Below are 100,996 nucleotides of genomic sequence, written 5' to 3' on the forward strand. Positions count from 1 at the left end.
TAGAAGGAGGATAGCAATTTTCCCCACATAAAATAAAAGTTGTAATGTATACAGTGAGTAGGACACTTTTGGCGGCCATCTTGGACGCAATCTTGGATTTTGAAGCCCTCCAGCACTTTTCGAACAAATGAAATCTCATACCATAATATACAGACCCAGACGAACATTTCTGTATATACAACTCTTTGGTTATGATCAGTGGTCAGTTACTCCCCTAAATAAGCGACTTATGTGTGCCTGTTTGCAGCACTATAAAGAGTTTGAAATCAATGTTGAATTTCAGGACAACTTGGTGGTCTGCAAATCCCCGATGAAATGCTGATATCGGGTATCATAGTCATTCAATAAGTCTCAAAATGCTCGAATACAATTTATAAAGCACAATGTGACTTATATTGATAACTAAAAATACCAGTATGCCAGTTTTGCCGTGTCAAGCTGTTACGATCCAGAAAGTCCTTCATTCACATCGAGTATATATCCTTCGAATTCCAACTATTGTTGTCATTAGCGGAGATTAAGTGAATAAATAATTCATATATCCTAAATGGCAGCTTCTAAATAGCGAAACAAGCCAATTTATGCAGTAAGAAAGTTTTGAATCGAGACTCTCACGGGGCGGCCATTGTTGAATGTTGAAACACGAACGACAACTCTGCTAGGAGAATGTTATCAATGACGAGCAATCTCCTACGCAGTGGCGAATGCAAAAGGGAAGTAACCTAAAAAATCGAGTTATCTCAATCGGACTGGCTCGGTCTTTTACATAGGTCGCCATTGTGATTTTTTTTTAGATGGTTATCAAACCTTGGACGATGCTGTTCCATCATCGTCAAAAATGTTTCATAATCGCTAAACCCGAATATAACAAACAATTTATTAATAATACGAATGACCTGTTTCATAACCTCGTTCATGCTACTACAGCGGGTATTGTGGAAAACGTTCTTTGGTTCTCAACAGATAGCGGCGATCTTTTGTATTCACGGGTGCTAGCAACGCAATAGTAGAAGGTTAGTAGAAGGTTTAGCTTGTTTATATTCACAGTTCTCAATACGTAGACAGTTGGATATGAGTTCATCAATTACTACAGGCATACTATAGGCAACCTCGAAAATGCTTTATAATCGCTAAAACCAAAAACAACTAAATATATAATATTAAATATATTTATAACAATAAATGTCTTTTAAAAATGTAGTCGGCGTATACGCTGACTTTGAAATAAAGTTAGCAATTTACTTTTCTAAATAATTTAATACAATTAAACAAAAGTTAAACTATTGTGTTGTGTTTTTCACTTGTAAGCTGCATATTCACCGCATGAAATGTGTGTTAGCATTGTCAAACCACACATTAGTGTGAGTAAATAAAAAATATACTACGGGAGAGCACTTCATATGTGTCCTCATATGCCTTGTAATGAGTATCTTTCTTCACTATCGAAATATATCGTATGTTTATATTTGATTTAAACGCAGTTTTCTTTCGACACATTTAAATCACACGTCAATAGCGCCGTCATGCGAAAAAGGGTCTTATGCGTTTCGGCAACCGTTTGTTAAACCCAACATGTGCTCTTGCGCAGTCAGGCCATAGGCGATGCTGTTCGCTTTAAAATCACTCAATATGTTATGTTTCTCCTTACCAGAAGGAGGGATAGTTGAGTGGGCTATTTTGGAATAAGACCCATTTTCGCATGACGAGGGTCATAACTAATCTCATTGCGAATTGAAAATGCCACATTTAAGAACAATGCTTTTTGATACAAAATTGAATTCAAAATAGCAAACTTGTTAATAATGGCAGCCTATCCACACATTAAGGAATGATTTCCAGACGTGCTGACCAAGTACGGCAAACATTGTGGTATGATAATTAAACGATTTTCTCTTATCGTGACACTATACTATTTCGCTAATGGTTGTTTTCTCATCTTGGAGGCGAAAGTGAAATTCTGCGAGATGGATTGTAACGCGTAATTGTAACAGGACCACAATTTGTGTCGTTTGAGCATACAGAGAGTAGTCCGGAATTCCTTACACTGAACAGTGCTACATCCTTTGAATTGAGCACATACGCAGTGATGTAGCAAACATTCAGAGGTTGTATCTCGAATCAGCTTATTAAATATTCGAAAATATTCATGCGTGTCTGTTGGCGTTATGTAAAAGTCACTAAGATGAAAACTGAAACAGCTTCGCCTAAAAGCGCATCAGTGCTCTATACCTATGTTTATGTTAGCGTTGTTGACACCGTGTGAACTGCTCGGGTAACAAGTAAAGCATAAACAGCAATGTTTATATACTTTTATTCCTCCATATACAAGATACGAAGATTATTGTATATTTTGAATATGTATATGGTGTCAAAAATCAAAAGTTTTGTACACGGAACTTTCATTATGAATTTATATTCTTGGTGAGATAGTCATTTGATATTAGAAAAAATATTCCTTTAATATGATGGTGACTGATAATTTTCTTTATATTAAGTTCTCATTACCATTTTCATTATACTTTCTATGCTTTCAGAACTTCCAAAAAGCATGCTGTTTTTATTTTGTCTTAGTTATTTCTATCAAATAATAAGGATGATAAAAAGTGCACACATAACTCAACCTTGCGCTATGACACACACTTTATAAAGTTGAATGGCGTGTGTTCATTTCAAACTTGCGATTGATTTTGAAAAATGAATTGCGTGTTAAATTATGCAATAGCGAACATCTTCAGTGCCTTCAGCGCTTTGATTAGTTGTGAGCGTTAGCTAAAGACTAATGTTGTTACTGAAAATTGTATGTGTGTGTGTGTGTGTGTTTGTGTGCGTGTGTGTGTGCGTGCGTGCGTGCGTGCGCGCGCATGCGTGCGTGCGTGCGTGTGTGTATCAGAGTTTATTTACAGGTCCTACTGGCCTCTTCACGAGGTCTTTGTAGCTCGACCTGCCATGTGACCTTTCAGGTGAAAAAGATTAATTTTGAGCCAAAGTAGGTCAAATTTACCCCGGCTGCCCGGGTATTCGCCAAAGATATAATTTAGATCCAAATAGACCAGTGCACGGTGGCCAATGAAACCTTAATGTGCACTGGTAGACAATTTCAAGACAAATTCATGTCTGGACGCAGCTCCGCCAAGGGAGTGCAGCGCACAGCTCTGCCTTTATGGCCACTGTCGTCGTCACCGGCCGTCATGCGGCTGGCGATATACGGGAAAGTCCAATTGCACGGGTGATAACAACGCAATAGTATAAGGTTACGCTTGTTTATGTTCGCAGTTCTCAATTTATATAATGTTGAACATGAGTTCAACAATAACTACATGGATACGATAGACAACAACAAAAATGCTTCCTAATCGCCAAAACCGAATATAAAGAACAATTAAATAAAACAAGAATCTATTAATAGATGCGGGAAAAGTTAAGTGTAGTGGGGAAAGTGATAACAACGCAAGAGTTACTCTTGTTTATTGCGTAACTTTGCTGATAGCGCTTGACTGTTGACTGTTTTTTTCAAGTACTGCGGGGGGGGGGGGGGGGCAATCTGATCAGGCTGGGAAATTTGCAGCAGGACTTATAAATGAACTTTGTAATTCACACATTCACGTGTGCAGATGAGGTTATTAGTTACCAACCTTAATTAATATCGGCAGATTCTTTATCAGATAAACGGAAGAAAACGGAAAAGTAAAAAAAAATATTTAAAGAAAAACGCTTTATTTTAATATTCATATGAATTCCATTTCATTATTGTTTTATAATGATAAAACGCAGTTCATTGGATGGGGGGGGGGGATTCGTGACAATCGGAAACTATTTATCAACTTTCGCTAAAACTCAACACAAAACAACAAAACTGCTTGGGTTGACCATTTTCGATATTATTGTGTGTTTGATATATGTTTAATTATACTTTGCATTTTGACTCGGTACTAAATCGTCCGGGAAAGACACAATGGACTATCGATAAACGTTGATAACACATTATTGCTTTAAAGATGAGACACACAAACTACCAAAAGATATAGTTTCATGAAATCGTTTAATTATCTAACCACAAATTTTTGCCGTAATCTTCAGTCTGTATGGAAGTCGTTCTTGAAAGGCTGAAACGCAACCAAAATTTGCCAGTGCGCTATAAATAACAGTTTGACTTCAATTTCCTATCGAAAAGTATTGTGCAAAGATGTTCCATTTATATGAAACAAAGATATTTGTATAGATCCGCGTCATGCGAAAATGGGTCTTATGCCATATGCGACTAGCGTTGCTATGGTCCAGCCTGCGCATCCCGCAGAAGGTCAGGAAATACATATTGAGACCACGAAACCTTGCGCAACTGCGCAAACAGGGCTTGAGCTTCGCTAGTCAACGTGCCGTTAGACCTATTTTCGCATGACGCGGCGAGAAAAGTATAATGTGAATGTGTCAAGAAAAAAACTGCATGTCGTAAGAAAACTGCATGCTTATCAAATATTTCAATACCATATATATGTATTTCGATGGTGAAAAATTTAACTCATTATAAGCAAATTAAGAACACAAATGATGTGATCTCCCGTATTATAACTTTTATTTCCATACATTTACGTGTGGTTTGAAACACGTGCAATTAATAACACAAATTTCAGCGGTGAATATGCGACAAACAATTGACAAAAATCAATAACAATAATTTAAATATTTTTGTTTAATTAAGTTATTTAAAGCATATTTTTCTAACTCTATTTCAAGGTCACGATAATATATTTAAGCGTTCCCGATCGACAAAATCGCCAATGGCATTGATGATTGAATCTGTCAGCTCGCGATTAAAGTTGAACACATGTAAAAGAAAATGGTGTTTGTACAAAAAATCAAGGTTACTCTAAAAATGATATAGTATTCATTAGTTTAACAGAGCTCGGTCAGCAGCTGGAGAATGAACGTCGCGATCGGGGGAAGAGTCGCTCGCAGAAGATTTTATTGAAGACTCCGAAGGGCGACTCTGTAAATCAAGCGAGTACCGTCATCCCTCGACCAGGACGTCCTCTCCTGCTGACTTCGCTGAATCCCAGAATTTTGATTGATCGATTAGCGGAATGGTAATTGTCAGTAGGAAAAAACGGTTTCACTACATCGCAGGAAAAGGGACGGGTACAGAGGAACTGGCAGCGTAGAGGACGAGCGCGGCACAGATACAGGCCAGGATTTCGAGGTGACGGCCTATGAAGATAATGGAAGTGTCGAAGGTCGGCGGTACCCAGTTCGCTCAATGTGCTGAGGAAACCGTTCTGGGGGTTCGAATCGACAGCATGTAGCGTCTAGAGGCCATACAAGCAGCGGAGCGCGCGAGGAGCGGGAAGAAGATCTTCTTTAGTTTTCAGCACTCCCTTTGCAGAATAGCCTTGTCCTTTAAAGGGCAACTAGACATGATCTGTCGTTAAATTGTCTACCAGTGCACATAAAGGTGTCATTTGCCACCATGCTCCAGTCTATTTGGATCAAAATTATTGCGTTCGCGAATACCCGGGCAGCCGAGGTGAATTTGACAAGCCACACTACAGTCATGCATTCTGATAAAGATGCGTCATGAGAGTTACTTTCTAGTCGCCAAACAGTTGCCATTTACGTAATATAAAACGGTAATAAATACAGTACATTAAAGACAATGTCGGGCATCCTCCTCACACATTTTAATTGTAAACAATAGTTACAAATGAAAAGTTAAAAGGAAATGGTGAGCAATTGAATCCTTATGGCGAGTAAGTTGTCGAAACAACAACCTTTAAAGAATCTACGCGGTAGCAATTTAATTTCAGTACATATATGTATATTTCGCTTTTTTTTAGCCATTTTGTTAATATTGACTGATTAAAAACCCTTTGTACGCATCTAAAAACGTGTTTTAAAACGATTTCGAAATAGTTGATGTCGTCTGTCTAGTTCCATGCATGAAAAGCGTGCATGTTGCAACAGACCAGGTGTTGTAGGCGTGTAGCTCAATATAGACGTGGAATTCAGAACATTAAGTATTTAGGGTGAAAATTATAAATTGGAATAAATGCACACGATTAAAAAGTATTGATCCATTGAAACTATAGAAAAAAACATTAATTTACGAATTAACATTACAGTAGATGGTTCGTTCAAAAAAATATTGGTGACGGTGGAGTAGAGGAGTTACGCGTTAATGTCAGTACATGAAAATGAATAAAAATGAAATGTAAACACATTAAATGAAGGATTTAATTTCAGGCTAAACATATTTATTATTTTTTAATTTGGTTTGATCGAGAATTTAATACAAAGCTCGTTAATACCAATACATTTATTATTAAAATTTTGGTGTGGTTCATTATTTGTTAGACTTACAGACTTTTCCTTAGCGCCAACTTATGCCTCGGTCACACTGTCACGAATCAGAGCTACGAATGAGCTTCGATTCAATCGGCTACGAATGACTACGAAATTGTCAAAATTCGAAGGCCGCTACGATTTCAGTACTGAGCACAACGAATTAACCATCAAAATGTTGGAAAACGAACAAGGAAAGGTACGGACATTGTGTCACACCGGTCTTACTGACGATAACGTAGTGACGTCACCATCTATGTATAGAATGAAGGTACGGACTGCTACTGATCGACGCGATTTATTACGGAGCGCCACGAATCGGTACGATCAAACTACGAATCCGCTACGGTCTGGTACGATTAAGTACGATGCCATGCGAATCAGTACGATCTAACTACGGATCCTCTACGGTCTAGTACGGGTAAGAACGAACTAGAACGGTCCCCTACGAAGCAATGGGAATCGCGACGGACTAGTACGGACAGGTAGGAAACGATTGAACATTGCGCTCACAGCCTCTTGAGTTGTAATACACAGAATGCCTCCCAAAAAGAGAACATGCAAGCGGCAGCAACAGCGCGTAATAGAAATAATGGAATCAGCCGTGTCTGGGGAAGAGTCTACATCCTCCATCCAAAACCAAGAGCCGGGTTGTCTTAAAAGCCAGTCTCTTATCCACCACCTCCTTTTTCTTCTCTGACCTGATAATGTATGTAATCATCGATGTACACATATAGATTATGCTTAGGAAAGAATGATTAATTTTGTATTTTATTATGTCGGCTATTAATTTAACAATTATTAAATCACGTAAAAGAGCAAGATTTAAAAGGCATATGAGGCAGACACTTACCTGCAAATAAAAAAATGTATTACTAGTAAGTTCAGATTCTAATATTTTCAAAATACGTAACCTTAGCACAAAGCTATACTAGTTCTACGATAATGAATCATTATTACCTCTGTGCATATCGTCAAGCAGCTCGACTACGGCCTCTGCATTGTGTGCCATATCAATATCCAAGTGTAACAAATTTATCGCAAACGCAATTTGCTGGCAGTTCATGATTGTGAACTCAACAAATCACCCCAGGAAACCCGATACCTTGCGAGTCGTGTAATACCATAGGGGACTGTGGTGTGCATTTCGGCACGAACATAAATAGGGTAAGTAAATTGGAAAAATTAATTTTTTAAAAGTCCAATTTGAAACAACTGTGTATTTACATTGATAACAAAGGTATTGGCCGACATGTAGAAAAAATCCTGACAAATTTTCTTAAAAAATGAGCGAAATGTGGCTCCCTGAAGTAGAAGATCGGGCAAAACGGACCATGTTCAGGCATTTAGGGGAGAAAAAACTGCTTTAATTTGCAAGCCACTGCAATAATTAAAGGATTTATACAAACTTTCACATGTCTGCCATAACCTCTCAGCAGGGTTTCTCCAGAAAACTATTTATTGTGGAGAAATTTGCGTTTTTAATGACCATGTTGGGAAAACATGGATACCATCTGGTGAAGACCAGGAAACCTTATGTGCGCATTGACTTTATAATTCTTTTTCAGCCATTTTGTTACAATTTCTTTGCTTTGTAGAGGCATACAGTAAGTGTATGTGGGCACATATGCATTCAGATGTACTTGTAATGCCTTATATATTATCAATAGTGCCTTTTCAACAGTCTCGAGTTTTATTTCTTTTTACCAACACTATTTTGGAAAATATAAAGAAAGACTTGACTGCTTTGTCGCATTTATTAATTGGTTAGGTACATTAAAATGATGTGTTAATAAGTGTATATGGGGTTTATAATTGTATAATATTTATGTGGCGTGTTCTGAGACTTTTGGTGCTTATTCGACAAGTGTCATAATGAGAAAAACTCATTTGAAATGACGCCGCTAAACTTGCGCTTAATTTTGTTTAGATTGCCTTAAGTTTTCTGTGATTTTACTGTTAAGAGTATTTAAGTAACATAAAATTCGTCACAGACTGTCCTTGGAAAGAATTGTCTATCAAACAAATAGTTGATTTTGACCTTTTAATTTCAATGAGCTGATTTGTTACTCCCCTTTTAACGAATTTGGCCATTGCTATATATAGCCGCAAACAAGACTTCAACACATGGGGTTGATACCGATTTTATACATTTAACCACACAAAGTACAGTTGATTAAAAGAATAACACTAACCTTGTTCACAGACAAGTTTAATCATTGTTATGAATTCGAGAAGGATATTTGCTGAAAAACTTTACAGATAAGTTATTAAATTATTGAACTTTTAGTAATTTATTAAAACATAATGTTTTTGTTATTTTAAGTGTTTCAATTTTAACGTAATTCCCTATGTGTTCGATAACTGGATTGTCCACCATATAGACCGTTCCATAATCGATAAATTGACCGCCGCCATATTGTCAGTCACGTGACTGTCCGCCATTACACTGCTGCTAACTGGTGCGAGACTGCGATTCCAAAAGCCAAAAACGTAGAGAATACCCGCTTAACCGTTGTCGGATAAATAAATTACTTAATGAATTAATGTGAGGCGATTATCACATTTTTGTTGTTTAAATGATTGTTTGAAGTTGAGATTGATTGTTACAAATAAAATGTTTAAAATGCTTTCGTGTATTTGTTTTTTTTTATATCTGTAATCAAGTGGTAATCATCGGCGAAAATTTGCCGGTTCAGTCGCTCATACTATGTCTTTGATTAGACTTGTTACTTTTAACGTTTCACAAACAATTCACGCATGTATTGTTGTGTTGATTTTAATAGCCGCAACATCAAGCAATTTATATTTTAATTAATACTTATTAAAGATTCTCGCGCAATTAATTACCGCTAATTGTTTGTAATTGGTCTCATGTGGTAAAAATCTACACTCCAAAATCATAACATATTATATTAAGTATGATATTTTTGATACGCCTTCCTTTATTTTTCTTGTTCTAACTGATATCAAAGATAAAAAATTGTGGTTTTGATTTATATTTAATTATGGAATTTTGTCACGTTAAAAAACGAGATTTTTATTATGAGAGAGTGATATTGATCTTGACGATCTTTTATGTGATTATTCGGAAGATGAAGAGAATGTGATCTATGTGATATATCTATATTTTCATCTGTGAATCATTTAACAGCTATAAAGCTAAAAAATACTAAAAAATGTATTTTATAGGTCTTTGAAGTAACGCAAAACATATGGATAACGACACCAAATGTTTAGTCAATTAATCCACACAAAAAAAAACTCCGAAAAAAACACCTAAATAATATTTCAAAAATATATTATTAAGCGCCAAACGAATTTATTAATACATTTATTTGCAACTTTAAAAACGCGGCATAAGCATCAAATTAAAGATTATCTGAAGACTGAAAGGCCGACAATTTGACACAACAAAGAGCTCTATGCATAAGCCGTAATATTTTTTGCAGAAAAGCTTCAATAAATTACAATAGTAATACATCTAATTATAAAAATATAATTATGAATGGCATGAGTACGTTAGTGTGATAAACACGTGAGTAATAGAAAGTATAAGGGGTGCATTGAAAATAAACGTAAAATAAACGTACTACAATGCCCTATTAAAAGCGAAGTGCATGACAGTATTAACATGTAATTTTAATTTGATGGGTTTTGTACAGAGAATGACGCTATTGAGGAATATAAACATACAACTGAAAAACACAACTTTACATGATGCAATTTGAACTGTGTATTCATGTATATTGAACACTCGTTACTAGTGAGTACGAGTGGCAAATATCTAACATTTTAACACACATATATCTATATTAATATTTTTTTAAAACAATATTTACCCCCGTTCGTGTCAAATGTAATTTCTTGTTTTATGATGTCGTTCGTGCATTGCCGTAACATTAAATCTTCATACGAAATGACGTAGTTTTAATTAACCGATACCCGCTAAATACGTTAAATGTTATGTTTTTAGGTAAATTTTATAATTATCAAATACTTTTTTTCATAAATTAAACCAGGGATTAAACGGGCTAGTATCTTTACGGTGTACAATTTCTGATATTCTATATTGGACATAACTTTTAATTTGTACAATATGTAACATATCTAATGAACGCAACTGTTAAGTATGTCGGAGGTAAAATATTAAACCAAATGACTGCTTAATACTACCAGAAAGAGAAGACATGGTGGCATCATCAATTGTGTTTAATGACCAGACTGTCATCTGCCACCCAGTGTGGTTTATGACACCCCGGGATGACGCCATGTTGTTAGTTAAGTCTGGATAATATCTGATCAAAACGAGATAATCGGATTATGCAGAACAAACGGGCAATTCAACACTGGAATGCAAAGGATTACGCGATTTTAAGATTGATGCATATAATCAAATGATAAATATTGCATTTAGTTTAATTAAATGGTTTTTTTTTAATGTGTTAACGTGTTTATTTTCCTAGACAAATACCTAAAAAATGCACGTTTTTCAAACATTTTTCTGTTATATCACTAACTTAACATCTCCTCTAGCAGAAAAACTTTATTTCATACAATTTGCATGACAAACAAACAAGTTTAACAAAAAGAAAGAAATTCACCCGTTGAATAATCGGTGCTCTCTTATATATGTTACCGGTTGTTTGGCAGTAGTGTAATGGCGGACGCGGAGAGTATTCAGGGGAGATAATTGGGTAATTACTAAATTATGTGACGGTCTATTGTCAATAATAACCGCAAGGGGAGTTAGACAGTATAGATAGATAGATATCTGACCTTCTTGAGAAGAAGTTTGATAAGTTATAAAAACCACACCACCAGAAAACACTAAGCATGTCTGCTAAATCCATGTGATATATTAAGAGGATGAAATGGAAAACTGTGCAAAAGCAACTATTCCTGTCTATCCCACTTGCAGATGTAATAATGCAAGTTGCCAACCAAAAATGGGACTAATAAAAGCTCATATTACAGCTAGTTGCTGTAACAAATTTACAATCACAAGCAGTCTTTGATTTTGTGCAATGACAATGATAGATTTTAGAGTAACAATAGCTCTCATGTTGATATAATATGTTTGAATGTTGAAGACATTTTACCTATACTCACTTTATTACAGTATGCATTTTTAATATTGGTTTCCATGGCTACAGTACAACTAAAACCTTGAGATATCTTGCAAGCAATCACTATATTTGGACAAAAGTAGATGCAGGCTTTGGAATATATTGGTAAATTTTAAGACATTTTTTGCAATGTAGTTTTTGTAACTGTTAGTTATGTATCTGAATAGACAGACAACTGTATCAAGCATTTTGTAAAAATTATGGCGCTTTTTTCACTTAGAATATGCATATTATTGATAAATCTATGTTAAAGTTTGCGTACCACCTCAAATATTTTCAATGTCCCTTGACATATTGCTTTCATAATTTGCATACTTCTTTACCAGCATGACCCCATTCTATTAACAAGAGCAGACAACTGTATCAATATAAAGAAGTGAAACTCCAGCTGCTGCAGCAGTATTGAATTTTCATTAAAAACAATTAGTTGGTCCTTTATTTAAGGCAAGTGACCGATTGCCAAAACAGTACAAAACAGCACAATACAAGCGTTTTATAAGGATTATGGTTCTTTTTTCACTTAGAAAGTTGAATTTGACCTTGACCTTTGAATGACCTTGACTCTCAAAGTCAAATTAATAAATTTTGCTTTAATTGCAATAACTTCTTTATTTCTGATCATATTTGATTCATACTTTAACAAAACAACCCTTACCTGAAATAGCACAATGGACTCCATCCATCACGTCCCACCACAGAATACCCCCCCCCCATCCACCCCCCCAAAAAAAAAAATAATCCTTTTTTTCTAATTTTATAATAATCATCTAATAACTGACCACACCCCATATTGTACCCCTCTCTCCACCCCCACCCCCAATTTTTTTTAAGCATGTTAAAAAAACAACACACATATTTATTTATTTTATTTTTGAAGGAACGTCCAACAATCCCACTCAAGCTATTGCTATCAAACTTGTTAATAAAATCTATTAGTTTGTTTTATGTCTTTACAAATGTTCAATGGATTGTGGAAAATATACCTTAACTCAGAATTGTCTATAGAGTACAACTTCTTACAATCATAAGGGATCAATATGTTTAAATTATGCTCCTCTTCCACATAGATTATGACTATATTACCTTTACCTTATTAAATATGAACTCTTTCCCCATGATGGGTTAGGTTAAACTGTCAAGCACTTGAATTGTCGAGCGCGCTGTCCTCTGACAGCTCTTGTTTTAAATGTTGAAATAGGAAGAGGTAGCAATCCTTGTATTACATTGACTCGTGCATAGCATATATTTGATAAGATAAGGGGAGGTAAACCAAACTAAGAGGTTGCCATTAGTGAAATTGTTTGGAGATGAATGTTTGTTGTTGACAGTTACTGTTAGTGGATGTTTCACTGTAAAACAACTTCCTTACAACCTGACTGTTAAGTTACTAATAAATGCTGATTTACATACATGTATATTTTAGATGGAGTCACCTACAGATATAGAGCCGCTGCTAGACCTTTTGCTGCTGATGCGGAGATGTTTGTAGAAGATGCTGCTGATGATCCTGAGGAGGCAAACAGTGATCCAGATATACTTGATGGCTCATTTCTAAATATATCCAGAGAGGTCGACGTGCATGAAAAAGCCTTTAATTGTGAAATTTGTGGCAAATCATATAAAGTGAAAAGATCACTGTCAAGGCATCTTAAGGTCCATTCAAATGTAGACTCATACAAGTGTTCTCTTTGCACACTTTTCTTTGAGGATTTAAGCAAACTACTGGAACATAAACAGGCAAAACATCCGCACCATTTATGCGTACATTGTGGCAAGTATTTCAGTAGGAAATTCAACTTAGAGCGCCACCCTGCTACACATGATATGGGAACTCCATCCAAGATGGTAAAGTGTCAACATCCAGGATGTGATAAAACGTATAGAGACAAAACAACACGAGATGATCATACCAATACACACGGCAATTTAAGGCCACATGAGTGTATTACTTGTTTTAGAAGCTTCAATAGCCATTCTGCAATGAAGATGCATGCCAAAATATGTTCAGGAAAGAAGGAGAACTGTTGTAGCATCTGTGGTGTTAAATATATGGAACCACGTTCGCTAAAAGAACACGTACGCGCGGTTCATCAAAAGCTGGAACTGAAATGCTCAAAATGTAGAAAGCCCATTAAGTATCGGCCAAATCTACACAGACATGAGAAGAAATGCAAGGGGGCTCCAATATGACTGTATTTATTATAATTGTATTGTTTTCCATTGCTGATATCATATGTTAAGTTGTAAGACTAAAATTAATAGTATCAGATTTGGAGGCAGTTATATTCCGTATACTGCTAGCTCATGAGTCAGAAGGATCTACGTTTGTTTTATCTTTGTTTTCTAGTCAAATAGGAACATGCTCAATGGTGTTTGATCCAGATAAACACAGTACATGTTTATCAGCACAGTCTGATCCGGAACCCTAGTTGTGTACACAACTGACTGGGCCTTACATAAAAATATTGTTTGTTTCCACTCTCGGGACCCATATGGTATTTAAGGTTTGGTAGGTAGGTAGGGAAAAAATCATATATTTTTTACAAGATGCATAAAGCAGCTTGATATATTATAACAATTATTTCTATTCCACTAAGTGCAACCTGGTTAATAAAATATACATACAATAGTTTATGATTTTAAGAAATAACACTGAAAATAATTTTGCAGTTTTTGATTTATTGGCATTGCAATTGCATCAGATATTGAACGTACGTCGCCATTTTTGTCCCAAATTCATTTTTTAGTTTGCAATTAAATTTTCAGGTAGGGTGAATTTTGGTGGGTAGGTTGTGGGAGGGGGAAACAAACAATATTTAAATTTAGGCCCAGTTTATTAAGATGTAATTAATATAGAATACTTTGTTTTAGAGTAACGTTTATTATGTGTATTTTTATGCCCCCCTTCGAAGAAGATGGGGTATATTGCTTTGCACATGTCGGTCTGTCGGTCGGTCCGTCCACCAGGTGGTTTCCTATTGATAACTCAAGAACGCTTGGGGCTAGGATCATGAAACTTCATAGGTACATTGATCATGACTCGCCAATGACCCCTGTCGATTTTGAGGTCACTAGGTCAAAGGTCAAGTTCATGTTGACCCGAAATAGTAAAATGGTTTCCAGATGATAACTGAAGAACGCTTATTCCTAGGATCATGAAACTTCATAGGTACATTGATCATGACTCGCAGATGACCCCTATAGATTTTCAGGTCACTAGGTCAAAGGTCAAGGTTACGGTGACCCGAAATAGTAAAATGGTTTCCGGATGATAACTAAAGAACGCTTATGCCTAGGATCATGAAACTTCATAGGTACATTGATCATGACTGGCAGATGACCCCTATTGATTTTCAGGTCACTAGGTCAAAGGTCAAGGTCACAGTGACAAAAACATATTCACACAATGGCTGTCACTACAACCGAGAGCCCAAATGGGGGGGGGCATGCATGTTTTACAAACAGCCCTTGTTAATTTTTTCTTACATGCTGGTGTGTAAGGAAACACACAATTCTTGTTTATACTATTATTATCATTTTTACATCAATGACAGTTATCATAATAATTACATGACACTACTCATTTCATTAATGAGTCAGAAGGATCTACGTTTGTTTTATCTTTGTTTTCTAGTCAAATAGGAACATGCTCAATGGTTTTTGATCCAGATAAACACAGTACATGTTTATCAGCACAGTCTGATCCGGGACCCTAGTTGTGTACACAACTGACTGTGCCTTAGATTAAAATAGTGTTTGTATTCTCTCTCGCGACCCATATGGTATTTAAGGTTGGGTGGATAGGTAGGGAAAAAATCTTATATCGTTTTCAAGATGCATAAAGCAGCTTGATAAAACAATTATTTCTGTTCCACTATATGCAACCTAGTTAATAATATATACATACGATAGTTTATAATTCTAAGAAATATACTGATAATAATTTTGCATTTTTTGATTGATTGGCAGTTCAATGGCACTATATCATGAACGTACGTCGTCATTTTTGTCCTGAGAAAAAAAATCATTTTTTAGTTTGCAATGAAGTTTTCAGGTAGGGTGAATTTTGGTTGGTAGGTAGTGGGAGGGGGAAACAAACAATATTTAAATTTAGTCCTTGGTTAGTAAGATGTATTTAATAAAGAACACTTTGTTTTACAGTAAGTTTTATTATCTTTATTTTTACATTTTTCTAACATGCTGGTGTGTAAGGAAACACAACACACAATTCTGGTTTATACTATTATAATCATTTTTACATAAATGCCAGTTTTATTGTTTATAAATAATGTTTTGGAAAGAAGAAAATACCTTTCTTGTTTATACTTATCATTTGTTACATTAATTACTGATTAATTCTTTATGATCAATGTTTTCCATGGTAATCATTGTCTCAATCATTTCAAATAAATCTATAAAAACTGTGTTCTTGCAATCTGTTATTCTTACTTTTTAAATCATAACATTACATGTACATGCTATATCCATGTTTTAGTATTCAATGTTGTGTTGTCTATGCCCTTAAAATGTCTGATAAGCCTTTACGAACATGCGCAAGAATCTTGGATTCGTCTGATGAATGATACTGTCTTACACCTTTCTGTCGCTTAGCTGGACACTCCGGGGCACTAATGAGACAGCTTTTCCGTTTCCCTTTGACACGAATTCTATCACTGGTATCAAAGAAATGGTTCCTGTAATTACAAATCAGAAATACATTATGTCAATAAAATTGTAAATCTAGAACATTAAGGTAATATAACATGTTTCAAATAGCACAATGGAGTATTAACCGTATTATGTAATATTTTGCAAACGAATACAGATTTTTCCTTGATTAGTTATGGAACATCATGGACAAGATGTTATCTTAACAAAAACAAAATATTTTGAAAATCAAGATAACATCTGAGCATGCAGAACTGTATTATGATGTCATTAACGCATTGGTCATTATATAAATATTACATGTCTGACAGGGTGACAGTAAATTTGTCAACTTTCGGAAAAAAATTATTTCCTCAAGTTGACAAATTTACTGTCACCCTGTCAGACATGTAATATTTATGTATTATGCAATACTTTCACTTTTTGTATATACAGAATAGAACTATCAGCATACCTTATTGTTATACAATGTTTATCTGTTCCTTTTTCTGTTGCACATGGAATATTTGGCATATCAGAATCGTACTCTGGTTCTGGATACACAGATGACAGCGCTGTTTGCATATGGAAGCCTCTGCAATATTTTTAAGTTCATGTTTGATACAATTCAGCAAGTATCGTGACAAACTGATTCCTATATAGCCCCCGAAACAGACTTTGTGGCGGTATAATAATGTGTGTGTGTGGGGGGGGCAACACTAGCATTGTGATACAATGTAATTTTAGCACAAACTGGCAAACGAGTTAGTTATTAAGATAAAACTATCATCTTTACATGTCTAAAGTGGACATTGAATAACCACATTATATATAAGACAAAGGATTCAAGTTTCTGAAATGATGTTGGATGACAGCCAAATAATATCATTGAATGTATTAAAAAGCATTAAAAGTACATTTGTATGCATTTGTGCCCACATACACTTACTATAGGCCACTACAAAGCAAAGAAATTACATTAAAATGGCTGAAAATTAGGTTTTTTGTCACAAAAAGAATTATGAAGTCACTGCACACATATGGTTTCCTGGTCTTCACCAGATGGTATCCATGTTTTCCCAACATGGTCATTAAAAACGCAAATGTCTCCACAATAACTAGTTTTCTGGAGAAACCCTGCTTAGAGGTTATGGCAGACATGTGAAAGTTTGTATAAATCCTTTAATTATTGCAGTGGCTTGCAAATTAAAGCAGTTTTTTCTCCCCTAAATGCCTGAACATGGTCCGTTTTGCCCGATCTTCTACTTCAGGGAGCCACATTTCGCTCATTTTTTTAAGAAAATTTGTCAGGATTTTTTCTACATGTCGGCCAATACCTTTGTTATCAATGTTAATACACAGTTGTTTCAAATAGGACTTTTAAAAATTTAATTTTTCCAATTTACTTACCCTATTTATGTTCGTGCCGAAATGCACACCACAGTCCCCTATGGTATTACACGACTCGCAAGGTATCGGGTTTCCTGGGGTGAAATGCAAGTACGATTGCTTTATCATTTCATTAATGTATTTAGTAGCAATTTATTGTAGTGGACCGTAGATGTCCGTACTGTTTCGTGCTGAAATGTAGTACATCGTACAAGATCGAGCAAATTCCTGCCTATCCGTAGTACAACGTACTAGAACCGTGGCTTTCCGCAGTATATCCTTTGAATAATCGCAGCTAATACGTAGCGAAACCGTACCGCTCCGAAGTTCTTCGTATCAATAGTAATATAAAAACAAGTAAACCGCGGCCATTTTCTTAGGAGCCTTAGGAGCAGTGAGGTGCTGAGGTGCTCTGAGGTGCGGGTCAAGTCGATAGTGTTGCGGCCATTTTGTTAGGAGCGGGTCAAGTCAATAGTCCAGGTGTAAGGTGGTTTTTCACCTGGTGCCTGTTATGCATGTATTCGCTAAGGGGTATGTTAATAAATGAGCGTGAATTCACCTACGAGTTATGCGTGACTTTTGGTATTAGAAGCGATTCCTTATGATCGAAGCGCTATCGATTTGGCGCTTTTTTTACGAACCCGATATAATTTTGAATGTATTTGAAAAGCGAGCGGTATTGAACCACAGGCGCGCAGAACGTTTTACATGATTTAGCGCTTTTTTTTACGAACTCGCTACATGTTTGAATGTATTTGAAAAGCGCGAGAACTTATTTGGTATAGTTTTCTACAATGATTGTCAATAGTGGATGGTTATAGAAAAAAACAAGATAAATTCAGATTATGTTCTATTTGTTGAGCCTTAGATAAATAGGCATATGGTACGTGTTAAGAATGCATGAGCATTCAAGCAATATGAAACTAGCTGCAATCACATAGTATTAAACTAATCACATAAAGGTAGTATTGAGGTAAAGACAATACACACAAATAATCAGCACTTTAAATACACCAAAAGAACTGTAAGCACAATACGTATTTGTGCTTTTTTTGTGTGCAAACCCGATATATTTCTGTATGTATTTGAACAGCGATCATTCCCAGTGCAATTTACACTCAATTGTAATATTAAGTAGCCGAGTTACGATACTCTCTTTTATGTTAAATGACAATTGGAAATGTTCGAGTAAACTGTACCGAAACTTTGCTGTAGAAGTTAAATACAACCCAAAACTTTAGGGACCCGTTGTTTTCAAAAGTTTGCTTAGCATGCAAAATCTGGTATACACATTAAATTATCGTAATAGAAACAGAACTCAGGAAAGCCAGCCTGAGCAGATGTTTTCGGTTTAAAGTGAAAGTAACATGTTCATAAATGGAAGTGTAAATATAATTTAACTTATGGACCATTTTGATGTTGTGACCATACTATTGATCAGATTTTACCGTATTTACGTAAAACATCATCTTTGTGTTCAAAGTCACATATAGCCTCCAAAAATTATACTACAGGTAATGTTTATCTAAATGGTTCTGTATCTGCGATGGTGATTTACCACCATGACCTTCTCATTCGAAAATAACAATAAAATTAGTATTGTGGAATCTCTATTTATTCCAGAAAGGGTACTTTCTTGTTCACAAAATTTAAAATTGTCTACAGACTGTGAGAAATGTAATCAAGGACATTACCATCCTCTTTTGAGATTAATATCATAAATTTTCTATTCAGAGGTACATGACTTAACACATGAGTAACACTTATTATGCATATTTCTAATTATTCTAAATAATTTAATGTGTATACCAGATTGTTCATGCTCAGCAAACTTTTGAAAACAAAGGGTCCCTAAAGTTTTGGATTGTATTTAACTTCTACAGCAAAGTTTCGGTACAGTTTACTCGAACATTTCCAATTGTCATTTAACATAAGAGAGAGTATCGTAACTCGGCTACTTAATATTACAATTGAGTGTAAATTGCACTGGGAATGATCGCTGTTCAAATACATACAGAAATATATCGGGTTTGCACACAAAAAGCACAAATACGTAATGTGCTTACAGTTCTTTTGGTATATTTAAAGTGCTGAATATTTGCGTGTATTGTCTTTTTCCTAAATACTACCTTTATGTGATTAGTTTAATACTATGTGATTGCAGCTAGTTTCATATTGCTTGAATGCTCATGCATTCTTAACACGTACCATATGCCTATTTATCTAAGGCTCAACAAATAAAACATAATCTGAATTTATCTTGTTTTTTCTATAACCGTCCACTATTGACAATCATTGTAGAAAACTATTACAAATAAGTTCTCGCTTTTCAAATGCATTCAAACATATATCGAGTTCGTAAAATAAAAGCGCTAAATCATGTAAAACGTTCTGCGCGCCTGTGGTTCAATACCGCTCGCTTTTCAAATACATTCAAAATTATATCGGGTTCGTAAAAAAAGCGCCAAATCGATAGCGCTTCGATCATAAGGAATCGCTTCTAATACCAAAAGTCACGCATAACTCGCAGGTGAATTCACCCTCATTTATTATCATACCCCTAAGCGAATACATGCATAACAGGCACAAGGTGAAAACCACCTTACACCTGGACTATTGACTTGACCTCAACTTGACCCGCTCCTAACAAAATGGCCGCAACACTATCGACTTGACCCGCACCTCAGAGCACCTCACTGTTCCTAAGAAAATGGCCGCGGTTTACTTGTTTTTATACTACTATCAATCCGTGGAAGTCCTTGAAAATCTTTGGGCCTACGCAAAAGTACGGACGATTACGGTGTCGTTACGAACTAGCACGGATCAGTACGGACTGCTACGGATACGCTACGGTCGATAAATTCGTTGCAATTTTTTGAACATGTTCACAATTTGCCAAGAGTCGCTACGGATATCCAAAAACTACTACGACTGATCACGGATCAAGTACGAAGAGCCACGATCCAGTAAGGATAGCTACGAACTGTGCCGAAAAGTGTTCGTAGCTCGTTTGTAGCTCTGATTCGTGACAGTGTGACCGAGGCATTAGATATACGTTGAATTTATTTTTTCATCTTTGTAATCATAAGTGGACTTTGTGGGAATCCTGCATGAAATTATGAGAGATTGTTTATCGATAGCATTTTCCTCATTTTTCAAAAATCTCACCACTTTTGACAATTAAAAGTATATTTCATTGGTGTTCAAAAGTCGAACTTCATGTCCGTTGACTATAAGGAATATTAAATACCGTACGTTCAAAGAGCGAACAACTGCAGTGCCTTTGATTATGATTACCTACGTTCTGTTCAGTAGCTTGGAGTTGGGCTATGGTTTGTTGCAATAATACAACTCCCAGCTATTGACCCTCAGGGTCGCTCATAAAAGCTCAGAGCATTCAAGAAGAACTAGGACTATGGCAACTAAAATGTGTCAATAACGGTTTCACAGACTGATACAAACACAGTGAAATCAAAATTAGTTTAAAACGAGATATCGCCCAAGATGAGTCATAACTATGGTGTTCCGTTATTTCCACTCGTTTTTCGAACTTACGACGTGCCAGAACACTTATAGTAATGCGAATGAGCAAATGCACGATGCGAGGTTGCGGGATTGCGGGAGTAAGACTAGAGAACCCATACAAAATATCGTAATCATCGAATCGTGTTGTCCTACTTCGACCGTAAGATTTCACATGCTACAAGACAAAACACGATGCGATCGGAAAACTTGACGCTCCGATATTGTAGGACCCTTTTCGGTTGTAAATTTATTGCGGCGATTGGCTTTCACTGACTTGCATTATACAAGTTCACAGAAGTAGTGTGATACGCCTTAAGAACGTTGAGTCATCATCTTTCTGTGGTCCAGAGTTTGTTCTCGATATCCTCACTGTTAAAGGGCTACAGGAACGGCAGTCTGTGCTGCTGGTGCGTAGATTTAGCATTTGTGTATATCTTCGGTACAGTTCGACTCTCATTGATGGCCAATATATCTTGGTTTGGGCAACATTGGGACACCATCCTTCAGTACAGCGATAAATTCCCTGTCGAATGTACTGGTCAATGTTACCGTTCGGCGCGTGACCTTGTAAAATGCACCAACGGTGCCGTACAAGTTGTTTGCCATGAAGTTATATCTATCGCCATCAGGTATGCAGCTTCGTTAATAATGCCATAGAAAGTGTTCATATATATATAATATTGTAATAGTGACAATACGTCAATTACCGGTACCTACAATGTGTCTGTACCACGTGACTTTTTCGGCTATGTGTGGGACAATCGGTAGTCAACAAAACATCGCTTCAGGTAACGTTTTTGATAATTTCTTCATTAATTTAAAACCATTTACAAAAAATAGAAGTATGAATGACAAAGTTAAAGTTGAGACTAAATAAAATTTAAATTCAGGGGTGTCAATTGGCCCAAATTTGAAATCCGGAAAATTAAGCCGTAGGATAAAGGGAAGAGAGGGCCCAACCCCCCGAGCCCTAGCTTATTGTTCTTTTTTAATAGTCTTTTTAGGTGCAATTTCTGGTGAGTACAATGCAAAATATTATAAACCAAACCATCCGTTACACCGCAGGTGTATTTGTCATTCTAAACAAATGCTATTAAGAACTTCGAAATGTAATTAACAAACCAGCGTATCCGAAAACGACTGTCCGAAAACATGTCGCGATACATCATTTGCAAATGAAATTAAATATGCATATCGTTTGACTGCAGAAAATGAAAACCAGTAACCAGTAACCTAGCAAATACGCAGTCAATATATAATTTGATTAACATATTGTTTTAAAATATGATATTGCAGTGCTTTACTTTGCCAGTGCCTGCTCATGTCAGTGCCAGCCGCTTACCAATCAGAAATCAATAAATAAAATCGGTACCAAGCGCAAATGTCCGGAATGCCGACGATGCTATAACAATATTCGTTCTGAAATGATCCCGCACTAAAAGAATTTTGTCCCTACCCCCAACCGCCTTTAACAAACTCATCGGATTTACATTCACCTCAAATTCAACCCTGGACGGCTCAAATCCGGATTTCCGGAATAATCCGGAAAATTGACACCCCTAAGTTCAGACAAGCTCTTATATTACCAAATTTGACTTCTAAACTATAATACAAGGGCTGTTTGTAAAACATGAATGCCCCCATATGGGCTGTCAGTTGTAGATCAGCCATTATGAATACGTTTTGAGTCGCTGTGACCTTGACCTTTGACCTAATGACCTGAAAATCAATAGGGGTCATCTGCCAGTAATGATCAATGTTCCTATGAAGTTTCATGATCCTAGGCGTAAGCATTCTTGAGTTATCATCCGGAAACCATTTTACTGTCTCGAGTCACTGTGACCTTGACCTTTGACCTAGTGACCTGAAAATCAAAAGGGGTCATCTGCCAGTCATGATCAATGAACCTATGAAGTTTCATGATCCTAGGCATAAGCATTCTTGAGTTATCTTCCGGAAACCATTTTACAATTTCATGTCACTGTGACCTTGACCTTTGACCTAGTGACCTGAAAATCAATAGGGGTCATCTGCCAGTCATGATCAATTTACCTATGAAGTTTCATGATCCTAGGCCTAACTATTTTTGAGTTATCATCCGGAAACCATTTTACTATTTCAAGTCACTGTGACCTTGACCTTTGACCTAGTGACCTGAAAATCTATAGGGGTCATCTGCCAGTCATGATCAATGTACCTATGAAGTTTCATGCTCCTAGGCCTAAGCGTTCTTGAGTTATCATCCGGAAACCATCTGGTGGACGAACCAACCGACCGACGGACCGACATGTGCAAAATAATATACCCCCTCTTCTTCGAAGGGGGCCATAAAAACAAAGACAAGTGCCTGGTCATTGTCAAAATACACAACTTTGTTAAGTTTGCGCAAAATTAATTAAGTTTTTTTTTCCCAAATAGTGCAACCGCGTGTTTGAAAACACACAAAGTAAAATGCTATGTGTGGTATATTTTTTATTCAATCAACAAAAACGTTCAATATAATATTGTCGAAGGTTTAAAAAAAATAGGGCGTACATTGTTATTCTTCATAGAGAAGCTACATTCATTGTATGTTTGCGCGAATACATCTGATTTTGAGTGTGTGCATAAAAATGTAATAATGCTATGTGTGGCACATTTTTTAAATGAACGAGGCAAAGGAGGATTGGAATGAGGAGCAATGTATCAATATTGATAGAGATAACCTTAGACAGCAGTAAGAAGGCCTACTGCAACATCAATACATTCATGAAGACAAGTCACTCCAAAGCCAGTAATACAACAGACACAGAGGCGAACTTCTTGACCAAGAGTTTCACATTCCTGTGAAAATGTGGACTGAATACTTAAGTGACCTCCATAATTACATGCTTCAACCAGACCCCAGTCTCTTTTATAACGATCCCTAAAAAGAAGCTGATGACGAAGGTGCATCTATACTTAAGGCAGAGGTGGAGCAGGCAGTGTGCAGTCTGAAGGCAGGAACATCTTGAAGAGTGGACAAAGGCATTTCAAAACTAACTGGGCAACTGTTTAAGCAGGCGAGGCAACAACTGCAGCAATGACAGCACTATGCCGGATCTAGGGGGAGACCAAGTATCTGGTCATCCCTTTACGAAAAAGAGCACCGCCTTGCCGGTGCAGAACGCTCATCTATTTTTCTTTTTAAAGGTGTAGGGACCCATCTCAATTTCAAACACAAAGAAGGGAGGGGTGGAGTGGAGAGGGGTGTATAGTGTGGGGGTGGTAATTTATTACATTATCTTCCAAAAATGCCAAATTTGTTGTGTTTTTTTTGGGGGGGGGATTCTTGGGTGGGATGGTTGGACGGTATTTCAAAAATAAAATAATAAAAATAAATATGGGATGGGGGGGTTTGGGTGGAGTCTATTGTGGTATGTCAGGTAAGAGTTGTTTTGTCAAAGTATCGATCAAATCTAATCATAAATAAAGAAGTTATGGCAATTTTAGCAAAATTTAATAATTTGATTTGAAAGTCAATGTCATTCAAAGGTCAAGGTAAAATTCAACTTGCCATGTACAGTACCCTCATGATAGCATGAAAGTATTTGAAGTTTGAAAGCAATAGCCTTGATACTTTAGAAGTAAAGTGGATCTAAACACTAAATGTAACCATATATTCAAAGTTACTTAGTAAAAAAAGGGCCATAATTCCGTAAAAATGACAACCAGAGTTATGCAACTTGTCCTTTACTGTCCCCTTATGATAGTTTGTGAGTGTTCCAAGTATGAAAGCAATATCTATGATACTTTAGGGGTAAAGTGGACCAAAACACAAAACTTAACCAAATTTTCAAGTATAAAGGGCCCATAATTCCGTCAAAATGCCAGTCGAGTTACATAACTTTGCATGCACAGTCCCCTTATGATAGTTAGTAAGTGTTGCAAGTATGAAAGCAATAGCTTTGATACTTTAGGAATAAAGTGTACCTAAACACAAAACTTAACCAAATTTTCAATTTTCTAAGTATAAAAAGGGCACATAATTCTGTCAAAATGCCTGTCAGAGTTACATAACTTTGCCTGCACAGTCCCCTTATGATAGTTAGTAAGTGTTGCAAGTATGAAAGCAATAGCTTTGATACTTAAGGAATAAAATGGACCTAAACACAAAACTTAACCAAAATTTTCAAATTTTTAAGTATAAAAAGGCCACATAATTCTGTCAAAATGCAAGCCAGAGTTATCTAACTTTGCCTGCCCAGTCCCCTCATGATAGTAAGTAAGTGTACCAAGTTTGAATGCAATAGCATTGATACTTTATGAGAAAAGTGGACCTAAACGCAAAACTTAACTGGACGCCGACGCCAACGTGATGACAATAGCTCATATTTAAAAAAAATAAAAATAGATGAGCTAAAAAGGGCAACTCCAAGCTATGCAAGAATTGCCACACCATTAACCTCATCAGCCATCCCAGCAATGTTATTTTGTACGCATCATCCTCAACTAGCAAAGAGCAGGCCGAATTAAGTATTGACCTGGTAATACATATAAGGCCTACATATTGTTAAGATTAGCATTCTGACCAAGTTTCATTATGATTGAGAAATATATAAATATGACATCTAAAGTGAACAAAAAGATTGGGCGTGATGACCAGGTTTTAGGTCACACATTTCCCAGAATCCAACTCAGACTAGATATTGTAAAGATCAACTTTCTGACAAAGTTTTACCAAAATTGAAATATGAAAATGGCCTAAAGAGTGATTACAATGCTTTTTTAAAATCAATCTGGTGTCCTAGATTATGAAAACAAGTGATCCAGATTCAAACTTGTCTTAGACATTGAAGATAAACATTCTAACAAAGTTTCATCACGATTGATTCATATATGTGGTATTTAGAGGACTATGCTTTTTTCTCCAGATAAAGATTACCACAAAGCCTCATTAATGCTGGATCAAAAGGAAGGCCAAAGACAGAATGTTGCTAACCTGAGATAAAAAGATTGAATTATTTTGATCAGCTTTCAATAACCATTTGAAAATGCAGCCAAGATATAAATATATCAAATATTCTGATTATTTTCATGATGGACAGCCAATAACAAGGACTTTAAGTCACAGGTGGTTAGCGTGTGGCTATGATATTAATTAGTGAAAACATCATTTGGAATGATAAATTATCATATCATAACGAAAAATCTACTTTTCTTAAAACAAAAATGTTACTATCAAATGTATATATATAACAAGGTATCCAACTCGAAATCACCCCAAAACCGGCTGCATCGTTTTGAACAGCCATTACTTCATCAATTTTGCAGCGATTTTCACGATCTTGGTCTTATTCAACGCAGAAATGAATTTCCTTTCTGGATATGTCTTGCAATATTTTTACAAATACTGGGTCAACTTTTAAGAAATAACACAACTCGCATGACCCAGTTTACATCGATCAGACCGTAGTCATGATTGAAATCTTTACGGAGTAAAGGGCATTTTCCCTGCAAAGTTCACTGACCTCGATACAATAATTCAATGAAACGTGTGAAAAAAACATTCTTACCGTGCTTGCCGTTGCATTATGCATCAAAACTAACTGTCCAGCGCCGTTTGAAACCTTTGTTTACATACATGTCAACTAACTGACATTTTAAACACACGAGTGATTTCATTGGTCCAATGCGAAGGTGTGTCTTTACCACTGGAGATTTCATTCATAAATACGGTCTGATCATTGTCAAGTAGGTCAAGCGAATTGTGTATCGTGCTATTTTTTTAAATTTGACCCAGCATGTGTAGAAATATAACATGATATATACATTTCCAGAAAGGAAATTCATTTCTGCGTTGAATAAGACCGGGTTCATGAAAATCGCTGCAAAATTGATGAAGTAATGGCTGTTCAAAACGATGCACCCCGTTTTCGGGTGATTTCGAGTTGGATACCTTGTTATTATATATATTTGATAAAAAAAAATTTAAAGGGGCCTTTTCACAGATTTTGGCATTTTTTTAACTTATTCATTAAATGCTTTATATTGATAAATGTAAACATTGGATCGTAAAAGCTCCAGTAAAAAATCAAGAAAAAAAATAAAAAAAGGAAAAGAACATTGCCCGGAGCAGGTTTCGAACCAGTGACCCCTAAAGTCCTGCCAGAGTCCTGAAGTAAAAACGCTTTAGCATACTGAGCTATTCCGCCGCGTACACATTGTTGACGTATTTTATACCTTATATAAGCAATCTTCGTAGTTTCACAAAATTTAACGACAAAAACAGAACTCTCCAAATTATTCAATCGTTTCGCGTTGCAACGCTTTATAATTTTTAGGTTTTAAAATCGTCAAAAGATGCATATACTGGCTATATTAGAGCATGGTTAATGTTCAGTATTACTGTTTCCTCACAAATATCATAACTAAAACGAAAACTTACGAATCTGAAACAACTTTTTTCAATTTTGTCAATTTACCAAAGCGTGAAAAGATCCCTTTAAGAAAAGTTGATTTTTCGTTATAATATAATTTATCATTCAAAATGATGTTTTCACTAATTAATATCATAGCCACACGCTAACCACCTGTGCTTTAAGTTAATTAAAACATTTTTAGATAAAAATTCTTAATAAACATGTTATTTATTGCTCTAAACTGTGAATTAAGGAATAAGAATACATTTAATCTTGACTTTAATATGCATTTTGAATATCAAATTTGAGTAAAATTTCATTTTCTGAGTATATATGCATTGTTGAACATTTTTTTCAGCTTATACACAAACTATGTTATTGAAATGAAACAAATGCTTTAATGGTTCATAATTTATATTATCATGATTGGGTCATTGAAGCTCCATTACTACTCAAAATCAACAAAACTTTCGTACAATATTTCGTAAAATAAAGTAAAAAATTAAAAATCAGTGTTCCTTATGGCAATTGCCGAAATTTCAACGCCAGATGTGGTCTGGTATAATAGATTTTTGAAGATACAAAATACTTGTTTTTATTAGTGTTTTGCATATTTAATTCCATTTTAATTTCCCGCAACGCTATCCATTTATACGACACATGAACACTAACATGGTACCGTTTTAGTGTTCGTGTGTCGTATGAATAGATATATTTGCGGGAAATTAAAATGGAATTGTGTCACAAATAAATAAAAACGAGCATTTTGTATCTACAAAAATCTATGTAATCATACCACATCTAGCGTTGAAATTGTGGCTATTGCTTTAAGGAACACTGATTGTTTAGGTATTAACTTTATTTGACGAAATTCTTTACATTTTTGTTGATTTTGAGCATTATAGCTCTTGAGGTTTTAATGTTTTGAACATATAGCCTATGCTGTATCTTTATCTTATAATAAACACTCCAGTCTGCAGGTAGCTCTTTTCTTCTATTTAATATAGCTGAGGGGCGTTTCTATTTGCCTATGATGCCATTTGTATTGATTTTGAATATCTAATGGTGCTTACTGGTTATGCAAGATTTAACCATGTTTGTTTTGGTGAAATCTTTGAATCATCAATGGAAATCACTTGACAGAGAGCCTTGGTAAAAAACAGGATGTTATCATTTCCTGAAATAATCTCAAATAATATTTTTGTATTTGCATATAATACATGATTCAAATGAGGTAAGTTGCATTTTGAAATAAAACATTGATCAAATTATAATTATGAATTACGTTCATTTTTACACTATGACATCAACACTGTTAGTACTTTGTACAACCATATATTTCACACATCGAAGGAAAGGATATTCAAATTAGCATGACAATATGGAATATGCTAACTTTGTATGACTGCATGCATGTTTACTGGTTAATAGATATAATGTGCAAGCACAACTCTGAAGCTTTGATGCGATGCTGTAGGTTATCTTATATTTTAAACCAAGTATATTTGAAAAATATCCAGACATTGATGACAAACATTATTTTTGAAACTACTATGTACCTCTTATAAAACTTTCAAGAACACAATGACAAAAACCAAAACAGTTTATCACTTTATTTTACACATTTGACTCATTTTATGATAATAAATGTGTTACATGGTTCATTTTCGGAAAATAAAGTATTATTATCTGTTTAGTTATTAATATAACTATAATATGCATATCAAACCTGCCCTAATCTATATATCAATATTTTTGACAAACAGAATCAATTAATATGAAAACAATGTACGGCCCATGAAAACAAGACTGTCTATAAACTCATGTCACATCTTTTATTGCATTACTTGCAAAACAAGCCCAGCTCAAGGACTTATTACAGTTTCTAATTGTTTGAAGATGATAAATATGCGTTCTTTTTGGTGAAATATATTTAAACATGAAAGCAATTTCCGCACAAACTCCTTTCAAAAACTTATTTTGATTTCTTATTCAAACACTTTGTCAACCTGGTTTCTATATTCTACATGCACATATGCTTACACATTACTGAGACAGTTCTGATTGCCGTTCTTAAACCTTTACCACTCAGATACTCAATTTGAGTGGTTTGTAGTCCTTTAAACAAAACAATTCAATTAAAGACCTTTCTTACTAGATTAAAGTTTTGAAGGCTTCATATCCAAACTTAAGATACTGATGAGCAGCAAACAGAATAAAACCTGAAAAAAACTGCGAGTTACTCGCAGGCTGTTCTTGTTTTATGTTGTTTGCAAATAGCCATTGTCATTTTGCTTCTGAAAGGGCATCCTGTCCTATTCAAAGTGAGACTTGTCTTTCTTCCACAACTCCTCAAGGATGGGGTCCACTTCAGTGGTTGGGAACCTGTCTACCAATGACTGGATCAGGCCGGCTGGTGTTTGCTCATATGACTTCAACGCTATGCTGCCATCTGCAGACAAAAAATTACTATGTTGAAGTTTATAATTGGTTTTAGAGATTCATTAAAAAATGTGTACAGCTCTGGCTATAAGAAACCGACTAAAATGATTTGAAAGCTTTGAAAGAGGGTCACCCGAAGATCATTCCTGTAAAGAATCACTGGAATCTGTCCAGAGATTAAAGAAGTGAAATCATAAGATCAAGTAAATGCACACATGAGCTCATGCAGGACACATGACAGACATCATGGAATCCTTAAAGCTCCCAATCAGCACTATATGCTCAGGTTGGCTAAAAACAGAACTGTATTAAAGGTTGGCTAAAAACAGAACTGTATTAAAGCTCCCAATCAGCACTATAAGCTCAGGTTAGCTAAAAACAGAACTGTATTAAAGGTTGGCTAAAAACAGAACAGTATTAAAGCTCCCAATCAGCACTATAAGCTCAGGTTAGCTAAAAACAGAACTGTATTAAAGGTTGGCTAAAAACAGAACTGTATTAAAGCTCCCAATCAGCACTTAATGCTTAGGTTGGCTAAAAACAGAACTGTATTAAAGCTCCCAATCAGCACTATGTGCTCAGGTTGGCTAAAAACAGAACTGTATTAAAGCTCCCAGTCAGCACTATATGCTCAGGTTGGCTAAAACAGAACTGTATTAAAGCTCTCAATCAGCACTATGTGCTCAGGTTGGCTAAAACAGAACTGTATTAAAGCTCACAATCAGCACTATAAGCTCAGGTTGGCTAAAACAGAACTGTATTCAAGCTCCCAATCAGCACTATATGCTCAGGTTGGCTAAAAACAGAACTGTATTTGACCCCCAACAAAGTATTACCTTCCTGAAGCACAGTGTTGTGCTGAACAAACATTTTCCTCTGCTGCTTTCGGGCCAGTACGATTTCCCTCAGCGAGAGGAAGTGTGGTTCCCCAGCGTCGTGAACGTCGGAATAGTACTCAAACATCTTCCTGCCTCCAGCAACGTCTGCTGTGGTCTTGTAAACCTGCATCATGATCAATACTATAACTAGCATTAAAGTTACATGTTCATATTTGTTGGGTTTCCATAGTTAGCTGCTAGTTTAAATACTGTCCAGAATGGTTGCAGAGAAATATTTTATATAATCCTTTCCCAATTAGATTGTTGCTTTAAGAAATAAAACATACATTGAATGATGTATCAGAAACTGAAAAGTCAAACAAATTAGCCCATACATGTATTGAAATCATCAGAATTGATTGTAAACCTTAGGAACCATCCAGCAATTTTACTGAATTTAACATCAATAATATAGGGTCCAAATAAATTCTTTGAATAAGCATCTGCGTTAATTGATTGATTCAAAATGACAGCCATATCATCACTGATGATATACACAAAAGAAAAACTAGAACAATAGAAAACCAGAAAAAAAAAACAGACGAGGGCCATAATTGCCCTAAAGCACTCATCTGACATTAAGGTACACAAATTGCCTAAGGTTTGAACATGTGATGTATGTTTTAGAATAAATAAGAGCACCACATAACGGGTGCCACACTCGGCTGTGGGTGCATTTTAGAAGAAATGAAAGCTGGTCAGAATTTTTTGTTTGTTTGTTTTATTTAGAGGTAACATTGACATTGACCTTTGACCTAGTGACCCAAATATGGGTGTGGCGTGTAGAACTCATCAAGGTGAAGCTACATATGAAGTTTCAAAGTTGTAGGTGGAAGCACTTTGATTTTAGAGCCAATGTTCAAAACCTTGACAAAATGTTATGGTTTTAGCACCACGCGGACGGAGGACACGACACGACGAGCTGGCTATGACAATACCTCTGGTTTTCACCGAAAACAGCCGAGCTAAACATTATCTTAATATTGTCAAAACAATTTCTCAGACAAAGTGTCATTAAGGTTAATTTATAAATGTGGCCTCTACAGTGGTAACATATTTTTTTGTATAGATTTTACCTGGTGACAGTTTTTGAGACACATGACCTATATTGAAACTTGGCCAAGATATTTTGACAAAGCTTCATTGAATCATAAATGTGGCCTTTATAAAAGTAAGTGAGTTGACATTAAATTAATCTGGCGACCTAAAACTCCGCCTAGATATAGTCAAGATAATCCTCAAGGTGACCTTAAACTCGGCCTACATATACCGTAGTAAAGATAACCCTTCTGACCAAGCTTCATAAAGATTGCATTATAAATTTGACCTCCAGAGTTGTAACAATGTTATACTCTGATTTGACCTAGTTACCTAGTTTTAAGACACATTTGACCTAGATTTTAACGTTGCTATGCCATGGTCAAGACAAAAATCTGATCAAATTTCATAAATATTAAGTAATAAATGTGGCTTCTTGAGTGAAAACAAGGTTTTATAAGAATTACCTAGTGACAAAGTTGTTGAAAACAAGCCGCACTGATTCAAACTCAGGCATTGTCAAGACAATCTTACACATTTTTATTATCAAGATGGAGTCATAGATGAGGCATTTAGAGTTTTTTTTTTTAAGATTTTGATTGAGATGAAACAGATTCAAACTAAACCTAAATATTGTGACCATAAACATTCCACAAAGTTTTATCATGATTGAATCATAAATATGACCTTGACCAGGTGACCTACATTTCATGCTACATGACCCAGATTCAAACTAGGATTACATATTGTCAAGATAGACATTCTGACCAAGTGTCATCACGATTGAGTAATAAATGTGACATCTAAAATGGTTACTTTTTTTTAAGATTGGAACAGGTAACTCAGTTTAAGACACACCTGACCCAGATTCAAACTCTGACTAGATATTGTCAAGATAAATATTCTAACAAAGGTTTATTAATGTTGAATTATAAATCTGGCTTCTAGATAGGTTACAAATTGTTTCTAATATTTGACTGCATGAAGTTGAGTTTGAAAACAAGTGATTGAAAATTAAACTTGTCATTAACATTATTTAATGTTAGAGTTATAAAGATTTTTGATGCATCTGACTCTAATTCAAACTTGATCTAGGTATTGTCAAGATAAACATAACCACCACGTTTTATAAACACTTGATCTACAAGAGGTTAATAGGCCATACGTTGTTAACAGGAGATCTAAAAACCTGAACTGTTTTGATCAGCTTTTTTGATGTTTCAAGAAACATTTTAGAATTTTTGGCTAGTTTCATGACATTTGTCGCTCCAGAGTTTTCTTTCATCTTATTAAGTCACCTAGTTTTTTACCAAACATGACCCAGTTTCAAACTTGACAATGCACTGCTGACAAAAAAGGTGATCACAAAAGCTCATAACACTTCTAGCATACATGAAAATGTTGTAGTGAGGGAACAAGCTTAACTTTGATGACAGACCACCCACCACACTAAACTGACCACAATAGCTCATCAGATCTCAGACTGACATTATCTAAAAAGTGCATCTTAAAAGAAATACCAGTACCTGTAGTTTTCTAAGGAAGTTTCCAATGGCTGGTTTGCCAACTGGGATGATTTTAGAGCGTTCAAGAGTGATAACAATGTCTGGATTTCCGTCTTCTCCCATAATTTTATCAATCTTCACAAGACCATCGCCTGCCTCCAGCAACACACGGAGAATCACAAACCTGGGGAAGCATGTGAATATATACATGATCTCAAGTGACAATGCATCAAGGGGAAATCGTTTTTATATAATATCAAGTAGAAACGTTTGTTGATCTCTTAATAATTTCACTTGAAATGTAGGAAATGATTATATTTAATATAATATCAAGTAGAAACGTTTATTGTTCTCTTATTAATTTCACTTGAAATGTAGGAAATGATTATATTTTATATGATATCAAGTAGAAACGTTTGTTGTTCTCTTATTAATTTCACTTGAAATGTAGGAAATGATTTTATCAAATGCCATACCCTGTTTCCCATGTAATAAAACCATAACGAATATTTTTATCTTAAACATGTGCAATATACTTTTTAAGTGTTTTCATAAGCTTAGTTTTTATTTGATTGACCAATTGCATTTTTGTTACTTTGCTGAAATGACGTTGCAACGTCAAATGACGTCACGCAATGTAAACAACATTCCGGATTTATCATTATGTCTGCGTAAATATTTATTTAATATGCTCATTTAAAAGCATGTGATAAAAAGATCTGACACTCGTTGTTATTTCATACCATATTTTATTTAACTCGTCATTGACATTCGTTAGTAAGCTCACCAAAGGCTCACTTACTAACAAAATTCCGTAACTCGTTTAATAAAATATGGTAGGATATGACAACTTGTGCCAGATCCTATATATTGAAGATACTGTATTCCAATGTGTATTTGAAATTTTGAGTATACTATGGTGCAGCTGAACAAATAATTCACTTGACATGTGTGCTTTGCAGAAGTGTTTTGTATTCGTATTCTCCATCTGACTTTAAATTGTCTTTAATTAACAACGATTATTGTAACCGATTAAAATTACACTCTTTAGCTGCGGAAATAGGGCCTTATTTTCCACCCTAATAAAATAGCTTCAGATAACACACAAACCTTACCATGTGTGATTGCTGCCATTAATTAAGGAGTATGCATAAGATATCAAGAGGGAATTTATATGTATCTTAAGAGATGGGGAAATACACTCCAGAGCTAAAAATGGGGCCCTACTTTCTGACATGTATGCGTCTTGTCCACTGCATACTTAAACAAGAGCATGCCTCGAAACTTACTTTTAATCTATTTACCAATTAATTAAATCAAATCTTATTATGTTTCAAGAAAGGTCTGCATGGAAGCTGCATCAGCACACCACCTCCATTCAAGCTGAAACCATTTTTCTAATTTAAAAAAATGGCCTTGACCAACTTGTCCCTATTGCAATTCCACCCTAGATGTACATGTAAGCTACCAAAAAACAAAAACAAAACAGCATAATACTTCCATTCACAAATAAGTTATCAAGCAGAAACTCTTTTTCTATTTTTGTGTAACTGTGACCTTGACCCAACTGGCCACACAAGTAATCCATCACTAGATCAGACTGATCACTATTTCAGCCCAGTATCTCAATCAAAATTGAAGTTATTGAGTAGATTTTTTATATCTGAGCCATGCTCTGTAAAAGGGGGGTTTAATGCATATGCGTAAATTGTCATTCCAGATTACCCTATGCAGTCCACACAGGCTAATCAGGGACAACACTTTCCGCTTTTGTAGTATTTTATGTTTCAAGAAGTCTCTTCTTAGCAAAAATCAAGTTAAATGGAAAGTGTCAACCCTAATTAGCCTGTGTGGACTGCACAGGCTAATCTGGGACGACACTTAACGCACATGCATTTAACCCCCTTTTCACAGATCACAGCTCATCTATATTTAGCTTCAAAGACCTTGACTCTGACCATACTGGCCTTAAACCCAATTCTTGGTCAGCATGTCACCTAGAGAGGACTTGTAACATGAAAAGGCTTTTTTGCAGATCAACGCTTACATAAATTTCTTCAGAACAAAAAAAGAGTAAAATATCAGGCATACTTTATTGAACTTTGTCAGTGACTTCACAAAAAGATCATGGAAATATGAATGAAGCTTTAATTGAGTACCTGTAGTTGAAACAGTGAAATAGAGATGATGCTTCTTCACCTTAACCAGAGCATAAAGCCAACGCCAACTCAGACATTGGGGTCATAGGATAGCTGTGACTATTCAATGAATAGTCAAGCCATAAACTACCACCAACCATATGCACAGCAGCTGAGCAGAATGGGAACAGCTGGAGAGATTTGCCTAGTTCAGACATGTAGGCAGGAAGCTGGTTTATGGCCCATTACCCAGACCGACAACAGTCAAAGATGGGATGAAAAACTCCCACCATATACCTTGCATTCATGTGTGCCTGTCTCCACTTCTGTTTCTCTACCACCATTTACCTTGCATTCATGTGTGCCTGTCTCCACTGCTGTTTCTCTGGGGAGTAGAACTCCAGGGCCAGCAGGCCAGCCCGCACCATGTTCAGCCAGTTGACGTACACTATGTCATCTCCATCTTCATCATCGTGACCGAATATCCTGGAATACAGTTACATTATCCTTTTACCGCTCAGAGGTAGATTGGAAATGGCTTTTGCAACCAGCATAAAAGCCAGAACAGCCTGCTAGTAACTGTAAGCTGTTCAGGGTTTATGCTGTTTGCTGCTCATCAGTATTTTGGGTTGGAAATGAAGCCTTTAAAGCTTGAACCTAGTAATAAAGGTCTTTAATTTAAATAGATTTTCTAAAGAACTATAAAAGTTAAAAATGTGCATCTACGCGATAAAGGGTTAATCAGGCCTAGAAGGCTGGAGTTCCCTTTGTTCACAATGTATAATACCATAATATTACTAGGCCATTGAAATTTTATAACATAATTTGTAACTTAAACAATTTTTTTAAAATATACTAAAAAAGAAGAATTATTGGGTTTTATGACTTGGTGATGTTAAAAAAACACACACAAATTATTGGTCTTTTTTGTGACAACGTTGGACAATGGCATATTTTATTATAAATCACATAGACATACCCATAAATTTATGTTAAGGTACAAACAAACAACAATGAAACAGCAGTTTGTAAATGTGGGTACAAACAAACAAATTAAGAACCCTTTGTTAGCCTGCTCACCTCAAAGCATCAGTGGAGAGGCACAGATAGATGCCGACACACTCTGCCCTACACTCCTCATAGGGAGAGGCCAGGGACGTGAACTTGGAGTCCCAAGTCTCCCCGGGATTGTACCAGCTGCTGATCTATAAAGGGGGTTGTAACAGGAATGAGCTGTGCTATGCGTTATGGGAAAACAGGGTTTAATGCATGTGTGTAGTGTTTTACGAGATTATCCTGTGCAGTTCACAAAGGCTTATCATGGACAATACTTTCCGCTTTTATGGTATGAAAGCCAATTTAGGCCAATTTCAGCCTTTTGTGAAAATTTCAGTCAATATCTTAAATTATCAATTGACTTAGTTTGTGGCAAGTTCATTTCAAGTCATTGTGTGTTACATGGTTTTACTGTGATTGAGGATAAACAAATAGTTCTTATTTAAAGCACAAACTATTGATTACCATAAAACATGTGTATATTTTCCTTAAATAGAAGTTAAAAGTTTCCTCAGAAACTTTTGCATAAATAAACCCAGGCCTTACCTTTTCTCCAGTTTCTGCATGCTTTACTGTATCTATGTCGAAGTTGAACTTTCCATTTCCATCCTAAAAGAAAGCAAACACTGTCATATAAACACATGCATTACTAAACAAGATCACCGAATAACGGGTGCCATGCTCGGCTGCATGTGCAGTTTTGAATAGATGAAAGCTTTTCAGATTATTTTTTTTTTTTAGGTCAGTGACCTTGACCTTTGACATAGTGACCCAATAATGGGTGTGGCATGTACAACTCATCAAGATGCAGCTACATATGAAGTTTTAAAGTTGTATGTTGAAGTACTTTGATTTTAGAGCCAATGTTCAAAACCTTGACAAAATGTTAAGGTTTTAGCACGACACCGACGGCAGACATGACTACGGACATGACACGACGGACATGGCTTTGATAATACCTCGGGTTTTCTCCAAAAACAGCTGAGCTAAAAAATATTGTTGTCAGGAGTCTTTATCTTGAAAGAAAATTATAAGAAAGAAGTGGTATGCTTGAAGCAATGGTATGTTAATTAATTTTAACATGTGTCCTCACTTTGTAAGATTTGTGTCGTATCACATAATATAAACACAAACAATATTTTTCTTTGTCATAATACTGAAAATAAATAAATAAAGCAAAATTGTTCATATATGCTGCGATCATTTCTTAATTTTGTTAAAAACATAAATCAAGACAGCAAAGATGGCCCAAGATTGCTCATCTGTGTAATGGGGTGTGGCTGGTTTTGACTCTAGAGGTCTGACTTGAGCAATCTTAATACAAAGGACCACACTGTGTATACGCCAATATAGAATATTGCAACCCCACCCTAAAGGCAGGGCCAGTTGTGACCCCAAGGACATGATTTGAACACACTTAGCAGTGGACTGCTTTTTCATGTCACATATATGTTTTGCTCAGGTGAGCTAAAAACTGTGCTCATTAATCTCTTCTTGGTATTTATCAGAATTTGCATACCTAATTTTCAGGTATGGTTATGAACCCAATAGTGATCAGCAAAACAAAAGACCTTAGTGTACATACTATAGTTTTTAGTGCACTCGTCAACAGCTGACAAAACGACACATGATGTCAGGCAGGGAGTTACTCACCATTATGAAGAGTTTCCCACTGCCATGACCTAGCAGCTCATGCAGGCCAACCTGTACTTCAAAAGACGCCACCTTCAGTTTTGTGTACAACTCCTGAAATATGGGCCAGAATAGACAAGATCATTATACCCTTCGGTTATAAAATAATGAAAACTCCCCCTTTATATATTGTAATTTAGTGAATAAAATACACATTAGATATCGGGAATAAATATGGTATTCTTTTGAAATAAGTGAAAGATGAGGCTATATTTGTATAATGTGAAAGTGCAAGTTTTTTATCGTTAATTTTTAAAAGACATTTTCAATGGAGTGCTGTTTCAGATCTCAAGCTTAATACCAGCAATTGTTTTTGTGCGAAAACTAGAGCCTCTAAGTATATACCACTTTATTAAAGTTTCAATACTCATGAACATGTATTACACACTTAAATAAAATACTAAATATAAAATTTGAGAGGTTATTGTTACTTTTCAACAAAAAAGGTTTTGAACACATGATTGAATTGACAATCAGTACAAATCACACAAAAGAAGCAGATCATGCTCACAATTTTCTCACAAAATCATGTTAGTAAGAAGAAAGCATATAGTTACTGGCCAAGACTAAATGCCAGTGACTGGGTAATTTACCTACCTTGTCACTGTCAGCCAGAAAAGTGATCTTCGTGTCCTTGTAGCCAGCCGTGAGAACGTTACCAAGGGAGACATTCTTGAAGCCTTCATTTTGACGGATATCATCATCTGAAACGTTCAACATGTACCAGCTCAACATCAAGTATCTGACTTATTACACAACATTGACATCAATTGAAAATTCATGTTGTTTAGTTTTGTGTTGTTTTTTTAATGTAGTTTTGTTTTGTTCAGAAACAATACAATATACTGAACCCAATTCCATCTTGATCTTAAAAAACCCTATGATTTTGAACACAGGTATGACAAAAACAGACACTATGATATGGAACATTTACATGATAACAACTGAAAATATTATTTGGAACATGTGCATGGCAAAAACAGACAATGTGAGTTGGAACATGTCTATGGCAAAAACAGACAATATGATTTGGAACATGTGTTAGCAAATACTGAATATTCATACACTTGGAGTTGCTGATGTTTAAAGCTTCAAAGATTGCATGAGTTTTTCACACATGCACAAAATATAAAGATTATTTACTTAGATTTTCAAAAAAATGCTTGCCAAGAATCCAGAAGTTCGAAATGAAAATTAACTAAGCCATTGTTTTGGGAAAACTGGGCATAATGCATTTTGGTAAAGTGTTCTCCCATATTAGCCTGTGCAGTCCACAGAGGCTTATCATGGATGACACTTAATGCTTTTATGGAATTTTTGTTCAAACAGGCTCTTCTTAAAGAAATCCAGTCTAGGTGGAAAGTGTCATCCCAGATAAGCCTGTTCAGCCTGCCCAAGCTAATCCGGGACACCACTTTACTCACATGCAATAGCAGGGGTGTGATCTAAGAACCTCCTCAGGAGAGGAAAATGCCCTACATGCCAAACATGTATCAATAAAACTCTTCATTTGTACATAGATCCATCAAAGTTTATAACTATTTGTAAAATAAGTTTGTTATTGAAAGGGAGGAAATCAGCTGAAAGTCACACCCTCTCAAATAAGCCCTGTTTTCTCAGAGCAAAGCTCAGATTCTCTACAAATACCAACCAAAACTCCATGCTTACAATTTGGAATGTTGATCCCTGCAGGAATTCCCGACGACCCAAATGTGAGGACATCAAGGGAGGTGAAATCAGGTCGCAGGAACTTGTCTTTCTCATAAGCAGCGGGCCAGGGAAGTAACGCCAGCAGGTGCTCCGCGTTGTCTACCAGGTCTCCAAACTTGGCACTCATCTCCTTGTTAACCACGGCAACAAAGCCTGGAGGCATTAGACAAAATAGGCATTTAGTTTTAAACCTTTTCATTTAAGCTCGATTGCATCTTTTAATAAGCCTAAGACTTATTGAAAAGCTCTTGAATCCATTTTCTCACTAGAACTTTGTATCTTGAGGGTTATCTAAAGAACACAGTAAGGATCGAAGCTGTGTCCTCCCCGTTGCTAGGTGGACATCATACTCACTACCGCACAGCGATCTTCTAGGATAGGCATTGAACATATCCTTGATGTAAGCTATATCAATTTTGTTCTCTTACGTAAATATGGTCTTTAAAAATACTTCCATTCACAATCAGAGTTACGTGCAGAGTTACTCTCCATACAGTGTATCGTGAACCATGTTGTTACAAAAATAATGTGTTAACCCTTTGCATGCTGGGAAATTTGTCGTCTGCTAATATGTCGTCTGCTGAATTCCTAAAATTAGCATTTTCTTTGATTTTTTTCAAAGAATACTATCAGAATAGCAAATAGTTTGGATCCAAACTGTTTGCAAAGGCTTTCAAAATTCGGTTCCAGCACTGAAAGAGTTAAGCAGCTCTTAGCAAAGTTAAAAAGAACATATTTTCACTTTTCATTAGCCTTAAGCTTTAATTTCACTATTAAATGAATTTATGATTTTGATTCAAACCACATCACAAGGTTTCATTTTTAGATTTCAAATCCATACCCATCAAAACCTACTCTTCCTCAAGTTTATACCATGTCTTACCTTCGAATTCTCCCCTCACTCCAGATGGGTCCCTATAGGACTCGATGAATCCTATGTATCTGAAATCCATGGGAAAAAAACACTTAGATCATTGCAAATTTTGTTGAAAATGCAATCATAACTCAGAACTAAGTGGATCACTGAGCATGAACATTGCAATATATCATGGTGATTAGGTATATAAAGTTTCATGAGTACTTCAACATAACCAAGTCTCAAACTTTATTGGTTTCTCCAAACCAGAATTCCTTGTTGTGGGATGTGCTGTTGGGGTTGCATAGTTTGAGTATAATAGGGGCAAGTATGTCTATAATTAACAAGCTCTTCTTTCATGCAAACTAACACTTTCCTTAAAGTTTATAATTATTGCCTATACAATTCTCACCTTATTGTCTAAGAGAGACTGACACAAGCCCTCTTTTAGCATAGCCAGAATATTACAGTCAAAAACAGATGCCGCCTTGCTTAATTTCCACCCTACACACTGACTTTCAACACATTTAGCCATTTTCTTGCAATATGCTCACACAGTTTAACAAGTGACACAATTTATTACTACATTTCAACTTATACACTAAACAACGTGATGTTTTCGATAAACACTGACCCACCCCGGTGGAAGCCTTATCAGAATTGATACATTAGCCCATTTTAAAAAGCAGGAGTCCAAAATTAGGAATCATTATTGACGTTAGACAAAACACGTCATTTTGGTTTAATAAAAAATTTGGTCCTTCTGCATATCTCACTTCAAAAGTATGTTAATATTAAGGTCAAAATGAGGTCATGAGATGTGGATGAGTACATAGTGTTAAGGGAAATCATCTAGGCATTATTGATGTTAGAAAAATCACATGATTATGGGTTTACCAAGAGGTAAGACCTTCTGAATCTGTCCAAAAGAAGCTCAATGTCAAGGTCAAAATAATGTCAGGCATTGTGGGTGTGTTGATAGTGTTCATAGAAATCATCCATGCAAGCATCACAGCTTTGAAGGAAGCAGTAGTGATTTCAAACAAAACATGTCATTTAAGTTTATTTCAATGGGACATTCTGAAATAGTATAAGTAAACAAGAAGTGTGTTTGTCAGAAACACAATGCCTCCTACTGCACAGCTTTGAAGCCATATATTTGACCTTTGACCTTGAAGCATGACCTTGACCTTTCACTACTCAAAATGTGCAGCTCCATGAGATACACATGCATGCCAAATATCAAGTTGCTTTCTTTAACATTGCAAAAGTTATGGGCAATGTTAAAGTTTTCGGACGGACAGTTCAAAAACTATATGCAGTCTTTCGGGGGCATAAATAGTAGGTCAATGTCATACTTATAACGAAGTGATGTGGGAGTATTGATACTGAGAGTGTTCGTAGAAAACATCCATGCATGAAGATTAGACTCTCTGTAAACCGGACGGTCTGGGGACCGGCCTGATCGTCTGGTTTTCAGAGAGTTCCGGATTACCAAGAGTAGACATATTACCGAAATTTACATTGTGTACAAAATCATATAAGAATAAAACAAACCATATACATTAACATGTATCACGTGATAACTGTACTCATGTGATGTTTATGTTTAAAGTAATCTTCAAAAAATGTGTATTTTTTCGATTTACAGCAAAAAACATTCCATACCGACTTGTTTTGATTAATCCCAAAGTAAGCGTGGTGCTTTATACATGTACGTACATGTACATGCTTACGTGATATTTGTCATATAGGCGAGTGAGTCGTGTTTGAGTTCGCTATAAATAGCACTGAATTAATTGAGGTTTATTTGTTACAAATAGGAAGCGTCAAACGTCATAGACAATTTTGACGAATTACGACACAAAAACGATTGTTGTGGACACATGATTTATTATTCAAGGCATAACACATTTCACAAAACATACACACACACACAAATCTCAACAAGTCTTGTCAAAACCATTTAAGCGCTTAAAAATGGTTATAAAATCTTTTCAACTACCCGAGAAGATCACAAGAAAGTGATCGTCGCAAATGCATGCATTAATTTTGTAATTAAACTGTTTATCATAAACTTAATAAAGCGATCATGTCAATCACTTTTTGGTGTTAACGCACGTCTATAATAGACATTCACAGTTTTTTTTACATTCTTTAATCGGACAATAGTGCGGTAACGACTTGACACCTTTATAGTATGTTTAATCCGATAATCGATAAATGCGCGAGCTGAATGTGTGACACCGCACGCGCCGTGCTGAATAGGTATTGTAATTTACAGGCCTCGGGAATCTTGAGAATTTGGACCGTCCGATGTATTCAATGTATTTTACGTTAAAAATGACGAAATTCAAGGAGATATCCGTTCGGTTTCCGGTTTTGAGACAGTTCGGTTTATTCAAAAAAATTTAACAAAGAAATAGAAGACGAAAATATGGGACTGGCCCGACCGTTCGGAATCGGGAGATTTCTGGTATTAGAAGAATCCGGTATTGGCAGAGTCTACTGTATCATATCTATGTGGAAAGAGTTTATTGATTTTATACAAAACTTGCAATTTAAGGATTATCTCGTTCAGATGGACAGACAGAAGAATGAATGAACAGGCCTGTCGCTAAATGCCACTTAGCATCAGTAGATGCAGGGGAAATAAAAGGGTTGACAAAGAGCAGATAATGCATTGAAATATTATGGAATTATTTATACAAACATTAAGTCATGCAACATTTTAAATATTTTTAACAAAGATTGCTTTTTATACTGACTTGGATTATATGGCTATTATTGATGACAAATGTAGGGAAACAAACGTCATTATGTCATATTGCCCAGTGAGCATATGTCTGTGAAACTGTCCGCCAGACTACAATTTGACGGGCTGGCATATGTTAGTAAGGCAAAAAAATAAGATAAATTATGACAGAAATCACCCTGGCCTTTCAATTTTTACTTCAAAAATTCAAGAAAATTTCAAAGTGATTGCACAAACACTTCTCAAGTTGTAATATGTACATGTTGCCAACAGAAACAATATGTTGCTTCAACAATGCCTGACCATAAAGTTAATTAAATGTATTATGACTGAATATATCCCTTACGTCTCCACGACTGGTCCCTTGTTTCTGATCCAGAATCTCGAGCCATTCTTGTGCGCAGGGATGGAACCTGAGGTGAAGCTGACAATGTACTCATCCAGCATCTGCGCTTCAGTTTCATTGGCCACGCTTGCCTTCAAAGTCACAAGTTGGCACATGTTTTTTAATGGAAAATAATGAGCTTAACACATGCATTAAGTGATCTGCAAGATTAGCCTGCTTATAAGAGACACAATTTTACATTCTTGCATTTAGCATACTTTTTCCCTGTCACACCATATATATATATATATATATATATATATATATATATATATGTTCATCCAGGCACATCCAGAGAACAATCTTACTAAAGTGCTAAAAAACCAAGTTGAGCATAATCTTTAAACTCATCTAAAACTTTGAGTCAAAATACTAACTAACATATGTTCAAGTTACCATGCTCTTGTACTGACACTTATTTTACCAATTAATTTACTTGAATTTTATTCACATTGAAAGCAAGATCTGTTTATAAGCTACCCCCACACACAAACACAGCACGATAAAGAGCAGAAACCACTTTCCTGTTTTAAGTAACAATGACCTTAAACAAACTTTCCAATAATACAATACAATCCTAGGTCTGCATGTAAGCTACCAATAAACAGCAGAATACATCCATTCTTAATAAAGATAAAAAAGTGGAAAGAGTCTTTCAATTTTAAGTTACAATGACCATGAGCTCACTTGCCCCAAATGCAATTCCTAACCTATAACCTACATATAAATTTTCAGCACAATGCCTCCATCCTTACTGAAGTTATTGAAATGTTTATCTTTATTTTACCTACTATGACCTTGGCCCAACTGGTTTTAAATGCAGGCCCATGCTAGATCTGGAGATCACAAGAGTTGCACAGAAAATTGTACATGAATTTGAAGTAAAACAGAACAATAAGGGACAATTGAGCTAAATGGCAGGTCAGATTTATGTACCTTTGTCGGTGAACATGCATAATGATCTTGAAGTTATTTGTGAAGTTTCAAATTAATGCCTGCAGAAGAAACAGTGCTATGGAGATATTGCAGATTTACCTTTACCAGAGCATTATGCAAACGCCAATCGCCACACCATTTAGGTGTGTAGAATAGCTTAGACTATTTGTTTGAATTATGGTGATAAAAATGGCTTCAGTAAAGATTGTCATCCTGGCAGAAGCTTAAATCTTCTTAATATCTTTTCACAGCTAAACAGATTTAAGCCAAAATGATGACCTGCACAATTCAATATTACCTTAGCCTTCTCCAGGTTTTGACACATAAGAGCCATGAGTTTTGAGTAGTCCCCCCTGGTTACGTGGAATGTAACGGGGCCTGAACCATCTTTGGGTGTAAACTGATGAGTACCAAGCAATCCAGCCGCACAACCTGCAACCTCCCCATCTGGAAATTAAACAAGAGGGCCAGGATGGCCTTGATTGCTCACCTGTACCATGATGCCTAGACAGTTTTGTTCCCAAGGGTATGATATGAACAATCTTTGTAGACGACTACTATATGATGTTGAATGCCAAATATTGAATACCTTACCCTTGGGGTTTAAGCATACATGCCATAAATTTTCAGACCAATTCCGGGACATTGAGCTCAACTTTCCGGGACTTTTGCCGATTTTCCGGGACATGTATACATATAGCGATATCTATAGACATATATGCACTTTTGGTACGATTTTTTTTTCACATCGTAAATTGCTAAGTTCGAACGCTTATCCGAAATACACTAGATCTATTAACGTCAAATTAAACATTACTACTTCCGTCACTAGATACAAGCCACGTGTTTTTGTGTTACTAAAGAGCACCAAATTGCTATTGTGTACATGTCACGACATCTGCATTAAACGCGTGTGCGTATCCACGGCCGCATACAAACTTCGTAGCGCATTTGTTACTGTTAAAAGATGTGATGAAATAACTTCCAATCGGGGCGTTTTTTTCCCCCAGTGAACACGCGTAAATCGCCTGACATGATGTTCATGTTTTTATACAACACAAAATACACCCACACTTTCCATGCGATGTTCTACATGTCTGCATAATTTTCGCGCGCTTTTTATTGAGACAAAGGATAAAGCACTGTTTATTTGACGCTAGTATTTGTTAATGGTGCGTAAGCATTAAAATTTGGAAGCTTGTTTCGGGTTACAAATTGAAAAATGCTCATTTGAGAATCGAACGAAACATTTACAGTTGTGCGTAATTAATTCAACAAACTGCCATAAAATCACAAAAGTATGAAAATTACGTCACTCGTCGTCTGCATGATCTTACTGCAAGTTCTGCTTACGAGACTCTCATTCAAAGCGTGCGCCAACAAACTACCATAAAATCAGTATACATGTATTCAAGCCAATTAATAACCACATTAAACAATGCCGCCTTTTCAGTTTGAGTGTGAACTTGAGACAATCGATATGATAAGAGGACCCCGGTTAATTGATCGATTTTGACACTTGGTGTAGTCACCTATATGGGTAGGAGACGCTGTGGATTAGTGGGGACACAGATTCGAAGTGCAGTTAAGCCTAAGATAAGGTACATGTATATATGGATTTTGTAAAATCCAGGACATTTGACAGATTTCCGGGACTGCGGGACACGTTCTTCATTTCTGGGACAATCCGGGACATATGGCATGTATGGTTTCAGAGAATTTTCAATTTGTTTACCCATAAGTCTAAATAAATCATGTGACCCCTGCGTCTCAACTTTAAGCAATATTGAATGATGAAAATAGCACAGCCAATATGAATACATTTTAATCATAATAAACTTACCCCAAACTAAATAATTTATAAGTACAAGAGCAACGCATAACAGGTGCCATGCTCGGCAACAGGTGCAGTTTTTAATAAATGAAAGCTTGTCAGATTATTTTTTATATTTTTTTTAAGAGGTCACAGTGACCTTGACCTTTGACCTAGTGACCCCAAAATGGGTGTGGCATGTAGAACTCACCAAGATGCATCTACATATGAAGTTTCAAAGTTGTAGGTGGAAGCACTTTGATTTAAGAGCCAATGTTAAGGTTTTAGCATGATGCGGACGTCAGACTGCGGACGACACGACGAGCTGGCTATGACAATACCTCTCCAAAAACGCTGAGCTAAAAATTTATAGCATTTAAAATAGGTCTTTTGAGAAGCACCCAATAAATCCTCATAAAACTTTACAACCCAAATGCATCTTCAAATGTTCAACAGTTGCACAATGACAATAGCTTACTGGAGGTTTCTGAAGACGCAAGACGAACTTCATACTCCACGGGGCCTCCTGTTTTCTTGAACAGCCGAGTGTTGTATGGACTCAAGTCTTTTGCTGTCATAAACTCACTAGCAATCTCTGCATCATGGACATTGCAATTACTGGAGAAGTAGGTCGTAGTTCCCTACAGTATGAAAATTACCAGAAATAGAAATTATGTTCATGAGCCCGGGACAAGTAGATTTCCAGCTGGGCATATCAAAAGTTGAAAGTTCGGCCGTGCACCAAGCCTTAAAGGAAATGCATAAAACACTTTCCTGCAGTTTATCAGTGAATTTATTACCTCTACTCTTCTGATAGAAAATTGCCATAGCATTTAAAATAATAAGTAATACCGTAATTACTTGTAAGTTTTTGGACGCCCTCTTTTTTAGCAAAAATAATTATTTTTTGTGACCTATATTTTCGGACAAACGGGTTTTCGTCCATAATTAATGACTCTTAATTTTTTAACAGTATACTTTACCATGCTTTTCTACAGACTTCAGCCCTGTTTTCGCGTATCTTGTGACACTTTGATTATGGATTTTACAACGGGATTAAGGTCATAAAACCTTGCAGATTCATGCCTGGGGGCAATGGACCATTACATTCGCGTAATTGGGTAAACAACTGGTAAAAAGAAATGGATTCACCCAACAGCATTTGAAACAGTGTCGTCCTATTAAGGAAGCAGAATGTTTTCTGTTTTAACTTTTTTGTTCTATATCATTTCAGGCAAGAGTTAGCAAAGCTGTGAAGTTGTATTATTTTGTTAAGCAGAAAAAGAAGAGTTAATCACAAGATAATAACATGTATTGTACATTTATTGCATTTATTTCAATATATTTAAAATTTTCGGAAACGTTAATTTTGTCTCTAAATTTTTGAATATTTTTTGTATGTAAATTTTTAAACACAAAAAAATACATATTTTAAGTGTCCGAAAAAAGAGTAATTGCAGTACACAGATACATACTGGTATATTCTTTAAGTAGTAGGCCATTAGTACATCAACAAGAGGGCCATGATGGCCCTGTATCGCTCCACTGTTTTTTATGCGAAAAAAGCGTGCAAAGCCCATTGGTTGAAATGTACTCAAGCATGTGACTTTCTCTTTCTATCCCTCGTCCCACTGGGCACTTAAAATTGGAAGGGTGAGCATTTTTATATATGGAAATTTATAACAAATACAATAGTAGCATCTTTCTTTGTAAACAATCATCTCAGAATATAATTAACAACCAACACATCCCTAAGACCAACAGGCCTGAGAATATTATGATAATCTACAGATTATTTCTTTATATTTATAAATGTATTAAATTAAGTAATACATTTGACTTTTAAGATCAATTCATAACTTATATTAAGAAAAAGAAAATAAATAGTTGTGCATCTGCTTACATGTATTGATATATTTTTTATTGATAAACATTTTCCATGCTTTAAAAAGTAAAGATAATGTTTTCAAACGGACACAAAAAGACTTGATTTCCATGCGTGCATGTAGGTTTGTTGTTGTTGTTGTGACCTTGGAACTAATTATGTAAACAACGTCTTTAGACTGGTCCGCGCATATGCAGAAATGTTTTCGATTGTGCTTTTGAACTGATGGGTTATCATATTAACGGCAAAAAAAGCTTATCAATTTAATTTCTTTGTAGATATGGGATGATTATGTACCAAATGCCATTCTCGACCTTCCAATAGACCATAACTCCTTTTGAAGAGTTTGTTTTCGTTTTGAAAACAGAGCTTCCGGTTTCAAAAAGGAGATTGCTCTTGATGAGCATCTCCTTTTATCACAATGATTTCTTCCCCATCCAGCCAATTTATAAATAGTACTTTACAATATTATTACTCGTCTGCAATCTCTTTTCAATTTGGGGCAGTCCAAAATGTGTCGTTTGGTAAAGGGTTAACATTTATGGATAGTTAAATTGTTGGTCTACCTTTTACGCTCGTCATGTATGCATTTATCTCTTATAATTAACAAGAGGGCCAAGATGGCCCTAGTTCACTCACCTGAGAGGAGTCGGTTCATTCAATCTTTACCTAATGTCAAACATGACCTAGATATTGACCAGACATACATCCTGGTCAAGTTTCATCATTATTGAACCAAAACTCTAAGATTTGAAATGGTGACCTATATTTTGAGTTGACCCCCCAAACATCAAACTTGGCTTACAAGGATTTTGTATAATATAATGAAAATTTTGACAATCTAAGGGCAATAATTATGGCATTAATTATGTGATTTTGCTCATCATCAAACTTGACTGAGATCTTTCAACAACTTTGATAAAGAATGCTTGTGAAATCTGAGTATGTTTACAAACCAAATGCGGACGGACGGACAGCAGACAAAGACCAATCCAAAAACCTCACCTGAGCAATCAGGTGAGCTAAAGTGTGTTTCACTGATCTGAGCCATTTTCCAACTTGTCCAAGAAATCAATAAAACCAATGTATTGACTAAATTTCACCGTGATTAGGTAAAAAATGTGACTTCTATAGTGTTCGATCACAAGGTTTTGTCTCTATATAGTCACATAAGGAAAACTGCCCCACCCCCCTGGCAGCCATGTTTATTGACCCATCTGACTAATCTGAGATATATATAAAACAAATCTATTCACCAAGTTTCATGATGATTGGGCAAAAAATGTGACTTCTAGAGTGTTAACAAGCCTTTTTTTACTATATAAATATAAGAAAACTGCCTCTCCCCCCCCGGCAGCCATGTTATTCAACTGACCGGAACCAGTTTCCAACTCAACTCTCGTATCAAGGAAACAAATTTTCTCACCAAATTTCATGAAAATTGGGCAAAAAATGTGACTTCTAGAGTGTTCACGTGTTTTCACTATATACACATAGAGAAAAATGCCCCGCCCACTGGCGGCCATGTTTTTTCACCGATCTGGACCAATTTTTAACTCGTACGACATATCAATAAAACCAATGTTTTGATTAACTTTAATGATGATTGGGCAAAAATTGTGACTTCTAGAGTGTTTACAAGGTTTCTCTATGCCATATAAGGAAAACTGCCCCGCCCACTGGCGGCAATGTTTTTCAATGGACCGGAACCACTTTTGAACTCAACCAACATATCATGAACACAGACATATAGACAAAGTTACATGAAGATTGGGCATTAAATGTGACTTCTACACTGTTACAAGGCTTTTTTTTTACCTAGTGACCTAGTTTTTGACCAAACATGACCCAGTTTCAAACTCCATCGAGATTTAAATGGGACAAATCTTCTGACCAAGTTTCATGAAGATCAGACAATAAATGTGGCTCTAGAGTGTTTACGAACAAATGTGGACGGACAGACGACAGACAAAGACCAGTCACAAAAGCTCACCTGAGTAATCAGGTGAGCTAATAACAAGAGCTGTCACCATAGGATGACATATGCCATCTATAAACGCTTTGATAGAAGTTATAGCATTTTTCGAAACCTAAACGCAGATTTCGAAACCTAAACGCAGACCCTTAGTTCAAGATCAAGGTCACAGGGGTCAAAATTTGTGTGCTATGGAAAGGCCTTGTCCATATAAACATGCATACCAAATATGAAGGTTATATCTCAAGGGACATAGAAGTTATTAGCATTTTTCAAAACCTAAACGCAGATTTCGAAACCTAAACAGTTTACACAGACCCTAACTTCAAGGTAAAGGTCACAGGGGTAAACAAGAGCTGTCACCATAGGATGACTTATGCCCCTTATAAACGCTTGATAAAAGTTATGAGCTTTTTTCGAAACCTAAACACAGATTTCGAAACCTAAACGCAGACCGTAAGTTCAAGGTCAAGGTCACAGGGGTCAAAATTTGTGTGCGTATAGAAAGGCCTTGTCCGTATACACATGCATACCAAATATGAAGGTTATTTCTCAAGGGGCATAGAAGTTATGAACATTTTTCGAAACCTAAACACAGATTTCGAAACCTAAACGCGGACCCTAAGTTCAAGGTCAAGGTCACAGGGGTAAAAACTTTTGTGCGTATGGAAAGGCCTTGTCCATATACACATGCATACCAAATATGAAGGTTATATCTCAAGTGACATAGAAGCCATGAGCATTTTTCAAAACCTAAACGCAGATTTCGAAACCTAAACGCAGACCCTTAGTTCAAGGTAAAGGTCACAGGGGTAAAAATTTGTGTGAGTATGGAAAGGCCTTGTCCATATACACATGCATACCAAATATGAAGGTTATATCTCAAGGGACATAGAAGTAATGAGCATTTTTCAAACCTAAACGTAGATTTCGTAACCTAAACGCGGACCCTAAGTTCAAGGTCAAGGTCACAGGGGTAACATTTGTTGTGCGTATGGAAAGGCCTTGTCCATATACACATGCATACCAAATATGAAGGTTATATCTCAAGGGACAAAGAAGTTATGAGCATTTTTCAAAACCTAAACGCAGATTTCGAAACCTAAAAGCGGACCCTAAGTTCACGGTCAAGGTCACAGGGGTAAAAAAATGTGTGCGTATGGAAAGGCCTTGTCCATATACACATGCATACCAAATATGAAGGTTATATCTCAAGGGACATAGAAGTTATGAGCATTTTTCGAAACCTAAACGCAGATTTTGAAACCTTAACGCGGGCCCTAAGTTCAAGGTCAAGGTCACAGGGCTAAAAAAATGCCTGCGTAAGTAAAGGCCTTGTCCATATACACATGCATACCAAATATGAAGGTTATATCTCAAGGGACATAGAAGTTATGAGCATTTTTGGAAACCTAAATGCAAAGTGTGACGGAAAGATGGACAGACGGACAGACGGACGGACAGACAGACGGACCGACGGACAGTCTGATCACTATATGCCCCCTTTTCTTTGAAAGGGGGCATAAAAACATCCAACCTCGAATAACAATTAACACATAAATGAAACACAACTACACTGTATTATTATGAAAACATTAATAATCAAAGGGGAGTAGCTACTGTATTCTTAAATGCAATATTTAGAAGAGTTGTCTCACATGTTACATGACCTTTATTCATGATTGTTTGTAAGCCTTTTTACTATATAAATATCAGGAAAACTGCCACGTCCCCCTGGCAACCATGTTTTTCAACAGACCAGAACCATTTTCAAACTTAACTCACGTATCTAGGAAACAAAAGTTCTGACAAAATTTCATGAAAATTGGGCCAAAAATGTGACTTCTAGAGTGTTGACATGTTTTCACTATATACATATAGAGAAAAATGCCCCGCCCACTGGCGGCCATGTTTTTTCACTGATCTGGACCATTTTCGAACTCGTCCGAGAAATCATTAAAACCAATGTTTTGACCAACTTTCATGATGATTGGGCCGAAATTGTGACTTCCAGAGTGTTTACAGGGTTTCTCTATAGCCAAATAAGGAAAACTGCCCCGCCCACTGGCGGCCATGTTTTTCAACGTACCTGAACCACTTTTGTACTCAACCAACATATCATTAAGACAAACATTTTGACAAAGTTACATGAAGATTGGGCATGAAATGTGACTTCTACAGTGTTTTTTCTTTTTTTTGACCTAGTGACCTAGTTTTTGACCTGGCACGACCCAGTTTGGAACTCGACCGAGATTTTATTGGGACAAAGCTTCTGACCAAGTTTCATGAAGATCGGACAATAAATGTGGCCTCTAGAGTGTTTATGAACAGATGTTAACAGACAGACGGACGACGGACAAAAACCGGTCACAAAAGCTCACCTGAGCAATCAGGTGAGCTAAAAAGTTATTCCAAGTGTATTTTGATAAACTTTTAGTTTGAGAAGAAAATAGTTTATTCATCCCATAATGAATAAATAGCAAAAACGCATAAACATGCAAGGTTCAATGACTTCCTGTAGTCATGTTTTTTGACGAATCAAATTTTCTTGAACAACTTTTTAATGGTAGCCTTCAAGGGATAAATTTGGCCCCAGGGGTATAATTTGAACAAACTTGGTAGAGAACTATAAGATGTCGCTACATACTGAATTTGGTAGCCCTAGGCCCAATGGTTATGGACAGGAAGAATTTTAAAGTTTGCACAAAAGAGGCTTTATATAAGCATATGTTCAGTTTTGTGACCCCCGGGGCAGGGTCAAATTTGAGCCAAGTGGAATAATTTGAACAAATTTGGTAGAGGACTATTAGATGTCACTACATACAAATTTTAGTAGCCCTAGGCTCTATAATTATGAACAGAAGATTTTAAAGTTTGCACAAAATAGGCCTTATTTAAGCATATGTTCATTTTTGTGACCCCCGGGGCAGGGTCAAATTTGACCCCAGGGGCATAATTTGAAAAAACTTGGTAGAGAACTTTAAGATTTTAATACATACCAAATTTGGTAGAAATAGGCCGAATGGTTATGGACGAGAAAATTTTTAAAGTTTGCATAAAATAGGCCCAATATATGCATATGTTCAATTTTGTGACCCCTGGGGAACGGTCAAATTTGATCCCAGGGGCTTAATTTGAACAAACTTGGTAGAGGACTATTAGATGTCACTACATACCGAATTTGGTAGCCCTAGGCCCTAAGGTTATGGACAAGAGAATTTTAAAAGTTTGCACAAAATAGGCTTTATATAAGCATATGTTCATTTTTGTGACCCTCGGGGCAGGGTCAAATTTGACCCCAGGGGCATAATTAAACAAACAAAGTAGAGAATTATTAAATAACAATACATACCAAATGTTGTAGCACTAGGCCCAATGGTTATGGACAAGGAGTTTTTAAAGTTTGCGCAAAATAGGCTTTATATAAGCATATGTTCAATTTTTTGACCCCCGGGGCGGGGTCAAATTTGACCCCAGGGGCATAATTTGAACAAATTTGAAAGATGTTCAGATCAGGAACATTTGTGAGAAGTTTTATCAGAATTGGACTTGTAGTTTAGGAGAAGAAGATGTTTAAAGAACAAGTTAACGGACGCACACACGCACGACGGACACAGGACCATGACATAAGCCCCTCTGGCGTCAGTCCGTCACACTTTTCTGGATTCTGCGATAACTTTAAAAGTTCTTCATATTTTTTCATGAAACTTAAAAAATAATTAGATGGCAATATGGGGATTATGCATGCCATTTCATTTTTTTCCTATGTCAAGATTTCTGGTTGCTATGGCAAGAAGTAGACTAGAAATATTGCTGAAATGGTGGAGTTTCAGCGGTAAGGGACTTATATTGCTTGGCAATAGTATTGTTTTATTTTGGTTTGCTCCTTACTCTTCAGCTAGGCAACCAATGTAGGAAAGAAAGTTGACCATCTGTAGACAGTTACTTTCTATCCCAGGTTTTACAAATATTTTTCATTATATGATACATCATGTATTTATTAAAACATGATTATTATTATTGCTAAACTAAAAAACTACGCTAAAAACAAATTCTTGGATTAAAATAATTATTTCACTTTATCTCAATTTAATTAACGTCATAATGAAAAATTATATTTATGAATGACATCACTGGCAACAGGACAGATGCAAGTTGTTCTTGTGCACAAATGTGTTAACTTCCCATGCATCTGCCATGGGTCAAGATGTGTACCGAAGGGGACTATTAATTAATCTATCATACAAACACTGATGTCTATTCGACCAGTAGCGCCTGTCAATACCTTCTCTCCCAGTGCCAGCTCCCTCTGCCTGTCAGCCAGGGAGTACATTCTGTCTGACACGGCGTTCCACAGGACCCGCATACCTTCAGGATCAGACTTGCCTCCCACACAGTCAAGGACTAAACTCTCAAACTTCTCCTGCAAACAACATGCAATCCAATGAAGCAGACATGATTTAAAACATGTTTGCTCATGTATTTGACTTTACCCAGCTGTTTTCACCAGTATTACAGTCATATCACTGCTGTTGATTAATATACTCACATTTTTCCTTAGATTCTGGTTAACCAGCACAAGTGAACACACTTATACCCTTCATTGGCAACTGCTCTACATGTGCATTTATCAGAGGTAGGGGAGAACAGCAAACAAGGAATTGAGCCGTGCTCTGTGAAAAGGGGGTTTAATGCATGTGTGTAAAGGATAGTCCCAGATTAGCCTGTGTCTGCAGATGACACTTTCTGCTTAAACTATATTTTTTCTAAGAAGAGACTTTCTTTCAACACAAAATATCATAAAAGCGGAAAGTGTTGTCTCGGATGAGCCTGTACAGACTGCACAGGCTAATCTGGGATAACACTTGATGCACATGCATTAAACCACATTTTAACACAGTGAGGCTCAATTTAATGACCAATTCATAGTACATGTACAACTAGTGCTAGTCTAAAGGTTCATTCATAAATATCTTACATGTTTGCTTTGTGTGAAAGTTGAGTTGGCGAATACAAACTGTCAAAGGCACCAACATTTTATGAGGAAAAATAAAGAAATAAGTGTGACAATACTTGTTGAGACAGTAAACCTATTTAACCAGAATTAAATCTTATAACTTGAAAAATATTACATTTATTACATAAACACAATGAAGGAAGAAGGCATCTTTTTTCCTGGGACAAAGAACCAGTACTTGGTGCCTTTGGGGAAGATCATAAAAAGGCTCCCACAGTAGGGATTGAAAACATGACCTTCCGGTCACTAGGCAGACGCCATATCCACTACACCACGGTGACCATGAAATGGATATATTTTGCAAAATGGATGTGTTTGGTCAAATACTTAATATAAAAGAAGAACCCAGTGTGGTTAATCTATCGCATTTGGAAACTTTTTTTAAGCGTTACGAAGGCAGCATGTAGGATAACTGCCAATGTTAAACATGTACCAAACTGCCTCATAGCTTTACTTGCCTTCTCTGTTCAAAAGTTCAATATTCTTACCTTTGGTAAATTTGGGATGAACTTTGTGTCACCAAATGATTTGTAGTTGCCCATGTTTGAATAGAATCCAGCAGCATACACCTGAAATGCCTACAAAGTGACAACAAATTACAATTAAGTGTTTACACCTATTCTCAATTAATTTTTGCAAAGCAGTGCCTTTAATTATAAAACTGGATTTAAGTAATAAATCTTCAAACCTATCATTCCCAGTAACAAGCAAATTTTGAGCTAATATGTTTATTCATAAAATGTCATCTTATGTAAAAAAAATCAGACATATCGCAAAATTATGTTATAATGCCACACTTTCATGCAATGAGTTACTTTTCCATTAGATATATACATATGTTTAAATTTGTTTATGTATTGGGTGGTTGTGGTGCATAGTATGTAATCTTATGTATATAAGCCATTATGTTGATACAGTTATCAAAATTTACTTATGTGTCTTAGACAAAATGTTGAAAATCTTCTATATTGGGTGATGTTCAAATAAGCAATAGAACATCAGGTAATGCCTAAGAAATATAAAACATCTGCACTTAACCCTTTCCCACTCAGAGGCAAAGTGAAAATGGCTATGTGCAAACAGCATAAAACCAGAACAGCCTGCGAGTAACTCGCAGTCTGTTCAGGTTTTATGCTGTTTGCTTCTTATCAGTATCTAAGGGTTGGAAATGAAGCCTTTTACAATTGAATCTAGTGAGACAGGTCTTTAATTAAATTCAACTTTCTAAGGGGCTGCATTAGCGTAAAAATACGTATAAAAATAAGTGGTGAAGGGTTAAAATCTGAGAGTGAAGCATCTCACTGGAGGCAGAGTAACGACCCCCTGACATGTATGGCTTGGTCATTGTAAGGCCTGTACCTCAAACTCCTCATTGGTCAGGCCAAGTTCAGTGGCAAGCCTCTCAAGCTCACTGATTGGTTGAGATCGAAACACCTTCTGAAGCAGCAGGAAGATTCCAGGCGACTCCGGTGATGTCTGAAATAAGGATAATTTAATATACAACAGATGCTGAAACAAAATGCTGCTGCAAACAAGAAATAAAAAGCTTTTTAGGTTGAATCATCCAAAATAACTTCTCTGTCCCCAATAAGGCAGTTTTAAAAAGGTCTGCCAATATGCCAAGCCAGGGCATGTATTATTGTACAATCTTAGGGAGGTATAGAGAATACTATGTTAGTGTGATTGTGTACTTAAATTTATCCCACGAGTGAAGAAAGGTTTACATGGCGAGGCTTGCCGAGCCTTGTAAGCCTTTCTGAGACGAGTGGGATAAATTTAAGTACACAATCACTCTACATAGTATTCTATTTATCCTACAATATTTTTTTTTATTTAATTTATTTCTGATGCAATAAAAATAGTAGTCTTTAATTTATAAAATATAAGCAAAAACACATTTAAAAAGCGGAATCTAACATTGCGTAGTAATATTCATTGTGATCTTTCCCGTTTACGGAACTCGAAATAGTCCTTAAGAATTCCACGCAAAAGAAGAGTAACGAGACAAAATATCGCTATACGCCTCGATTCAAATTTAATCAGCGTTCCAAATGTTACACATTCAAGTAGAACACAGACGGTTTTTTTCAAACTACAATTCTTGTTTCATCACTGTAAAATACCGAAAACAAAAATGGCTGCCATTTTGAAATTTACAAAATGTGTAATAACCTACGTGAAGTTGTGTAGATCTTCTAACCATGTTTATTTTCGTAAAGTTTAATTTGCTTCCATGACGAATTAAAATTCTGGACACATTTCTTCATCGCCATCCATCTTTTCCATTATAACGCACTGGATGTAAGCAGGCAATTCTTTGTGAATAGACATTCTTTGATCAATTGACAAAGGAACGACTTATTCATCAAAGAAATTACCCTTTTAACTCAACATCGATTTCCTTCGAACAGTTAAAGACAATTCACTGATACTCTTCTTAAATTTAATCAATCAATTGTTCAACAAAACATCGCGTTATTCGAGTACATTCTACATTTTAACGAAATCGAAAATGCAGTCTCTTCAGTTTCATTCCAGTTTTATATCCTAACACTGTTATTCACATTCATAATCCATCGTAAACACACACACTAATCGTTCGATGCTTAAAAAATATTTAACTGTTAAATTAAAAACCATCCAAGTCCGAATTGTTGGTGTCCTTAAATCCAAAGCGTCTAGCTTGTTTCGTCATTTAAATTATGTCACATTAGATACGTCATAAATTGCGTAATCAATTCAATGCATATATAAGTACGGAAAGCTGGTTTTTCATAAATTTTAGTAAAGGACCAAAATAGTATAATTGTATGACTCAAAACCTATGCCCATCTATAATGTAGTATAAAAGTAAGATATATATTAAAGATGTTAAATACCCGGCTGAGCCGGGCAGGGCAGTGATAATCTGCCCCAGGTCGCTAAAGCCCTCCGGCCGTTATGCTTCCTGCGGGCCGATTATCACTGCTCGGCCCGGCTCAGCCGTGTTTTATCCTCTTAATAATCCATTGCAAACACACACACTCGTTAACTCGTCCAACGACTGCGTACCCAATGACCTGAATGACGCAATCAGGGGTGAAAGGCCAAAAAATTAGTCCCTATGTTCTAAAAATAACTGTGGAATAAACCTTATCTAAAAATAACCGTGGAGAAAAACTTATCTTTTCTTTATGAGTCGTATTTGTTCTATAAAATCATTAAGCTGTGGGATAAAAAAAAATTTGCAATTATATGCAAACATTTTTTAAACATTGACTTATAATAACCTGTGAGATTGCTTTAAACTAAGGTTTTTTTACTTAACATTTTGTTAAACAGAAAATTTACTTTGCAAAATTAAGCCAAATTAAAAAAAAAGTTCAACAAAAATTTAAACGTATTTTTAAGAACTTTATTAATACTGAGAAATGCTTACCTGGACAAGCACTATGAGGTTTCCGTACCAGGAAGCCTGAGAGATGTAATGTGCATACAGTTTCTCTCGATCTGTCAGGTTGTTGAATGCTGTTGTGCAGTCCAGCAGACATACCCCTGTTGAGTTGGGAAGAGTGTGCTCAGAAATATTCGCCATGTTCACAACTGAAAGAAATACACATTAGGTAAAATGTGATGTGGACATTTTATAAAGTGGCTAAGCAAAATGGCAGAATTTGACTTCATCCAATCAACAAAGATAAGGTGAATAGCCTACACATGGTATCTATGTGTCTATCTCATTGTTAGAATGTATAATCATTTCAGTTTATTTCACAACCAAACCTTCTCATTGTATGTGAGGTAAAAAAAGAAGACATTTTCTGTTAAATATGTTTTACAAATGAAATAACAAAACTGTTTTTGATAATATTTAAAATACATGTGTATGTTTGCAATTTAATTGAGCTTTCAAATATTGTTTGTACATGTATGTTTATGTTATAAATATGGTGTCTTACGACTATAAATGAGTCCCTTACTGCTGTTGTGGTATAATACTGCTTTAATTTCTGCATTTTTGTAGCTTCATGTAATGTTGTATTAAATATAAATGTGTGTTTTCTTGGCTTCAGTTTTTGTTACTTTGCATGTAAATATTCAAACTGATAAACATATTTGTACAGTATTAACTCAATATAACCAAGAGTAATAAGAGCTGTCCAAAGTCAGTGTGCTTCACTACATGTATTGTTCACTTTGATAAATTAATGTCAGTGATTTTTTTTTGCCAAAATTACATATTTTTTTGCAATTGCAAAAAAAAGAAAAGGGCTGTTTCCAAATGGCAAAAAAGAGCATTTTTACCCAAAAATCTGACCAAAATTTCCCTTAAAATATGCCAAACTTTTCCAATAAACTAAATAATTGGTTTATCGATTTATTATACAGCAATTTAATTCCCTAGCACTTTATAATAGAACTTTTTAGAAAGCACTGACACCAAATAAAATCCTTTAAAGGGGCCTTTTCACAGATTTTGGCATTTTTTTAACTTATTCATTAAATGCTTTATATCGATAAATGTAAACATTGGATCGTAAAAGCTCCAGTAAAAAATAAAGCATAAAATTAAAAAAAGGAAAAGAACATTGCCCGGACCAGGTTTCGAACCAGTGACCCCTGGAGTCCTGCCAGAGTCCTGAAGTAAAAACGCTTTAGCCTACTGAGCTATTCCGCCGAGTACACATATTGACGTATTTTATACCTTATATAAGCAATCTTCGTAGTTTCACAAAATTTAACGACAATAACAGAACTCTCCAAATTATTCAATCGTTTCGCGTTGCAACGCTTTATAATTTTTAGGTTTTAAAATCGTCAAAAGATGCATATAATGGCTATATTAGACCATGGTAAATGTTCAGTATTACTGTTTCCTCACAAATATCATAACTAAAACGAAAATTTGCAAATCTGAAACAACTTTTTTCAATTTTGTCAATTTACCAAAGCGTGAAAAGATCCCTTTAATACATGAGCCTGTAATTTCCACCAATCATTCTATGAAGACTTTTTGAAGCTAAAAACAGCTTTGGATATTTGGTCTGACAACCTTTCAAATATTGCTGGACCAAAATGAAATTTTCATAACCAACAAGACTATTGTCATGCATTAGGTCCCCTACCGGTGAAACACCACCACTGTCAGATTTTTTTAAATTGTAGTTGTTGCCATAGAAACCAGAATTTTTGACGTAGGAACAAAATGAAATGACGTGCATAATCTCCATATTGCCATCTATCCATGTTTTAAGTTTCATGAAAAAATATGAAGTATGAAATATGAGCGCAAACCATAAGTCCACTCTGGTTTCACCGGTAGGGGACAAAAATACATGTATGCATGTATACAAGTATAAACAAGCTTATGCCATTTTTAACATCTTTAACAGCAAATGCATCATGCATAACCCTTAACTGTTGTTAAAACCTGCAATTAACATATAACATACAAATATACATAAGCAGTGTCCGACAAATTTCTTATGTTTCAGGTAGCCCACTGGGCTACCAATAAAAATATTTGGTAGCCCATAAAATTTCCTACAAAATGATAAGAGGCAGGTTTTCATCTTAATTTTATTTCTTTATTTACATATACATAATAAAATTATGTATACATACATATACATAAAACAGCAAGTAGTCTGATGTACACAGTCAATATCGTAAATTAATGTTACAGTACAGGCACCGTGTACTTAAATGTAAATGTACCAAAGAAAATCATATACTACATATAGATATTACATGTATGTGCACATGTATGTGTACTTAAATTCGGACAGCACGTTAAGTCGTAAACGTAAATAAAGCGTTTAGATGATCAATACGATTGACTCGTATGGTGTTAATCAATGCAATTGCCCTTTTTAACAACAAATACCGAGTTTCAAGAAATCAAGAGTATTAAATCATTTATTTACTTGTGTCCGACTTTAAGTACTGTCCGAATTTACGTATTGCATCCGTATGTTACGACACTTGTGTGCAGTCAGTATACAATACAATAATTGTTTCAATAATGAAGGAACTGATACAGTGTAACGGTAACGATACAGCGTGTTTACATGATATTTTATTAAGAGAAAATGTCAATGCCAAATAATTCGCGAGATACCCCGGTGCTTTAGTTGAAATTCACAACGAAATTTTTATTTACAAATAAATACACCCACAATTTCTTAAATGTAGAATTTTGTAAACCTAAAATAGCTGTATACAACGCGTGCAAACCGTGGCAGGTTATTTACGCATGTTGCAATACAACGGTCCTGATTTGGAGCTTATTTAATCATATCTTTAAAGGGATCTTTTCACGCTTTGGTAAATTGACAAAATTGAAAACAGTTGTTTGAGATTCGTAAGTTTTCGTTTTAGTTATGATATTTGTGAGGAAACAGTAATACTGAACATTAACCATGCTCTAATATAGCCATTATATGCATCTTTTGACGATTTTAAAACCTAAAAATTATAAAGCGTTGCAACGCGAAACGATCAAATAATTTGGAGAGTTCTGTTTTTGTCGTTAAATTTTGTGAAACTACGAAGATTGCTTATATAAGGTATAAAATACGTGAAGAAAGTGTACTCGGCGGAATAGCTCAGTAGGCTGAAGCGTTTTTACTTCAGGACTCTGGCAGGACTCCAGGGGTCACTGGTTCGAAACCTGCTCTGGGCAATGTTCTTTTCCTTTTTTTTAAATTTTTTCTTGATTTTTTACTGGAGCTTTTACGATCCAATGTTTACATTTATCAATATAAAGCATTTAATTAATAAGTTAAAAAAAATGCCAAAATCTGTGAAAAGGCCCCTTTAAATAGAACCATATGCCGAAATTCATTTGACAATTTAGAAAATTTCAAACGTTTGTGTTTATGACTCTTATCGTCTATATTACCCACCCATAATTTGGTTTTAAAAATATAAATCGGGCATATATGGGATTATTGATTAACAGTCGATTAATCCAATTATTAATTGACAATGCAAACTAATAAGCAGGTGTTAACCGCGTTCACAAAGTTGTCATTAATATTCATTTTCGGTTTCGTTACCGTTTTGAAAAATCCGCTATTGTTTTGATTTATTTAATGTTTGGCGTCCTTGGATATTTAACGACATCAAAACCGTTGTCGCTATTACTCATTGTTGCGGTTAACAAAGAATTCCAAACTGCGAAATGATGTTGCATCATGTGCGCCAACTATCCAACCCGCTCTCATTATATTATTAGCAGACGACAAATGTTGATTCTGATTGGATGATTAAAATACACTGTTACTGTTTAAGACATTACCGCAAGTGATCGGTGACTGATTAGATAATTGATTGCACTTTGTTATCGGATTATAAGCAATACACAGTGTGCAAACACATGGTCAGCGTGTTTATTCTACGTATGTCTTTCAATAAACCGGGCTACCACTCTTATAGATTTATAGTAGCCCGGCGGGCGTCAGCTGGAAAATTTCAGTAGCCCGATGAAAAATTTCGGTAGCCCCCGGGCTCCGGGCAATGGATTTGTTGGACACTGCATAAGAAACCTGATCATGCTCATAAAAAATATAGAATCAGAAACAGCTTTCTTAAGTAAAAGGACCAGCATATGGAGACACACAGATTGTTCTATAAACAATCAGTAAGCAGCCTTGTTTTTCATTTAAAACCCATGGTTTGTTCAAACAAAAGTATGCTAACAATCATTTCATGCCTATCGCATGGATGACCACTTTTCCTCACCACTTTGGGACTCATACCGAAACCAGTCAAATTGGGAAACAAAATCCCCAAATGACTGCCTAAAATTCCAAATGGAAGGTCTCCACACACAAAAAATGTTGTAAAAAAACACCAACATTTAGTTAATTTCCCTGTGCAGCAGCATGGGTTGAACAGTAGTAAATATAATATTGAACACACTTATGCTTAATTTAAAAGTAATTATGAGCAAAAATAAAATATACAATTTTTTTTTATATTAAAAAAAAAAATTTTTTTCTCAATCCAAACGGCCCCAGCCTGATTCCCGAAATGGTGAAAAAACACTGATACTTGTTTTCAGTTAGGTTATGTATGTATAAATTAATAAATCGTGAAGTCTCTGCAAAGATACATACTACCAGTAAAAGCAGGTCATCCTTTACTTTAATATTTGTTCCTTTACTTTAATATTTGGATGACAGGTGTGTCAATTGCCATCCATAACTCGGTGCTTTCCACAGGAATTTGTTCAGAAGCACCCGGGCCGATGGTGTGGGTTAGGGAGGGCTGTACACTGTATACAATTTTTTACATTTTTAGAGTCAAATGACATCCTTTGGTGCCCTATGACTCTTAAAAAGAACAACTATAGAGTCATTGATAAAGATGTATTTCTTAACTGTTTTTTATAATTGTTCAAAACCTTTCCTTTATAGATAGTGTAATTCTGACTCAAACGATTCCCAGTACATGTACGTACTACTTTTTCCAGTTTCTAATCATTACCGGATAATGTTCTATATTCTATTTTTATAAGCAAATTCTGGTTAATATTGACCATAAAAGTACTCAAGAATTTCATAAAAACAAATGTTGCCATTTTTTTTTAAGTATCAAATGAAGTTCAGCATTTGCGGCTATATAAGGATTTAAATATTCCCACTGAACATATGTAAATCACCTGACGTGATGTTTGAGTGTTTACAATAATCAATACATCCACTTTTCCATGCAAATGACACGCTGAATAATTTAAATTGAGACTTTCAGTAAGTATCAACTGGAAATAAATGTGCACTTTTTTTTTAAAGCTAGAATTTGTAAACGTCATGTAATCATTAACATTCGAAAGTGTTTCGGATAACAAACGGGCTAACATTAACATTCTGGAGTCGGTTTTGGATTACAAATTTAAATATGCTCATTTGAGATTTCAACAAAACAATTAACAGCTGCGTAAAGGATTAAAGGATAATTTGTTAAAATGCTTTCATAGTCGAATTAATGTTTTGATAGTAAAATGCATGAAATAGACAATTATCACCAGGATTACAGCCCATTGCCGTCATCAGTCTTCTAATTAACTGCCCAAGATTTTTGTGGCAATTACATGTACGTCACGAGTCATCTGCATGATTGAACTGCAGGTATTGCATGCCTAAGAGTGCTGTCGCTCATAAAGCGTGCACACTTATTGGTCAATATTGATTGTCCAATACAATGACTCTCTGACTTAAGTTGGTTGAAGCGATACATGTAATTGACAGAGGATTGCAAATCGGCTTTTAAAATTTTCTGCAAAGTCAATGTCGCTTTGATTTTTAGAATGGCTAGTTGCCGAAATTGCAAATGATAGCAACAGTTTAGGTGCCCCGCAAACTCTGATTAAATCAAGGATAGTTAAATAGCCTGAGGAGGAAAGCACTGATAACTGTCTAAATTTAATGTAATCTAGTTAAAGGAATTGAAATCAAAGAATGTTGCTATAGTTTGCATGAGCAAATCAGCAAGTGATGTCAAATTGTTACACTTTGATTTTGATAGGGTTGGGTTAATAATTATTGTTCACCTAACGTTCAACCATTCCATGTGCATACAATTTTTTACCCCTGTGACCTTGACCTTGAACTTGAGGTCAGCATTCAGGTTTAGAAATCTGCGACCACGATTCGAAAAAGGCTCATAACTACTGTGTCCCTTCAGATATTGCTTTCATATTTGGTATGCATGTGTATCTGGACAACACCTTTCTATGCGCATAAAATTTTTGACCGCTGTGACCTTAACCTTGATTTTGAGGTCAGCGTTCAGGAATCTAAATCTGCAACCGCGATTCGAAAAAGGCTCATAACTACTGTGTCAATTCAGATATTGCTTTCATATTTGGTATGCATCTATATCTGGACAACACCTTTCCATGCACATGAAATTTTTGAACTTGGGGTCCGAGTTCAGGTTTCGAAATTTGCGACCCCGGTTAAAAAAAGCTTATAACTACTGTGTCCCGTCAGATATTGCTTTCATATTTAGCATGCATGATGTGTATCTGGAAAAGACCTTTCCATGTGCATACAATTTTTGCCCGTGACCTTGACCTTGAACTTAGTGTCCTCGTTTAGCTTTTGAAAATCTATTATGTGGTTATCTCAGCCGTCTGTCCGTCCTGGCCACTATCTCCTCCTACACTATAAGCACTAGAACCGTGAAACTTACACAAATGGTTTACTCAACATCACTTGTCTCACGGTTTCACTTGTCTCGCGGTATTTCGTTGTGCGCCACCTAGCGGATGTTTACATTGTCAACAAGCTTACTTACTTTGGTTTTTAATTGAAATTATATTTTCTGGGTAAAAATGAGTGGAATACTTGTAAGTTTACTCATTTTCTTAGTTATATATATGTTTTTAATTAAAATGCAGTAAAAAAAAATACGAAAAAATCGGTACTTGTTAACCTTTTCATCAATGTTTACAAGTTCGTCTGCCGTATAATTTGGTCAGACATGGCACTTTCATTTAAATAAAAATTAACCAGATCTGTTTGATTACTTTCACAAATTGAACCCTTGAGAGACAAGAAGCCATATGACAGAAATAATCTGCAAAGGGCATATGCTGCTACATTGTCCGGAATGTCCGTGTATCATGCAGCCAGGGTGTATCAGGTGCCTGAATCAACACTGAGGGACAGAACCAGACAAAATGTGTCGCTTGACTGTCCTCATGGGGCAAACACACTATTTACAGAAGATGAAGACAGTAAGTTGGTTAACCATATTGTATACATGGCAGACATTGGGCATGGCTACTCTCTAATGAACATCCAGTACATGGCATGGGACTATGCAATGTCTTTTCACAAGCCTGTAAAGGCAAAAGAACAGCGGATCACAGTGGTGCAGTGGATAAGGTGTCCGTCTAGCGATCGGGAGTTCGTAGGTTCGCTCCCCACTCGGGGAGCTCGCTCCCCACTCGGGGAGCGTTCTCGTTATCTCCTCCATAGACACCTAGTACTGGTTCTTCCCAGGAAACGGACTCGATAATGTCCCTCTGCCTATAATGCTCTAAAGGGCGCTTGGCAGTATATATAGATAGATTGATAGAACATCTTAGCCAGGGTTAGATGTATTCTTTTCTCTCTAGGTGGGAAGAGCTATGAGTTGTTAAGCCCCAATGTCTCTCTTTATCAAGGGCTAAGTCTGCATCCAAGGAAAACATTGACAAGTACTTCCAAAAGTTAAATTCTATTATCACTGAACATGATCTAAAGCAATCTCCACAAAGAAATTTTAACATTGATGAGTCTGGATTCTCAACTGAACATAAACCACCCAAAATAGTATGCGGCAACAAGACCAATCCTCAAGCAGTAACATCAGCCCGAACGAAAACAGTCACTGTCATTGGGGCTGCAAATGCTCTTGGCAACCACATACCACCCTTTTACATTTTTCTAGGGAAAAGGGGGTGTGATGAATTGCTGGAAGGTGCTGCCCCTGGATCACATGGAAGCATGACTGAAAGTGGGTTTGTGAATAGGGACCTGTTTGAAAGATACCTGAAAGGTCATTTCACTAACCATGCAAGACTGGTAAAGGGCACAGACAAGCCAACAACATTGATTCTGCATGACGGTCACAAATCGCATGTGTCACTGATCCTGACTGATTGGGCTAAGGAACATTGAGTGGTATTGTTTGTCTTACCACCCCATTCTAGCCATCTCACCCAGCCCCTTGATATTGGTGTGCTTGGACCAATGAAACACCATTACAAAAATGAGTGCAAAGCATACATGCATGCAAACCCAGGGGTGTCCATCACACAGTATGAAGTGGCTCGGTTGACAGCAAGACCATACGGTAGAGCTTTTTCCCCAGACAACATGACAAGTGCTTTTAGAAAGGCTGGTATTTACCCCTTCAATCCCGATGTGATCACCTTGCTCTTTATACACAATAAAAGCCACTAAACACTATGGGCACCAGATTTGATTTTTGACATGCTGTTTTTTTCTTCTGGAAATCACCATGGCAGACAAAATCAAGTTAAACAATTGGTAAGGATGATTCATGTGTATGCAATTTACATTATATTTTGTTGATTACCCCATTAAGTGAGTGAAACAATAGTTAAAGAGATTTATCGCATCGTCTGTGGAGGTTTCTGTTGACACTGAAAGTAGATAGAGAAAGAGCGAGATACCCGGCCTGCGCGCACATTTCAATAAGCAAGCGGGGTGACAGCGATTTTATTATGCATAATGACGCACTTCCGTTGCTTTAGAAAATGGCTAGTGATTTACCTTGTCAATATCTATGTTCATAGTCGAACTACCTTTATTTTAAGAAGACGTTTTGTCGGAAGATTTTTATTAATTTAGAATGTGCATGCATTATAATAAACAATGAGTAACTAATAAATAAATAAATAAAAAAAGATTGTCATTTACATCGAGTGCCTATGATTACCAACCCTGGGTCAAACTAGTTGCAATAAATCAACTCTAAGCTTTATAGCCCAATGGGCTGCTTAGAGTTGCAATGCGCTCTCTCTTGTCCATTGGTACAAAATGTTATCAGCAATGCAATGGTTAAGGAACACTGAAACTGCAAGAAGTAATTAAAGTTTACCTATCTAAACCACAAACTCATCCGAATGGTACCATTAAAGCAAGAAATAATTGATTTTATTGACTTAGGTGTTGTTTTGTACGCTGTATCCGCCATATTGGAAAATTGACCCAATATTGGTTAGGTTGCAGTATACCAATATTTTGCACGTCGGGTTATGTGCTCCAGCCTATAAAGTCGATAACGATGTGGTATTCGATACAGAATACACTGTTTCAAATTTAAACATAAACATGTCAGCAAAAAAAGTGTGTTGAAACATCGTCGTGTTTTTATAGGGTGCATGCAAAGGATAACATCCGATGGTTGCCATTCAGGTAAATTAAACATGTTTATGAAGTTTATTCAATATTTTCCTCAATTTGTCTCGAACAAAGTCTGTTTAGTGAAGCGCACGGATTTGCTGCGCTGAACTGCAACCATGTTTATGAAGGGGTGCATATGGACTGCCAGTGCGGCCATAGCAAAAATTATCAAAGGCTCTGGGAGTCCGTTTATATGGACTAGGCACAGGGAAAAGTCTCGATTTTTTACTATATACTGTATATACTAACAAGGGATACAACTAATTTTGTCAACTTTCCAATAAAAGCAATTAAAATAACAAAAACGTTTTTTTTCTTTGATAATGTTATTTCAATCACCGAAAATATACTTGCTGTAACGTAATAGTTGATGTTTTTTCATAAAAAGACTGACATTTTGCAAAAAAGGCAAAAGCTGTAAAAGTCGACACGGGTTTGCAACACAAGGTAAACAAGTAGTGCCCCTGTAAAACATTGATAGGCGGCTATTTTGTATCATTTATACCATATGCACTTACAAAGTAGCAGCCTTGTAAACAGATCGTGTGCGTGTTATTCATGACTAATTGATTTAGACTTTATATTTTTAATAATTTCCCATCAACTTCAATAAACTTTCAAAGTCGGCCATTGCTGTTATTGTCGTTTACAATGATCTCCTATACCAGGCTTGCGTGTAGTTGTCATACGTAAAGCCGGGAAGCAATATCGTTCGGTGGCGGTTTTTACAACAATGGCGATTGTAGCTGTGCAAAATAAACGAGAAAACAATATGTTTTAAAACAAGACGAAATTATTGTAAATTGGTAAGATAAAGTTATACGCCTGCGAAATAATTAAATGTTTTTTCAAATACCATCGGACATCGCACGTAATCTTAGGTCTTAATGTTTTTTCACGGGTGAAATTTAGAAAAATAATTGTTGCAAAGCCGTGTCGACTGAAATTGTGGCTAGTTGTATCCCTTGTTAGTATATATAGTATAGCCACTTTTCCTGTTGGTTCGGCCACCTACGCATTCAAACTCGCACATGGGTACAATGAACGTCTGCATTATTAATAAAAATGTGAATTTAAAAGGGAAAATATCGATGTTTTATAAAACAATAACAATATTCGTCAACAAACATGCGTAAAAGCAATAAACTTTCATTTTCAAGTTGACAGCTGGAAGTCAATATCTGCTAGACGTTTCCCTATAAGTTCGTGAATTCGATTGGTCGAACGCACGCGCTCTACTGTGAGGCTCTGTAAGGGGAAATTGCTGAGGCAAACGCAGAGTCTTTCGTTTCTCTATCTTGCGATTACCTTATCCTCGATACATAATGAACTTATTTAATAAATAACGTATAAAGTATGAACATTGAACGCATTCAAATAGTATATTCAAGCGAATGTAATGAATCATTAATGATCAGTGATTGAACGATTTAACAATTTATTAACGAATCGGAATGCATAACTTATAAACGGTGCAAAACAACTTTAAATTTTAACAACAGTGTGGGCAAGGGAAACTGTCTGCTCTTCTCAGCACCGATTTTGTATGGCAGAAGGAAAGGTGGACCCAATATCCACACTCGTCGAACTGCCCCCAATTAACGATTTTTATGTGCGGTCGTGTGTCCAGATTTGTTGGTCTAAATTGTCCACATACGCAACATTTTTCGGACTTGTCCGTGTCCGGTTCGGTATCAGAGTCTTCACTAACAATGTTGGCGTGCAATTTTTGTATGCCACTTGTTGACGGCCTCGGGCTTTTACATATCATCTGGCTTTGAGATGTGACGGCATTGGCATTTTTCTTGGCGTCGTACATATCCACCTCTTCGATGTATGCATCACTTGTTATCAATTTCCCGCCAGGTTTTGGTTTTGTATTCGCCAAAATCTTCTGTTGGCATCTGCACGTGATAGGGGTTGGAGCCTCTGTTTTTGCCCGGAGATACTCTTCAACTGTCTGCTTGCCAGCCCGTACTGCTTGTAACTTCTGACAAGCCCTAACTCTTTGTCATTTGTAAAAATGGTCTCCTTTGGGAACTTGTGAGGATCTACACGTCCACTAATCATATCTCTTAAGGTTTGATAGGGGATGGACTATTGTAGCGCCACTCGACGTACAGATAGTTTTTTCGTCTTTACATCCTCTACTGCTTTTAGCTAAATATCGGGGTCGTATGATCTAAACCTACCATGGTATCTCTCATATTGGCCTACAACGTTAAAAAATCCGCGTGGCGTTAATAAGAATTTAATTGATTTCCGTGTGTATACGATAAACCTCTTAACGGGCTTCTAAAACGCCGAACCGAGTCGATAATGTACAGTAAACTGACCTTGACAAATGTGAACTAGTGTTTAATCCAGGTCGTTTTAGCGTGGCGCAGCGCCACGCCGCTTTTTTGAAGCGCCTCGCTGCCCCTTTCAAAGCAAATCAGCGCCACGCTGCCCTTTTCGAAGGCCGCCGCCCTGTTTTCCGCCGTGCGCGACCTTATTGATAACATCTTAATTGCCTCTTAACCAAGCTTCTAAGCCGACTATTATCAGCGAAGATTCGCACGGCTGTGAATTCGTCATGCGTGAATAACCATGTGTCAATATCAATCGATAATTTCAGTGGCTTTGTAACACTAATAGGTCCAGATACAATCGTGCACAGTTACTTAGGAGACTTGATGAAAACCTCGATGTTATTCACGTGGAAATTGTGCATTTCATGCATAATTCAGTTATATCAAAACATTTATTTTTACGCGTAATTAAATTTAAAAAAAAACACCAGTTGTATCTGTAAAATATTGATTTGATTTCAATTTAATGCAAAACAGTTTTAAGTTAATAACAAGGGACAAAATTGTCACAAAACCAGGTTTTCATTGTGAAAAAAAAATGTGATAATGGGAGAAAACTCAAACTGAACTTTTGAAATGAACAAACAAAATTAACCCCCTTTGTAAGTTTGTTTTTTAAAAAAACTATTTTTAGTCGTGGCGACCTTGACATTGGAGATATTGACGTGATTCTTTCGTGCGACACACCGTCCCATGATGGTGAACAAATGTTCCAAATGATTTTAAAATCTCACAATGAATGACATAGTTATGGCCAGGACAAGCTCATTTATGGCCATTTTTGACCTTTGAACTCAAAGTGTGACCTTGACCTTGGAGATATCGACGTAATTATTTCGCGCGACACACCGTCCAATGATGGTGAACAAATGTGCCAAATGATTTTAAAATCTGACAATGAACGACATAGTTATGGCCCGGACAAGCTTGTTCCGCCCGCCCGCCCGCCCGCCAGCCCGCCCGCATTCGCCAATCTAATAACCAGTTATTTCCTTCGGAAAACCTGGTTAAAAATTAATTTACAGGGCTTGCACTAAGCGGTGTACGGCCGTATATTACGCCCGATAATTGTTTCCATACGCCGATTACAAAACCCCATGACGTCCACTGTACTTCCTGAAAATTGGCCATACGCCGAAAATAGCAACCCGTGACATATTAAAGCTGTCGATTAAAATAACGCTCCGCCTCCTATCCAATACAATTAGCGCAGGCTCACAGTAGATGTGTGTTGATGAATTGTAGCAGACGACAATCTTAACACGTTTGCTGTTCACGGTTAGGCACACCGCACTTAATTGGAGCACGTGCTTGTTTATTGTCACGATGTTTTGATTACAATAACGTGTGAATGTCGGCAAAGAAGTTGATACCCCGTCTTGGACCCTGTTTGGCAAAAAGTTGTTAATTGTTGTAACAGTAGTAGGCCTGCACCATTGGTTCAATTAAGAACATTATGACCCGTTTGTAACTTGTCAAAATATGTTAATTGGCAAACACAGATATGAATTTTACAAAAATATTGAACTTGAACCACTTATCATTCGTGTTTAGAATGTCGCAACGTACGCTTTCCGATTTTGGCATTCCACTTTCGACGAAACGTAAATTAGAAATTGATGCAAATTGCTTTGTAAGCAAAACAAGTTTATATCGGAGACCAAACAAACAAATGAAAACAATGTCATTACGCAGAACTTTCTGACTATTCAACAAAGTGTTAGTGTTTGTGAATCTCCATTTAAGATGCATATAAAGGACTTGTTTGTGCAATGTGTGTAACGTTTTATATATAAATAATTGTTTAAGAGGGTAACTCATTTAACAGTATTCTAAGACTTCTTTGAAAAGCTATAGTTTGTATAAGATATATATCCTATGGTGTTTAATCTTGTTTCTTGTTACTACATGAAAATATAAAACACATAATAAAATATACATTCTGGATTTTGTTGGTTTAATTATTCAACAAAAAATCTCAAAACTATACATACAATGTTTGTGTGTAACAAAGCTTGTTATTAAGTCACTATACAGATATATTTGTGCCCTTTTTATGGATGTCGCGCGCTAAAGACAAAAGTGCCCTTTTTTGAAATTTTGCAACACGCCTCTTTTCCTTCCTGTATAAAACACTAGTGAACACAGGAACCCGGATTATTCGAAAACGTACATATTGGAAATATTTTACTTAAAATGTACTTTTTTCAAAGGATTTTATTTTTTTGTTCATTGTGTGTTCAATTATTATGGTGACAGTACAAGTCCTTACATTCTTTGTCCTCATTTTTCGGATTTTATTGACAAAGAAATATATTCGGCTTGAAACTGTATCGAATTCGGACGCGTGCAGTGCACGGACGGCTTAAAAATAACGTCATAAAAAAATTCACGAACTAACAGGAATTCACGAACCTATAGGAATGAAGGATATAGTAAAAAAAAAATCGAGAATTTTCCCTGTGGGACTAGTCACTAGGTTCAAACATGCGACGTGGGGAGGGCCCCCACGTGGGGATACGCGTCGGCCACTGCCGCGCCATTTCTAGTTCATTTATTGACAATGTTTGATAATTATTTTACCAAGGATTACTGAAAAACTGTATACTTTTATACAAACCAAAAGTTCTGTTGCGTGGAAGCTTCTGTGATCAAACCGGTGTCAAACAGAAGATTGGATTCCAAACAAGCTCCTAGTTCGCACTGATTACGTTGGTACTCAACGAAAAGTTGAATCAGAATATTAGAAACGGAAACCAATCTCCATAAACATGACGCGGATGACTTTGGATCTATTGCATACGTAATGGTTGTGTCATGCCTGTTCTCTGGAAGTTCACCAATGTCAAGTTAACTAAAGATCCTGAATATACTGATTTAAGTTTATTGGAAATTCAGCACAATCAATGATTCAGCGAAAAAAGTGGAGGCTATATTTGAATAAACATTGCTAAATTAATTTAATGTTGTAAATTAGGACATCCTTAGAGCTCAGTGCATAGCCATAGCTGACAGTCATAGCATATGTTTACACTTCACATAATGGCATGATAATGATGAGGTTACAGTCAATTTGATGCTTGTGGATTTTCTAATTTCTCACAACTTTATTTGCAGCCATGTACCCATGCATCAGTCGCAAATGTGTACTCAGCTATTCAGCATTTTTAAGTCATCTTACAAGAACCTGTATGACAAAATGTAACAAAGCCAATCCAACACAATCTACATTTACTAAATACAGTAACACCAGAAAGTTCTCCATTACATCAGCTAGACTCCGCAGAAATAAAGACTTGACAGAGCAATCACCTAAACAGAATAAAAAAAAAGATGGATTTAAATTTTCTGAATTAAGAAGACTTCTTAACGTAGCATATGAAGATAAATGGAAAATTGGAGGTACATGCAATCATAATAATATGTTTAATTTATTCATTTATTTTTGTCACACTATTTAGGTATTGCATATTATTTTGCTATGTATGAAAATGAGGAATAAAATTATTTAAATTATATTCTACTTAGCAGACAAAAATTAATGTAGATTGTTTTATAAGTGCAGTAGTTCAGTTAAATCAGTGAGGTTTTCTTAAAGGGGGTTTTGATTAAGATTCTGATTGTGCATATCAATTGTGTAAATTACTGTTTATTGATTGTTATTTCACATTTCTTTTATCAATTATCTGCCATCTTGGGAAAATGACACATGCAACAGGTTTGCATAGCAACATTAAATCAGATATGTTCCATTTCATTAGCGAACCAATAGATATGTCCGATGTTTTTCAATGACAACTCAATATGCCATTTAAGCACTTGTGGAGAAATATGTTTCATATGCAATGCTTAAATAGCCGCTAATCTATGATGGGGGGCAATTAATAAAACATGGCTATAAATCAAGTACTGTAATGGATTAAATCTAATAAACTTATTACTAGATAATATATGCATGGAGTAAATAAAGGTTGAAGCCCAATCAGAGTGACTGAAATGCTGCCTTTGCACACATTTTGGCTAACAAGTTTGATCAAGAGGCAATATGTTATTGATTGGGAGCATTGCGGCTTTTGCCTTTGAATAGGGTAAAGTGTCGCTTCAGAACAGTGGTATGGCGCAGCGCCACACTATATGTCATATATTAAAAACGATAGAAAACTCGATGAAAATGTTTTTAGTTACCTAATTACAAGCACATATGAATGTAATTTTCAGGAGCTATCAGTCTGCTGTGTGTATCAAGTGCAGTGGCTTTGTCAGTTCCCTACTGGATGGGAAGGATTATTGATGTCATCAACCAGTCTGCACATGATGGTACTCTAATGGAGAAGCTGAAAACAATATGTTCTTTTCTGATGCTCGTCTTTGCTCTGGGAGCGCTTGCAAACTGTGGACGAGTCTACCTCATGGATATAGCTTGTAAGGTTGTTTAGAACTTAAATAGGTACAATTTAAGTAATTACTTAGTTCTTACTACTGCTTATTTCATTCTCTCTTGTTGCTTAACCAATTTTTTTCCATTTTTAAGCAATCATTTCCTTTGAGAATGTATTAAGTTCAAAATCTGAAAACATAACCCCTTAAACAAATATTAAATAACAAATATTTTTACCGCAAGTGTGTACATTGAATTCACTACTATTATTATAAATTTAGACGCCTGAAATGCATTTGAAATTTGAAAAGACACTATGAGAGACTTATAATGAAGGATAAAAAAGCTCTTATCTAACATAATAATAGTGTTTTAAGTAGAGGTCATACTAGTAAATTAGCACATTTCACAAAACTGGTGAATACTGTAATAGTATTTATTGATTAATTTCTTAATGTGCAAGAGTAAAATCCTATATTGTTTTATAATTTGAAATATTGAAAAAGTACTGACTTGATCATGTGATCACATATTGATGTACATTATTTACTTTACATTTTCCAGGTCAACGAGTTGGCTTTCGTATTCGAGAAAAGTTGTTTGCGTCAATCATGAAACAAGATGTAGCATTCTTTGACAAAACTAAGACTGGAGAATTGATTAGTCGCCTTTCATCTGACGCCGACAAGGTGGGGAATGCTGTGACGTTTAGCATCTCAGATGGACTTCGTGCTTTGGCCCAGGGTCTGGGGTCTTCTGGAATGATGGTAAGCTTGAAGCCAGGGCCTACATTTATGGATGTTGTCTAGCCTTTTTATACTATCAGTAAATTTTTGGGTCAATAATCAGGGCTCGACATTAAAGGTAGTCCGACTGTCCGGGACAACCAAATTGTTAGTCCGGACAAGTAAATAAAGAAATTTGCTAGTCCGACAGGACAAGTGGTCATTATAATTGTATAACTTAGAAAAAATGCCTTAAAAGCCATTATTTCTGTGAACTTTTCCGAGTATAGTTTGTATACGTTTAATCGTCCAAGCCAGAGATATTCCGATAGTTCCATGTGATACATGTACTACACTGAACTGTTCACAAGGGAAGCAACCATTAACATTTTTTTTCTTTGCCAAGATAACAAGAATATTCTCCCTTGTAAAGAATATGCATTTTACGACACCGTTACACACCTATCTTACAGACAATTAACGTAGTGACGTCCTCCCTATGTATAGAATGATTTTTTTTTAAATATCAGTTAAGTACTGTACATATACATCACTTTTAACATTTTCTGTTTGATGTTGGCAACACACAAGTTTTTGTTAGGTATTATGGCTTTGTATAATGTTTAAAAATCAATAATATTGAGTTTTCCTGTTATTCTAGTCAGTTCTTTTTGTATTGAAATTGCTTACAATTATGTTTACATGTAATTTGAACGATTCAAGTCTTTTTGATTTGAGCATTTTGTATTATTACATTATTTTGCAAAGTACTGAGCAGAATAAAGATATAATGGTCAGGACAAGTTGCTTTTTGGTCAGGACAAGTGAAATTATGGTCTACTTGTCCGACTGGACAAGTGGCTTCAAAAGTTAATGTCGAGCCCTGATAATATGTTTTGCTTTCCTGGGCACAAAGTGCCCAAAGGTAGCTACTGTGATCACTCTATGTCTGGCGCTGGGGTCATACGTTGTGCCTTTAAAGCTGTAAGCTTGTTATCTCTCTAGAGTCCACAATTTGTATGACCCTATTCAAAGAAGGGATATATTGTTTTGCTGGCTGTGATGTCGGTAGACCAGTCTGAATGTTGGCATACCAGTTTGTTTCTGATCAATAACTCTTCAATTAATTGACCGCTTGAAAATCATTTCTGATCAATAACTCTTCAACTAATTGACCGATTGGCTTGATACTTAAGATGTGCATTGGACTTGGGCTGAAGATAACCTCTATTGAAATTGGGGTCACTAGGTCAAAGGTCAAGGTCAATATTACACTAAGTGTGAACATCGTTTCCATTAAATAACTCTTCAACGAATTGACGGATTGGCTTGATACTTAAGATGTGCATTGGATTTGGACAGAAGATGACCCCTATTGAAATTGGGGTCACTAGGTCAAAGATCAAGGTCAATATTACACTAAGTGTGAAAATCGTTTCCATTAAATAACTCTTCAACGAATAGACCGATTGGCTTGATATTTCACATGTGTATTGGCCTTGGATAGAAAATGACCACTATTGAAATTGGGGTCACTAGCTCAAAGGTCAAGGTCACTATCACGCTTAGTGGTTTCCGATCAATAACTGGTCAACGAATTGACCGATTGGCTTGATACTTCTCATTCGCATTGGCCTTGGACAGAAGATGACCTCTTTTGAAATTGAGGTCACTTGGTCAAGGGTCAAGGTCAATATCACACTTAGTGTGAAAATTGTTTCAGATCAATAACTCGTCAACCAATTGACTGATTGGCTTGATACTTCACATGTGCATTGACCTTGGACTGTAGATAACCCCTATTGCAATTGGGGTCACTAGGTAAAATGTAAAGGTCACTTTCACACTTGGTGTGAAAATTGTTTCAGATCAATAACTCTTCAATGAATTGACCGATTGGCTTGATACTTCACATGTGTATTGGCCTTGGGGTCACTAGGTCAAAGGTCAAGGTCACTGTTACACATAAAGAGTACAATCAGTTCCGATCAATAACTTGGCTTGATACTTCTCATGTACATTGGCCCTGGACAGTAGATGACCCCTATTGAAATTGGGGTCACCAGTCAAAGGTCACTGCTTCACACTAAGTGTGAAATCGTTTCCTATAAATAACTCCTCCACTGATTCACCGATTGGCTTGATACTTAAAATGTGCATTGGCCTTTGACAGTAGATAACTTCTATTGAAAATGGGGTCACTAGGTCAAAGGTCATGGTCACTTTTATACATTAAGTGTGAAATCGATTCCGACCAATAACTCGTCAACTGATTCACAGATTGGCTTGATACTTCTCATGTGCATATGCAATGGACAGTAGATGACCCATATTGAAATTGGGGTCATTAGGTCAAAGGTCATGGTCACTGTCACAATAATTGGGAGAAGTGTTTCTTATCAATGACTCATCAACAAATAGACTGATTGGCTTGATACTTCCCATGCGCATTGGCCTTGGACAGTAGATGACCACTAGCTATACTGGGGTCACTAGGTCAAAGGTCAAGGTCACTGTCTAAATAAGTGTGAAAATGGTTCCGATCAATAACTGGTCATCGAATAGACCAATTGGCTTGATACTTCATATGCGCATTGACCTTGGACAGTAGATGACCCCTATTGAAATTGGGTTCACTAGTTTAAAGCCCTGTTTTGTGCGGGGGGGGGGGGGCATATGTCTCCGACCTTGGAACACTTTTTTTATCTAATCTTGATGAAGTTTCTTCAAAATGTTTATCTGGACAATCGCTTGGCTTAGTTTGAATTTGAGACTCCAATGATCAAAAACTAAATCACCAGGTAAAAATGTAGCAAAATGATGTTACCACTCTAAAGACCACATTTATGACTCAATTTTAGCGAAACTTGACCAGAATGTCCATGTTGACATTTTCTAGTCATCATTGAAATCCGAGTCTGGGTCAGGTGTGCCCAAAAACTAGGTCACCAGGTCAAATCTCAGAAAAATCTTGTTACCACTCTTGAGGCCTTATTTATGACACAAAGTCAGAATGTTTATCTTGACAATATGTGAGCATATAATTTTTGAATGCAGTATTAAAAACTAGAAGACAAGGTCAAATTTTACAGAAACCTTTAAACCTCTCTGAAGGCTACATTTATTACGAAATCTTAATGAAACTTAATCATAAAGTTTATCCTTTACAATGTGTAGTCTTAGTTTGAATCTGGGTCATGTGTTACCAAAACAGAAGGTCACCAGGTCAACAAAAAATGTTACCTCACTAGGGGCCACATTTTTGACTCTAGCTTGATGAAACCTGTTCAAAATATTTATCTTTACAGTATCAAAAACAAGTTCAAATCTGGGTCAGGTGCGTCAAAAAACTAGGCGACCAGTTCAAATTTAACAATGACTTGTTACCAATTTTGAGGCCACTTTTATGGCTCAGTTTTGAATAAACTTGGTCAGAACAGGGCTTTTTTATGCCACCAGAACATAGGTTCTGGGGGCATATTAAAATTGCACTGTCCGTTAGTATGTCAGTTAGTTAGTCTTTCCGTCCGGATTATAGTTCCGCTCAATAAGTCAAGCAATTGCCATCAGATCTTCACCAAATTTCATGAAAATGTGTGATTCAATAACATCTAGGTCAAGTTCGATAATCTGCAAAATTGACCCAGACACTCTTGAGTTACGGCCCTTGAATCATCGTAAAAAAATTATTTTTTTCTTGTTTCCACTCAATAACTCGAGATTTTGTCATCAGATCCTCACCAAACTTCATGAAAATGTGTAAGGCAATAACATTGAGGTCAAGGTCGATAATGGGCCAAATTTACCCTGACACTGCTGAGTTACGGCCCTTGAATCATCGTCAAATTGTTGTTTTTTTCTCGTTTCCGCTCAATAACTCGAGCAAATTTCATAGGATCCTCACCAAACTAAATGAAAATGTGTAAGGCAATAACATCTAGGTCAAGTTTGATGATCGGCCAAATTGACCCAGACACATGTGAGTAATGGCCCTTGAATCAGTGAAAAAGTGCGTTTTTTCTCGTTGCCGCTCAATATCTCAAGCAAATATCATAGGATCTTCGCCACACTTCATGAACATGTGTAAGGTCATGAGATCTAGGTCAAGTTGGATAATCAGCCATATTGACCGAGACACTCCTGAGTTACGGCCCTTGAATCATCAAAAAAATTCTCATTTTTGCTCAATAACTCCAGCAATTGTCTTCGAATCTTCACCAAACTTCATTAAAATGTGTAAGGCAATTAAATATAGAATAAGTACGATAATCAGCAAAATTTACCCAGGCACTTCTGAGTTACGGCCCTTGAATCATAAAAAATTGCCTTTCCGCTCGAAAAATGCTCTTAACTTCTATGTGGCTTCCGAATTTACCTTCATCATTATTTGGTATGCATGTGTATATGGACAAAGCCTTTCCATACACTCACAAATTTTGACCCCTTTGACCTTGACCTTGAACCTTAGGGTCCGCGTTTAGGTTTTGAAATCTGTGTTAAGGTTTCGAAAAAGCGTTTTTCTGGGGCATATGTCTTCCGATGGAGACAGCTCTTGTTTCCTTTTTATAAATGGCCTGATATTGGTACCTTCCCCCAAAAGAATGACCCCTTCCCTTTAGAGAATTTATTGAAAATGATGCAATTTTCCCCAAATTTCAAGTTAACATTGGGACATTTCTTCCCGTTTTTCAGTTTTGTCAATACATGATTTTTTTCCCCAAAATGGACAGCCAGACCCTTTCACCAAATAAAAAAAGCCCTGCAGAATTTTTATCTTGACAAAATGAGGGACACATGTTAAAATCTGGAAGTTAAAAAACTAGAGCACCAGGTTAAGTCTTCGGCCATTGGTGTCCGTACACTCAGGTGAGCACTTACGGGCCATAATGGCTATCTTGTTCTCAAATGATTTGTCATGGCTATGAGATTTAAAAAATATGCTTGATAATGAATGCACATGCTGACCATTGTGTATTAAAAAAAAATAAGATTCAAACTGTGTGCTCCAAACAATAGTGAAATGTGATATAAGATTACAAATATTTAAATATTTTAATTTTAGTTAGTGAGCTTTCATCATTAAAAATGATCTGCACTATGAACAATCCATAACTCCAGAAAAAAATGCATGCACAATTTTTGCGCCTTACCACTTACGTTAGGGCTTAAATCTGTGTCCTAGCATGTGAATTAACTTTCAATATGTTATAATATGCATGCAGTCCAGATTTTTATTGCTCCATGCTTCAAATATAAAACAGGGGTGTGACTTTCCGCGAATCCGGGGATTTCCGCGGATTGGGTTGTCCCGGGGGTCACTTCTGAGATTCGCGTAAATTCGTTTTAAATAATGTGTGTGTGGGGGGGGGGGGAATGGTACCACCGAATCAGCGGAGGTTTTTCACAAGCCGCCGGAAATATCCGCTGGTATAAATCTCTCCGCATTTTACACTGGTAGATTCTGCCTACGCATTTTTAAAACGCGCGATATAATTTGCTGTCGTTTCCCAATCTTCCAATTTCTTAAAATGTGTTTGGTATTTCTAAGCTGATTCGCTTCCAAATGGCGCCGTTGCGAAGCGAAAATTAAGATTATTGAAATGACAAATAGCAATCGAATTAACAACTGACATCATATAGTTTGATATTAATAATGAAATGTGTTTGTCAACGAAAGAGACTACATTTTAGATACAAGCAACACATATTTTGTTTAGAAATGTGCACAGTGAATTTGTGTCACTGAAACCAGTGTTTGCAAATTGGAGTTAGTTTACTGGGGAAGTCAAACAATTTAGAAGAGTATCGTTTGAACATGGAAATAGACAAACATGATTTGAATTATATGTAAGTGAATCTGTGTATAATCAGATTCATATGCATATTCTGCTTCATTATGTTTGTCACGCTGTTCAATTAACTGAAATAGCATTGAACTGAAGATGTGAAATGCAAGATATTGAAAGGTAAACAAATTATATATATTAATTTAACTCAGTTTAATACATCATTAACACAAGAAGAACACACAAGTGTGTTTATTTATATTCGCCATTTTCATAGTAAAATCAGTCCAGGGCCCTCGTTTTGCACTTTTTACCGCCGAATATCTGCGGCTTCCCCCATGAAAAAAGTATTCTTTTTTCCCCTATTATACATGTAGCTAAAAATTCCCCCCTCCCCAAAATTTTTTTTTATATTTTTTTTTAGCTTTTATACCTATGTTGCCTGCTGGTTTCGTGCTACTAACCTTTGATTAAATGTATATCTATGTAAATCACATTAAAATATTATAGTGCAAACATGTACAAAAAAATGAAGTAATGAGAGACTAAGTAAAAAAAATTCCTCATAAAAGGTAATAAACGCGAAATTTCCCCCTCATGACGGCTGTGGGTGGCTTCCCCTGGCGGCAAGAGAGGGCCCTGCAGTCGACAAAATTTTCCTCCCCTCTGACTTTGCCTCAATCACACCCCTGTAAAAGCATTAGTGAGCTATTAATAATGCTGGATTCACACCTTCCATTGGATTTTCCCAATGAGGAGAAATGACAAAATTCCCAATTTTTCATTCCAAAAATTCCTAATTGCCATTCCAAAAAATGACCAAAACGAAGGAAAGATATGTCAATTTCGTTCCAAAAGCGCATGATCTTCTAGTGAAATAAGAAAATGAGCTCTCCAAATGAATATTTCTACAAATACTTAAGAGAAGTGTAGAAAAATAACTAGATGGGTGTGTGCTGTAAAGTACCAAGCAATTAAAAAGACCCATAATTCCCATTTGAAGATTGAGCATTTGAATTTTCCCAATTTCAGGGTTTCCTCGCACTTGTTTTTTGTGGTAGACCAATACTTTTCACATTTGGGCAAAAAATGCTGCCTTCATATACAAAAATGCACTGACAAAAACCCAATTTATATATGGTTTATGTTTACTTTTTGTTTCATATTTCAGATTTATACATCGCCCAAACTTGCCCTTGTATCCTTGTGTATAGTTCCACCTGTCATAATCCTGTCTAAGAAATTCGGTGCTTATTTAAAGAAGATCAACAGAAATATACAGGACTCATTGGCAGGAGCCAACTCTGTGAGTACATCAGCAGCAATTTGCCAGAAACATTTTTAAGGAGTCTGAGATGGAACTGCACATGTAAAATCCTTTTTCAAGTTCAAATGTCAAGGTCACACATTAAAGTTTTAGGTCAAATAGCCAAAATATGTAGACACTTTTTCCAATCCTTACCTTAAAAACACTTAATTGAAGGTTATTATACCCGATTACTGGTAATGGGAGCTATATAGGAGTCACTTTGTTGGTCTATCCCGAAAATTTCATCCGATCTTCACCAAACTTGGTCAGAAGTTGTATGTAGATGATGTCAAGGTCAAGTTCAAATATGGGTCGTGCCGAGTCAAAAACTAGGTCACAGGGTCACTTAGTGCGTTTTAAACCGTAAGTTTGTCAGCACCATAACTATGTCATTTATCGTTAAATTTTAAAATGACTTGGTACATTGATCACCATCATGGGACGGTTTGTCGCGCGATAGAAGTACGTCAACATCTCAAAGGCAAGGTCACGCTTGGAGTTCAAAGGTCAAATGCATGTCCGGGCCATAACTTTATCATTTATTGTGAGATTTTTAAAATCATTTGGCAAATTTGTTCACCATCATTGGACGGTGTGTCGTGCGAAACAATTTTGTCGATATCTCCAAGGTCAAGGTCACACTTTGAGTTCAAAGAAAGGTCAAATGCATGTCCGGGCCATAACTTTATCATTCATTGTGGAAAATGTGTTCACCATCACCAAGGTCAAGGTCACACTTTGAGTTCAAAGATAAAAAATTGCCATAAATAAGCTTGTCCGGGCCATAACTATGTCATTCATTGTGAGATTTTAAAATCATTTGGCATATTTGCTCACCATCATTGGACAGTGTGTCGCGCGAAAGAATTACGTTGATATATCCAAGGTCAAGGTCACACTTTAAGTTCAAATGTCAAAAATGGCCATAAATGAGCTTGTCCGGGCCATCACTATGTTGTTCATTGCAAGATTTAAAAATAATGGTACATTTCTTCAGCATCATTTGCCGGTGTGTCGTGCGAAAGAATTACGTTGATATCTCCAAGGTTAAGGTAAGACTTTGAGTTCAAAGGTCAAAAATGGCCATAAATGAGCTTGTCCGGGCAATAACTGTCATTCATTGTGAGATTTTAAAATCATATGGCACATTTGTTCACCATTATTGGATGGTGTGTTGTGCGAAAGAATTACGTCAATATCTCCAAGGTCACACTGTGAGTTCAAAGGTCAAAAATGGCCGTAAATGATCTTGTCTGGGCCATAACAATGTCATTCATTGTGAGATTTTAAAATTACTTGGTACATTTGTTCACAATCATTGGACAATGTGTAATGCGAAAGAATTACGTCGATATCTTGAAGGTCAAGGTCGCACTTGGAGTTCAAAAGTGAAAAATGGCCATAAATGAGCTTGTCCGGGCCATAACTATGTCATTCATTGTGAGATTTTAAAATAACTCTGTACATTAATTTTGTTCACAGTCATTGGACAGCCTGTCATGCGAAAGAATTCAAGAGTTCAAAGGTCAATATGGCCATAAATAATAATGGCATAATAATTCTTAAAAATCACCATTTAGATTCTCTTGTTTTGTGAAGACAGCTTGCAAAATAGTCTGTGTCAATGCGGCATGTGGGGGTATACGTCACGTCTGTGACAAAGCTCTATTATTTTTGTGACATTGTCACTCTTGTTTTGTTAGCTCACCTGAGCACAACATGCTCATGGTGAGTTTTGTGATCGCTTTTTGTCCTTCGTCCGTTGTGTGTTGTGCAGCGGCAACATTTGCCTTGTTAATTCTCTAGAGGCCACATTTATGGTCCAATCTTCATGAAATTTGGTCTGAAGATTGGTTTCAATGATATCTTGGATGAGTTCGAAAATGGTTACGTTTGCTTGAAAAACATGGCTGCCAAGGGGCGGGGCATTTTTCCTTATATGGCTATAGTAAAATCTTGTTAACACTTTTGAGGCCACATTTATTATCTGATCTTCATAAAACTTGGTCAGAAGATTCATCCCAATAATATTTTGGATGAGTTAAAAAATGATGCCTGTTGGTTGAAAAACATGGCCGCCAGGGGGCGGGGCATTTTACCTTATATGGCTTTAGTAAAACCTTATTAACACTCTAGATGCCACATTTATTGTCCAATTTTTATGAAATATGGTCAGAAGATTTGTCTTAATGATATCTTGGATGAGTTCCAAAATGGTTACGTTTGCTTGAAAAACATGGCCGCCAAGCGGCGGGGCATTTTTCCTTATATGGCTATATAAGGCTATAGTAAAATCTTGTTAACACTCTAGAGGCCACATTTATAGTCCAATCTTCATGAAACTCGGTCAGAAGATTCATCCCAATAATATCTTGGACGAGTTCAAAAATGATGCCGAATGCTTGAAAAACATGGCTGCCAGGGGCAGGGCATTTTTACTTATATGGCTATAGTAAAACCTTGTTAACACTAGAGGCCACATTTATTTTCCGATCTTCGTGAAACTTCGTCAGAAGATTTGTCCAAATAATATCTTGTTATCTCAGGTGAGCGACTTTGGGCCTTTCAGGCCCTCTTGTTTTTAGCTCACCTGATCACAATGTGCTCATGGTGAGCTTTTGTGATCGCCTTTTGTCCGGTGTGCGGCGTCAACATTTGCCTTGTTAACACGATAGAAGCCACATTTATTGTCCTTTCTTCATTAAATTTCATCAGAAGATTCATCTCAATGATAGCTTTGACGACAAGTTTGAAAATGGTTACGGTTGCTTGAAAAACATTGCCCCCAGGGAGCGGGGCATTTTTTCTCATATGGCTATATTTTGCTATAGAAAAACCTTGTTAACACCAAAGGCGAGATTAATTGTCCGATTTTCATGAAACTTACTGAGAAGATTTGTCCCAATGATATCTTGGACAAGTTTGACAATAATTTAGGTTGGTCAAAAAACATGGCCCCCAGGGGGTAGGGCATTTGTCCTTATATGGCTACAGTAAAACCTTGTTAACACTCTAGATGCCACATTTATTGCCAGAACTTCATGAAACTAGGTCAGAAGATTTGTTTCAATGATAGCTTGGGCAAGTTCAAAAATAGTTTTGGTCGGATAACAAATAGTTTTGGGGGAATTTTTCCTTGTAGGCTATCTATTACTATAGTAAAACCTTGTTAACACTCTATAGGCCACATTTATTGTCTGATCTTTATGAAACTTGGTCAGAAGATTTGTCCGAATGATATCTTGGACGGGTTTGAAAATGGTTCCGGTTGGTTGAAAAACATGGCCTTCAGGGGGCGTGCATTTTTCCGTATATGGTTATAGTAAAAACTTGTAAACACTCTAAAAGTCACATTATTGTCCAATCTTCCTAACACTTGGTCAGAACATTTGTTTTAATGATATCTTTGATCAGTTTTAAAAATAGTTCCGGTCTGTTGAGAAAACATGGCCACCAGGGGTCGTGGAAACTATCCTAATATGGTTATAGTAAAGCCTTGTTAGCACTCTAAAAGTTACATTTATAGTTCACTCTTCATAAAACTTGGTCAGAACATTTGTTCTAATATTTTGGTGCTGCACAGTCAGTTTATTTGTATCTCAGGTGAGCGACTTTAGGCCTTTCGGGCCCTCTTGTTATGTGCAAATGTTCACAATTTTTAAAATACAGAAATCATACCATTAGTTATTCTATCACAACAAACAGTGCTGCCAATAATGATTAATCTGAATCATAGTATAGAGATATGTTGCCCAATTTTGCTATTGGATGGGAGGTTGAAACATTCAAAGTGTCCACAATATCTCAGCAGCTTCCTTATGTTATTTCCCTTTATGTGTTTTGAACTGCTGCCGTTGTGCATCCAATAGGATCAATGCGCTTTGAATTGTTCTCACAAAAGGTCTCGGAGCCAAATACTCATATTTTACCAGAAATAACACTGTTCAAATACAGAATAAGGATTGTTAAATGTATATTGTGTATGTTTAAAGTAATAAACTATACAAAACTGAATTTATTTTGATAGTGAATATATTCGATGATTTCATACTTCTGTCTAACAGCTAAAACAACAAAAAAAGCATTTACACAGTTTGAGTGTTTAGCAATTATTGATTACATGAACAAACTTTGGGCTCTTAATTAACCAGGTTTTCCAAAGGAAAAAACTGGTTATTTGATTGGCGAATGCGGGCGGGCTGACTGGCTGGCTGGCGGGCGGGCGGAACAAGCTTGTCTGGGCCATAACTTTGTCGTTCAGTGTGAGATTTTAAAATCATTTGGCACATTTGTTAACCATCATTAGACGGTGTGTCGCGCGAAAAAATTACGTCAATATCTCCAAGGTCAAGGTCACACTTTGAGTTCAAAGGTAAAAAATAGCCATAAATGAGCTTGTCTGGGCTATAACTATGTCATTCATTATGAGATTTTAAAATCATTTGGCACATTTGTTCACCATCATGGGACGGTGTGTCGCACGAAAGAATCACGTCAATATCTCCAATGTCAAGATCGCCACGACTAAAAATAGATTTATTTTAAAACACTTACAAAGGGGGTTAATTTTGTTTGTTCATTTCAAAAGTTCACTTTGAGTTGTCTCCCTTTATCAGATTTTTTTCACAATGAAAACCTGGTTTTGTGACAATTTTGTCCCTTGTTTTGTTATGTACCCTTGTTATGTACTGACTTTGATCTTGATATTGCTCCTGCAGGTAGCGGAAGAGAAGATCAGCAACATTCGCACTGTGCGTGTGTTCACCAAGGAGAAATTGGAAGTGGACACATACAAGTCTGCTCTCTTCAAGGTTTTGGCCCTTGGGTACCAGCAGTCATTTACCTCAGGACTATTTTGGGGCATGGTATGTTTGTTAATGTAATACTACACGACCATTATTATTAGCTTGACACCATTTTTCAGGGATTTCTTGGGCAGAAAAATTATCAGATTTTTGTTTTTTTGTGCAATAATTTTTCTAAATCATAACTTCAGTTAAGACATAATGATAAATAAGAGGGAAAAGCTTGTTATTTGATCGTAGCAGCTCGTTTTGTACAGCTAAAAACATTCAGAATATAATCCTTCAAAACCTTTGTATTACCATTTAAATACAATTCAGACTTGCATAGCCATTGTGTTGGTAATCCTGAAAGAAATCAACAATAACAATATATAAAGTAACCAAGTTTTTGCTGCACTGATATCAGTTGCTGAATAATATTTTTTTTATTATAGCAAACCACTTCCTCCTGTCTAATAAAAGAAGTGTATCCATATTCCTTCCTTTCTAGAATCAATTTGCTGGCAATATGATCATCCTGACTGTGTTTTACGGGGGCGGGTACCTGATGAATGAGTCCATGATCACCATTGGAGAGCTGTCAGCCTTCCTCATGTACGCAGCCTACATCGGTGTCTCAATAAACGGTAAATGTACTCTTCCAACATCTGGTTCTCATTGTCAGTTACATGTAGGTTGCCTACATTGATGTCTCACACTCAGTAACATGTATGATGCCTACATTGATGTCTAACACTCAGTTACATGTATGTTGCTTTCATTGATATCTCACTGTCAGTTACATGTAAGTTGCTTACATTGATGTCTCACTCTCAGGTTCATGTAAGTTGCCTGTATTGATGTCTCACACTCAGGTACATGTACTGGTATGTTGCCTAAATTAATGTCTCACTCTCAGGTACATGTAAGTTGCCTGTATTGATGTCTCACACTCAGTTTCATTTAAGTTGCCTACATTGATGTCTCACTCTCAGGTTCATGTAAGTTGCTTATATTGCTGTCTCACTGTCAGTTACATGTGTGTTGCATACATTGTTGTCTCACACTCAGTTACATGTAAGTTGCCTACATTTGTGTCTCACTGTCGGGTACATGTATGTTGCCTACATTGATGTCTTACTCTCAGGTACATGTATGTTGCCTACATTGATGTCTCACACTCAGTTACATGTATGTTGCCTACATTGATGTCTCACTCTCAGGTACATGTAGGTTGCCTACATTGATGTCTCACACTCAGTCACATGTAAATTGCCAGTGATTTTTTTTGCTCAAATTTACAGCCGAATTTCGCCTGCTTCCCAATCGCAAAAATACACGTTTTTCCCAAAATTCTGACCAAAATTTCCCAAAAAAAGCCCAACTTACAAAAAAAAAAAAAAAAAAAAAAAATTTTTTGTTTTTTTTTTTTTTAGAAAGAAGTCTCATATAACTTAATTATGATTTCTTAAATCTAGGTCTCAACTTTATTTTTTAAACATCTTACAAAATATATAACTTGAATTTAGTCATTTTTGTCCATAAATCATTCCCAAACTTGCCACTTTTATTGATTAAAAAAAACTAACAATTTGACCAGACTCCTTTTCTAGAAAACTCCCTGAACATGCACTTAAAAACAATATCACTTCTGTTTCTTATAATCCTATTTATAATGCTTCATTTTTCCCAATTTTATGGTTTAATGCGCTATTTTTCCCAATTTCACGGTTTATCGCGCTAATTTTCCCAATTCAAAAGGCACAGGCTGTAACAAATTAAAGAAAAAAAACCACTGATTGCCTACATTGATGTCTCACACTCATTTACATGTATGTTGCCTACATTGATGTCTCACAGTCAGTTACATGTATGTTACCTACATTGATGTCTATCTGTCAGGTATTTGTATGCCTGCATTGATGTCTCACACTCAGTTACATGTATGTCGCCTACATTGCAGGCTTGGGTTTGTTGCTAGAAAGTACAATACTTGATATAATCCTTAAAAATTGATCATCTTAATGTTGGTTTGATTGAAATATAAACCTGTTGGCTCATACTTATTTTATAATGTATTTGTGGTAATATTTAACACAAATTTTCTCTCACGACACTGTCTCTCGTTAAAATGTTTTATATGTCTAATGATGACATGATAATATAATTGAACCATGCTCTGTGAGAAGAGGTTTAATGGCATGTGCGTTTAGTGTCATCCTAGATAAGCATGTGCAGACCACGCTTTCCATTTGTTTTGTATTTACAAAGAAGACTGTTCTTGGAGAAAATCCAGTTTAGGCAGTAGATGTCCTCTTTGATTAGCCTTTGTGGACTTTCTGGGACAACATTTTACGCACATGCATTAAACCCCCTTTTCACAAAGCGAGGCTCAATTTTGCACTGAAATAAACAGACATCTGTCATTTCTTTAATGGTTGCATTTCAGGGTTGAGTGGCACATTGTCAGATATCAGTATCAGTCTAGGAGCCAGCACCAGGGTTTGGGAACTCATTGATAGGCAGCCAACCATTCCTGTCTCTGGTTAGAAATACTTCCCAGGGCTTTTTCCCATCTTTGTGAAAGGGCATTGGCCTCCTCATTTTTTGAAAAAAATGTGTCACACACTTTTTTAAATAATGAAATTTTGAATCACAAACTTTTTAAAATTGTGAACATTTAGTGGTTACTGTAAACATTTGATATGTGATTGACAATAAGTCAATCACATATCAAATGTTTACATTTACCACTACATATGCTCATTTACATATCAAATGTTTACAGTAACCACTAAATGTGATCCATCATGTTTATACATGTAGTAACCACTTAATATAATCAATAGCATATAAAATATTTACAGTAGTCACTTAATGTTGTGCGTATCAATTGTTTATGGTAACCATTAAATGATGGCAATCACATATCAAATGTTAACAGTAAGCACTTAATGTGGCCAATCACATATCAAATGTTAACAGTAAGCGCTTAATGTGGCCAATCACATATCAAATGTTTACAGTAAGCACTTAATTTGGCCAATCACATATCAAATGTTTAAAGTAAGCATTTTATTTGGCCAATCACTTATCAAATGTTAACTGTAAGCACTTAATTTGGCCAATCACATATCAAATGTTAACTGTAAGCACTTAATTTGGCCAATCACATATCAAATGTTTACAGTAAGCACTTAATGCCATCAATCACGATTATGAAAAACACTTTCCAAATTATCTATTGTGTTTCAGGAGGACTAATTCCAGCATATCCGTTTGTTGGCAGGATCGACTTTCAGGATGTGTTCTTCACATATCCCGCCAGACAGGATGCCACCATATTGTCCCGAATGAACCTGATCATGCCTGCGGGGAGTGTCACTGCAGTCGTCGGCGCTAGCGGCTCAGGAAAGACCACTATTGGGAACCTCCTCTTGAGGCTTTATGATCCAGATCAAGGTAAAACAAGTAGCAAATTAATTAAAACCTATTTATTTAAATGATACATTGAAAGCCTATGGTTTATGGAAACATTGAGTGAGTTCCCTGGGTAGAACCAGTACTTGGTATCTTTGGGAATTACCTAAAGAATGTTCCCACAGTGGGGATCCAACCAATAACCTCCGGTTTGCTAGTTGGACACCATATCAACTACGCTATGGTGACCTTAAAGAAACAAGTTAAATGTTATTCAGATGAAATGCCTTTTTTTTATTTCCATACAATTAGGAGTTTGTGTTTCCTTTCTGTCAATCCTTTTAGGTAGCATGGTTTCTTTTGCATAAAATATTTCTCGTTTGTGAAGTATCTGATGTAAACAAATTGTTGTGTTGTGGTTTATGCTCTTATTTATGCTATCATTTACTGTAAAACCATTAAATTTCGTGTGGTACGAATTTTCGTGGATTTCGTTGGTCCGCTGAACCATGAATTCAAGTACCAACGATTATTTATACATTTGTAATTTGAAATCAATCATTTTTGAATGCCATGTCGGGCAATCGTGCTATAGTAGTAGGACGTGTCTGAACTGTTCCCGTTTCCAACCATTCTGAAAGAGATTTGATTGAGCTATGCTAGTTAATACTGTATGTTGTTTTCTTGATACGTGTTTGGGTAATAATACTTTTTAAATCAGGCACGGTATTCAAACCGTACATCAACGATTGTTCTCTTTTACGTGATGTCGTCAAATTAACAGTTTGCAGATTTATCACATATGTCAATTGGTGCAAATTAAAGTTAAAAGAGACATAACGGTTTTCACACGTGTATTTTCGGGAACTTATTACTCAATTTTTACTACTAGGGGATCGATTGCGCTGAGAATTGCAAATATTGTCAAAACAACATTGATGGCAATTAGTGAGCGGGGACCCACAAGTGCGCCACTTTGTCTCTCTTATCGCTCTTATCGACAATTATCGGCACCACTTTCATGCCTCAGTGCACATTAACCTCAAGTCTTGCTGTCAACACAGATTAGCAGATTATGCTTCATTATTACTCTTGTTGTTTTAATAAAAGTTTAATTATTATGACGGTCAGTCTTTCCCAAAAATGTGAAATCCACGAAATTACGTGTCAACGAATAAGTTGTTTTTTATTAAACCACGAAATTTCATACAGACAAATTTCTATATGTTTACAGTAAATGCTATGCTATCCGAAACGTCGATAAATGGACATTGATAATTATCACATGTTGTTGTTAACTTATATTATGCAATTGTGTGGATTAATATATTCAACAGTATAACAGTTTAGAAGATTTGTTTACTTTATAAAATAATCATCTTTAATCACCCATCGGTTTCATTAATTTTATTAAGCTAATTTACATACTTGTATAGTAATATTACCTCAAATATGCTTAAATAAAAATTTTGCCTTCTAGGAAGCATATTACTGGATGGTGAAAATATCAAAAACTTGGACCCAGAATGGTTACGAAACCAAATTGGTGTCGTCAGTCAGGTAGTCCTGTTTATTTATCCCATTGGTTGACAAAATGAAATATATTGTAATCGCCAGAATATCTGTCTGTCAAGTGAAGGGCATTCAAGTAAGCTGAAAAAAATATGCCTCTTTTGCAAGTCTTTAAAACAATGTTAGTGTGGTAGTGATTGACTCATTCAGCTACTTGGCATTTTAGTTGTCAGGTTAGAGCTTGGGTTGCTACACCCTCTTTTCTCCTAGGCAACCTGAGTTCTATCCTGGCCCTCAAATCAAGTGAGTTTGGTTGGTGATCACCATACTGCACTGGTGGGGTTTCTCCGGGTACTCTAGTTTCCACCCAGAGCACAAGATCTAACCAAAATTGAATACCTTTCAGTGAAAAAAAGGATATTTGAGTTATGATCAAACATTTTGTGAGTCTAGTGAGTTGAGTAGAAACGAATGCTTGGACAATCTATTGATCCTCACATGTGTTTTATTTGCATTTGGAATGATTGCGGCATGGGTATAATTATTTGCGTTTACAAAAAAAAAAGATTCCATGATTTGAAAATCTTTAGGGAATGTTGGATTCACCCTGAAATAAACAGTAATGGGGTATATATAATAAATCTTGTAATGATATGACATGATGATAACATTTCCTGACTTTTCTATTAGAATACCTAGTGCAATGACGTTTCTTGAAAATAAAATTTAATACAAGCAAGCCATCTTTACAATTGTTATACATGAACCAGTTTGCATTTAAGGTAATATTTGTAAATTAATTTAAGCCTGGAAAACGGGGCTTGATGCCCGTGCATAATGTGTTACCCTAGATAAGTCTGTGCAGTCCTCTCAGGCTAATCAGGGACAGCGCTTTACCCTTTTATAAAGCAAGTTTCTTCTAAGCATAAATCCAGTCTTGGCGGAAATTGTTTTCCCTGACTAGCCTTTGTGGACTGAACAGGCTAATCTGAAACAAAACTTAATGCACATGCATTAAGCCCCATTTTCCCAGATCAAGGCTTATCTTATTGTTACAGTATATATCACACAATGTATCTTTTAGGAGCCAGCCCTGTTCAACTGTTCGATAGCTGACAATATAAAGTATGGGGCAAATGACCCTTCCAAGGTTACTATGGAGATGGTTGAAGAGGCAGCGCGGGAAGCATTTGCTGACATTTTTATAAAGAATTTCCCACAGAAATATGACACAATTGTGGGAGAAAAAGGTCTTATGTTATCAGGTAAGTGTTAAAAGTGACTTTGAAAAAATACTTAATTTGTTTTTGTCATATTTTTTTCTACACACATTCATGTAGAGATAACTTAAAGTCAAGTTGAATCATTAAAAACATGGATGCATTTCGATGATAAAGGCATTTATTGATGATGAGATATCCACCACTTTCATTGAAGTTTTTGGTAAATTACCCTTTTAATATGAACAAAATATAAATAAGATATACCGCATTTTATTGACATTTGAAGTAATGAAGCTCTGCCTTTGAGAGCTGTCTTGTGAATGGTTCATACAATATAGAAATGGGAGTGTTTTATAGCTCTGCCCTTGAGAGCTGTCTTGTGAATGGTTCATACAATATGGAAATGGGAGTGTTTTATTTTCAGCTGCAAGCTGCACATTAATGTGTATCATTTGAACATTGTTCATGTTATTGTTATTATTAATTATAAGGTTATTTTGATTTAACACTTTTAGGTGGCCAGAAGCAAAGAATTGCATTGGCTAGAGCCATTATTAAGGTAATTACTTCTCAGTATATTTTGAATTAAATATTGTTATTATTGCACAATATTGTAGCTTCAACAATATTGAAAGGTATACAAAGTTGAGTAGTGTTAAATACTTAAAATATCTTTTTAAAAGCCAAGAGTGTTAACCAATAATTTACTGGTATCTTGTGATTTATTAAAGATACATTATAATTAGTTAATAAGTAAACATAACATATAAAATTTAGTTTTTTTTTTTTTAATTGTAACAGGTAGTGTTTGTTAATGTTTAGATTGTATGATATTAACTTTTCAGTGCCTTAAAAAAGTACATGATTTTAGTAGCAGTAACTATAGTACAAACCCCATTTTATTGTGTATTGTCATTTTAATAAATACCAAGCAAATTCGTTGAATTGATATCCCCCGCCAAAAATAAATCTTGTGACAGACAGACGGACTGACTGACAGATGTTTTGACAGACAACGCCAATTCTATATCCCTTTGCCTTTGGTGGGGGATAAAAACCTATTGACCACTTAAACTGTTGTGTTTAAAACCTTTAATCACATGGTTTAGTATGGTCACTAACAAATTAATTTGTATACATTTCATTGAATTGCAATCTGTAAAGCTATAATTCTTGTTAAGACTACATAGATATGTGTAATTGGATTAATCCTTATTTCAAAGTATTTGTCTTGAGCCCGGCCACTTTAAATGACAAGGCTCAATATAATTTTGATTTAGATTTCACAAATACTGATCACATCATGTTAGAATTGAAATAATCATCTTTAACAAAATCATTGTTATTATAATCCATGTTTTTTAAAAACTCAAGCAGATACCCTCATGTATTAATTTCTACGTATCAGAACGCCGTTACATTGTTATCCCCCGCCATAGGCGGAGGGATATTGTTTTGGCATTGTCCGTCTTTCCGTCCCTTCGTCTTTCCTCCGTCCGGAGCCATGTCTTGGAAGTGCTTTGGCAGATTTCATTGAAACTTGGTATGGGTATACATGCATATATTGATAAGAGGATGATGCATGCTAAATTGCATTGTACACCATCTGTAAATAACGGTGTTTTGGCCCTTTGTATCTTGAAAAAAAGCCTTTTGAGTGTCAAATATAACACTTTTGTGTCCAGAAGCATATAGGCGGGGGATATCAATTAAACGAATTTGCTTGTTTATTGATCAACTGACAATGATAAATTCAAAATTCTTTCCTCTTTAAAACTTCAAATAAGCTTGGAGCTTCTAGTTCAAAGACAATGGTCATGGAATCAAGATGAATGTTGTATTGCGTTAAAATATAAATATATGTTTTCATGTAATGTCATACTATGTTACAGAATCCAAAGATATTGCTACTAGACGAGGCAACAAGTGCTTTAGATTCTGAGAGCGAGTTTTTTGTGAAGCAGGCATTGCAGCGCCTCATGGTTGGTCGAACTGTTGTAGTTATCGCTCACCGTCTCTCAACGATACGAAGCGCCGACCAGATAGCCGTGCTGAATAACGGTCTCGTGGAAGAGCTGGGAAAATACAGTGAACTCACCGCGATGGAGGGTGGAATATTTCGGAAACTGGTGGAAAAGCAGACGATAACGTTTTGATTTGAATATTGATAGTCTTCCAGGTCTCTAGGTGTAGAAAAGGAAAAAAATATAAGGATTATAGACAATTATGGTACAATGAATGAGTTTCACATTCCAAATTTTAGTGGTTATCACAACACAATAATTTATCTATGAAAAAAAATTGCTGTTCTTTATTTGGTTTCTTCTGTCTGGATTTATGAAGTGGGCTATTTATGTTAATTATGTATAAATATTCACTGAATTTACTTCTTAAACAACTTAACCAGTACATAAAACACTATGAAAAATGTCAGCCAACTTGGTGCCAAACCTTGCTTAATAATTATAAGTGTCCTCATAATCTAGTTTTACACACGATCACTTTGTGACAAGATGATTTTTAAATGTTTTTTTTACAATTTACAAAGTCATTATATCCATATCAATTTGTTAAATAACATGGCTGTCGGTATTTGTTATCGTTAAATATATTTTGTATTATTTAAGAATTGTATAGCATTTTTCTGCACTTCATCGGTGTATGAACTGTCGGAAAATTACGCCTAATTTGCATAAACGCCATTAGGTGTATTTTTCCCGACAGTTCATTCACTGATGAAATGCAGAAAAATGCTATTCAATTCTTATAATTACAACACAAAATCATCTTTAATCATCTTTAAGCTGAAATTCTATCGTGGTAAGGGTCATACAAGTCCTTAATCTAGCGAAGGAATCTATTTCCAGTTTCGGTTTCATCTCCGTGAAATGGGTATATCGTTGAAGTTCGCGCAAGAAATAAAACGTCATTTCGCTATTGACCAATACAAAACAACGCCATTAAGTTTCGCGCAAAACATAACGTCATTTTGGCAACTTGTTTATGACCAGAAAGTAGCGCCATGAATGTTCATGTTTAAATTTGCATACAAAGTGGGTTCATCGGAAAATGAAAAACAGGTCACGTGAACAAATTATCCTATCAGAACGCAGCATTCATATGAAAGTGACAGAAGTTGTAATTATAAGCTAATAATTTAAAGCAAAACTAAATAAACAATATTAAGGTACATCAATTTTCAAACTTTAAATTCACAAATTAAACAAAGTTGTGTGGTTTTAGTGAATATTTTGTCTACTGAATAATACCATGCCTCCTGTGCAATCTCAGCTTCAACATCACCAGCCTAGTTCTTGATTCAATATATCAATGGAGGCAGCTCCTACAGAATTTGATATCTGGAATGTAAATGTGGTCTATGATTAGATTTCCCCTTGTAAAATATTCCTTGTAACGCGATTGTTAATTCTTGGAAAAGATGAATGGAAATTGTAAATAAGTACATATTGGGTAAATATGCTTGTTGATAATATTAGCAATATGTCATGTTGAAAAGTCTGTAAGTCCCAAAAAACACTGAGCTAAGGGTGTTTGCTCTTTTAAAAGCTTGAAGTTTTGGATTGGTTACTTTTTTTTCAGATATTGAAAAATGATATAATAATTTAATGTCAGGGTGCTAAAAAGGTTTAATAAAATTTTGCATTTGTTTTGTATGGTTCAGTTCGTTGCCAGTGTTTTATAATATATAACTACAAATACACATTTTAAAAACATTTTTGACTTTGTTATGGTTGATGAAGACAATTTTGCTAAAAGATTAACCTTTTTGCTTTATACAAATTGGTTTTTTTTAAAGAATTTTCTATCAAGCAAGATCAGTCATGCTTTTGCTTCATTTTAACAAAACTTGTCAAAATGAACTGCCTGATGGCAACATTTGAAATGAGCTGTTTAATAGACATTTTGTGACTAACCATGTTTGCCCTCTGCATTTGACCTTGACCTTTGCCTATATTTTGATCTCAGATGGTTAAAAAACAGTGCTTGACTTCACTCATAACTAAGAGTATTTGGTGTGAACAAACTGTATGAAGTCCATATTTGCCCTTCAAACACCAGATGATTTTGGGCCTTGGACCCAGGGACATGTGTCATGACATCTCAGTCTTGAGAACAAATGTAGCAAGTTATATTACATGTCCCTAATACATTGCTAACTCTCCAGAGCACAAAGTGCTAATGGAGATCTATTATGATAAACTTTTGTCAGTCTTTCGTCATCAACATTCCCCTTGTTAAAACTATAGAAGCCACATAAATTGTGCATCTGTTCGTGTTTCTTTTCAGAACCTTTGTCCGCATTATATTTCTGCATAGTTCAATAATGGGTCATGTGAGATCAAAAGCTAGACCACAAAGTAAAATTTAAGAAAAAGTTTGTTAACATTCTAGAAGTAAGTTTTATATTACAATCTTCATGAATCATGACTAGAAGAATGGTTCTAATGATATCTAGGCTGACCTTGAAATTGTTTGCAGTCTTTTGAGAAACTAAATATTTCCATTACTTCAGATTATTAGATTTTTTTAAAAATAATTACATAATGATAAAACCAGTAAAACAAGAAGATCTGTTTCAAGCTTATTTGATGTTACATACAATATGCATGGTAAGTCAGGAGCTGTGAGTTTGTCACAATAATATTCCAAGAAATTTAATATCCATGTTTCATAAAGTACTTCTTCTGAACTGGAAATTGAATCTGGGTCACATGCGTCTTAAAACTGGAATCAAACCTTAGAAAAGCCTAGTTACCCCTCTAGAGGCTACATTTATGATTCAATCTTGATGAAACTTGGTCTGTATGTTCATCTTTACAATATCGTGGCCAAATTTGATTCTGGATAACATGCGTTCACAAAAAACGTCACGAGGTCAAATCTTAGAAAACAAGAGCACCGCCTTGCGGGTGCAGACCGCTCATCTATTTTCTTTTTAAAGGTGAAGGGACTCTCATTTTCAATCACAAAGGAGGGAGGAGTGGAGTGAAGAGGGGTGTATAGTGTGGGGTTGTGGACATTTATTACATTATCTTCCAAAAAAGCGAAAAAAAAAAAAAAAAAAAATCGGCGTGTGGTGATAATTTGTGAGATGATCTTAAAAAAAAAAAAAAAAAAAATCAAAAAAAAAAATTGGGGGGGGGGGGGTGGGGTGGTGTGGGGGGGGGGGTGGGGTGGGGGTATAGTGTGAGGGTGTGGTGGTCATTTGTGAGATGATCTTAAAAAAAAAAAAAAAAAATTAGGGGGGGGGGGAGGGGGGGATGGCACGGGGGATGGTTTGGGTGAAGTCTAGTGTGGTATGTCAGGTAAGAGTAGTTTCATCAAAGTATCAATCAAATCTAATCATAAATAAAGAAGTTATGGCAATTTTAGCAAAATTTAATAATTTGACCTTGAGAGTCAAGGTCATTCAAAGGTCAAAGTAAAATTCAAGTTGCCAGGTACAGTAACCTCATGATAGCATGTAAGTATTTGAAGTTTGAAAGCAATAGCCTTGATACTTCGAGTGGATCGAAACACAAAATTTAACCATATATTAAAAGTTACTAAGTCAAAAAAGGGCCATAATTCCGTAACAATGACAACCAGAGTTATGCAACTTGTCCTTTTACTGTACCCTTATGATAGTTTGTGAGTGTTCCAAGTATGAAAGCAATATCTATGATACTTTAGGGATAAAGTGGAACAAAACATAAATCTTAACCAAATTTTCAATTTTCTAAGTATAAAGGGCCCATAATTCCGTCCAAATGCCAGTCATATTTATATAACTTGTCCTGCACCGTCCCCTTATGATAGTTCATAAATCTTGCAAGTATGAAAGCAATAGCTTTGATACTGTAGGAATAAAGTGGACCTAAACACAAAACTTAATCAAATTTTCAATTTTCTAAGTATAAAAAGGGCACATAATTCTGTCAAAATGCCAGTCAGAGTTACATTACTTTGCCTGCACAGTCCCCTTATGATAGTTAGTAAGTGTTGCAAGTATGAAAGCAATAGCTTTGATGCTTAAGGAATAAAATGGACCTAAACACAAAACTTAACCAAAATTGTCAATTTTCTAAGTATAAAAAGGGCACATAATTCTGTCAAAATGCATGCCAGAGTTATCTAACTTTGCCTGCCCAGTCCCCTCATGATAGTAAGTAAGTGTACCAAGTTTGAATGCAATAGCATTGATACTTACTGAGAAAAGTGGAACTAAACGCAAAACTTAACCAAAATTTTCAATTTTTTAAGTATAAAAAGGGCACATAATTCTGTCAAAATGCATGCCAGAGTTATCTAACTTTGCCTGCCCAGTCCCCTCATGATAGTAAGTAAGTGTACCAAGTTTGAATGCAATAGCATTGATACTTTCTGAGAAAAGTGGACCTAAACGCAAAACTTAACCGGACGCCAACGCCGACGCCAAGGTGATGACAATAGCTCATAATTTTTTTTCAAAAAATAGATGAGCTTAAAATTGTTAACACTCTAGAGGCCACATTTATGACTTGATCTTGATAAAACTTTGTCAGAATGTATATCAATTTCCAGGGCCAGTTAATGTCTGGGTCAAATATGTCCAAAAACTAGGTCAATAAGTCAAATCATAGAAATACTCTGGTACAATTCTAGAGGCCACATTTATGGCTCAATCTTGATGAATTTTGGAGAGAATATTTGATAAGCGTTCTGGGAAAACTGGGCATAATGCATATGCTTAAAGTGTCATCCCAGATAAGCCTGTGCAGTCCGCACAGGCTAATCAGGGACAACACTTTTCGCTTTTATGGTATTTTTCGTTTAAAGGAAGTCTCTTCTACACAAAAATTCAGTTTAGGCAGAAAGTGTTTTCCCCGATTAGCCTGTGCAGACTGCACAGGCTAATCTAGGACGACACTTTACGCACATGCATTAAATCCAGTTTTCTCAAAACGTGACACATTTGATAAAAAAATCAAATTTTAAATCTGGGTCATGTGTATCTACAAACTTAGTCACATGATGAAATCTAAAAAAACATTCTTGCCACTCTAGGGGACAAATTTATGACTCGAGCTCGATGAAACTTTGAAAGAAATTTTATCTTGACGAAATGAAGGCCATGTT

General features: G+C 35.9%; 2 protein-coding genes across 4 annotated transcripts; one reads left to right on the top strand and one right to left on the bottom strand.

The window, feature by feature from the left end:
* Window positions 1–29,001: 29,001 nt before the first annotated feature.
* LOC127872747 (dipeptidyl peptidase 3-like) lies at window positions 29,002–73,509 on the bottom strand. Of its 2 annotated transcripts, none has more exons than XM_052416121.1 (18): window positions 73,361–73,509; window positions 58,903–59,066; window positions 56,844–56,960; window positions 55,973–56,062; window positions 54,753–54,890; window positions 47,086–47,248; window positions 45,093–45,241; window positions 43,820–43,950; window positions 40,746–40,804; window positions 39,821–40,015; window positions 38,750–38,856; window positions 38,114–38,206; window positions 37,007–37,069; window positions 36,485–36,609; window positions 35,753–35,890; window positions 33,288–33,450; window positions 30,682–30,847; window positions 29,002–29,855 (listed from the first exon to the last, which is right to left on the bottom strand). In XM_052416121.1, the coding sequence occupies exons 2-18, from the start codon at window positions 59,056–59,058 to the stop codon at window positions 29,719–29,721; spliced, it is 2,190 nt and encodes a 729-aa protein (XP_052272081.1). In that variant the 5' UTR covers window positions 59,059–59,066; window positions 73,361–73,509; the 3' UTR covers window positions 29,002–29,718. The 2 variants fall into 2 exon arrangements, with proteins under 2 accessions (XP_052272081.1, XP_052272082.1); XM_052416122.1 differs by having other exon boundaries at window positions 73,349–73,462.
* A 23-nt stretch (window positions 73,510–73,532) lies between these two features.
* On the top strand, window positions 73,533–97,611 carry LOC127872748 (ATP-binding cassette sub-family B member 10, mitochondrial-like). 2 transcript variants are annotated; one of them, XM_052416123.1, is made up of 12 exons: window positions 73,535–74,142; window positions 74,959–75,162; window positions 75,683–75,885; window positions 82,801–82,935; window positions 87,657–87,803; window positions 88,234–88,369; window positions 90,172–90,267; window positions 90,978–91,184; window positions 92,623–92,702; window positions 93,739–93,919; window positions 94,393–94,436; window positions 95,770–97,611. In XM_052416123.1, the coding sequence occupies exons 1-12, from the start codon at window positions 73,860–73,862 to the stop codon at window positions 96,031–96,033; spliced, it is 1,980 nt and encodes a 659-aa protein (XP_052272083.1). In that variant the 5' UTR covers window positions 73,535–73,859; the 3' UTR covers window positions 96,034–97,611. The 2 variants fall into 2 exon arrangements, with proteins under 2 accessions (XP_052272084.1, XP_052272083.1); XM_052416124.1 differs by lacking the exon at window positions 82,801–82,935 and having other exon boundaries at window positions 73,533–74,142.
* The last annotated feature ends 3,385 nt before the right edge of the window (window positions 97,612–100,996 follow it).

Source organism: Dreissena polymorpha, chromosome 3, assembly GCF_020536995.1.
Source record: "Dreissena polymorpha isolate Duluth1 chromosome 3, UMN_Dpol_1.0, whole genome shotgun sequence".
NCBI classification, from domain to species: domain Eukaryota; kingdom Metazoa; phylum Mollusca; class Bivalvia; order Myida; family Dreissenidae; genus Dreissena; species Dreissena polymorpha.

Bases quoted from the DNA above. Each gene is read 5' to 3' on its own strand.
- LOC127872747 (XM_052416121.1), bottom strand. From the start codon at position 59,058: ATGGCGAATATTTCTGAGCACACTCTTCCCAACTCAACAGGGGTATGT. The intron at 43,951-45,092 runs GTAATATTGAAT...GTGACTTTGAAG, and splicing joins AAAACCTGGAGAAGGCTAAG to GCAAGCGTGGCCAATGAAAC. The intron at 40,016-40,745 runs GTAAGACATGGT...TAATGCCTCCAG, and splicing joins AGTGAGGGGAGAATTCGAAG to GCTTTGTTGCCGTGGTTAAC.
- LOC127872748 (XM_052416123.1), top strand. From the start codon at position 73,860: ATGTACCCATGCATCAGTCGCAAATGTGTACTCAGCTATTCAGCATTT. The intron at 92,703-93,738 runs GTAGTCCTGTTT...TGTATCTTTTAG, and splicing joins AAATTGGTGTCGTCAGTCAG to GAGCCAGCCCTGTTCAACTG. The intron at 93,920-94,392 runs GTAAGTGTTAAA...TAACACTTTTAG, and splicing joins AAAAGGTCTTATGTTATCAG to GTGGCCAGAAGCAAAGAATT.